At 35.1% G+C, this 142,578-nt stretch overlaps 2 protein-coding genes and 1 non-coding gene across 3 annotated transcripts; 2 read left to right on the top strand and 1 right to left on the bottom strand.

Annotated features, from left to right (window-relative positions):
• The first annotated feature begins 41,853 nt into the window (after positions 1-41,853).
• Positions 41,854-112,541, top strand: Wasl (WASP like actin nucleation promoting factor). Its single transcript, XM_046422427.2, has 11 exons — positions 41,854-42,559; positions 76,775-76,909; positions 79,139-79,225; positions 79,752-79,848; positions 83,292-83,315; positions 89,810-89,978; positions 90,662-90,704; positions 91,626-91,779; positions 103,827-104,347; positions 106,877-106,985; positions 111,378-112,541. The coding sequence occupies exons 1-11, from the start codon at positions 42,446-42,448 to the stop codon at positions 111,437-111,439; spliced, it is 1,515 nt and encodes a 504-aa protein (XP_046278383.1). The 5' UTR covers positions 41,854-42,445; the 3' UTR covers positions 111,440-112,541.
• LOC124077976 (small nucleolar RNA SNORA57) lies at positions 48,203-48,337 on the top strand. The gene has a single exon (XR_006846773.1). It is a non-coding gene; the product is annotated as a small nucleolar RNA SNORA57 (small nucleolar RNA).
• A 17,461-nt stretch (positions 112,542-130,002) lies between the features above and the next one.
• Lmod2 (leiomodin 2) lies at positions 130,003-138,011 on the bottom strand. The gene is made up of 3 exons (XM_046422470.2): positions 137,588-138,011; positions 131,019-132,386; positions 130,003-130,481 (listed from the first exon to the last, which is right to left on the bottom strand). The coding sequence occupies exons 1-3, from the start codon at positions 137,858-137,860 to the stop codon at positions 130,455-130,457; spliced, it is 1,668 nt and encodes a 555-aa protein (XP_046278426.1). The 5' UTR covers positions 137,861-138,011; the 3' UTR covers positions 130,003-130,454.
• Between the last annotated feature and the right edge of the window lie 4,567 nt (positions 138,012-142,578).

Below are 142,578 nucleotides of genomic sequence, written 5' to 3'. Positions count from 1 at the left end.
ATCATGTCAGAACACATCAATTGTAATTCTGATACCAGCTGTGCCCCCTTATAACTCCAAAACTTCAAGATTGTTAATTTCTCTGTGCCTCTGATTTATCATTTAAAACTTGCTGATAAAATTTTAAAATAAAATAAAGCCTGTGATAGTAGCATACTCCTTTCTTTAATGTTACATATGCACAAATGCTTACAAAATACGAGCTATAAATCAATGAAAGATTTTAGTGTTCCTCCTTTTTTACTAATATCATGTCTTTACAATTCATTATAGCTGTGATGATTAATGTCATGCGTCAATTTGACTGGAATATTTTTCCCAGCTCTTTGTCAAACATCGGTCTACATGTTGCTTGGAGAGTATTTTTTTAGATGAGATCTATGTTTAAATAAGTAGAGTTTGAGTAAAGTAGATGCTCCTTTATCCAATCAGTCAAAGAACTTAAGAAAAAAGACTGAGGTCCCTTCCAAAGAAGGAATTGTGCCTACAGACTGCTTCAGACTCAAGACTGTGATGTAAACCCCTGCCAAAATCTCTAGCCTACTCACAAGCCCTTGGAATTTAAGACTTTCCAGCCCCAACAATCATGTGACCCAGATCCTTAAAATCTTTCTCTCCTTCTTTCTCTCTTACTCTGGCTCTCACTCATTCTCTCTCTGACCAATAAAACACCCACAGACACACACATACACACAGTATATACGTATGTGTATATGTATATATATTAGATTCATTTGTTCTGAGAACACTAGTACAGCAGTTCTCCTGAAATCAGAACTTTGATTAATAAGAAAAATGTGGGAAGCAGTCAAAGGGACTTCAAAATGTACTGCTTTACTCTCGATATATTTTCTGTTGGTCAATTTCAAATGTTTATGAAGTAACAAATAATAGAACATGTGTTTCATAATAATGTCTTCTATTATTCCAATGAAGCTTGCACATTTAATACACCTAAGTAGGAAATCTGACACAAGGCTGTTCACTGCTATTTGAGGTGGCTGGCTTGCCTGTTGTGGTCTGAGTATGAGTCTTCTCTCAAGCTCTTCCTTGTATCTCAAAATTTGCTCTCCCAATCACCCTCTCTCCAAAAAGGCTAGAGCCCATTCTCTAAGGTACAACTCAAGGACCCCTCTAAACTAAGATGCCCAATTCCTCTGGCCGAACATGGTCACTACCTCTTATGAACTCTTACCTCTCATATTGTTTCTTACCTTCTGTCCTGAATTATAGTTATTTGTGTTTTGTGCTATTTCTACCTCTAGAAATAACAATCCCCTGGAGGGTAGCATTTACTGATAAATCATAGTTTTTACCAGAGCTTACTATAGCTGCTTGCTGAAGGACTTGATTAATATGTGCTAAATGAATAAACCTTCATGGGTCATTTCAGTCTCTGAAGTTTATGCTCTTTAATTTAACAAGTTCTATAAGTAATTCCTATCAGAGTGACTGTAATCTTTTATGTATGGTAGTAGTCTGGTGAATATTGATTAGATACCAAAGGGATAAAAACAGCAGTTTGGGGCTTTAGCTAGCTGAAAACTGAGTTGAATATCGGCTTCAAATGATATTTTAACTGAGGAATTTTATGAACAGAGGTAATAAAACAGCAAGAGCTTTGAAGTGTACACTGGTGACTTCACAGTAACCCAGGAACTTCCGGGTCCTCACATGAAATGTTCTTGATATTTATCAGTGATACAAACCAACTGTTAAACATGCAACAAAAGCAAAGTACAAGGATCTGTGTACCCATCAAATATTTCACTTTCAAAGTTATTTCTGTGCACTCAATGAACAGTGTGTACTCTTCATCTAAATTCAGAACAGTTTACTAATTTCACAATATGTGAATAGATACAGTCTCTCTCTCTCTCTCTCTCTCTCTCTCTCTCTCTCTCTCTCTCACACACACACACACACACACACACACACAGATAGAACAATTTCTCAAGAGTACAAAGATCAATTTTAGATCCCAGAATTTCAAAATTCCAATTTGGCATATTTGATAACCTATATTTCTTATCCATCTCAGGAAAAATGGATCAACATGTTATGGTTGGAGAACAGGTGTGTTCCTGAGTTCAGTTCAACTAGTTTCATAGTTTCATTCATCTACATGTTTCCATGACCAGAATTGCTATATAAGACAAGAAAAATAACTCACAGTACATTTACCCCATTCAGCTAATATTTTTTAGTAAATGATATATACAAAGAACTATAGCTTCTTCCTCAAGAAGAGCGGTGTCTGCTGGGAGGAAGTAAATGAAATGAACACACTAAACCAACTGGTAAGTCTTGATTGTTAGTCAATGCTATTTTGGTTGTTGACTCACTGTGGTAAAATGTATGATCCCTTTTTTCATCATACACCTGAAAAGGTAAAGTTTATTCTCTCTTTGTAGGCAATTACCCCCTCTCCAACTCAATACGCTCAATAAACACAAAACTCTTCAGGGGAAAAAAAAAAGGTTCAATTGTTTGAGGTTTGAGTCCATTGAGGAAAATTGTATTTCTTCATCTCAGAAGAGAAGTGGCTAGAGAGTATTGTTTGGAATTGAAGAGAGAAGTGACTGGGTCATATGGAAACTAGAGGTGCTTTGGAGGTTTTGTGGTTGTTGTTTGTTTTCTTTTTGTTTTTCGTTTTTGGTTTTTGTTGTTGTTGTTGTGTTGTAGCAAGGACTGAACCTAGGGGCACTTAACCACTGAGCCACATCCCTGGCTCTTTTTTTTATTTTTTTAATTTTCAGCTAGGTTTTTACTAAATCATTTAAGGCTGGCCTTGAACTTATCATAACTCTGCCTTAGCCTCCCAAATTGCTGGGATTATAGGCATGTGCTGCCAAGCCAGTCTTCCTAGAGGTGATTTCTTGAGGTGGTTAGGGACTTAGATAGATGGCAGGACCTCCAGAAATGCTGGTGACTTGATCCCTATTATTTTGGCCTCATGAGCCCCGGAGAATGTCCCCAGGCTGCATTGAGCATTCAGAAGAGTACTACAGGAGCAAGGAGCAGCCTAACTTCACATAGATCACCAGGACTTGAGCAACTGGTATGACAATTAGGCAACTAGAACAAACTCAAATCAATGATACAGTATCAACTATATTTTGCCAATGGGAAATTTGAACAATGCAAACAAGTAATTATCAGCTCTCTAGTAATTAATATTAGACATATTGACAAGGGAGTTCAAAGCAAGACATATTTGATTTTTCAAAATCAAGTAATACAGCTTTTGCTTCACACAATACACCAAATTTATACACCTTATGGTTCAAATAGGTATTGATCCATAAATAAATAGATAGTGTAAAAAGTACTAAAATAGAGAAAGTACTTTGTGCTGGAGTATTACATAGGAGAAAACAACAACACATTTTCTTGATTTTACAATTTATTGGTAACTTTAGCTTCTCTCAGTGGGAACCAGACTTAAAACTAATATATACTTTAAATACTCTATTTGTTTTGTTTTGCTTTAAAAAAGAGTTGATATCTTAGAACAGTATTATAATTCCCTGTTTTGAAACACGAGAAAATGATATTGTAAAGAATTGATTTTTTAAATTGATTTAAAAGATGAAGAATAAACAAAATAGAGTAAGAATAGCAGCAAGAGAATAAGGACGAAGTAGAGTCAGGATTGTTGCTGGTGGGAATATGTGAAAAATCAGTGAGTACAAGAAAACTTGATCATCACTGGAAAGCAAACAATCCCATATCCCTTTGAACCAAAATTATATGTTGAGCATTTACTTAGAGGATATGAAAAATTTTATTAATAAAAATTTTTGCATAGGAACAAATTACTGATTGACTTCTACTGGTCAAAGCATAGTCAGTTCTCTGAAAATAAAAAAATGTGACCACTTCCCTGGAAGCATATTCAGAGACTAAAATTTTAAATAAAAAGATGAATCATGTCCCCATTCAGAAGTGTCGTGGTCTGCATTTTGTGGGACCTTAAGGTTTTGACTGCTTGTAATTGCATATGAACAAGAAAAGACAGGTGATTTTAGCAAGGAGTGTATTGTTTTGTATTTTCATTTTTGCTCAAGGGCTTGCCTCTTTGGGCAGGAATGGAACTAGAAATTTATGCTTTGCCAAGGATAGTAGATCAAAGCCTGCATTAGTTGGCAACATATTTTCAATGCAATCGAGGGCTGTGTAGCACTTTCATAGATTAGCATCCAGCTGAGTCTGTCCATATGTCCCATACCTTCATCTAGCTCTGAGTTCAAGGAACTTCAAGAAGCAAAGGGTAAATAGTGTTATGTTTGTGGAAGAGATGAGAAATGAAGCAGTACAGTATTCACTGTTTCAATGAAATACTTTGGCAAGTACAATCTCTCTTGCTCCTCACCTGATTGTGGCACAGATATCATCATCCCCAATTTAAAGATGGTGTGGTTGGGGTGGAGGCATGGGAGGATTAGTTGAACTCTAGATAGAGCAAAGGGGAGGAAGGGGAAGAGAAAGGGTATGGGGGTAGGAAAGATGGTGGAATGAGATGGACATCATTACCCTAAGTACATGTATGAAGACATGAATGGTGTGACTCTACTTTGTATACAACCAGAGATATGAAAAATTGTGTTCTATATGTCTAATATGAATTGTAATGCATTCTGCTATCATACATAACAAATTAAAACTTAATTTTTTTAAATTTAAAAAATAATAATCATTTAAAAATTCAAGCCTCTTCATGTTTGCATAAATTTCGACTGTTCTTTAACAAACAAACAAACAACAAAAAAAGATGGTGAAACTGAGACTGCAGAAATTAACCTACCTCAGACAAGAATAATCAGAGAATAAATAAGTAAAAATTTGAGGCTATATCCTCTGAATCTAACCTCATATACTGCCCACTTCACATAGCAGGTACTGTTGTTAACTAATCCCAGTGAGGGTTTTCTGGTTTGTTGAAAGAAATAACATATTTAATTTTTCAATAAATGTTTATGGCACAACTATTAAGGCAAATGAAATAATAAAAATAAATTACCCAATTGGTTTAAAGTAGCAAAACACCACTTCTCCCTTTGCTGTACTCAATATTTCGAGCTCAACACAATTAACAGTCTTCTATTTGCCAATTGGTGAGGTCACAGCTCAGTATATGATTTATTCTAATATATGTACAGACACAAGAGCAAAAACTACATATTCTGACCCTGGGACTGCTAAGACTCCCCACATCCTGGAAAGCTTCTTGTTTTCAATGGAATTAGTAGCTATAATTAAAAATGTTAAATGCAAATCAAAGCACATGTGGTTTGTAAGGTTCATTATAGACTTAAAGTAAGAAAATTTATTTGTAGCAAAATACAGGCAACAAAAGTCCTTTTGGATAAACATTTTAAATAAAGTTGCTGAAACTCTGTGGATTTTTAACCACAAACTAGTTCCCTAGTAATCAGTTTTGAATGCTGACAGGCTTGTTTTCTTCTGGGTTTCCTATTTCTGACCTCTCTAATTCCCTCTTTTAGCAACAGTAAGAATATTCCAAAATAATTCTTTCCAAGGACTCTCTGTCAGCAGCTGTGAAGCCTCTAAGCTTCTGTTTTCCTGTGGCTAGTCACACTAAGTGAGGTCAGTTTGTGGTTTATGTCACATTTTCTAGTTGAACTGAGCAGTTCTCACTGATGAAAAATGTAAAAATGTAGATTATCTACATTCCAAGAATTATAAAAACTGTTTATGATATTGCACAGTATGCTAAATTTAACTAGTCTGCAAATTAGATAGAGTTTAAACAATTCATATATCTTATTTTTGTAAATAACCTGAAATCTAAAAGTTTTAAAAAGAACTGGACATATTTTAAAATACCAGGAAATAATTAATATACTAAAATAAAGGATATTTATAGCACAGAATTAAATTCCCTTTTCCAAAAATATTCTGTTGCTATTCTCTCTCTCTCTCTCTCTCTCTCTCTCTCACACACACACACACACACACACACACACACACACAGAGGCTGAGTATTTCTGGCGGAAGTTCTTGCTAAAATAGTTTATGACAAACATTTTATTGAAAGGGAGTGTCCAAATGCTATTGTGCATAGTGGTGATTCAGCGTGCTTTATTTCTTTGGTACAGGTGTGTTTCTCTTCAGGCTCCTAGAGAATTAGCTCTTTGATACTGAGTGACCCTGGTCACAAAGTCATGGTAGTTAAAATCATAGCTCTTAAAAAAAAAAAAAAAAAATCCTTAAATAGTATTTAAAGAGCCTTTATATTTGATTCCCAATTGTCCTTAAACTTTTATTTGCCCTCTGTCGCGTCACTGTCCCCAGCAGCATGGAACAGGGGGATAACTTGAACTATTTTTTATCGCTTCCTTGGGCAAGCATTTCAGTTTTCTTCAAGGATCATCTAGCACCTCTTCAGGGAAATCTTTTTCAATGACCCTGGGGAGAATTGAGCAATCTGCTCTCCGTATTCTGTTGTTGTTTTGGCTTCCTTTGGTTTGGCAGACAGAGGCCTGTTCGTTTCATTGATAGACACACGTAATCCCTGAGCCCACTATGTACAGGCCGGACAGGAGCTCTTTCTTTCTGGATCGCTCCCTCCTTGGACAGTCTTTGGAGTTGCAGAGGGGTTCCTATCCCTGGCGGGCTTCCAGGTCTTAACACCCGCGGGCCTCGCCTGGTCAGCCAGAGCTTCTTGCTTCTGCCTTCAGCTTGTATATATTTTTCATCAGAATCCGCTTTTTAACACGCTTCTCTTCACCTAGGTTCGGGCGGTGATACCCAAAAGGACAAATCTTGGATGCACCATGTCTAGAGTGGCCAGCGCATAGCCTGCGCCCCACTCCGCCTGTGTACCTTCTGAAGCCTGAGTCATTAGCACTGCGCTTGCACTGCCCTAAGCCAGGTGCGTGCCCGCCAGGCGAACCTTCCCTGTGCTTCCTGGAGACCCCAAGGCCAGCCTCTTCTGAAGCCTGAACACTCTCACCGCCGCAGGTGGGAAAGGTTTCTTGAGTCTTAACCGCCTTTGGTTTATACCTATTCTAGTCACGTGCGCCCTGCCAATAGATTAACTCACTGCCATTTATAGATTGTCAGTAATGTGGCAAGAACTGGGAACGCAGTTGTGAACAATTAATCAACCAAAAATAAGAACAAAGTCCCTGCACAGAGGAGGCAAACCAATTTATGTGCAACTTGAAGATAAGGATCATATCTAATTGACTTTTGCATCATCACTACTAGCTCCAGGCTTGATGTATAGGAGACACAGAATGAATATTTATTGACGCTTATTTAATTAAATCTTAATTTCAGAGCAAAAACTCAGATTTCCTGATCATGAATTAAAGAAAAACATTTCCTTAATCAGCTATCTGTTCACATCACTGCTGCACTCTAGCAAGTCAGAGGTTTAATATGCAACGATTATATATTAACTTACATAATGATAGAAAAAAAATAATGGTAATTCCTCTTCCTAAGGTAGAAACCTACCAGCCAAAAATTTGATCTTAAAAAATGTTGGTGTATAGTTAAACAAATGTGATATTTGGGGTGTTAATACATATTACAGGGGAAAAATTGTTTCACTGTGAAATAAATTTAGGAAACATTGACTTAAACTAAATAAATCTATGAGTTGTTTGATGCTAATATGTGTTGTAATTTCTATGGGGGTAATGAAATACGATTAATTTCTCAAACTTATTTAACCAAGGCATCCTGTCATCTGGCAATGCCTTAAGAAGGGTGGTCATGTAATTTATGGCCCAGACTGGGTTACTTTGGGGAGTGAAAGGGAAAGCTGTTAATAATTATGCCAGGGTATCAGGGATAAACTGGGATTGTGCCAGACACACCAAGGTGTAAAGTAACACTACTCTTATAGGACTAGTTTTCTTTGAAATAGACTGAAAAAAATACATCAATATGGTCAAGGGATAAAACTATTTTTTTACTCCCACATATAATATTAATATTTATGTTGAAAACAGCAACAGAAAGATCACAAGACTTTTAAACATAATGACATATTTTTTATTTTTCTAATTCAAGGGTCCTCACCATTTCTGTAGCTCTTTTCCTGAAACTGTATAATTTGAATGATAAGTCTATACCATTGAGAAAGAATAATACACAATGGAATTCCTCACTTAACAGTTAGGATGAAAGTTATCTTTCATAAAGAATGTTATCTTTTTGCCTGAAAGCCACTCTATCCAAAATACTAACACTGCATAGATTAAAATCTCTTCTTTGTTTTATATTGTGGCTGCTCACCACATTGTGAATGATTTGAACTATGGAAAGGCAACAGTTATCTCAAGCTTGGATGCAAGGGAAGGATGGGGGTTGGGGGGGACTTCATAAAGGAATAACCATTTATAAAATAACCCAAGTTTTAGAACTAATTCTGTCCATAGAAACATAGTGGAGAGCCATATTTAATTTTTCTTTTTCCAATAGCAATCTTAATTTTTTTTTGAAATAGCAAGTGGAATCAATTTTAATAATATCCTAACTCTGGTGTGTGTTTTACATGTACAGCCTATCACATTTCTGACTAATGATGTTTCAAATATACGTGTAACTAAGTGGCTACCACACATTAGAGAATATTCTAGAACTTCTTACATACTTTGTTTGGTCATCCAGATGATTTCATATATTCTTAGGTGATGATTCTAAACAAACTATTATAGAAGAAAATAGGCAATACAATATTAGTAACTGACATTTCTTATATGTGTCAGCCACTGTGTGTTTTTTCTATATCTTATTTGACATATTTCTATATATTATTTGACATATTTTTCTATATGTTTTCTATATGTTATTTGACATATTTCTCATGTCTTTGAGGTAGTTACTACTTTTTTCCATTCTAGCAAATATTAAACTAAGGCTGAAAAGGATTAAGTAACTCGCCCAGGGCAGTTGTCTGGTGAGATAAGACAATATGCCCCTGCTAAGAGCAAAGATGGTGATCTGGTACCCTAGCTAACAATTCCTGCTCCAGTCCTTAGCAGATATACTTTTGGCAAATTAGTTACTGAGCAAAAATAACTTATAGTATTGTAAGAAGCCAACGAATAAGTCAATGTAAAGATTTAGCATAAAACTTGTCACATATTGAGCCCCATAATTATTGACTTTCTTATTTCTGTTGGGATCAATGTTGTTATAAGCATTATAAAGTAACAAAACCAGGAATCAAATCAAGTCTCTAATTTTAGGGCCTACACTCTTGTTGAGAATTACACAATTTGCATCCAAGCAATATATCCTGTATTATAGCTAATTCTAATATGATATTTGTACTCAGTGGGTTTGTTTTTACTTTGCGGACTTTTCTAAGATGTTTCAAAAGGCTAAAGAAACCAAATGAGTTCTCTTGCTTTAAAAATCAGCCAAGGTGAATGAGTTGACTTCTACAGAAGAAAGGTATTGCATAAAATCTAAGAGACTATAAGTTAAAAAGTTTTAAATAAATGTAGCATTTCAGGCAATTAAGCTTGGTTCTCTTCTAAGTCTATACCATTAAAAAGTTTATCTAGAAATGAAATTTTTAAAGAATCTTTTATTTTGAAAATATTCAAACATACTCAAAGCCAATTTTATAATGAATTATCATGAATCAATTAATTCAGCTTTAATCATTAACAGCATGATTTTATCTCATCTATTCCTTCACTACCACCACTAACTCTGTTGTATTATCCTAAAGCAAATTTCCAATTATTTCAGCTCTAAAATTCACACTATATGTGTCTAAATGATAAATATATTCTATAAAATATCTAAGGCCTTTAGTAAGAATGCTTTTGTTCAAAGGATAGACTTCATTTGGAAATCTCAATTTCAATTCTCTCTCATTGCCACTGCCCAAAGGAATTCCCAGGTTGAAGTAATGATACCAACTTTGTCTTTTGTCTTGGCAATGGTTCTCAAACTTCTTCTTCTCAAGACTCCTTTATACTCTCAATCTTATAGAGGAGCTCAAAGAGCTTTCATTTAGATAGATTATATATCTATCTGTTTCTGCACTAGAAATTAATGCTTAGAAAATTTTGAAACTATTTTAATTCATTTTTAAATAACAATAAAGTTCAGTTTAAATGTGGAGTCTATGTTAAACCTGTTACTTATTAACATGAATAACATATTTGTATGTAAAGAGCTTCATTTTTCCAAAATAAATACAAAGTATTAAGAAAAATAGAATTTATGGCATTTTTGAAAATCTCATTTGGATATGCTGGACATAATTCATTTGGATTCTCATATCTACTGCATTTGATCTATTGTAATACGTTGCTTTTATAAAATATGAAGAAGTATAATAATTCTAGAAAGATTTTTAATATTAGCTAAAAATATAGGCTAAAAGTTTGAAAAGGAATAGAATATTTAGATAGTCAAAGGCCCTCCCTACTAATAATTTATGAGTTGCAAAGAAAAAAAATGTCATTTGATAATCCAGACACATAATGTGCCACATCACCACAATGGCAAATTGATGTCATGTTTACCTGACATAATGCTTGAGAGCATATTATTGCTTATGTTGTGCTCCTGTCCAAAGATTCATACCTGCATCTTATCACATGCACTATCAAAAGATAGTGTGCAAAATGATTTACCTGATGTCTTAAAAATATCACTATAGATGTGATGAATTACATTTATTGATTTCCATATGTTGAACCAACCTTGCATCCCTGGGATGAATCCCACTTGATCATGGTGCACTATCTTTTTGATATGTTTTTATATTCAATTTGCCAGAATTTTATTGAGAATTTTTGCATCTATGTTCATTAGAGATATTAGTCTGAAGTTTTCTTTTTTTGATGTGTCTTTGCCTGGTTTTGGAATCAGAGTGATGTTGGCCTCATAGAAAGAGTTTGGAAGTGCTGCCTCTTTTTCTATTTCCTGAAATAAATTGGAGAGTATTGGTATTAGTTCTTCTTTAAAGGTTTTGTAGAACTTGGCTGTGTATCCGTCCAGTCCTGGGCTTTTCTTGGTTGGTAGACTTTTGATGGCGTCTGCTATTTCATCACTTGAAATTGATCTGTTTAAATTGTGTATATCATCCTGATTTAATCTGGGCAAATTATATGATTCTAGAAATTTGTCGATGCCTTCAATATTTTCTATTTTTTGGAGTACAGGTTTTCAAAATAATTTATAATTATCTTCTGTATTTCTGTAGTGTCTGTTGTGATATTTCCTTTTTTATCACGTGTTAGTGGTTTGAGTTTTCTCTGTCCTTCTCTTCGTTAGCATGGCTAAGTGTTTGTAAATTTTATTTATTTTTTTCAAAGAATCAACTTTTTGTTCTGTCAATTTTTTCAATGTTGCAGGTAAATGGATGGAGTTAGAGAAGATAATGCTAAGTGAAGTTAGCCAATCTCAAAAAAAAAAAATGCCAATGTTTTCTTTGATATAAGGAGGCTGATTCATAGTGGGATAGGGAGTGGGAGCATGGGAGGAATAGATGAACTCTAGATAGGGCAGAGGGATTGGAGGGAAAGGGAGGGGGAATGGGGTAATTAATGATGGTGGACTGTGATGATCATTATTATCCAAAGTACAGGTATGAAGACATGAATTGGTGTGAATATACTGTGAATACAACCAGAGATATGAAAAATTGTGCTCTATTTATGTAATAAGAATTATAATGCATTCTGCAGTCATATATAAATTTAAAAAGTCACTATAATGAAAGACAAGGAAAAAAAGGCTAGAAACTGTTCTAGATTAAAGGAAACTAAAAATGATAGGGCAATTAAATGCCATGCATGTTCTGAAATTGGACCCTGATAAATATGTATTATATAATAGATAATTATATTGTATTTGTGTTAAATTTCATACAATTTGATCATTGTGTTACAATTTTATAAGAGATCTTCATTCTTAAGAAATACTAATATATTTTGGAATATAAAGGTCTAATGTGTGCAACTACCTTTCAAGTAGTTCATGAAAAAAATAGCAAATGAAGATATATAAGTAGATAGGAAGATAGACACATATATAAACAGGTGGATATGGATTAATGAAGTAAATGTGGTCATAAAAGAATAGGTGATGAATCTCCTTGAAAAGTATACAGAAATTTTGTATGCTGTTCTTATCAGTCTTCTCTAGAAAAATAATTTCAAAATAAGTAGTTTAAAATAAAAACTAATAATTTGGAATTTTGGAAGTTCAGCTAATATTTCTCCTACTTACAAAAGTTAACAAATGCTTATAGAAATAACATTAACATTAATGAAGAAATTTCTCTGATACCTTCAAATTTCCCATTTTGAACATATAAAATCAAGAGAAAAATAAACTCATGGTGGAATTAAAATAATTCTGTTACTCATTAGCACATTTTCTGAACTGAATACTTTTTATAACAATATAAACTTCTGTTTATAATCAAAACGCTTATCTAGGACACAATCTGAAACTGGCTCACAGTTTTATGGAAATAAAACTTTAATAAATTCAAGTCAACAAGTATACAGTGAAATCTATCAAGTGCTAACAATGCTTAAAGCACCTGAAAAAATAAAAAATAGAAACACAGAACCTATTCATAAGTTGGCTATAATTTTATCAAACTAAAAATTTTGCATACACAAATTAAAAAGGAAAACAAGTGGCATATGACTTAATGGCAAAATGCTAAGTATCAGTCAGTCCTATGCAATGGAAGTATAGTACAAGTCACATGTGTAAATTTTAATTTTCTAGTATCCATGTGAAACATAGCTAAATGTGTGAAGTTAATTTTAGTAATATGTTTTATTTAACCCAATATATCCAAAATATTATTTCAAAGTTTAATCAACTTAGAAATTATTAATACCTTAGATTTTTTTATTCTAAGTCTCAGAAATCTGACATACATTTTACACTTATAGCACATCTCAATTCAAGTATTCAACAGACACGTGGCCAGTGGCTACTGTTTTGCACAGAGCAAGTATAAACAACAATGGGAGAACTTCTCTCATACAAATAGCACAATGACAGTGTTTGACTTAGAAACTGCATCCATACAGTCCTTTTATAAGTTTAATCCAAGTTTCCCTTTGTCTCATCATTTGGGGACTACAAATGAACTTTTGCTAATATTAACTAATTTGACAAGCTTGTTGTCCTCCTTTGTACTTCATGGGGCCATAGTGTGTTGTAAAATATCCATTCACTACAAGTATTTTTTCAGAGTCTCCAGGTGTCTCTTGCTTATGTGGTCACAACCAATCCTTCCACCAACTTTGGCTGAGAAACCACTTGAAGGAATGCATCATCACTGACATCATCCTGTGTCTCCCAGGATATCCCAAATCTATAGCTTAAGTATTAAAACTTACTCCTAGCTCATAGACCCTCATGCACAACACTTATTTAGACTTTCTGTAGCCCAAAACAAAGCCCTGCCTGCCAACCAACCCATGGAAATCAGAATCTTCTTAGGCTTATCCCACCAGTTTCTAAAAGATGTACAATAATGCCCATGTCCTGACAGTGGACCCTGTCCAGTTTGGAAGAGAGAGCTTTGAAATATAAGAATTACATGCAAGTTAACTCAGAGATATATGGAGATATAATTTACTTTATGTAATATAAATATTTTCTTGAAACTTTTCATGAATTGAAAATTTGCAAATTAAATCCTATTTAAAATAGATTACAGACTGCTAAATTTTGGGTATATCTGGGAGAACCCTTCAGGCTCAATTCCAGATGAGCAAAATGGCCTAAGCAGTACAATCCTGCAAACTTAAGATATATGTGGCCTGTATTTTTCCATATAACTGCAGGACTTCCAACTTCTGATGCCATTTCACTAGTTGCCTAGAAAGTTTGCTATTTTAGATTCATCAGGACAATGATGAACCAAAAGTAGAGGGCTCTTTTGGCAAGTTACCTAATGAGGAGGGGGGAAAAAAGAGAAAAAAAAGACAAAGCAAAATCCAGAGATTAAAATCAAAGAGGCTAAGTCAAAGTCCCTGCCACAAACTAACTGCACTCAGTACTTTATTATTCAGGACACAAACGCTGAATTTGCACTATTTTCATCTTATTCTAGATGTGGTTATTTTTTTATGTATAGTTTTGGTATGTAATACAGAATTCGGACTCTTGTGGCATTTTAAATGACTTGTAAGTGTCTTCTTAAAATAATTGATGAACTGTTGTTATGGTTTAGATATGAGGTATCCCCCAAAAGCTCATATGTGAGACAATGCAAAAATTTTTGGAGGTAATATGATTAGATTATGAGAGATATAACCTAATCAGTGGATTAATCCACTGATTTGGATTAATTGGGTGATAACTACAGATAGGTAGGGTATGACTGGGGGAAGTAAGTCACTGAGGGCATGACTTTGGGGTTTATATTTGTCCCTGTGGGTACAGCTCTCTCTCTGTGTCTCTGTTTCTTGGTTGTCATGTCCTGAGCTGCTTTCCTCCACCAGGCCCTTCCAAGGTAATGTTCTGCCTCACCTAATGCCCAGAGCTGTGGAGTCAGCTGACTATGGAATGAACCTCTGAAATTATGGGTCAAAATAAACTTTTCTTCCACCAAATTGTTCTTATTATGTATTTTGGTCACAGAAAGGAAAATCTAACTAAAACAACTGTCATTGGCCACACTGTGCACAAGCAAAGCAACCCCCCTCAGCCTTGAGTAATGAAGGTATTGAACTGGCATCGCAAGCTGCACACTGTGCAAAGCAAGTGGGCCTTACCTTCACTTGACAAGGAAGTGCTTCAGCTCTGGGTTTGAGCATTACCCAATGGGATTGGGCAACCCCTCCTTGTGATATTCTATCCCCTGCCTTATTTGGGTAGGATATTCTATCTAATGTCTTTTCCCTAATAAATAGAGGGGTTTCAGGTGCTCTTGCTCTTTTGCCTTCTAGCATGGAAGAGGACCTTTAAGGTCATAGAGCAGTCCCACCCTGGACCTGAGAAACTCACATCCATGTGTTGCGTGATTTCTTTGCCTTTTTCTTAGTTTAATGTTACAGCCAGCTCTTTTGAATCCAGCTCGACTCGTAGCACAGGCAGCTGACGAGAAACAACTGTTCTCTTCTTTAATCGTTCATGAATTCAAGTTACTTAGCACCTTCAATGTAACAAGCACTAAACAAGGGTACAGGGATACAGAGCAGAAAAGATTTTCCCTGCCCTCAACTTTCTTCTGGGAGACACAGAAACAAGAAGAGAGGTAATTTCAAAACTGTCTACAGTAAAGGCACACCCAGAAGGGAAATGTAACTCAGAGAACTTCTGAAGAGATGAGACCTAAAGTAGACATGAAGGATGAGTTGGAATTAGCTAGGGGAAAAATGGCAAAGGAGGTCATAGATAAAGATGGTTGAGGTGAAGGGTCCAAGGGAAAGGGCCTTGGAAGACCCAGCAGTGAGAGAGCACACATGTTCAAGGAACTGAAGAATTGTAGGGAGGAAGTAGCCGGAGAGGGGCAAGTTACCTCTATATGAATCAGATCAAGAAGGTCCTTGAGGAAGGTCAGTGATCTGGAGCACATCAAGAGGGGAATGGAAGATGTGACTTGTAGCTTGTGTAAAATCCAATTCACATTTCAGAAGATCCTGTGACTACAGTTTCAACTATGAATCAGAGGAAGAAGAGAGATTCATTAATTAGCATTTGTAGTCATCCCAGTTAGGCATCTGATTTAGAATGATGGTAATGAAGGCTGATAACAGGAGCAAGGGAAAGATTTAGCAGAAAGAAGAGGCAAAATTAACAGGACTTGGTGACTGAGATGGAAGCAAGGGAGCACCTGAGCGAAACACAGGGCAAAGATTGGGTGTGTGAGACAAAGCCCCATTTACCCTTGATTCCCCACTGCCTCCGAGACTGCCACGCATAGCAGAGTGCTGGTGAATGAAGGGATGAATATGGGTTTACTGACTGACCAACCAACTGCTTGAGTAAATAAATTCATTAATTAGAAAGCAGGCAGCATCTTGATGCACAACTGTAGTCTCCACCACTCGGGAGGTAGAGGTGGGAGAATCACTAGAGCCCATGAGTTTGAGACCAATGTCAGCAACATGGTAAGACCCTATCTCAAAAAAAACTAGAGAGCTTGAGGGTAGAGAATAAAACAGCATGAACATTGACAACACTTCCCATCTACATTGAGATTTCTTTGAGTTCTGAATGATGAATTTGAGAGATTGAAATAAAGCAAACAAGAAAAGTTATGACTTAAAAGAAGAGTTGATTGCTATAAAGAAAATGCACACCGCTGACCCACAACACACACACACCTCACATCATACATACATACCACAAACGCAGATAATACACACACCACACACAGACACCACACACACCATACATACTATACATATACCCACATACCATACACACATCCCACATGCACAACCCCCACACACAAACACCATACACACTCCACACATAACAGACACACACAGACACCACATACATATTCCACATACACACCACAGATACATCACACACGCATGCATGTGTGAGCACACACACACACATACACACACACAACTCTCAAGGTAAAACTGAATTGTTGAAAGCTAATACTGTGTAAGAAATGCACTTCACATAAAAATATTCCATGGGGTAACATTTATCCCCAAAATATCTAAGTACATTGTAGTTGTTCTCTTTACAACTAGTATAAAATTTAATTAGTAAAAATTAATATAAAATTTAAAACTATGTAATTTTAAGTAGTGATCAATATATACTTGTCTTACTCTTCCATAGAAAAGAGGCAAAGAATTAAAGAGAGTAATGGAGCAAACTTATTATTTGTAAATAGGTATTAACTGAAATAGCAAATGTCTAATTTTTAAAAAATAGGCTCTGATCCAATAAATCATTTTTTTCTAATTCTTTATTGTAAAAGTGCACAAATAGGTACTAATGCAAGAAGGTGGCACATGGAAAATTTGCTGCATTGATAGCAAGAGTCTCAACTGACAGTCAAATCACAAGAAATGAATAGTAAGTCTGATCAAGAATCAGGGAAAAAAATCTAAAGACTTCCAGTAGCTTCCTAAGCAAGAATAGACTTGAACCATCATAAAACTGTTCTACTTAGGGAATATGCTTTCCAATGTCATAGAAAATAAAGAAAGCCCAAACAAGACAACTGGTGAATCTTAGGAGACTTTGTGATGTGTCACCAATCGTTGGTACCAACAGTTCTTTTGTCATAGGTATGCTTTGCTCTGCCATCAGATCCAGTTCTTCAACTGCACCATCAGCTATCAGCTTTGTTGCCCTTTGCTTGGCAAGTAGCCCTCTGCATCCTTTGATCTGCCCACCCTACTGGACTTCCTTCTCACTGGAGGCAAAAAGCACCAACCAGCTTTCATCAGGCAGAGCTTGACTTTAAGCCACACTTCTGTCTATCTGTTCCAAAGATATCTTACCTACCACTTATTTTATTTACCATTCCACAAATCACAATTTCTACATAACATAGATAGAATAATCAAACCACTGCTTTGTCCCTTGTTAAATTGCGTCTCAGGTTTTTTTGCCTGGATACTCATTCCCACCACTAACATGAGATGAGGGTGTGTGTGTGTGTGTGTGTGTGTGTGTGTGTGTTTTAAGGGTGTACATATAAAGACTTTATATATGTTACAAATATTCAGTCTTCGGGTTTGACATCTCTAGATGTCAAAGTATCTAGTTCCAATTCTCAATTAGTCATTAGTCTCCTGTGCATGACTAAGTCCCTCCTGAGCAGTAGTACTCTGCTTCAGTTTCGTGATCACAACCCACTCGTCCCAATCTCCATGCCTTTGCCCAAGGTCTCTATTCAACCAGAAATCTCCTCCCTGACTCGTGCTGCTACCTGTCTTCTCAGAACTGTCTAGCTTCAGTGTCACTTTTTGTACAATGTCTTCTCTGCAACATCCACTGTGGCTTTTTATCTTTATTTTTTTTAACATTCCACTTACAGCAATAATTTCCAAATACCAGTCCCCAGACAAACTATTGGTGATCACTTTTCTCCTGTTCATAATTAAATGAGATAAATGATAACAATGCAGTGAATATATTTAGTTATATTTATTCAGTTTTAACAGTTATTCTTTGTTCTGATATTATGTTTGGCCTAACTTTTAGTATTATAAAACCCTGTCTCTTTAATAACCATTTTTTTTCTCTAAACACCCTCATCTTCATATCACGATTTGCCTTATACTGGTAAGTGGCCAGTTTTTTTGTTTATTTGTCTTCTAATTTCTTTCCCTTATGGGTTTGAGACAGTTATTATTTCTCTATGAGATCATTTGCAAATGGACTATATAAATTATAAAGGCAAATGTTTGCATCTCCTAATCTCTTCCACTAGATGGTTAACTGTAGTGGGTGTTGTGATGCACTACTTTGCTCCTCCTTGCAGAACTCGTTATCCCAGCTGATTGAAAGACTGATAGACAGCCTTAGCTTCCAGTGCCCTTGGTATTGCTCTCTCTGCAGAAAGCCATCTCAATCAAGGTCATCCACCTTCTTGGTAACTCACATCAATGGTTAATTGACATCACCTTGTGAAAGGTCATCCTAGCACAAGGTTTTCCAGGAAGACCCAAAACCATTGCTGGGTTTGCTCCACAATTCTGCTTTTCCTTTTGTTTGTTCCTTCCTACTTCCTTTCCCTCTTTCACAAGTATACATTCCATGAACACTCCTGTTCCTGTACAAAGCCTGACTACTTAACCCCATCTCAGAGCTAATTTCCTATGGAACCCAGCCTGCTTTATTGACTCTCTAAAAAGTCACAAACTATGTTCTTAATCTTTATGTCATTCCAAGAGCCTTACACTGTATCTTGAACATAATAGATAATTGATGGTATAAAAGAAGTTAAGTAAGGAAGACCCTCTCCTTAAACTCAGTGTTCTCTTTAGCAAAGAAAAAAAAAATACTAAACAGACATAGACAACAAAGTCATTATTTGTGTTTCACTATAACTTTATCATAGAAATTCTACTACAGTATTGGTAGATTCTTAAGTTGACATGAGAAATACAATTTAAAATGTCAAAATGATATGACATCTACTTAGAAAAGTTTGTGGGTTTCTGAGAACAAAAACAGACTGCAGCCTATAGAAAGGAAATTAGAAGAAGGATAGGGAGGCTTATACAAATCTTGGAATAAATATGAGGATGGTTTCATTTGCCCAGGATCACACCAAGATGAATTCATGGACAGTTTGTTCACATAGCCAACATCAGAATGAATCAATTCCTGTTTGTTTCCAAAGTAACTCCTCTTCAAACTCAAATTTCAGGGAGGAATTGTTTGCTTGGCTTGACCTAGGTCAAATGCCTACATGTTCAAAGATGGCAGATTCCTGGACTGACAGTCCTCAAATGTCAAATGAAGTGCTATTAATAAAATGAGGGTGGTGTAGATGCACAGTACATGGTGATGAATCTGCCAGCCTTACACAAGTCTATCAGATGACGTAAGTTTAAAACATCCTGAGACAAGGAAATACTGTGGCAGCCTTTGCCCAATAAATGTAACTGAAATGTCCTATCTAGTTTCACATATACAGGAATGCTAAACCAGTGGAAATATCTTAATAAGACAGGTCTTTATCATATAAACAAACCAAAGAGTAGAAGACATAGATAATTTTAAGTTGCTTGAATTGAGATTAAATTGTTGTTTATAATGGAAATTTTATTATAAGAATGTTACTTATTTTACTGTAGTGATGTAATATTTATATCACTTATGATTCTGAATAGATTAAGTGGCTGCCTAATGTGAGATTACTTATTTTCCTGTTCCATTAATTTTAATTTTACAAGTTTTATTCTTTTTTATGGAATTTATGTGTATATAATTGTGGTGGGGTTATTGGATAAAATATAGAATATCCAGTTAAATTTGAATTTCAGATAAGTAACAAATAATTTTTAATATAAACTGTACCAAATAGTGCATGATACACACTTCTGGTAAAAATCATTAATTGTTTATTTAAAATTCAATCATACTTGGATGTCCTGCTTTTTAATTTATTTTTCCTAAATTTGGCAGTCTGATTTTGTGATATACACCTGGTATTTTTATTATCTGGCATTCATTTTCCCTACTTCTGGTAACCACAGGCTCTTTTAGCTTTAGAAAATTATCTGCCCTGTTATTAGTATAAGTGATGTGGGTGGAACTAACCCATTTTCCCAAGGTGCGTGACCCAGGCTCTACCAATGAGAACATTGTACATACTGTGCCACGGGATTGCATCAGTAATGGTCATGTGACTCTGGTCAGGATGAGAGCCAGACTTAAGCCCTTTGCTCTACTTAGGGAAAAGAACACGTTTTTTTTTTGTTGTTGTTGTTTTATTTTGTTTTTTCTTTGTTTATAATGAAAGTATTGCTAAGCAGTTGGTGATAAACTCTGGAGCTACAGGAAGCCAGCACATGAAGAGAGACTGCCGAAGAATCTCTGTTACATAGGATAAAGCCCAAAGGGGAGAATGAATAATTGAGACCTTCTGAAGTCATTGTTCTTGGAGCTGGTTTTCTTGTACTTTTCAGATATGTGAACCAATACTTTCAATTTACTTTTTTAAAACATAAACTAGTTGCACTTAGATTCCTGCCAACTACAGTTACAAGTCCCTTCAGCAAAGGGACTTGAGGTAACAAAAGTCATACACAATAAATTTTTAAATAGGAAATTGAAGCAAAAACCAGGTTCAGTGGCACATGCCTGTAATCCAAGTGGCTGGGGAGGCTTAGGAAGGAGGATTGTGGGTTCAGAGCCAGCCTCAGCAACTTAGCAAGGCCCTGAGCAACTCAGCAAGACCTTGTCTCTAAATAAAATATAAAAAAAGTGCTGGGTATGTGACTCAGTGGTTGACCACCCCTGGGTTCAATTCCTGGTACCAAAAAGAAAATTGAAGCCAAATATAGAGGAACAAAATACACTGATCCTGAAGGTTAACATAACTTAATGTTTTCTAACATATGTCATATGTATTTCACTGATCGTATGTGAAACATTTTAAATAATACACAAATAATAATTTTTATTTTAATAGTTTATTGTTTTAATGTAAATTAAAATGTCACTGCCATATCAAACCCAAGTACTCTTTTAAAAGATGTTAGAGGAAAAAAGTAATTTGATTTAAATTAGAATATAAATTTTTCTTCTGGAAGTATGAAGATGCAGCAAGCATTCTGAAGTTAACATAAAAATGTCCAACATTTTGAAAGCATTGACATAACTGATGTGACTGTGCATCAGATTTTGCTTTGAGTATCCTAGCAGCCAGGGGTGGGGCAGGCAATGAGGGAAAAATACAGCACTTTTTAACACTCATCATGGAAGAAAGATCATGCCAATGCTTCTAGAAAGCTTATTCATTTTCTGCAACTAAATTCCAAAAGCAATAGTCTCACTTTATAGAGATATTAGTAACTTATATTGCTTAAGAAAAATTCCTTTAGTAATTGTTTTATAATCAGATTAAACAATCACTGTAAAAGTGAATTCCTGATTTTTTATCTTGTAGCAATCTTATATTAAAGTCAAGAGTTTTAAAAATATACTTTAGTGTATTTGATCCTTTCAGAGACTTAAATTAATACTGTACAAGCATGCAGCTTTCCAGGGACCTAATTTAATCAAAAGTAACTTAGGTTACCTAGGGGTTTCAATATAGAGTGTTTCATTGAAAACTTTTGTAAATCCTTCATCTCTTACTGGGTTTTGAAAGTAGCTGAATGGAAAGCAATTAGGGTTTATGCTGTCTGCCGAGGACTTGGAATACTGGTGTTCTATATTGGTAATTGAGGGCAGATTCATATGCTTTGAAAATCAAGAGAACAAACCATTATTGATGACAAAAAGGAAAGGCTTTTTTATATATAATTCAAAGAGTTTTGCAGCAACAACAATTAGGAACTTTTCATATTAGGTACAATATCAACACAATGTCCCTCAGAATATAAATTGTTAGAAATCCAAGTGTACTTGGTCTTTTCAATTTGGAATTATGGGAACAAAAATCAAAGATGGGGAAAATAACAATCTAGTTGCTACCAAAAGAACAGGTAATATAAAGGAACAAGATGAGGCAAAAGAGAGAAAGATCAGGAGTCTGCCTTGTAAGGCAAATCCTGGGGAGGAAATTAAAATCACTTAAGGAAGAGTAAAACAATAACAAATGAAGCTTATGTGGCAGGAGAGAGTGATAGAGCATACTCAAAGGGTAAACACATGCAGAGAATAAATGTCCTTGGGACAATGTTTTGCCTTACTAAGGAAGCAGGAAGAGTATATTGTTTGCTATTTTTAGTTATAAAGTAGTTGCAGGCATAGCCTTGGTTTAAATAAATATGAAGACTAAGATAAAGACCTGCTCTGGAGTGAACTGGTTGAAGAAATCCTGACCACCAAGGGTAGATAGCAAAAGCAGTTCTTACAACTCATTGTCTCTGATAAGTAAAATATGTAAAGGTTATTTTTTTCTTCTATTGAATAAATATTTGTCCTCTGTGGGGTTGATTTTGAAAAGACAACTCATTTCATTAACAGAGATTATTTCTGAGAAATTTATGAAAATTAAGAAGGGAAGTAAGGGCAAATTCTTAGAATAACAGATCATAAGTCCCATTCTACCACACTTCCCATAGAATCAATAGATGTCTAGTACTGCCCAAAACACTGAATTCTCCACCTTATGAGCAAGTATGCTTTAAATACCTGACTTGTATAAGTCCCTAAGACACAATCAATTGTATACTCTCAATTTTTCTCCTTATCTATACTGCTGTGACTCCTCTTTCCTACCCTGCATCAACTTGCTAAGAAAACTGTTCTATATAGCCAAATCATCTCTCAGTTACTGTTTTTCCTCATTTTTAGAGTAACAATTTGTTTTCTTTATCACTTATAGCTTTTCTAATTCAAAAGAATTAAAATACAAAAACCTCCAGAAATGCATTCTTCTTTTTTCTTGAAATATTGGCCAGGTTTTTGGGTGTATACATATTTTGAATGTTGAATACAATGTTCAAAATAAGAATCTTCCAAGTATTTAATGTTGCATTTTTGCAATGGAAATATATTTAGACAGACTATTTAAATATATCTATTGTTCCTGGATAGTATGGCATCACTATAGAATACATTTCAATCATTAAGAGTTATTGATATTTTCAAAAGAAAATTTTGTTTTCTTTGCTTATGACATTATTATGTATCAGGAGAGTCAGTGTAAAGGTAATACGATTGGAGAGAAAGATGGTAGCTTGCAAAAGATCTTCTAAGAAGAGAATTTTGAAGTCACTTAATCTGGCTGCACAGGATAACTGACATTTATACCCAAATAGATGAGAACAGAAGCCTCAGCCATGAGTCAAAGATCTAACATTTGGAGATCCAAGATTATTTAGCAAAGAAGATACAGAACTACAAGAAATCAGAGTAGTTTTTTTTTTTTTTGGGGGGGGGGATTCTGAGCATCTTTTCTTTGTCCCCTCTCTTCTTCCCTATTATGTTTCTTTAATCTTTAGTCAAAATTCTTATTGAGAATCTGTGCTAGGTAGTGATAGGTCTTATTCATGAAAAGTACATGTAAAGGGACATATACTTGTTAAAATACAGTATCCATCTCCTTAGAGTCAGATGAGGAAGCAATTCAACACAAATAAGTTTAATGGACTCGAAGCTGTTATAGAATTACACACAAGTTGCAATGTAGGCACAGAAGAAAATAGAGTGACTCCTCTGGGAAATTCAAAGAAAGTGTCAAAAAGTCGTAAATACTTGACCTAATTATTGAAGGAAAGCTTGCCTAACAGACATACCAGGGGAAACAAAAGAGGGGACATTTCAAGCAGAGGGAATAAGGTGTAAAAAAAAACATGGCCTGTTCAAGCAACTGCAAGTACTAATAGAAGGTAGAGAGTTAAGGCTTGGAGGCTGGGGGAGCAGTTACCAAAGAAAGACTATGGAGAGGTTGGAAGAAAGAGATATCAAAGGGCCTTATGTGTCATGGTAAAAATTGAATTTTATCTTGCATGCCATGGGGAGCTGCTAAAGAATTATTGGTAGGAATGGTAACAGGATCAGATTCTGACTTGCATGCTGCCAACAAAGAGTAGGATGATGGGGGGGGGGCAGGGTAAGGAGACTGAAAACGAGGAGACTAGTTAGGTGATCAGCAAAGTTTGATTCAGTGCACCAGAAGAAGAAATTGAGAAGAGGTGAAGGTAGAGAGCTAAATGGAAATAGAGGCCAGGAATGGTGTAAGGGGTAGGAGAACAGAATGGTTTTAAGTTTTCTAATTGTACAACAGTACGTGGAGGTGTTCATTATTCACTAAGATAGGGAACATTGGACAAGGAAAGATTTGGAACAAAGATCAAAAGATTCAGATTCATAATGACTTTGAAAAGCTATCATTTGCAGCTATAGTTCTAAGCTTCAGGAGATAAGTCTGGAAAGAGACTTGGAAATCATAAAGATGTCAATAAAAATCATTAACATTAGTAGTGTCACTGATAAAGGCATAGATTCTTTTTTCAAAAGATCCAGGTTTGAACTGACCTGCCAGTTGTTAACATTTGAAAAGTGTGGTTAGTGATACCTCTTATAAACCAGAACGAATTACATTAAATAAGAATATATCCAAAGCATTGAACAAGGTGTCTGACATGCAATAAGTACTCAGTAATGCTAGCTTATAGTATTCTAATGAATAGTATTTAAAAAATCAACCTAATTCCTAAACCTTTTTGGGATTCCCCCCCCTTTACTATATTCAAAGCCAAAGAAAAGACAAAAAAAATGATAACACACTGGATAAAATCAATATTTAAGATGCAGAGCCACAGAGGAAACAAAGTGAGTGATCACATAAGTGGCAGACTTAGACACCAAATTGATGGATGGGGGAGCCTGCAAAGAAGGAGAAGATGTCAGATTCTGCCAATATGTCACCTCACTAAAAATTCAAAAGTTTTCAGGGACTTATTAAGTCATTGGTGCCCTTAGTCATTCAAATGTTAAGGGTGAAAAATAAGCTCATATTGCCCACTTAATGAGAGACAAAGGAGAAAAAATGGAAATAATGACAGCATGCCACTCTTTAGAAGCTTGGCTGTGGAGAGGCAAGATTCAAGTTAGCAACTAAACAAAGTAGATTATTTATTCATTTACTTATTTTAATGGCTTACTTGTTGCAATAAAAGTAGCTTTCATTTTAATTTAAAAGGTATTTGAGCATAATTATTCACTGATTACAAAGAGCCAGTGGAGAAGGAAAAAAAAAAAAATATATATATATATATATATATATATATGTGTGTGTGTGTGTGTGTGTGTGTGTGTAAAACAAAAGGAAAAATGATGAATCACTGATACAGCCTGGATATTGAGGAGTTTAGAGCATAACAATGGAGAAAACTTTAGGAAGGGCAAAGTGCTATGCATTGGTGGGCAGAGATGCCAGCCCTACTGGGTGCTGGAGTTACTTTTATTGTCATTTGAAGAATTCCAGGGACTTTCAAAGGATTTCTAAATTCCATGTCAGACTGTATCTGCAGTAGGATAGGGAAGAGAGGAGTGCCTGGGGTCTAACTGGAAATAATCACCACTGGGAATAAACAGGAACCAGTGGTGAATGCAGCTTCAGGGACCATGGGAAAGTTGTTTCATAAGGCAGATCCAATCGTGGGAGAGATGTTCACTTGGAACAGTGGTTATAAGGAAGCTCAACATGAAATAATGGGATATCAAGGCATGCTGGAACTGGAATTCCTTAGAACTCTAGGAAGTCAATATCAGAAAAACCCTTCAGTCAGTAGAACTGGTAGAAGAGCTCTATCCCTTAGACCAATGTGCCATCGACACATAAATCCGTAACACAATATTAAAAACAGAAATAAGCAATATGTAAAAAAGGACACTATAGTATTATCAAGCAGAGTTTCTTCTAGAATAAAAGATTGTTTTCAACTTTTAAAAATCAAGCAGTACAATTTACCCAGCAATAGATTTAAAAAGTCTTATGAGTCTATCTAAAAGATACAGAAAAAGCATTTGTCAAAATTTACCATTCTTCTAAAAGGAAAATCTCTCAGTAAATTGGGAATAGACCAGAAATTCTTCAACTTGATAAAGAGCATCTAGCTTTATACTTAATGATAAAAAATCAAACAGATACAAAGTAGATAAACTATTTTAAAAATAACAACGATAGGTTTTTTTTTGAAAAGTCAATGTGTTAACAGTAAAAAAAAAAAATAACTTTTACTTTTCCCTAAAATATTGATAATACTTTTTAATACATGCAATGCGATTGAATGCATTTCATAATTTTTTAAAACTTAACTTAATTCTTTTTACATATAATCTAAATTTTCAGTTATGAGTTTGTGGCTTTACCCTATTTTAGTAGGTATGGTTAAAAAAAAACTTCACAAAAAATATGGAGATACAATGGAAGAAATCCACCATGAATTTTACCTACTCAGGCATGATACTTAGGTTTTCCAGTTGCATCCACCTGTGATGAATTTGTTGAAATTTTGATAATAAATTTCTTATAAGCTGAAAAATATTTCCATAGTTTTGGCCAATATAAAGCATGTAAAAGCTTTTATTTTAAAAATTTTAAATAGGTTAGATAATTTCAAAATATTTAAGTTTAAAAGCACAAGATTTTATAGATGACAGATTTTATTATTTTAAATTTTAAAATCATATAATGATGAACAAAATTCCAAGTGACTATTTTCAAAATATGCTTTATACATTCTAAGTTTCTTTGAAAATTAGTTATTTTCTTGCTTGTGTTTGAAAATCCTGAAGGGACATATTAAATGTGTGTATCTCCTTTTCCTTCTTCAAAAATATCCAAGAACTATTTGCTGTCACCAGAAAAATCAGCACAGTTGAACAGCTGTCAGTTTTGCAAATAAATAAATAAATAAATAAATAAATAAATAAATAAATCTCAGTTTCAACAATTCCTTTAAGAAATGTACAATAAGATAACCAGTGAATTTCTTTGTTATAAATTAATTTTATAGCCATTACCTACATCATTTCAAAGTATTTTAAATACTAGAATTCATATTTAGCAACTCTGGATCAAATTGAATATGTTTTACTTTTGGCTATCTCAATTCTACTAGATGAATCCTTTTAGAATCATCACAGAATATCACTGAGTATCAGGCTACACTCTGAGTCAAGAATCTACAGACTAGAATTTGTCATTCTTCCTGATTAGTCTATCTAATGCTATCTCCCAATTCTTAGATTCCTCATACTTTTATTATTTGTTGGCATAAACTTATGCAATTACCTAAAGCAAGAGATGACAAACTCTGTAAAGAGCCAGAGAATAAATATTTGAGGTTTTGTGGATCATGAAGTTTCTGTTGCAACTTGACTCTGCTCTTTGCTGACCCCTGTCCTAAAGCTTTCTAGAATCTCTGTAGATTCTAGATTCTCATAAACAGAGGAAATAAAGGAATTCCATGTTGCCTGATATTAGTTTCCCATCTCAAAATCTTCTTGCTTCATCACAACTAGAAAACCCATTCCAAATAACTGAATTTTCCTGAAGATTTATTGCCTGAAATTTTCATGGTACAAATATCAGAATCATCTAGATGTTCCAGTTACAAACAACAGAAACTTTACTGAGATAACTAAAGTAGAAGGGCATGTATTGAAAGGATATTGTGAGACACCCAGGTCAGCTGATTTTTCAAGCAGAGTTTGGCTCCCCTGGATCATCTTCCTATTCTACTTGATATCACATTAGTTCACTGCATAAAATAACACTGCATTTGAAATGATCTGTAGAATAGGAAGTTGCAAGTATACTTAGTTTTTAGTCAGACAAATGAGTGCCAGGGAGATATAGAATATAAATAGCATTAAATATAGGAGATTGGTATCTTGGGAACATTTCTGGGGGTTCAGTGTTCTGAGACATGTCAATATAACTCCTTCCAAAGAAGGGGCATATTGGTATTCCTTCCCTGTCTTTCCAATAAGAATGAGGTTTGGTGGCCCTGTTTGGATATTTATGGCATAGACTCCACTGAATGCCTTTTTACAACCTTTTCCAATTGTCATAAAACTTGGTCCAATTTAGTATGGAGCCAAGAGCCAAAGAAAACTGACCAGTATATTCAGGCTGTACCTTATGACACAGTAAATCCAGTGGTGCTGGGAGAGCCCTAGGTAGACTGAGATGTTGCCTGGACTTGCATTAAAACAGGAAATTGTGACAGAGTGACATTCTTCTCATGTGTGTCAGAACCTTAATGTGCACACATGTAGATGCCATCATTACGTACGAACTAAGCGAACACGAACAAGTCAGTTCTGATGCTTCTTAAAACTTTCCTTTCTCATCAATTCAAAATCCCAGCCTAACAGAATACAACACAAAAGTTTAAGTATGAAGAGTTTCAAGGGAAAAAAAAAAAGGACCAGTATTCCACTGTCTATGTCTTCCTATCTATCTTGAAGGAGGAAAAAAATGGAAATGTGAGAAAATGAGAATGTTATTTAATTTTTAAACTACTTGTTCAAATTAGTTAAAATGTTATCTCATTAGGGACCTTTCATTAGATAATTGAAAAATTCCTGGGAAAAAATCCACAAAAGAGGAGTTTATATAAGATGATGTAGTATTTCTCAGAATCCAAGAGAAGGAAGAGAGACTGGGCTTCCTGAGGGTCTGAAACTCGTGACTGGAAAGCTGTCAGGGTTGCTCTTACTTGAATCTCCTTCCCTGGCGGGGCTGGGGGCAAGATCTCCCAACTTTGCTTCTTTCCCTAAGATGACTTCACTGTGCTTTTTTTCTGTAAATTTCTTTCTCTTCTTTTGTGTGTACAGAACATGGCCAACCCACATTCTTCCAAATCTACGTACTGTGATGTAATGCATTTAGTTTACACTGACATTTAGGAAATATAAGAGTCCCCGCTCAGGAGACCAATTCAATTGGCCCAGCTGAGATAAGGTGTTCATTCTTGGTCCACTCTTCCAGAGCCAGAGGGCAAGGTCACAAAATATAAATGTGGGCACTGCTTCTTGAAATCATGGACATCAGCTTAGAAGAAGAGTAGGTGTCTATTACAGGAAAATATAGAACAGTAAAGGTCATATACTGAATTGTTATCAGCTAATAATTTGAAAGCTAGTCATAAACAGAAACTAAATGGGAAAAGTACAGTCATGAGGAAATAAATTTGGAATTGGGACACATGTGCTGATAGCTCTTAATTATATATAGACATTGGAAACTTAGAAGACCAAATATAGCCTGCTAAGGTTTTATTAGTAAATATTATTCTACCTGTACTTGGTTATATGCTTTCAAACCATTTTATCAACCTTCTTCTGCTGTGTTTTGTGTTGTAGAGAGCCCATATCCTACAGTGCACACTTCCTAGCTCCCAATTCTGCTGGCTTCCAGCAGGTTTGAGCCAGCAAGAGGCACTAGCAGGATACTGGAGGAGTGGAAAAAAATCAGAAGTTAGGAAATTTCTCCCCTTCTCTCTTCCCCGAGGATATCTCTTTGTCCAGGTCCCACTGAATAGATCAGCTGTGCTTTTAGCTTCTGCTAGATTACTCTGGTTGTACCTTCTCCCTTTGGTCCTCCAGCCTCAAGCTGACTTTCTTCTACTGCTGATCTCTGTGTTTGTTCATGATCTCTGACTTTCCAACATGCTATTAATTCCTGCATTAAATTCATTCTGTTTTAAAAACTTAAAATATCTTCTACTTCCCAGGCTTTACCCTGATCAATACAACCCTTGAGGGGTTTTGATGCCCAAGCTTCCTAAAGTCTCAGGTATAACAGTGTTAGAATTGAAAGTAAGAATCTAAATCTAAACTGAATAGAAACCTCCAGTGTTTCAGGAACTGAAGAAAGATTGGTTTTTATTCCTGGTAGCAAGTGAAATCAAGATTCAGAGATGATTAAGCAGAGACAAATAATAATTGGACTTTGACGAAAGGACAGTTTGTATTCAAGTATTATTTTTCCCTAAACATTTTCTGGCATTGCTTTTCATGTACGGCTGAGCACAAGTTGTTGGAGTCCTTCACTTGCAGCCTAGGATTGTAGTTATTAGCAAAAGGTGTCCCCTCAGAGTGCCACAGTCCAGAACTTGACTAACAGAGTGTAAACTATATTTCTGTTTATATAAGTCCAGATGCTCTTCGGCATACAGTGAATACAAAGGCAAGAATGCATTGGAAACCTTCAAATCAAAGAAGCTGCTGCTGGTGTCCTACCTCCTTTCTTAAAAATTTTGCTTTTAGGAGACTTGTGAGGCCTTAGTTCTATTTAGTAGTAATAGCTATTATTTACTGAGTAACCATTCTGTGTCAGGCTTTATAGCAGGTGCTATTACATACATTATGGCAAAATTACTTCCCACAATCATTGCATGACACAGGTTTTATTTCCATTGCACTGGATGGGAAAACTGAGGTAGAGGGCAGGTAGGTAATGAGACCACTTTAGAGCTGGTCTTCAACCCAGGTCTGCTTGACTTTCTGTCTGCATTATTGTCTATATATTACATTGCCTCTCAGTGAAAATTTTAGACACATTTAATCAACAGCTATTGCTATGTTACGAACCAAATATATCTACATATTCTTTTATCCATTTTTGCCTTTTCCATTTTTAGATATAGGTGAATGAGTAGTTTGAACTACATAATTGCTAAGGCCTCTGCCAGATCTAACACATTGTTTCTAAATAAAGATATTGAGCTGAATGACTCCTGAAAAAGGAATAAGGAACTTGTTCTAACGTTACCACTGACTGGCTAACTTATTTTAGTGTTCAATGTTTTTTCTTACCTATTACAAATAAAACAAACAACTAATAACGCTAACTTCTAGTCATGAGAAATTGAGAGTCATGACTAATAATTATCAAGAATCGGGCAATCTAGTTTTGAATATAAATGATAACATGCTAGATCAATAATTCCACCACATCACAGTCACCGATTACCCATTTCTTCTGTTTTGACGTAATTAAAACAAGGATTTTTATGTTCAGTGGATTGCAATTGTTACCACTCCTCTTGCAATAATTAGACATGGAAGGTTTATATATTCATTTTTACACTGCCAAAAGATTTTTGTAATAGTAAAAATATAACAGTGTTCATATTCTCTTTTGCACTGCTTTTTACCCATTGCTTTTTAAATTGCCTTGTGTTTGTTAAATTAAAAAAATGGAATTGGTTCTATAATTTTGAACTGAAAATAACCTCAGCAAACATTAATTCATTCCTTTCATTTCACATGAATGAACAGAAACATACAGAGGTCAAATCACTTTACTAAGATTACATGACTAGTTACTATTAGGACAGCTAATCCCCGCTCACGTTTAATAATTGTTCTGGGGGCTGGGGTTATGGCTCATAAGTAGAGCTCTCACCTAGCACATGTGAGGCCCTGAGTTCAATCCTCAGCACCCTATAGAAATAAATGAATTAAAAAAGTATAATAATAGTTGTTCTGCCAGATGTGAACAGCAAAGACATTTCACCTGCAGATTCTACTCTGTCTAGGTATTAGACTGAGGAGTGGTTCATTATGGGTTCCCTTTCCCCACATTAAAGTGATTCAGATATAGTCGATATAATGCAATATGCTTTATATACTTGGGGAGGGAGGAAGGTGGTGGTTAGTGTTGGTGCACTAAATTTAATCCCTTGGATGTCCTTTCAGAGTTTCAGTGTTCAGTCCATCAGAATCAAGTGGGGATTAACAGCAGACTGATGAATTTAATCCCAAGAGTTTCTGATTCAGGTCAAGAGTGGCACCCAAGAATTTGCATTTCTAAAAAGTAAGTGATGCTAATGCTGCTAAGGGAATCATACTTTCAGTGCTACTTGTCCATTTTCCAAATTCCTGGGATGCCAGTCTACTTTTGTTCTCGTTATTAATTTTATTTCCATTCCTAGTACTTCTGGGTATTGAACTTGCTTCTGGATGCTTCCGGAATTTCCAATCCTAAGATTTGATTTACTGTTCTAACAATCACATCGTGCTAAAACCTATGATTCCCAGAAAGCCCTCATTTTTCTTTTCAGACTGGACCCATCAACCCCTAAATTTGATCAAGAAATAAAAAATCCCTTCATCTTCTAGATTTGAATTAATTTGCTGGGCCATTTTAGGTGGCTATCAGTCATTCTTTTCTATTGATTTGGTCACACCCCTTGTTCCTATTCTTTCTGTGGGTGTATTATAATAATACAGATTATCCACCCTGATAGTCTATTCTACTGATCCTAATGAAGACTCTGTGTATATAGTTTCTCTCCAGGGGCTCTAGGAATACCACATACTTAGTACTATGTAGAAGAGTATGGACAAGATTATAGGTTTTCGTGACTTAATTTCTGAACATGTGTGCCTATTTTTGTACCTGATAAAAAATATTCATATAATTTTCAGTGAATCAGAAGTGGTCATTTGGTCTACAAATATACATTGAATATTGTATAGGTCCTATTTCATAACAAGTTATAAAGATGAATAAAACATGCTATCAGCTCTCTGAGAGTCTTTAGGCTAATGAAGGGAATGAATATTTATAAAGTAATTATAATTTGCAAATGGAAAAAAACCGTACATCATTGGGTTTGATAACATCATATGTTAAAATGACTTTAATTTTATTTAATAAATCAACTAAACAACTATTAATAGATAAATAATATCCAAGTTCATGAACTTATAGTACCAATTTATTTGACCATTAATAACTTTCCAATAACAAGTAACATAATTAATGTGTGTGTTGGGAACCATTGCTAGTTCATATGAAAGACTTTGTATAGGAACATAAAATGAAATAAATAAGATTCCTTACTTCCTAGTTTTACAATTGTTTTATGTATATAGTACCCAGTAACACAGCACAAAAAATGTTATTATCTTGATAAAATTGGAAATCAAGTATTATTCAGGTTGAATAGTCCTATAATATTGTTTTGTCTTCAAAAATCTTCCTCCCCAGTTATACACTGACCTGGAGTTTCAACTGTCCTCAATTGAATTAACTAGCTGCTGAGTACCCTTGAATATACTTCCTATATTCAGGAAATTTTTGACTTACTAAGATACAGATCCCTAAAAATGAACATGAAATCTCAAGCTCTCTGGAAGCTAGAACACAGATCTGTGGCCTTTCTCTAATTAGAAACATCCATGGGTAACTTTAATGTCAAAGCACATAAAGTGATGAAGTAAGTGGCCCAGGGAATGATTCTGCAAGGGCAGCAACAGAAACATCTGGCTTTTAGAAGCTCAGAAGAGATTCTAGTTTCCAGTTCCCAGCTTTAGCAGTGTGGTCTGTGCCCAAAGATGACAACAGTTGCAAGTTACCTGAACCAGCTCCACAGTGAAAAGTTTGTATAGTTTCTAGCTGGATAGGATGAATGGGAAGTCTGAAATTTGACCAAAAGTCATTCCAGAAAAAGAATGACTTTTAAAAAGTTAAAGAGCATTAGCCAGAATACCAGTAAAAATCAATGGAATAAAATGTTAAGAAAATAACACAAGAAAAACTTTCAGTATTAAAATATGAGTTTTCAGATTTAAAGGGACTATGGAAAACACAGTGCAATGAATGCAAAAAGATTCCATAATTGTAATCATCAAATTTCAGAATTCCACAAATAGAGCATCCTAAAATTTTTCAGAGATAACAAAGTCACATATAAAGTGTGTTAGTCAGTTTTCTGTTTCTATAACAAAATGCCCAAAATAATCAAGTTAATGAGGGAAAAAGCTTATTTTGGTTCACAGTTTCAGGAGTTCCAGTCCATTGTAAATTGACCCTGTTGTTTTTGGTCCATATTGGCATAGTATGTATGGCAGGAATATACAATAGGAGGCTTATTCACCTGAGGGTCTTCTTTCTTCCTGGAAAGAAGAGGAGGGGTTGGAATCCCATTATACCCTCCAAGGCCATGTCCCCAATGACATAACTTCCTTCTGCTAGACCTCACTTTTGAAAGGTTTCATTACTTCCCAATAGCACCACAGGCTTAGGACCAAGCCTTCAACACATGGGCCTTTGACAGACTGTCAGGATCTGATCTGATCAGAATGTCAGATGTCAACAGTGATGCTTAAAATTAGAAATCAATGGAATAACACCTTAAAATTTTAAAGAACACTGACATTTAACCTGAAACTCTATACACTATGAAATCATCATTCAAGGATGAAATTAGAATAACATATTTTGCAATACATAAGGTCTCAAAGAGTTGACTTTCTATGCACTTTTTCTTAAGAAGCCCATAAACAATGTATACTACCCAAACAAGGGAGTAAACAAAGACAGATAAAGTAAGTCCCAAGAAACAGAAGGTCCAACAAACAAAGGAGGTAAAGAGGAATCCAAAAATAGTAACTAAAGAAAATTCTAAACAGCAGCCATCTAGATATGGTCCAGATTAATATGGAATCATAGAGAATAGATCTTATTCTCCACATCAACTATGGAGAGTAATTTTATAGTTGTTTAAAAAAATTAGAAGAAAATTTGAGATTATTGAGAAGAAAAACAAAGTTTCAAAGAATGTAAAATACTCTTGACTCAGTGAATAGCACACATTATTTGTGTGATAATAATTTAACACAAATCATGCTATTACTATATTTGGGGAAGAGAAATGGTGAGGTGGTAGTTTAAGGGAGATAATAGGTAATACTTTAAATTGATCAGTCTATAACAGCAACTTGGCATATTATTTAGAAATATATCTATAAACATCAGAAAAAATAATTTAGAGTTCAAAGTAAATGTCTGTGAGGAGAGTAAGTCAGGGTAGAGAAGAGAGTTTGGAATTTCTATTTTGTCTCATGTTAAGTTTTCAGTACTGTGGCAATTTAAAATTACATGAATTCACCAATTTTATAAAAATACAAATTGATTTTAAAAGAGTAATGTGGCAGAGGAGACTATATACTGTCGTGAGCCATCCATGGACTGTGTGTGTGAGCTATGTGCGTTTTGAGTGTATGGGAGAACTGGCCTGTCATTGCATGCTCTTTGGGCTGTGGGACACACCTGTGCCCTTTCCTCTCGTTCTGCCTGTGTTCCCACTAGGCACCTGAGATGGGTGTGACTTGCCAAGATGTCAATCAATCTACTGACCACAAGACATCATGAAGCTAGACTCGACCCCCTGAAACCTGACCCCTGACCTTATTTGGGTGGAATATGCTATGAATGGCTTCTCCCCAGTAAATAGGGGGTTTCATGTGTGCTCGCTCTCTTGCCTGCCTTTTGCCTCCCTTGCTCTCTGTGCCCTTCAGCATGGGAGCTTGATTCTTGAGGCTGCAGAGCTGACCTGAACACAAAAGGTTGTGTTGTTTTTTCCTTGTCAGCCCAATTCACCCAAAATGACCCTGATCCCTTTGCATATTGTGACAATATACTTTAGACAATACTATCAGTGAAATAGTGGAGATATGCGGCATCCTAATTCCAAGTGTCCAAGTTGCCTACTCACCTAGAGCTTAACCTTGAACACATTATAATAGAGAAGATAATGTTTCTCCTCTCTCATTTGGAATAATTAAGCTAAGATCCATTGAATATTCATTAAAGTTAAAGAGCATTAGCCAGAATATCAGTAAGAAGCATCCTGGGAAAAATATCATCCTTAGCTTTTCCAATTGGTATCTGGAAAGGTGTGTATTACATATCTGGAGACTAGGCCATATAATTGTAATTAACTATAACTAGTACTTCATTAGCATGAATAAGAATTCAATTTTCCACTAAAATCTAACATCTTTAGAATCTGAATGGGTTGTAACTAAGCTTTTCTGTTCTTAAAGAGTAAGCCCCCTCACCCCCCACCTCCACCAAAGATGCTTTTAGTTAAGTTGAATTTAAAAGGGAGAGGAAGAAAAATATAGTTTGCTTACTTTTCAAGATTTTTGTTGGTGAAAAATAAAAAATTCAACATTTAATTTGGAAGAACATGTACTAGGACAAATTCTCTTAAGCACTGCTAATATGCAACATTTACATAAAATGTGCAGAGATATTTTACAAGGTGAACATTTTAAAACCAGGACACTTGGAGTTTGCCTGAGAGAAATGACATTCACCGCCCCTGCAGTATCCAGATTTGCTGCTATTTTGTCTCTATAATTCAATTCTGCCATAGCCGAGCAGTATGTCTGTACCAGTAATTATGCCTACAATGGCTCTGAATGCCATAGATCCTGGTGTGCCACTACTTCCATGTTCCCCCACAGGGACGAGTGCCACTGCATTTTAAATTATGAACATTAGCAAAGGGAATAGAGGATTTATAGTGATATATAATCAATGACATTTGTAAAGAAAATGAATAACAGAGGACTAGACAAGAGAAATTTGAGAAGTATAATGCTAATAGCAGAGAATGCATCTGATAATATGCCCACTCTTCCATAAATAAGCTACCCTTAATGCTTTCTGTCAAAATGAGGGGTTTGCCTTAGAGGATTGTAGCAGAGAAAGAAGAGAATAAAAGAACAAGAATAGATTCTATTTGTGGCAAGGAAAGTCAAATAAAATAAATTAAATGCAAGAATTTCCTTCTTCTTTGTTGTATTTTAATAACTTTGATACAGAATATGTATTTTTTATGTGTATATGTGAAGATAAAAAAAAACCTCTAGTCTTTTAAACCTTGCTTAAAAACCTTCGAGTTTCTCAGTTGAAGGGAAATAGAATGCTTATTTCCTAGATCAAATCCAGTCTCTCAAACTGGTTAAAAAGAATTTGAGATAAGAAAATGCCAAAGAAAACAGAGTGAAAGATGTCTAGTGTTCAGCTAAAGAGAGGATATACTATCGAGAATGAAAGACAGAAAGGACTTGCTAAATTTTTGAAACAAATACAGCCAGTATTTACAGATCTCAGGATGAATGTGGAAAAATACTATCCTTTATTTATGGGAAGGAGGAAAATTTCAAACAAGCAAGGAAATCACATTTGCAGCAAAATTGCTTACATTTTCCATATTTTATAATATCAAGGAGTTGGAAAAGGTCTATAGAAAAGCAAAAAGGGTGGAAAATAAGAACTTAAATTGTGATTTTGTGGACAAAGTACTCTACTTAAAATTTGAGGAAAAATTAAATATTGAGGCATGAAAAAGAAAGTCTATTATGGCCATAATTTTCAGTCTTCAAGTCTAAAGAAAAGATAATAAGAGCAAATAGAAAAGTGCACTTGGACAAAACTTAAAACTTTTTGAAAGAAAGTGTATAATTCCAACAATAAATAGTCTAGGCTAATAGAAAGTTGTAAAATGACTTGAATTCAATAGTTCTGAGCATGGGATAGAGTCTTCCAATGTACACTTACTTCCTTCACCTCCCATCTCATAGCACTGCCCCCGTCCCAGCTCTCTTCCACATCTCTCTCACTTTCAAAATAGTTTGGTGATCTAGAAGTTCAAAGAGGTGGCATTTCTAACAGAAAAATTACTTTCCAGAGGGGTTGCACCAATTTGCAGTCCACCAACAATGTATGAGCATTCACTTTTCTCCACATCCTTGCCAACATTTGTTGCTACTTGTATTCTTGATAATTACCATTCTGACTGGAGTGAGATGAAATCTCAGTGTAGTTTTAATTTGAATTTCTCTAATAATTATTAGAGATTTTGAACATTTTTCATATATTTGTTGACCATTTGTATTTCTTCTATGAAGTGTCTGTTCAGTTCATTTGCCCATTTATTAATTGGGTTATTTGGCTTTTTGGTGTTAGACTTTTTCAGTTTTTTATATGTCCTAGAAATTAACGCTCTACCTGAGGTGCAGGTGGCAAAGATTTTCTCCCATTCTATAGGCTCTCTTCACGTTCTTGATTGTTTCTTTTGCCGTAAAGCTTTTTAGTTTGATGCCATCCATTTATTAATTTTTTATTTATTTCTTGTGCTTTAGGAGTCTTGTTCAGAAAGTCAATTCCTGTGCCAATATGTTAAACCTACATTTTCTTCTAGTATGTGCAGGGTTTTGGTCTACTCCTGAGGTCTTTGATCTATTTAGAGATGATTTTTGTACAGGGTGAAAAAGAGGGGTCAATTTTCATTCTATTATGTATAAATTTCCAGTTTTCCCAGCACCATTTGTTGAAGAGGCTATCTTTTCTCCAATGTATGTCTATGGTACCTTTGTCCACCATGAGATAACTGCTATTAATGTCGGTTTGTCTCTGTGTCTTCTCTTCTGTTCCATTGGTCTTCATGCCTGTTTTTGTGCCAATACCATACTGTTTTTGTTACTTCGGCCCTGTAGTATAATTAAAGTCTGACATTAGGATGCCTCCTGCTTCACTTTTCTTTCTAAGGATTGCTTTGGCTATTTGGGGTCTCTTATTTTACCAAATTTCATGACTGCTTTTTCTACTTCTATGAAGAACAACATTGTAATTTTAGTAGGAATTGCATTAAATCTGTATAGTGCTTTTGGTAGTGTGACCATTTTGACAATATTGATTCTTCCTATCCAAGAACATGAGAGATTTTTTCCATCTTCTAAGGTCTTCTTCAAATTCTTTCTTTAGGGTTGTGTAGTTTTCATTGTAGAGGTCTTTCACCTCTTTTGTTAGATTGATTCCTAGAATGGAACCACCATTTGACCCAGTGTTCCACTCCTTGGCATATAGCCAAAGGATTTAAAAATCTGCATACTACAGTGATACAGCCACATTAATGTTTATAGCAGCACAATTCACAATAGCTGAGTCATAGAACCAACCTAGATGCTCATCAACAGATAAATGGATAATGAAATGGAGGTATATACATACAGTGGAATATTACTCAGTCATAAAGAAGAATGACACTTGCCAGTAAATGGATGGATCTGGAGACTATCATGCTGAGTGAAATAAGCCAATCCCCAAAAAACAAAGTTGAATGTTTTTGCTGATATGTGGAAATTAAACCACAATAAAGGGGGTGGGGACGGAAGAAGTGAAAGTTCAGTACATTAATCAAAAGAGAAGAAGGAGCAGAAATAGATGGTAGAATAAATCTATAATTTTCCTTTGTACAAATAAAAAAAATAAGTGAATCCCACCATTGTGTACACCCACAAGAATGGGTCCTAATAAGATATATTCCTAATAAGACATATCCCATGCGTGTATAATTTTATAAAAATAGATTGTGCTGTCATGTTAAATTAAAAAGAACCAATTAAAAAAAAGATTGTGTACCCTTGCTAAGTGAAATAAGCCAATCCCAAAGGTCAAATGTTCTCTGATATGTGGATGCTAACACACAAAGGGTGGGGAGGGGAAGGACATAAGTTCAGTTGATAATGGGGAATGAAGAGAAGAGAGAGAGGGAATGCGTTGGACACAACTTTTCTGTTTGTATATGAATACACCACAGTAAAACTCCACATCATGTACAACCACAAGAATGAGATTTAACAAGTTACTCTACAAGTATGAATATTACATCAAAATATACTCTACTGTCTTGTGTACCTAGAAAGAACAAATTTTTAAAAAGAACAGGAAAAAAATTGCTACGTTTTTCTTTTTTTGGTGCTGGGATTGAACCCAGGACTTCATACATTCTAAGCACAAGCTCTAGCACTTAACTGCATTTCCAGCCCTTGAATTTTTATTGATTACAGAATAATAGGATTCCATTTCTAGATTTACAATATTAAAAAAAGCTTTGCTATTTTGACATATGGGGATATACATATAGCTGAGTTTTCACAACATATAGCCTAATTGGAAATTTTACTGAGAGATTATGCTCCAAACTCACCAACATATATTTCAAGAATTATGTAGTTTTAAATTTGAGGACAGTTTTTGGATAATAAGGCTTAGATAGAGCAGAGTTAAAAATATGTAATTCACTCAACTCTTGATCTTTACCTAAGAGAAAGCTGAACAGACTGTAGGCAAGGATGTTAAATAACAGACAACAATAACTTCAGTAGCCACTATGTACCGGGTACATTATGGCCATCTTATTTTACAATTCTGAAGTATGAATAACTATCCCTATTTATACTATACCTTTATAAAACAGAAATTATTTTCATTTTACAGATAAAGAAATTGAGCCAGAAAAGAAATGTTTCTCAAGTCCAAAAGGTTCTAAGAGGAATAAGGAACTTCAATCTGGGCCTATCTGAAGCCTATGCTCTTGGTGTATAGCTGTTGACAGGTTTGAAAAGAGGGTTCAGGAGGCTGAGGCAGGAGGATTGTGAGTTCAAAGTCAGCCTCAGCAACAGGGAGGTACTGGCAACTCAGTGAGACCCTATCTCTAAATAAAATACAAAAAAAAAATACTGGTGGGGATATGGCTCAGTGATCTAGTGCTCCTGAGTTCAATCCCCAGTACACATCCTGCCTCCCTCCACCCCCTCCAAAAAAAGAGGGTCCTAATTTCTATCATTTCTCAAGAATGTGTAATGCTTTCTGTTGTCACTGTGCTTTCAACTTGGAAGAGGTGCATTTTTAATAAATGACAAACTGATTTATTTTTGGGCTTTATATTACTAGTGTGTTATTCAGAGGCAACCCCAGGTTTACATTTTTACTACTACCTTCCTAAACCCAATTTTATATTTTATAAATAACTTTTTTTTGCTCACTTTTTTCATCTCACATTATTAAACAATTTTGAAATATCCACATATAATGTGAGAACTTCCAAGGTTATATGCTTTCATTTTCCTTTGAAGATTTTTTTTTTTCCCGGCTCAATTTCATTAAGGGAAGCTTTAAAATTTTTCTATTTTCAAAGTGAATTGAGAATGATTTATTAATCTGTTTAGTATATTAGAGATTTCTAATGGGAGCTGTTAAGAGATATTAAACATCAGATAGCTGAAAAGAGAGCTGAAAAGTTGAAAGCTTAATCATCACAGGATAGACGTCTTAAGTTCAATACAACTTTATTAAAACTTTGTAATTAGCAAATGATGGCAAAATCCATACAATAAACTCCAATATGCTTAATACAGAGATAAGTCAGACGTGTTTTATAATTCACTACAGCCCATTATTTCCATATCCCCCAATTTCCTTTTACAAGGGCCTAGTATTTGACTTTCCCAACAAAGGTGGTTAACTTTTAATACTCTGAAGCATACAAATTTTTAAAAAGTTTTTGAGATTTACTTCTAGGGAGTAAAGCTGAGAAGGTATTTTTCTGGATGACATCCCCAAATAAGCACATTAATTTAGTTCATAAGAAAACAAAGCGTTCGGGGTTTAAGATAGAGGAAAGGTGGGGGAAGGGAATATTTTCCAACTGATGGAGGTAGAGAAAAACAAACGTGTTCAGCGCCCATACAAGAATCTGCGTTTAAATGTTGCAAATACACTTATCCCACGTGCCACGGCATACCGGCAGGGCGACAACGTCTCTTCTCAAGTGCGTTTTTTGGGATATCCATAAAAATCTCTTCCACAGTCCTGGGAGAGGCCTGTTTGTTCCTTCATTGTCCATGTCGAAGTCTGGACAAAGTTTGAGAGACGCCAGGCACCTGCGGCTCTGACCGACACCAGGAGCCAGCAGCACCGGGAGCTCTTCCCAATCTTCGTCCCCAGGTTCCAGCCCTTCAGGACGCGCGGCGTGAGCGCCCCACTTCCGCCCCCCTGAGAAACTGCTATTCCTGGGAGGGGGACCTGCTGCTCCCCGCTACTACGCCAAGGTGTGCGCCCGCAGAAGGGAGGCGGACTGCTACGCCGTAGTAGCCAGCCCACGTCGTCTCTCCAAGTAGTAGCGGCTGGGCTCGGGTTCCCGAACAGTGAGCAGAGAAGCCGGAGGTCGAGGACCCCACCCGGGACCGCAGACCCTGAGCGACCCGCGCGGCCCGCACCGGGCCGGAAGAGGGCGGGGTTTCAGGCCGGCCAGCAAAGCCCGCAGCAAGCCGAGAAGTTACTCTCGGGCTCCAGGCCGCAGCCGCAGCCGCGCGTTTCCGGCGCGCTCCCCCGCGTCTTGCGTCCCGTGGTCTCGTCCGCCCCCGCTGCCATGTTGGATTGTGCGGCCGCCGCCGCCGCTGCTGCCGCCGGGGGAGCGTTGGAGGAGGAGTTGGGAGTTTAGCGCAGTCGCCGGAGTGCGAGGACAACGGCCATCCGGCCCTAGCCTAGCCGGGCGGGAGCTGGGAGCTTCCCTTTCTGAGTGCGGCCCGAAGGCGGCCTGCCGTCAGCTTCCCCTTCTCTTGTCCTCCTCCCTGCTCCGCGGGAGCTTCGGGATGCTGCTCATCTGAATCCCTCTGCCCGCCCCTGTCACCGAGAGGGGAAACGAGCTCGCCCAAGAGACTGCCCTGGACTCCCAGCCCCGCCGGCGAAACCATGAGCTCCGGCCAGCAGCCGCCGCCCCCGCGGAAGGTCACCAACGTGGGGTCTTTGCTGCTCACCCCGCAGGAGAATGAGTCCCTCTTCACTTTCCTCGGCAAGAAATGTGTGGTCAGTGGCCGAGACCCCCGTCGCTACCCGGACGTTACCTTTCGGGCCTGGGCTGGGGGACCGGGAAGTGGGAATGAGGAAGGAGGCGGGAGCAGTGTAAGGAAGGTCCCGCGGCCACCAGGCCTCCGCCGGCCCGAGCCCCGCGGCGGCGCCCTTGTCCTGCTCCGTGGGTTCGGATCACAGCGGCCGGACGCCGCCTCCTGAGTTGCTGAGGAACAAGGGAGTGTCAACCTCCGCAGGCCTGCCCTGGAGCCCAGCTTGGCCCGGCTCGGGTCCGCGCCCTTGCTGTTGGTTCAAACTTTACTCTCAGACCACAAGGGATTTTCTTCTTGCATGAGCAGCTTAATTTTTGAACAGAACCCATGTTCTAGCCCTAGCTTCACCTCCTACTGAGGGTACCTTTAACAATGCCAGAGCTTTAAGGAATGCATAGATTGGGGAATGAAGCAGATTGGGTTTTTAATCTCCCTTTAGGATTCTAGGAGGGGATGAATTAGTGTGCAGGTTCCTGGACATTCTTGGATCAGTGCAAGGGCAGATAATGCTACTGTTCCCCGTTGCAGAGAGAGAAACAGGATTTCTTTCTCCAGCAATGACGCCTAGGCCTGGTTTCTACTCTCTTCACTGATTCTTTTTTTTTTTTTTTAATCATTGTTGGGAGGGGGTGTTGCTCTCCCCGCAGCCATGCGCAGGGAAACCACAATCTAGTAGTTTTCGGCCTTTGGGACCCAGAATGATTCTTAGGTTGGTGTAGTGCGGCTGATTCCAACCCCAGATGGCCTGTTGGGAGTGAGCAGTTCTGTGGGAAGGGGAATGTGTGTTGTTGACGGAAGCATTCATTACATTGGCTGCTGGCACTTCTGGGGATGGGGAGGTTCAGCTTCGTGGTGTAGGCCTTGTCAGGATCTTACTGAGGTGACTGGGTTGTTGAAATGCTGCGAGGCTCTCTCCCTTTTTTGCTTGCTCTTACCTGCAAAGTATGTGTCACTCGAACCTAGGGAACACTTAGTGAAGTTTCAGCAGACCAGTACCGTTTTATAACTTATTAATATTATTAAAAATGTCAGAGGACACCTGCTTGTTCAAGAATTCGAGACTGGGACAATTTCTGGAAAGTTATCAGATTGTTAACTTCATAGAAGTTTACTCTGTGTGTCTTGTACCAAACAGTTGGAGACTGAATACTTACATTCAATTTCAGATGTGTTTGTTATTTAAGAATTTAGACTTTGAAGAACACAGTTAACTGATTAGAAAAAATGCAACAAGAGGAGTGTTTCAAAATCAGAATTTTGGGAAACAACTTCAAAGATAATCAGATCCCTCCTCACCTAACGACTTTTTAAAACAAATGAGGAAATGGAGCCAGTGACTCCCAAGTCACACAAGAGTTTAGTAAGATAATAGAGGTTAGAGAACCAGCAGAACTCCTGATGCCTAGTCCCTTTGTACTTCCCATTATATGATTTTGTTTCATAATAGTTTTTCTTTTTTATTTCCAAATGAAAAAGATGTGTTAAGGGAATAACCATTTCTTTATAGTAAAATGAATGTATTTTAATATGTAAGGTCCTTAAAGCTGAACTAATTTTTGCATATTGTCAGTGTAGGAAAATCTCCAGCACTTAAAAGTATTAGTTATCTGCCAATGGAAAAAAGAAAAAAATATTGGTTTTGCTGATTTACTACATTTGTTATGTAGTTTGTATCAAAAAGGAAGTAGTTGTGCTATGTTTTACATACCAGACATATTAACAAGGCAGGAAGGACATTACATTTATATGCAAGTATACTAATTACTTTGTGTTTACCTATAGTATTCCTAGTTTCAAAAAAATGACAGATGTGGGAGAATATTAATAGAGAAAAAGCATTGCTTACTGGTTAGCATAAGTTTAATTTCATTAAGTCATCTATTCTTAATCAATTTTACTTTTTAAATTTCAGTCATTTAAAACCACACTGTTATAGCTGTCTGCTCTTGTGGGATGAAATTGTTGTGAAGATTAAAATTTGAAGTCCTCATTTTGATAGAGGGTAATGTAAGAATGATATTTTAATTTTTTGGAATGATCTTTTTTCCCTCTCCATGTAGTTTTTCATAGTTTGAAACAATGCCAAAATACATTGTCTTATTATAAATCCAGCAGCAGATTTGCAGGTCAGGCCAAATGTGTTTGACAAGAAGTACATTCAGAGCTTGCTCTAAGAATCCAATAAATGAAACCTAAATAGTGTAGTACCGGCTTTTGAGGAGCTTCTTTTTCTTGTTCATTCAACAGAACATACCAAGTAACTATATGTTGAGGTCAAACTCAGGATTTATACCTGTGTTCAGGGAAGCAATAGTTTTATGTCTAAAAAGGGAAACAAAGGTATAAACTGAAGAATGAGTCAGTACTTCTGAGTGATCTATAAGAGGTTGCATGTCACTATGGAAAACACTATCGCTTTGTAGTCAATAAATGTGGGTTCAAATGCTGGATCAGTTTAAACATATTTCTTAACCTTCCTTTAGTAGATTGAGTTTTCTTACCTGTGAAATAGGGATTCTATGTCATGGCGTGATTGTATGGGTTAGAAGGACTGTGTATGAATATATGCAAACTTTTTGTAAAGGTTTAGAAGATCAAAGGAGAGATGGTGTGAGAGGAGATGAGTAAGTTTTTTAGAATGGGCATTATCTGAATATTTAAGATGAATAGGTACTCCTTAGGTTGATCAGAGGTATAAAACATTGTGGAAGTAACTATGTCTACTAATAGTTTGTTGTGAAGTAAGGAGTTTCTGTTTGGGTTCTCAAATATAGATACGCATCAGAATTATTGGAGATCATTAAAAAATGCTAGTTTCAATTCCTAGGTGATATTCAAAGTCACTGAGTCTGAAATGGAGCTTGGGAATTTGTTTTTAGCAAGCTTGACAGAAGATTTTAATGTAGAATCAGTTTCAGAACTAAAGTGTACTGTTCTGATAGGGTAATCCTGAAAATGTCACATTGGAAACTTTGGATATTGTGTTGAAAAAATTAACATTGGAAATTGTGGGGTTTCTTTCAATCTTTATATTTTGTGAGCTAAGTTAAATTAAGTAACAACAGATTATTTTTGTACAGAATTTCTCTTGACTTCTTAAGATATTAAGGTATACTTCATAGCTATAAGGAGGAGATAAAATTGGGAAAGCCTTTCACTAGTTAGGGAATTGCAGATCAGATTCAAGTTTTAGAATGCTTTGTGGGGGAAAGAGGAGGCAATTTAAAAGGTGGATTGAGGATTGTGAGAATGGAGAAAAAGGTCAGATGAGTGTATATAAAAGTCCTCATTAAATATGTCTGGGGCCTGAATCAAAGCATTTTAGATGGAAATTCAAAGGCAATTGAAAAGATTTCCAGTAGAACTTAGTCCTACTTAAGTATAAAGGGTAAGGGATGGGGATTGCAATAAAGGCAGGCATTGTAAGTACCAGAAGAAGAAATATTCGGCAGCATTTATATCTCATTAGCTGGAAAGGGGCCTTAATTTTGTGAGACTCTGTATTGGTGATTGGTTTCATGGATGAGGTGATTTATTTATTTAATTTTTTGGTTGGAGGTACCCTGGATTAAACTCAGGGGCACTCCACCCTGAGTCACATCCCCACCCTATTTTGTATTTTATTTAGAGACTGAGTTGCTTAACCCTGGCTTTTGCTGAGGCTGGGTTTGAACTCCTGATTCTACTGCCTCAGCCTCCTGAGCTGCTGGGATTACGGGCATGCACTACCACGCCCCCAAGAAGAGGTGATTTCTAAGTAAATCTATTGTTTTGCTATAGTTTTTAAAAATAAGTTTTGTAGAAATTGAGGTTTTATTTATATAATTTATTATGAACTTTTACATAAAGTCAATAATTCTGATGCCATTCGTTATCTAGTAGTGTTTTCTTAGGAGAACAATGTAAAAAAATGATAAACAAGATTCATAGGTCTTGGAATTAGTTCTGTTGACTTTTGTGTAGTATGGTATTTATATTTTATGATGAGTATGTGCCTTTTTGTCATGTGGACTTTAGTGTATGCAGTGCTGAATAAGTAAGAAATTGAGGAGTGGGAAAAATAAAACCTTCAACTCTCCCTCTGTGGCCTCCTAACTACTTGTTTCTGTTTAAATCACATATCTTTTAGATAGTAGTTTTAAAATAGGTATAGAGGGAAAGTTGTGCTCTAGAGCAATCTTTATTTTAATGTTTGTTGGCCTGAATTAAGAAACTACTGATGGGAAGTTAGGATTGGGAATGTATTTTACCTTGAGTAATTTGGAAAGAGAAGAAAGGTTAAAATTCATGGAGTTTGTAATATACAGAAATGAAAAGGTTCTCTTGTCTAGTACAGGAAAAAACTGAACATGATAATGTGTATAATTCAGGGTGGACTGTGAGCACAGGAAGAGATTTAGATGAGTCTTAACAGGGTTAAATTATAAATCCTTTTCTGGTAAATTCTAAGCTCTGTAACAATATAGGCAAATTTATTAACCATTATGAACCTTGATAGCTCAGATTGTAAAATGGGCTTAGTCAAGGATTTCAAAGAATAATGCAATAACTACGTAAAATATTTTAAGAGTGCCTAAAGTACTCTGGGAGTTTGGAGAAGCATATGAAAGAAAGTTGTTATTAATGCTGGTTAGTGCTCAGTTTAAATTCCCTGTTACTGGCAGAGATTTTAGAGTATATGAATTCTGTATTACATTTGCTCTGACTTAGGAAGATCATGTCAACCAATTTTATTTAAAGTTAGTTAATATAGAGTATAAATTAAGAGTCAAATAGCTTAAGTATCTTTGGAAAGTTTCTAAATCTTTGAATTACATACACACACCCCAGTTTTGTCTTTTTTTGGTCATCTATTTCTCTTTCTGTTTTGGACATAATTAGAAATTTTTCTTAAAAATATATCTTTTTTAAAAGTTATATTTAATGTAAAAATAGTATCTTATGAATAATGTCAAATTGTCAATCTAGAAATAAAATGAAGTCTCTTAGAAATAGAAAGCACATTTGTCTAGGACTTTACAGATTCCCCATAGTGCTTAAAATCTGAACTTCTTAAATATTGACTGAAATACCAAAGAGCTGGTTTTACTTACAGGGCTGCTGAGCAACTTCTATTTTGCGTATTAGTTTTTTAGTCTTTTTTTTTTTTTTTTTTTTTTTGAGAGAGAGAGAGAGAGAGAATATGAATCTTTTTTTGTAGATGGACACAACTCAATGCCTTTACTTATTTATTTTTTATGTGGTACTGAGAATCGAACCCGGATCCTGCCTGTCCTAGGTGAGCGCTCTACTGCTGAACCACAATTCCAGCCTGATTTTTTAGTCTTCTAAAGCATAATTTTTAAAAGTCTGTATAAAAACTGCTAAGATTTTCAAATGAAACACATGCTTGGTTCACTTATGTCCACATTTCATAATTTTTTAAAAAATGATTTTAATGGAAGAGTGATAATAGCTTGTTCTCATTTACACTAGAAAAATATAAATTTTGAAAGAGTAGATAGAGCAGTGCTTTGTTATAAATTCTGTCTAGGAATTATAGCTTTGATCCCATAGGTAAGAACTCATCATTATCAATACAGTTCATTTTTACTATAAAGAATCTGACCCTCCTTTTCTTAGTGGGAACCAGCATGCAGTGCTGCTCCCTATCCTGGAGGAAAACAGAAGGAAAGGACTCTGGCCCCTTCACATCTTCAGTGCCAGCAGTTTCCTGTCTTCAGGTTTAAACGGCAGGACATAAGATTCTGGAGGCAAAAAAGTTCATACATTCTTGTTCACAGTAATAAATACACGTGGTTAAGCTATAAAATGTAATTCTTTTTTGATTATGAAATATCTAGTTATGTTTAGTATTATGTAGTAATTAGAAGATGTTTGACATTTAATTATTCATAAATACAGTGTATCAGAAATATATCCCATTTTTATTTATTTCATCTGTCATTGTCAGGAGTAGTAGAGGTTTACACCATCATGGTAGCAATATGAAAGACTGAAATTAATTAGAAAACACCAATTTCACTCTGTAGTTGTCTGTTGAATTGAGTTGTAGTTAAGTTGAGATCTGTTTTAAAAGATGAAACATTGAATTGTAGAGAAATGTTGAAGAGGTAAATCTAGACGAGCTCCCTTTAGAAAATAGGATCCAATGAAAGATTATTTGGTAAATTTATATTTTAATTATTTAAAGTATTGGTTTAATTTTTATCCTTGCCTCTTGGGTTCCTTTGCCATGGGACTTTTTTTTTTTAACTTGATCTGAAAATTTACTATGGACATCTGTCACTATAAAACTATAAAGCAGTACTCATTAAAGACCTGCCTGATTGAAGCAAAAGGGAAATAGAATTTAATAGCATCTTAAATTCCTGATATGAAGAAATTAAAAGTATCACAAACCAAATGTACATTAACTTTAGAACAATTAATGTTTCCCAGGTTTCTTATAAAGTTAAACTTTTGTCTTAGATTTGCAGAAGCTAAGACTAATGGGTATGAAGTTACTTATTTCAATAACTGTGGTTTCAAAATAAAAACTTTAAATACTCCTGAGTACAGTGAATTGCTTTTGATACCATAAAAAGTATGATGATACCTAAATATCTTTGAAATTTCCATATTAGTAAAGGAGCAGTTTGATTTGAATATAATTCATAAAGCTAGTCAGAAACCCAAATGATTTATTTTTATTAGTGAAATACCAGAAAGTGTTGAGTACTTAACTGATAAGCAACACCTTCCCAATATCATAGAGTACCAATAATTAAAAAGAATAATTCAGGCTTTATCTCTCCCTTGATTACTGTATAGCTAGAAAAGACAAAGATTATCATCACAAAAAGATGCTTATTACAAACTAGTGATTATTAGAGATTAGAATATTGAGAGGAGAGGTAGATAGAGCATTGTGATTTTGACAGATCATTGTGGGATTTGAATATGAGGACCTTAAATAGTGTCGTAGAATTTATATCGGGAGCAGGAAACAACTCAGTTCAGGTATAGGGAAATGTGTAAGCAAATATTTGAAATAGAAAATGTACATGAAGTGTTTGGAGATACCAAATAAACTGAGTTAGTTCTAAGATTGAAGAAAGTAATAGTGGACTATAAATCTGCAGGGTAACTTGAGGCCAGATTTTAGAAGACTTTGAACTTCAGTCTTAAGGATTGAGCTTTATTCCCTAGGTTGTAAGAAACTGCTAAGTTTCTTGGTTTGAGGTTTTTTTTTTTTTTTTTTTTTAGGAGGTGGGTACTGGGTATTTAACCCATGGGCACTTTACAACTGAGCTATATCCCCAGTCCTGTTTGTTTTTTATTTTGAGACAGGGTCTCACTAAGTTGCTAAGATCCTTGCTGATTTGCTGAGGCTGGCCTCGAAATTACAATCCTCCTCCCTCATCCTCCCAAGTCATTGGGATTACAGGCATATACCTCTGCATGAGTTCCACCACTAAGTTTTTTGATTCAAGAAAAACAAGTTTTTAGAGATGGGAAAAATCGAAAGTGTTATTCATAATATAAACAGTCGAATGTTTTAAAATGTACTAGCTACTTTTCTTATTTGTTATATTAACATAACTGATGTGGGTAAGGAACCTGAATTATAGCAGCATCTGGGGCAAATAAAGGATTATATTGTGGTTTGTGTGTCCCTGGCAGAAACCACCAGTTGCTCACAGTGTTTCTTACCACTTAGTCCAGATATGGTATCTGAATAACCAGTGTATTCACATTACCAATTTTCCAAGTTCACAGTAGTTGGAATCTAGTTGGTATTGGATGTTTTGTAAAGAAAAATTGGCAATATTCACTGGGCTGTGTGAATTCCAGATGACAACAGAACCTCTTAGTGGAAATGGCTACATCCTAAGAATTATAGGTGTAGGGATTTTGAATTCTTTACAGAGTGTTGATTATTTAGGCCATGGGAATGGAATTATATTTTTGAAGGTTTCAAGGTCAGGATTGCAGAAGGGAGTAAGTCTAGCCCATATTTGATTTGGTCAGTGCTGGAAAATGATAATTTCAATTACAGTTCAAGAGATAGAGGGATGTTCTCTTTAATTCACCAGAAAAAAATGGGATTATACATTTTGTTCTACAACTTAACTTTTTCACTTTGTATATTTCCATGCCCATATATATCTATTGCATCCTATTTATTATTACATTGTGTGCTATATTACACTATGTGAATATACATAGTTTATTAATCTCTACTGTTGGGAAATAATTTCCTGGGGCTTCTGTAACAAAATACTACAAAGTCCTATAAAAAGTACTACAAAATAGCTGGTTGAAACAACAGAAACTTAAGTGTCTCATGATTCTGGAGACTAGAAATCCAAAATCAAGGTTTTGGCAGGAGGAACTGAGAATCTTTCTGATATTTATCTTAACTTCTGGTAGTTGCTGGCAATCCTTGAGGTTTCTTGGCTTGTAGGTTTATCACTCTGGCCTCTGCCTATTCTATTACATATTTTTCTCTTTTTGTCTCTTGTCTTCTAACTTATGAGATCACCAGTCATATTGGATTAGTGTCAACCCTAATGACCTCATTTTAATTTGATTGCATCTGTCAAGACATTTCTTTGTAAGTAATGTCACATCTGCATGCTTTCCAAGTATCTTTCTTTGTAGAATAAGTTCTAGGAATAAAATTAAAGGATGCAAGGATTAAAAATATTAATGGACATTTCTTACTGTTTGTCTCCAAACCATTTGCTACAAATTTTACATTTTTATCAATACTAGTTATTTAAAATCTTTTCTTGGTCTGGGGCTGTAGTTCAGTGATAGAGCGCTTGCCTGTCTGGTGCTGTAGCTCAGTGGTAGAGCGCGTGCCTGGCATGTGTGGGGCACTGGGTTCGATCCTCAGCACCACATATAAATAAATAAATAAATAAATAAATAAATAAATAAATAAATAAATATTTTCTTGTTTTTGATAATCCCCCTGGTGAAACAAATTTCATTGTTTTATTGGTTTTTTTAGTGAGGTTAAACATCCATGCCTGTTGGTTATTTGTATTTTTTTTCTTACATGAATTGTCGGTTTTTGCCCTTACACCATTTTTCTGTTGATCATGTGCCCCCCCCCCCCCGCCTTTTTTTTTTTTTTTGGTGATTTGAAGGAACTTATGTGTTAGAAATAAAATTTTACATATATTTTATAGTGGTTTGTCATTTGTATTTTGATGAAAATATTTTACTTATTTATTTAACAGGTTTGAAAGGTTTGTGTAGTAATTAAATATAATAATCCTTCGACTGTTGATTTTTATTAAATACTTTTTATTATTATTTTATTTTCTCATAAGTAATTGTTTAGTGTCATATCCCATATGGTGTATGTTATATTATATCAAGTTGATCAGTAGTGTTGTTCAGGTCTTTATCCATACTGGTTTTCTGTCTGTTTGCTCTATCAGTCATTAAGAGAGGGGTACTGAATTCTTTGTAATTTTATTATTTATATATTTTTTATCTGTTCTTTTTTAGATACATGGCAGTGGAGTATATTTTAACATATATACATAGAATATAACTTACTCTAATTTAGGACACTATTTTTGTGGTAGTACATGATTGTAATTTTGAATGGATCCGCTTCTCCTTATAGTAAATCAGTTGGCTGTGCTTTCCTGTGATTTTCTGTACTTAATTTATATTTTTTTGTCTTTGAGTTCTTTTGAAAATTTTCTTTTTGTTATTTGAGGGATCAGATTATGGTGTATCTTTGAATTGTTTTCTTACTATTTCTTGTGCTAGAGTTTTTTGAGTTTTTTAGAACTGGGGGTTTATGGTAAGTTTACATTGAGTTTGAAAAGTTTCCAGACATTATTTTTTCTTTGAAATAACTACCTCCCATCTCACCTTCCCATACTTAAGTTATGCATATGTGAGACTGCTTGAAGATGTCACATCACTGCTACGCAGCTGAGTTTTTCTTTTCTTCCATCTGTATCTGTTTCTTTTGGATATTAGCTGTTGCTATGTATTTAAATTGACAGATACTTTGCCTACAGTTTCTAATCTCACTGATAGCATCCACCATATTTTTCATTTCAGACATTGTATTTTTTACCTGTAGAAGTTTGATTTGGTTCTTACATTCCATGTTTCTACAACAAGTTCAGTCTTTGCTGTGACTTCTTTAATATATGGAATACAAGTATAGCTGTTTTATTGCACCTATCTGCTAATTCTTTCATGGTGTCAGTTTTTTCTTGATTTATTCTTGTATTCATTGTATATCATAGTTTATTGCTTTTTTCTTGCTTGGTAATTTTTCAATGATAAATACTGTAAAATTTACCTTGACTCTTTAAGGAAGTTGGGGCTTAATCCCACATGATGGAGATTAGGGCCTACTTAATTCCTAATTTCTTGATCCATTTTGAGTTTACTTTTGTGCTTGGTGAGAGATAGGAGTTTAATATCATTTTGTTGCATATGGCTTTCCAGTTTTCCCAGCACCATTTGTTGAAGAGCCTGTCTTTTCTCTAATGCATGTTCTTGGCACCTTTGTCTAATATAAGATAATTGTAGTTTTGTGGGTTAGTCTTTGAGTCCTCTATTCGGTACTATTGGTCTACCAGTCTGTTTTAGTGCCGATACCATGCTGTTTTTGTTACTGTTGCTCTGTAGTATAGTTTAAGGTCTGGTATAGTGATGCTACCTGCTTCACTCTTCCTGCTAAGGATTGCTTTAGCTATTCTGGGTCTCTTATTTTTCCAGATGAATTTCATGATTGCTTTTTCTATTTCTATGAGGAATGTCACTTCCTTAATAAAACTCCTGTGGCATACAAATTAAAATCAAGAATCAATAAATGGGGTAGACTCAAACTAAAAAGTTTCTTCTCAGCAAAAGAAACAATCTGTGAGGTGAATAGAGAGCCTACATCCTGGGAGCAAATCTTTACCCTTCACATATTGGTATATAAAGAACTAAAAGAGCTAAACACCAAAAAAAACAAAAAACAAAAACAAAACAAAACAAAAAAAACCCCAAATAACCCAACCATTAAATGGGCCAAGGACCTGAAGAGACACTTCAGAAGATGATGTACAGTCAATCAACAAATACATGAAACAATGTTCATCATCACTAGCAATTAGAGAAATGCAAATCAAAACCACTCCAGTCAGAATGGCAGCTATTATGCATACAAACAACAATAAGTGTTGGTGAGGATGTGAGGAAAAAGGTACACTCATACACTGCTGGTGGGACTGCAAATTGGTGCAGCCAATATGGAAAGCAGTATGGAGATTTCTTGGAAAATTGGGAATGGAACTACCATTTGACCAAGCTATCCCTCTCCTCCGTCTATGCCCAAAGGACTTAAAAACGGCATACTACAGGGACATAGTCACATCAGTGTTCATAGCACCACAATTCACAATAGCTAAACTGTGGAACCAACCTAGATGCTCTTCAATAGATGAATGGATTAAAAAATGTGCTTGGGGCTGGGGTTGTGGCTCAAGGGGTAGAGCACTCACCTAGCACACATGAGGCACTGGGTTTGATCCTCAACACCACATAAAAATAAAATAAAGGTATTTTTTAAAGTGTGGCATATATACACAATGCAATATTACTCAGCAATAAAAGAGAATAAAATCAGGGCATTTGCAGGTAAACGGATGGAGTTAGAGAAGATAATGCTAAGTGAAGTTAGCCAATGCCAAAAAACCAAATGCCAAATGTTTTCTTTCCTATAAGGAGGCTGATTCATAGTGGGATAGGGAGCAGGAACATGGGAGGAATAAATGAACTCTAGATAGGACAGAGGAGTTGCAGGGGAAGGGAGAGAGCATGGGGTAATTAATGATGGTGGAATGTGATGATCATTATTATCCGAAGTACAGGTATGAAGACATGAATTGGTGTAAATATACTGTGTATACAACCAGAGATATGAAAAATTGTGCTCTATATGTGTAATAAGAATTGTAATGCATTCTGCTGTCATATATAAATAAAAAAAAAATTACCTTGACTCTTTTAACCAGTCTTGAATTTTTGCTGGTAAAAGTTGTTTTTTTTTTTTTTTTTCCCCATAAAGTCTTTTTTATAATTGCTAGTGCTGGGTTTTAATAGCACCCTACTCTCTTCTGTTTTCTTTTCTTTTTTTTAATAATACTACCTAATTATTTCTGAAGATACTAATTGATTTTGTTTTGTTTGGTTTTGTTTTTTAACTCTCATTGAAGACCTTTTGTTTTCTGGCATAATACTTGCGCTTGATTTTTATGTAGTCCCTCTGCTCTTTGCTGCTGGTGTTGCACAGTAGTTTTACTATTCTTGGTGTTGGTCAGCATTTTTGTTTGAAGGATTGTTTGCTCAGCATAGGTAGATGGCTTGGATTTTTAACAAATTAGCAGACTTTATTTTTCAAACAGTTTATGCCGAGAGAAAATTTGTGCAGAACGAACAGTTCCCTTATAGACCATTTCCCTCTCTCCTCCTCTAGTTTCCTCTACTATTAATTAACATTTTGTATTAGTGTGATAAATTTGTTGATGAACCAGTATCAAAACATTATTAAGCAAAGTTGATAATTTACATTAGATTTAACTCTTTACAGATTTATGGATTTTGCTTTTCATAAGTGTATAATGTTGTGTTTCTACCATTGCAGTGTCATACAGAGAATAGTTTAAATACTTAAAAACACACATTGCTCTACTTATTCATCCCTCTTTTCTCCTGCTATCCACTAATTTTTTTTACATTCCCTATGGTTTTGCCTTACTTGGAATAAAATATAGTTGGAATTATAAAGTATGTAACTTTTACAGGCTAGCTCTCTGTTCCTGTTGGTCCACATTTTCACCAGCTTTTAGTGTTGCCAGTATTTTGGATTTTAGCTATTCCAATAAGTTTATCTTCTGAGGTTTTCATTTGCAATCCTCTAGTACCATATGATGTTGAGATCCTTTCATATGACTATTTGCCATCTATTTATCTTCTTTGGTGAGTTATCCATATCCTTAACCCATTTTCAAATTCTGTTCATTTCTTATTGTTGGATTTTACGGTAATTTTTCTATTTCGAAATTATACCCTTTATCAGAACTGTTTTGCATACATTTTGTCTCAGCCTGTGGCTTGTCTTTTCATTCATTCATCAGTCATTCACAGAATGGAAGTTTCCTTTGTGTGTGTGCAATTTTTACATATTTTCTTTCTTGGATTTGTGTTTTTGGTGTTATTTTTAAAGTCATCACCAACTCCCAGGTCACTTAGATTTTCTTTTATGTTACCTTCTAAAGGTTTTAGAGTCTTGTATGTCATATTTAAATCTGTATTCTATATTGAGTTAATTTGTGTGTAAAATTGGTATCTATATTTGATTTTTTTTTTTTTGCATGAGGTTGCGAAGTTTTTGACTGTTGAAAAGATTATCATTTCTCGATTGCTTTATTGTTGCTCCTTTTTGAAAGATGAGTTGACTGTTTATGAGTCTACTTCTGGGCTTTCTCTTGTGTTCCACTGATCTTTTTGTCTGTTCTCTGGACAATACCACACTGTCTTAATAACTCTTGCTTTAAGTAACTCTTGAAGTCATGTAGTATCAGTCCTCCAACACTGTTCTTATTTATCAGTATATTGTTTACAATTCTAGCTCTTTTTTCTTTACATATAAACTTTAGAATCAGTTTGGTGATACACAGTAACTTACTAGGATTTGGTTGGGGTTCTGTTGAATCTGTAGGTCCATTAGGGAAACAGCTGACATTTTAAAGAGTACTGAGTTTTCTCATTCATAAACATGAAATACCTCATGTTTATTTTATCATTAATTTCTTTGATTGGAATTTTGTAACCATATAGACCTATTGTGCATATTTGTTAGGTATATACTTAGGTATTTCTTTTTCTTTCTTTCTTTTTTTTTTGTTTATTTATTTATTTTTTTGATATTCAGGTAAATGGTGTTGTTTTAATTTCAAATTCCAGTTCTATGCTACTGATACATAGGAAAGCAGTGGACTTTGTGCATTATCCTTGTTTTCTATAGCATTGCTTTAATGGGGCTTTATTAGTTCCTTGGGGTTTTCTACATGTACCATTATGGCATCTGCAAAAAAAAAAGAAAAAGAAATTTTAGGAACAAGACTATCTGCTTTCACCACTTGTATTGTACATAGTTCTTGAAACCTTTGCCAGAGCAATTAGATGAAAGAAAGAAATTAAAGAAATACAATTAGGAAAAGAAGAACTCAGAAGTATCCCTATTTGCTGAAGACTTTGATTTTATGTTTAGAAGACCCCCCCAAAAAAAACTCCACCATAAAATTTCTAGAACTCATAAATGAATTCAGCAAAGTAGCAGGATATAAAATTACCACTTGTAAAATCAACTGCGTTTCTATACAACAGTGATGAATCAACTGAAAGAGAAATTAGGAAAACCATCCCATTCACAATAGCCTTGAAAAAAAATTAGGGAATCAATCTAACAAAAGAGATGAATGACCTGTGCAATGAAAACTAACCAACACTGAATGAATAAATTGAAGAAGACCAAAGAAGATGGAAAGATCTCTCATGTTCTTGGATAGGCAGAATCAGTATTGTCAGAATGGTCACACTACCAAAAGCACTATACAAATTTAATGCAATTCCTATTAAAATTACAATGCCATGCTTCATAGAAGTAGAAAAAGCAGTCTTGAAATTTATATGGAAAAATAAGAGGCCCTGAATATCCAGAGAAAAGTGAAGCAGGAGGCATCATAATGTCAGCCTTTTATTATACCTCAGGGCTGTAGAAACAAAAATGGCAGGGTAATGGCACAAAAACAGGCATGAAGACCAATGGAATAGAAGAGAAGACACAAGGACAAACCCACATTAATAGCAGTTATCTCGTAGTAGACAAAGGTGTCATAAACATCCTGGAGAAAAGAGCCTCTTTAACAAATGGTGCTGGGAAAACTGGTATCCATATGTAGTAGAATGAATTTAACCCCTCTTTCTCACCTTGCACAAAACTCAAAGTGGATGAAGGAGCTGGGCATTAGACCAGAGACCCTGCACCTACTAGAAGAAAATGTCGGCCGAACTTTGCATCATTTGGCTCAGGAACAGAGTTCCACAACAAGACTCTTAAATCTCCAGAAGTAAAATCAAGAATCAATAAATGGGATGGCATCAAACTAAAATGCTGCTTCACAGCAAAATCAAGAATGTGAAGAGAGAGCCTAAAGAACAGGAGGAAATCTTTAATCTCTAGGATATACGAAAAACTTACAAAACTTCACACACACACACAAAAAAAATCAGTAAATGGATAAAGGAACTGAATAGGCACTTCACAGAAGAAGAAATGCAAATGATCAACAGATACATGAAAAAATGTTCAACATCACTGGCAATTGGAGAAATGCAAATTAAAACTACACTGAGATTTCATCTCACTCCAGTCAGAATGCCACTTATCAAGAATGCAAGTGACAATAAATGTTGGCAAGGATGTAGGGAAAAGTGTCTTACATTGCTTGTGGGAAGCAAATTGATGCAACCACTATGGAAGATAGTATGGAAATTATTCCAAAAACTTGAAATAGAACTACCATTTTACCCTGTTATCCTACTCCTTGGTATATATTTAAAGGACTTAAAGTCATCATATTTTAGTGATGCAACCACATCAATAGTTATAGCAGCTCAATTTACAGTAGCTAAGCTACAAAACCAACCAAGGTGCCCATCAGCATATGAGTAGATTAAGAAATGCAGTATATAGACACATTTGAATATTACTCAGCCATAAATAAGAATGAAATTATTTCATTTGCCAGTAAATGAATGGAACTGGAGACTATCATGCTAAGTGAAATAAGCCAGTCCCCAAAACCAAAGGCTGAATGTTCTTTCTGATCTGAGGATGCTGACACAAAATAAAGAGGATGGGTGGGAAGAATAGAAGTTTATTGAATTGGACAAAAGGAATGAAGGGAAAGGAGGGGGGATGGGAATAGGAAAGACAGTAGAATGAAATTGACATAACTTTTCTAAGTACACATGTGAATACACGACCAGTATAACTCCACATCCTGTATAACAAGAATGGGATCCTAATTACAGTAAGTTATACTCCATGTATGTATAATATGTCAGAATACACTCTACTGTCATGTATATCTAAAAAGAACAAATTTAAGAATTTTTTTAAAGGGAATTTTTTTTCTTCCTTCCCAATTTATATACCTTCTATTCTGTTTTCTTGTGTTACATAGGATCTCCAGAATACTGTTATATTATTAATAGTGGTAAGAAGGGATAATCTTGAATTGTTCCAGTATTAGGGGAAAAAATATCTAACTTTGCACCATGGAGAGTGTTATTAGTTAGAGATTATTTATAGGTTTTCTTTATCAATTTTAGGGAGTTCCCCTCTTCTGAGAGTTTTTCCCATGAATGGATATTGGATCAGTAACTATTCATTGAATCTAACTGTCGGAAATTCACTGTTAGAATATGTGGAAAACAGAATTTGAATTCATGCGTATACCCAATACATACCAGAAGTCTCTCTTGAGTGCTACATTTTAAATTGATTTTTGTATTGTTGTATCTTTTCCATCAACCTGTTCATTTCTAAAAACAAGAATTTTTCACAGAATGCTAGGAAATGGTTTGAAGTAATCCAAAAAATTATGTAATACACAGCTGCAAGACTTTGGAAAAGGTTCTGGTAGCAGTGAAGTGACTTATTTAAAAGACAACTTTTCTTTCTCATTAAAAACATAATGCTCATTATTAAAATTTTGTCTTACACTGTTCAATATAGTATGTACCTGGTAGCCACTAGCCACATGTGACAACCACAGTTGAAATGTGGTTAACTCAAATAGAGATGTTTGGTAAGTATGGACTCTACGTCAGATTTCTAAGACTTAGTACCAAAAAAAAAAAATGATATTTTATTATTTTTATATTGATTATATTTTTAAATGGTAGGGTTTTTTGTATATTCAGTTAAGTTTGTTAACATTAATTTCTCTTACTTTACTTACATACTGGCTACTAGAATATTTGAAATTGCTTACTTGACTCATATTTCTATTGGAAAGTGCAAACTTAGGTACTTGACAGAGTAATAATAATAAAAGTCAAAATCATCTATGAACTCATGACTTAGAAATAATATTTTTTATATTTTTGTCCAAACCTTTCTGGGTTTTGTTTTGCATGAATTATTGAATGATGATGACATACAGGGACTCTCAATCTCAGCATACATACCCCACAGGCACAGACATTAATTTTTTATGGGCATTTTTTCATGTCAGTATGTCATTGCAAATGGACATAATATGTGGACTTATCATTCTCTAGGGCTGAACAGTTTTGTTTTTGTTTTTCTATTTTTTTCCCCCACCTTTAACCCCCCACCACCACACACACAACATAAGCAATTGCACATGCACACATAAATACACTTCAGTCTTCATCTTTATAGACTTGATCTGTTTTGTGTATTTTTTTTGTTTTTTTGTTTTTTCTTTTTGTTCTCTCCCCCTCCCCAGTTCTAGGGACTAAATCCAGGGTCCCATTTCATGCATGCTAGGCAAATAATCTACCACTTAGCAGTCTTCCCAGGCCTTGATCTATTGTACTATTTTACAATGATAATTTCGAAGAAATAGGCTTCATTTTGTCTTGTCAATTTGCACTTTTCAAGAGTTTCTGCCCCCTATAATGATAATTTAGCATATTCTGTGTAGTTCTTGAATATGCCCCAATCCCATATAACATTAAACAAATTAACAATATTTTTTGTACTTATATTGCATTAAAATGTTCTGAATTTTAAAATGTCATTTTTCTGAATATTGAGCATGATTGTTTCTAAGTATTCTTAGAGACATCTCAATTTTAAAATGAAAATGAAATGATAAAATGAATATGGTAATGTATTTTACAGTCTTTCTTTTAAAGTGAGGTATTGTGTTTCTTTCCAAATAAAGGAAAGTAGGAAGGTTACAGTAGTATTTATTAATGAGAACTTTCTCCCTAATTCATCTAGTTACCATTAAACAAGATTGTATCAAACAGAAGAAGTCATTAGTGTTTGGTGATTTTGCTTAAACACTTCTTCATGTTAAGATGCTTTTTTTTTTTTTTTTCACTTAAAAAATTAAGGTGTAATTTATATAAAATAAAACACATAGATCTTAAATGTTAAGTTTAATGAATTTTGACGTTGTGTAACCAGTACCTTCTAAAAAAAGGTTAGGAATATCTATTGACACCATAAATACATCTCTGTCCCTATCCAGACAGTTCTGTTCTGTTTTTTTTTTTTTTCTTTTTCTTTTTTTCTTTTCTAAAGAGACAGTCTCTTGCTATGTTGCTGAAGTAGGCCAGAATTGTCCCACCTCAGCCTCTGAAGTACTGTAGGCATGTACTATCCACCAGGCTTCAGCCAGTTACCTTCTGATGCTTGCCTCTCCTCATCTTCCATTCCACCCCTGGCAGTCATTTCTGATTTCTATCACTGTGGCTTAGTTGCTCTTGATTTGGTCTATTTCACTCACAGCTTGTTTGGAAGATTCATGTGTTATTGCATAGACATTCTTCCTTTTTTTTTTTTTTTTATTGGTCATCCATAGTATTCCATTGATGAATATACCACATATTTTATCTATTCTTCTGGTAATTTGATGTTTCTAGTTTTGAGTTGATTGCTTAAAGTTTTTTGTCTGTTATGAATTAAGGCTCCTGTAAATGTTTATAGGTTTTTTTTGTTTGTGGACACATTTTGTACTTCTTTTGGGTAAATATATAGAAGAATGACATTGTCATAGTGTTTTTGTCTTTATAAGAAACTTTCAGCCAAGTGACTGTACCATTTTTATACTTCTGCCAACAGTGTATGAAAGTTTCAGTTGCTCCATATCTTCTCCAGCATTTGATGTGATTGGTTTTTGGGGGGTTGGTAGTTCTAGTAGATGTGGAATGGCTTTTCAGGTAAAGTTTTGTGCCTAATACAAATAGTTCCCAAAGTTGGTATTAGGATTTTTATTTTTCATTTTGTGATACATCATAAGATGTTTCAAGAAAATGGTTTAGGTTTTTTGTTTTGTTTTTTAGAAATACTCTTATGCAAATCAAAATAGAAATGTTTCAGAGGTGTAAAAGTTCTATGTAAAATTAATAGTTTAACTGCCATCTTTTCAACTTTCAAATTATTCCTTTCATTTCTTTAAAGTTTAACATCTTGAGTTTAAAAGTCCTTGCCTCATATTTTCTTAGCATAGTAGTGTTGGGCAAACTGAGTATTTATTGAGTAATTAACAAGATTACATTTATATACATAGCATGCATCACAACAGTGTGTAAAAGATGGACCGCTATCTGTTTTTAAGATTGACTTCATAACCACAAAGTTGTTTGTACAGTTAATCAAATGTGCTAGAAATTATTTCCTGCCTCTGTGTTCATCTAACTTTCTGGCCTTAACGTGCTTTGCAAACTAGTGGGGAAGTACATTTCTCTTTTTAAAAACATATATTGACTTTGGTCTGCTTTTTTGTCCTCAAACTCTTAACACCTGCCCTCCCTTTATATGGGGGAAGCTGTGGTAGAAGCAAATTGCTATGGTTTGTGATATTTAAAATATTAGAAATGGGATGCATGACTTCATCATGTATTTAAACCCAAGATTAATTGAGGTGCCAAAAAATATTGTCATTCTACGAAAGATAATTTTATCCCTTGTGCCCCATCATCCTCTACATAAGACACCTATACAAACATAAAATTTTATAGGATACTATAAAATTGCTCAATTTACATTTTTGTAGATGTCCTATACATTAGGAGGATTGCTACAGATTAGCAGTTTCTATCCCTTTGAAAAAGTATAGCAGTGATCAGTGTGATTTTAAGGCACCTCTTTCAGTTCAATTCAGAAAATGAATGCATGTAAAATGCATATAAAATGTCATACTAGGGGCTCTGAATACATGGTTTAAGAGAAGCCCTTGTCTTTCAAAGGTGAACAGTGTGTTGGTGAAACTTGTCCACAGGGGAACATATAAATCATTCAATGAAGAGTACCTCACTCAATGTATATATGACATTTTATGGGAGTAGAGAGAAAGAAATACTTGCTTGAGGAAGTCAGGAAAAATTAAAAGTGTGATATTTCAACTCTCATGTAATTGGAAAGGTTTGCAACATGATATTCCAGCAGAGCAAACAACACAAGCCAAATTGAGGAGTACAATTGGGGGTCTGTTGGTTATTAATAGCAAGAGACAAGTGTAAAAGTGTTGATTACCTCAGATTAAGAGTCTGTATTCTTAAAAAAGAATATAAACTTTTTTTTTAATCAAGTAGGAAACCTGATTTTTTTAACATGAGTCTGTATATTAAAAGGTAATAGGCAAGAATTATCCATAAAAGAGAATAAAATAGAAGCAAAGTGGCCTTTTAGCTTAGAAACTGTTGCAATACTTCAGGCCAAAAGCAAGATATAAATTTCAGATTTCATTTGTACAGTGGTTACAATAGCCTATACATATCATAAGGTGTCATTTCTCATTGATGTCCATTAAGATTTCAAGGGTATAGGAATGTTCTCAGTGTATACTTTAATACGTGTATTGTTAAGGTCTTTTTATGCAAATAACAGAAAGTAGTTCTGTCTGGCTTAAGCAAAAGAATTTATTGGCTACCAGAGAATCTCATGGAATCCAAAACAGAACTGAACGATAAAGCTTCAGGAACAGCAGGAGACTGAAGCTTCTGAGAAAAACAGAAGTCAGTGGAACTTTTCTTGCTGCACATATGTCTTTCCCCAGCTCTTCAGTTCAGTATTTCTAAACTCTTGGGACAGAATATTAATTTAATTGTGATAGTGTTCAGCGCAGATATTTGTCTCACATTCAGTCTCTAACATTTAAGTATGGGGACAGAGGACAGGCAGCGCCTCAGGGTTGCTTTGTCATGAATATACAGGCTAGTGGAAATTCTGTTATGATACAAAACTTAAACCTGCTATAGATCCTGTTGTTCAAAATATTCTCTACTGTACTAAAATGTTTGTTTGGTTCTAGCTCAGATCCCAAATACGCAGAGAGTTGAGGGTTTCTTTTCTTCTTGTTTTTGGAAGCTTGAGGGGTTTGATGGGTAGGGTAGAGGGGTTGGTTTCTTTATTTTAATTCATCAACATGTGAAAACAAAAGAAAATACTAGTCCTCTAATTGCTAGTTTCTGTAAGCTAGCAAATAGAACTTTAAAATTATATAAAGCACTGGTCTAATAATATAATAATGAACATTTAATTTAATAAGTGCAAACAATACCAAGCAATGTTCCAAACACATTGTGTCTAATATTTTATTTAGTCCTAACAAATCTATGATGAAGGAACTATTTGAAACACTTTATGTGTATTAACTAAATGAAGATAATATTACTACCACCATTTGACAGATGAGAAAACAGGGTTGGGGTAAAGTAATTGCTTAAAATCACATAGCTAATCAATCCTATCAGCTTTGCTTTCCATCTTTACACTGTTCTTCCTTGATAACATCCCTGATTCTCTGCCTTCAATTTATCTTTAGCTTTCCCTTTTAGTCGCCTGTGAAAACCTTTATTCCTTTGATTTTGTTACTTATACTTTGTTGTGGTTATTTTCTTTTTTTATAACCTATCTCCTTTACAAGGTTAAATACATGGAACTACTGTTTAATTATCTTTCTGTTATCAATAAAAATAAATATCTGTTAAATTGAATTAATACTCTGAATAATTCTTTCCCTTATGCACATTGCTTTGTATAGTGATCCTAACTGACTTTTCCTTGGTTTTATAAATTCCATGTCTTCCTCTAAGAGATCTTGCATAAAATCCTTTTAGTGGGACTTTCCAGAACATTACCATACAATAGGACTTTTTATGATGCTGTGTAATATGGTGGTCACCTGGAGTTACTGAACATTTATGGAATAGCTAGTATGACTTAGGAACTGAAATTTAACTTTTTCTGAATTTAATTATTGTGGCTAGTGTGTGCTTTACTAGACAGTGCAGCTGCTAGGTGCAGAAAGGAATTTCAGAACTTCATAGGACCCAGTACCCTCTTGCCTGCCTGCCTTTTTTTTTTGGGTAGGCACACTGATCTGGTACTTACTTGGAGAGAAGAGTAACATTATAAAATATCTAAGGCAAAGTGAAATTGCTCCTAAATAATTTATACAATTAAAAAATATAGCACATTTAAATTATTTATTGTGTATGTGAAATCTAAAGTTCCCCTATTTAAATGGAAAATCACACATTTGTTGTTTTTGCTTTTACATAATATAATTTACAGAGTGGTATTATATAAAATCTCCATGTACTTCCCTCCATTCTTTTTATTTTAATGTTTTATTAACTTGTAGGTGGGCACAATACCTTTTATTTTATTTCTTTATATGTGGTGCAAGTGCTCTACTGCTGAGCCACAACCCTAATCCCTTCCCCTCTATTCTTGAGGAGTTTTTTGTTTGTTTTGTTTTTTGGTACCAGGAATTGAATCTAGTGGCGATTAACCACTGAGCTACATTCCAGTCCTTTTAGTTTTTTTTACTTTAGAACAGGCTTGGTTGCTTAGGGCTTCACTAGGTTGCTGAGACTGGCTTTGAACTCGTGATCTTTCTTCGTCAGCCTCCTACTTGCTGGTATCACAGGCATGAGCCCCCACACCTGGCCTCCTCTCCATTCTTTTTTTTTTTTTTTTATGGAAAGATAAAAATACTAAGATTTACTTTTTATTTATTTGTGATGCTGGGGATAGAACCCAGGGCCTTGTGCATGCTAGGCAAGCATCTACCGCTGAGCTCTATCCCCAGTTCCTACCTTTTATTTTAATACAGACAGCTTCCTTCTCTGTGGGGAATGCAGTTGCATTTGTAATTATACATAATTTAGTAATAATTATCAGAATTTAAAATATTGATTAATGCATTTTGAATAAGTTGCCTTTTGAAGCTAGCAAGCAGCATTATTAAGCTATATAAGTATAAAACCTAATTTATTGGATAATTCTTATGCAAATTATTGCAAGCTCATTATTAATGTTTTACACTTCAGTTTTAAGTCTCTTAAATTGTAAATAAAATGTAGATCTTAAAACAAAAGGTTCTTGCCTTTTCCTGTAATCCTTAGGCAGAGTTTCACATGTGGTAAAGTCCTTAGAGAGGTTTAATGTTGATTTTAAACTGTACTTGAAAGAGAGAGGGAGTGGAAGAGGGAGAAAGAAACAAAAAAAAAGAGAGAGGGAAAGCCCTTACATTTACCCTGTACTTTCAGGTTGTCATTTTTTCGTTTGCTGTAAGATTAGCCATTTCCTACCTCCATTATACATATAAAAATCAAGCATATTAGATGTGATTACATATATATATATATTTATATTTATATACACACTATATACATACATTTTTATAAATTTTGCAGAATAAAGAATAGAAAATAAAGAAGACAAAACCAGTTGAATTTTAAATGTGCTCATCTTAATTAATCAATCATGTTACAGTTCAAAAACTCAGAAAGTTTATGAAAACAATCATACACTTTGTACTTATTTGCAGACATAGGCCAACTCCCTATAGTATCCAGTTTTTTGTTTGTTTTTTTAATTTAAGCTTCTGCAGGCACCAGAGCATGTTATTTAATAATTTCACTTTTAATTTTTAAGGGGACGGCTTAAAAACTACTCAAAATTCTTTGTAGGTTACATTTTCTAGGTCAGAAAGATATCTTTTTTTTTTTCCAGACTGACACCATAATGTGAGTTGAATAGGTCTTTTTCTTTCTTTTGTATGTGTATTTTTCAAATCAATATTTTATTTTTTAAAAGCCAGAATATTCCTATGGTTTAGCAAAAAAAATGAAAATGAAGTTTACTAAACTTCTGTTCTTACTGCATTTGCCCAGCTATTCTTTCCCTCAAAACACTTGTACACCAAACCTCTAAACAGTTTGCAACTGTTACTAGTTTTTTCTCTTTTTAGATAGTTTTCTGCGTATTTAGGCAAATGCAAGTTATTTATTCTTGTTCCTGCTAGTATGTACAAATGTTAGCATATGCTACAGTTCTTTTTACATCTTTTTCCACATAATAATATTTCGTGTCCATCTTTATCATTAATTAAGGGGCCTCTTTATTTATTTATTTTTTTAAATGCAGCTATATAGTATCTTATTGAATAGTTGAACTGTGGCTGCTTAATGAGTTTGGGTGTTTTCTTCATTTAGAAAATCCCAGTTGAGTAATTTCAGGGGTTGAATTAATAAGATTTAAAATACTTAATGATTTCAATAGAAATCATTTTAAAATGTGTTATCCCTTTATTCTTATTCTTTTTTTTCTTTTTTGGTGCTGCTAGGGATTGAACCCAGGGCCTTATGCATGCTAGGCAAGCACTCAACCAACTGAGCTATCCCCAACCCCACCACTTTACTCTTGTTTGTTAAATAGACCAAACACTTTATTGAACTTTTTTTTAGCTCTCTTATGATAAACAAGGTTGTCAGTAAACAGTTTGGTATGGTATATTTTACTGTGCTTTATTTCTTTGCTGTAGAGTCCTGTTTTGTTGTTGTTTGTTTGTTTTGGTTTGGTTTGGTTTTTTTGTTTATTTTTAACTATGAGATGCAAATCATCTTCTGAACTTACTCTTTTTTGATTATGGTGCTATGGAGAGACTTTACTTTCCATTGGGCTTCTATCCAGGGAAGTTGTTATTAGTATCTATACTTCCTAATGTGAAAATGCTTCTACGTGCAATATTAGAGATTACAATTTCTCCTGTTAAAGCCCCTCCCACATAATAGTTTCTTGGTATGTTTGTTCTTTATTGGCTTTCTCTTTCTTTTATTTTATTCTTAGCATTTTCAGTTCACTAAAAAGTGTCAAACCTAATCATTTGTATAGTTTGAAAGGACCTATTTACCTAACAAGCCAACTGACTGTTTTGAAGAGCATCTTTCTTGGCAAGATTCAGTGAAAAGAAAAATAGCTTCCTCCTCCTGATTTCTGATGATCAAAGTTGACCAAAGTGTTTCTACTATTATGTAATTGCATATCATGTGCCTGACATTAGGCTGGGTGAATATAGAAATAAGATAGGACACTGTCTTTTTCAAGGACGTGACAGACTGGTGAGGATACTTAAGTGAACTCTGCGGATAGGCCTCCAACCTTACCTATACTGGAATTGGGCAGGGCTCTTCACTTTTGTAAGCACAGATTTTGAAATGGAAGCTAGATATGAGAAAGGGTAATGACTTCTGAGACAGTCTCATGTGTCTTTAGCATATAATGTGATAGACAAGAATAAGACCACACATAAATTTTTTTTCATGTTTGGAAAGAAATTATTTCATTAATAATTTTGATGATAATCTCACTATCAGATCACATGTAAATAACTGACTTTTTAACAAAGGGATCTACAAACCAGGTCAAATGAAGAATTATCAAAACTAATTTTTAGCTGAAAAGAGAAATGACCTGAGAAATAGGGTTGTTGAGGGCATATCTCTGTGGAAGTAAAAATGCTCTCACCTCCACCCAAAATAAGAAGTACACTTTAATTAGAGAAGACAGTATATCTCCATGATTTTGCATTGTACGTACAGTAGCTGGCACTGTGCCGTAGCAAATTCTCAACACGTAATTAAGTGAAGGAATAAAATGCCTCTAGTGAAATGGCCAAGAAAGCAGGCTTAGGTTCCATATTTTAAAAAGTTCTAACTGAGCTGTTAAACAGTTTGATAATATTAAAACAGCAACATTGTTTTTCCCTCAAGTTGTCAGCTCTCCATTACAGCAAGCTTTTAAGCAAATGTTATACATCTATTAAGAATATTATGTGGAAGACTCTTATATTAAATACAGAAGAATCCCCTTCCTTCACACACTCATTGACATTTCTCATCCATCCTATTTAGTTTTTAAAAAGTTGCATGGCCTTAGTTTTCTTAAGTTGATAAATATCACTATTGAATGGTTATTTCATTAAGTTTGGCTTAGCAAATTGAATATATTGGGTTAAATGGTTGTTTATTCTCTATAAAAAATCTGTCAAGCTGTTACATTATTTTCTTATCCCTAGCAAGGCGAATCCAGGTTTTGTGACCTGAGCTTACACAAATTAGAGATGCTGTCCTTAAGAATCTAAAACTAAGTATAAAAGTGAATGTTTATTTAACATGAGAAAAGATTATAACACCATAAACATCACAAAGTTCAGAAAAATAGTTTATTATTATAATGTATTACTATTATTAGTTATCTGCCTGATAGACCTCTTTTTTCCTACCTTTTTGGAAACATTCATGGATCACTTCTTTACAATGTTTGTTGTTTTTTCCATAGGAAAAAAAGGTTTCCTCTTATACTTGGCAAGTTACTGCCTCTGGACCAGATCTAGCCTGCTTATTCTATAAGTTTTATTGCAGCACAAGCATTTCTGTGTTATCTATGACTGCTTTTGATAAATACAGAGGATAAGTTGAAAGAGATTATATGATGCACAAAACCTAAAATATTAACTATCTGGTTCTGTATAGAATAAGTATTGGCTCAGAATTTCTGTCTTTGTTATTCATAGTCGTGAAGGCTAAAGAAATTTTTTTGAAACCAATTCATGACACATCTGTAATTAACTTGCTTAAAGGATAGTTTTTGCCTGGGAAGAACTCCAGATCACAGTTGGCTGGTCTACTGCTCCCTATCCCAGAAGTATTCATGAAGTTTGATCTTGGCATGCCATATCCAGCAGAAGCTGGTCAGCATTTAGTTCTTTTTCTTTGAGGTTAAAGCATGGGCTGAATGCATCATGTGGTTGCTCCAGGAGGGACAGGATAGCTTATTGCTGGGAATTGAATAGAAGGTACATCTTTGATGAAAGTTCTGTGATTACCTTTAGATAAGAGGAGCCCCATTATATGAGGCTGGGGTTGGCACTACCTCTATGTGTTCCCAATGGAGAACAAGCCAAGCCTTGTAAAGTGCACTTAAAAGTAAAGGATCCTGAAACAAATCTAATTGGCTTTGTGGTAAATCCACTTCTGACCTCAGGATATACAGCTTCTCTATTTGGACTTTTTCTTTTATGAAGATTCTTTTCATACACCAGCTCTCCACTGCTTTCTTCTACCACCACTAATCCTCCCCATTTTTTCTCCCCCAAAACAAAGTAAGAAGCAAAACAAAGGGAGGGGGGCAGTACAGGAGTAAAATTATATTAAGAATATATAGTTCTTAAAGAACCATTTATATGGGACAGGCCAAAAATATAACAAATTAAGTACTTGGATGAAATACTGAATAGTGTATTTTGAATATAAAATTAGCAGCTGATTAGGAAGTTCATCCAAAGTTGCATAGTATGTGACCTTTAGCAAATGAATTGACCTTGTGTGTAAAATGAGGGGACTGGATTATATGTTTGATAAAATTTATGATGAAGTGATTGTTAGCTGGTATTTGGCTCTTGAATTCTGAAATAACTAAATCCTACTAGCAACCTACCTTCCTACCCTCTCCCCCAAGACTCCTGGAGACTGTTCTGGGAAGGAGAGCAGGAGAGAGAAAAAAAAAAAAAAAATTCTTGTTATCAGGGCTTGGGTCTTAGCTGGTAATGCTAAACTTTGGTGAGCTGAGATGAGGATTCGAGGGATCCTGCTTCCCTACCTGCCTTCCCTGAAGATTGAAACCCAGGTATGGTTTACCATAATCTGACTGACTGAGAGAAAAAGAAGGATGAGGAAAGAGAAGAAAGACTCTTAGGTAGGCCCATTTGAGTTACAGAAGAATCAGAAGAGAAAACCATACCTTTGCCTCAAGTGTTCTCACACATTTTGCAACTATGAACCAGTCTATAATGAGTTATCTCCCTCTCACCTTTATCTGTATATGACTTTATTTGTATATGTAGAAATCTAGGAGGATACAGTAAACCCTATTATTTGTAGTTTAAAGCTTTTACTTTGTTCAGTATACTAAAAGAGTCAATATACTAAAACAGTCTCCTTCATCTGTGGCTGCAGACAAACCTCTTTATGACTTTGTGATATAAAGCAATATCAGTTTATTTTCAGGATTTGCTGAATTGACAGGGTGGTTACTTGGCTGGTGCCACTGACTCACCCTTGCAGTTCCATTAAGCTGGCAGGTCTATACAGGGCTGGGCTCAGAAAGGACAGGTGAAATAGGCTAGGTCCTTGCTCTCCATGTCGTCTTTGCTCCCAGCTTTTAGAGCATTCATCAGGAGGATGGACCACAGTGTACAAGTACTTTTCAAACTTGTACCAACATTTACTGATGTCCTTTGGTCAAAGCAAGTCACATGGACAAATCTAAAGTCGGGGAGAAGGAGAATATATAAGAACTTGGGTATTGAGAGGTATCGGGCTATTCAAGAATGGTGTACCACTCTACCACATTGCCTGTCAAGCTTTCTAAACTGTATGTCTCTCCATTATCAGAGAATTAAGCAGCGTTTGATATTATTTAATAATGTTAAGTCTCTAAATTGATTCCATGCTGTTCTTTCTTATCCTCCACGCCCACATAGTTCCCCAAACTCTCCTAATGTTTCCTGGGTAGAATATTTTTTGGTGCATCTACTTAGAATTCTCTTTCCTCCCCATTTTCCCTCAACCTTGATCCTTTTAATCCCTCAGATAAAATACTGTTTTAGGAATGCCTTCCCATACTACTTAGGTTTTACATTTTCATTGCATACTGGAGTTTTCCTTCATAGTATTTGTATTAGTTACTAATACCTGTTTTCTCATTAGACTGCCCTGTTTTGCAAGGACCATGTCTGTCTAATTCTTCTTTCAGTCCTGCTGTCCTCCCTATTTATCACCATTCCTGATAGATAGTAGGTACTCAGTAAATGCGTGGTGAACAGATAATATAGTACTTCTCTTAAATAGTTTCTAAGACCTAAAAGACTCGTTGTATTTGTTCCCTAATATGGCAGCTTTTTTTTTAATCTGTCTCCATTATTTTTCTCCATGTTGGCATTCTGTTTTGTTACTTTTTGCTTTTGTCCTGCTCTTTCTCCTCCTCCTCCATTCCTCCAGCTTTGGTTTTTTAAAATTAATTATTTCTTGTAGAGTTGTCTGTCTTTACTAATCTCTACCATTTTCTTTCTGTTTTTTTTTTTCCTTTTCTAGTTATTTCTCATTTTAAAAATTACCAGGTGGTAAGATTTCTCCAAAGTGGAGTTTTGTGTTTTCTTTTCCTGGATTGTTTTTACTCATACTGACCACTTAGGAGATGCTTGTTAACTGCCAGATATGTTGTTTTAATTTTTTAAAAATTGTTGGTTTCTATATTGGTTTTTTAGGTTAACATAGAACTATGGTGGTGTTATACTTTTTTTATATACTTTTATTATTTAGAAAATTGTTCTTTGAGATCACTGCATAGTTAATTAATTATAAGAATTCAAGCAGTCTTCCTCCCTTAGTACAATGTAGACTAAAATTTCACACTCAGTAACAGTGGGTTATTGCATAGGAACACATCATCAGAACATTTAGGAATATATTTAAAGCCTAGCTTTTATATAGTGAGAAAACTTAAATGGATTTTTCTCAGATTACTTTCCATGCATTTGGGGTCCGGTACATACACAAACATATACATACATGTAAAAGTGGGAGTATTTGACTATTAACTAGACCAATGTGATTATAGAAAAAGCTGATTTTAGTTAATCATAAGATTTTTGCATCCACACTTGACATATTTTGGATATTTATTGAATATTTATCTTAAAATATTTCCTTTAAAAACATTATATATTTATTATTAAATATCAATTGTTATAAATACTTGTTCAGTATTACATTATCTTAGTATTTGTTATAGGCAGTTTTTTATTAAAAATAGGGATCTGTGGGGCTGGGGATGTGGCTCAAGAGGTAACACTCTTGCCTGGCATGCGCGGGGCGCTGGGTTCAATCCTCAGCACCACATAACAATAAAATAAAAGATGTTGTGTCCACCGAAAACTGAAAATTAATATTAAAAAATTCTCTCTCTCTCTCTTAAAAAAAAATAGGGATCTATGAGTCTTGCTTTTTTCCAATCCTTTGCTATTTTGTAATAACAGAAACACCTATTTTCCTGATCTAAAATCTTCCTTTGACCTGTTACATAATGTGGTTGTTATAAATGTTCTAGATGTCTGTGGATTGAGTCTTACTTAGAATGGCCCTCCTTTTAACAAAGTTGGTATACATATAGAAGGGATTGGAAGAAGGGGCAAATACTTGTTTATTTTCTTAGTTTGGGGTCATTTAGCAGTGGCAAAGGTAGTAATGACTCTTGAGAACCACTTTGTCAAAACTGCCATGGCTGTGTATGGGGGCTGAGAGTCCTGCATTTTCATGAATTGTTTGTGCTTTTAAATTTTTTTAATTTTGAAATATTTTTGTACTTACAGAAAAATAAACTACAAACATAGTACAAACAATTTCTGTATAGCCTTCATATTTATAATACTTTACCTTGGTTTTTTTTTTTTTTTCTCTCTCTTCATATATGTGTGCTTACCTGTTGTTTTTCTGAGTAAGTTGAGAGTAATTTGAAGGCATAGTACCCCTTTACAATATTTTAGGGTGTATATCCTGAAATCAAGGTCATTAGCATAGTATCATTATCAAAATCAGAGCATGCAATTTTCAAATAACAAATATTTGTTTACTTAGGGACAAAGTATAGGAGGAGTGATAATATAGGCTTGCAGAACTATTATAAATGCTTGTGAGAATTACATTCTCTTTTATGGGTAAGAAATCAAACAGAAGATTATTCTATTTTAGAATGAGATTTGTAGCATAACAGAGTAACATTAAAAAAATACTCTAGAAACACGAAGAAAAAGCAGTTAGCATTTCATCCTAGAGAATCAGGGAAATATTTCTTGGTTGGTGCAACATCAGCTTAAGGTGCTCTGTTGAAGGACAGTGAGAGGGAATTTACTTCTCAGGATACATTCCCCTGTCTAGTTTTTGTTCTTGACAGTGAGAGTCTAAGGATAAATATGTTATTGTGGTTACTCAGTTCTGAAATACCCTAAATGATAAGGTTTTGGTTCTACAAAAATTGATACTGTGGGGGCTGGCTTGTGGCTCAGAGGTAGAGCACTTGCCTAGCATGTGTGAGGCACTGGGTTCAATCCTCAGCACCACATAAAAATAAATAAATAAAATAAAGATATTAAAATATGTATATAAAAATTGATACTGTGATTTTTTTTCCCTTTTAATTAACAGATTTTAACCTTACGTTATTGGGCTAATAGATTTCCCTTCCTAAGCACTTCTCAGTTTTTTTTCATTAATACCGTCTCAATTATGAAAGACAAGAAGTGATGGAGTTGATTAGATGTAATTGCTTTAAAGGAATGGAAGGAATGTTTTTAAAAGTTTAATTGAGCCACTGTTCATCTAGAGTTTAAGGGATAGTTATTGTTTTTATATTGTCTGGCTTTTATATATTAAATGTTGAATGTGCAAGCAATTTTTGCATTTACAGTAATTATTTTGAATTAATTAGAAATGGCTTCATAGGGTGCTCTGACTTCTTATTTTCAGACTTTGCCCAGGTCAAGGTAAAAAGGGTAAAATAGATACCAACTTACAATAAAATTGTAGCAAAGTTTTGAATGTGCAGTTATTGAGAATTGCTTACAAATATTTGAGTTTTCTTTAGTATTAGAATAATTTTACAATACCAAACTATGTTTGCATGGAAAATTATAGAATACATGTCTTTATTTCTTATACAGATGCTTTGGAAATTTGCTTTACATTTATATAAATATTTAAATATAAATTTTTTTCTAGTTTTTTAATTTTGCACATATACATCCAAACAGTGTTTCACAGTGTTAATAATATGTGATCTTTGACAAAGGTATTTTAAGAAATGGAATTTCAGATTCTATAAGTAAGGTTATTTTATCTTTCAAGCTGTTGCTTCTTGATTTCTACTTAAAAAGTAAAGTAGAAAGGTTTGTTTTTTTTTTTTTTTTTTGCTTTTTGTTTTTAAGTAGGTAGTCTTGGTATCTACTTGCTTAATTGCTTTTCTTTTTAGAAATGAATGTATTTTGACAACACCATACTAAAAGGACTGTAATGTGAATTTTCACTAGACTACAAATCTTCTCATATGATTTTTAAAATTTTTAAATTTTTTTTTCCTTTTGCTGTAGATGAACATAATATAATGCCTTTATTTTATTCATTTTATTTTTGTGTGGTGCTGAGGATAGAACCCAGTGCCTCACATGTGCTAGGCAAGCACTCTACCACTGAGCTACAACCCCAGCCCCATGATTTTTGAACTTTTAGGCCTGGTATTTAATACCTTAAGGGTTTAGTACTAAGGGTTCAGAGCAGGAAGCCTGTGGAGTTGTCTTCCTGTGATTGCATGTTTCCAAAATACTGGTGAGTCTTGAGCAAGCCAGAGGTGCATCTGCATTCTTTAGTCTCCTATTTTAAATCCAGTGTCTTGGTGTGAAGCACTTATCCTGTTTCAAAGGTATCTTCATAATTTTTGAGTTTTTGTGGAAGATTTTCTGCTGCTTTATGTTCTGCTCATTTGAAGTTCAAAGATGAATTTGGTAAAAATACAACATTAAGCACTGTTACCTGGAAAAGTCTGTAGGAACTTTTGATCCCTAACACTATTCTAATCTTACATTTCTGATTTTGGGCATTTTAAAAGATTTGTGTGTATTATAGTTTAAGAGAATCCTTTCCAAAAGAAAGCAGTGCCCAGGCAAAGTAAACTCAAAACAAAATAATCTCCAAATCTTAATGTAGTCTCTTCTTGATCAGTGCCCAAATTTTATTGAACTGAAGTATCATAATTACTGAATAAGAGACTCTTTTATTTAAATTATTTTTAAACAAAACATGGTTACTATATATTCATGAAATTTTTTGTGTACACTAAAAATTTATATTTTATATTCTAAATTATTTCTTTAATTTTTAGTTTAGGAGTGACATTACTACTCAAAAAAAACATTATTGTTTTCATTGGACTTAAAAAGAGCTTTATCAGTATGTATGTGTATAACTTTCAGAGAAAGACTGAATATTTCCATTCTAGATTATAATATAAAAAAAAATTAGAATAAAATGGGAATTTCCATTGTTTCATGATATCCGGAAGGAGAGTTGCAACAGGTGTTCTGGAAAGTAATTTTGTCCAAATGTCTGTTGCACGTAATGAATTGTCTTCTCTCCTATGCCTCCAAAAGATTCTAATTAGGTACTGTTTGGGGGAAAATCAAGATAATATCATTCAAGTAGTTTTTCTTATTCTCAGTAATCATGGGGTTTTTTTTTTTTTTTTTGGACTAAATGTCATTCCTTTAATATGTGCCCAATTGTGCAAGTTGCTTAAATTTTTTTCCTTCAGTTTTAACATCTTTTATAAAGGAGATACATCTACTACAGTGATAATATGATTAGGTATCTAGCATCAATAATTAGTAACCCCTAATCTTACTTGACTTAGCTCCTGTACCATAAATGCTTAACTATCTTATTAGAAGTCAACCTTTACTAATACTAGTACTTCATTGCTTAAATGTTTAATTTATTGGGATATAGTTTAATACAGGATCTGAAGTCACACATTGTCTGAATTGGAATTTCAGCTATACTATGTAGTTGTGTGATATTGGGTAAATTACTTAACCCTCTTTAGTGTTGGGTTTCTCAAATATAAAATGAGGTTAAAATAGCACTAACAATTCAATAAAGTTACATTTAGAAGTGCTTAGCAGGTTTCCTGATGTATTTTAAGTATAATAAATGTTGAGTTTTTCATAATTATTATTATATGGTTTTATATTAGGTATTTGTTACTTTGAAAAATAGTGGCTTAAAATAACAATAAGTGTATCTTATTTCCTTTTGCGGGGAGCCAGCAATTCAGGAGCATTTTAGCTGGGTGGTCCTGGTTTGGTGTCTTTTTTTTTTTTTTTGCCCCGCCCGTTTGGTGTCTTTCATGAGGTTGTATATAAGATACATTATTAACAGGGTCTATCTGGTCATCTGATTGTTATTTGAAACTAATGGCTTTAAAATTTATGTTTTGCAGACTATGTCTTCAGCAGTGGTACAATTATATGCAGCAGATCGGAACTGTATGTGGTCAAAGAAGTGCAGTGGTGTTGCTTGTCTTGTTAAGGACAATCCACAAAGATCTTATTTTTTAAGAATATTTGACATTAAGGTTGGTTTTATTTTGCTTTCACTTTAAACTGTATGTGATTAGGTTTCTGCCTAATTATGATTTAATATAGATGATTTATTTTTTATCTTGGTGTAATATTAAATTGCACTTAAAATAATATTCAAAGAGTGGAGTTTTGTTTTAGATATGAAGTATGGACATTCGGATCAAATGGGAACAGATCCTAAGGCAAAAATGAATACTGTAGTTCCCTCCTATCCAAGTTTTTTGTTTCCATGGTTACACATACCTGTAATCAACTATGTTTCCAAAATATTAACTGGGAAATTACTGAAATAAACAATTTATAAGTTTTAGGTAATCTTTATCATAGTATTTTATATTTATTCAATTTTATTATTAGTTATATTGTTTATCTTTTACGTTCCTAATTTATAAGTTAAATTTTATCATTATAAGTACTTTGGATGAAACAAAGGGGAATGAAGGGAAGGGGGTGGGGAAGGGAATATGAAAGACAGTAGAATGAATCAGACATAACTTTCCTGTGTTCATATATGAATACACAACCAATGTAACTCCACATCATGTACAGCCACGGAAGTTATACTCCACATATATATAATATGTCAAAATACATTCTACTGTCATGTATAACTAAATAGAACAAATAAAAACTTTAAAAAATTATCATAAGTATGTATATATAAGAACAAACATAAGGTTTAGTACTATACAGGGTTTCGGGCATCCATGGAATATCTTCTCATGCATCCCTCTGGTTAAGGGGAAAATATTGTAGTTTCCTATTTTACCTCTTCATTGTCACCATACATTAATGATACTGTTTTTTTCTAATTATGCCTTTTGATCTTGGTGCAGTCTCTCTTTCTAGTGGTACTCTTTCATTCTACCTTGTGCATCACAGACTAGTATCCATAGTCCTTTCAGGGAACAATTGATTATTATTTCAGTTTTGTATGTAGTGCTATTTCTGTACTGCTTTAAGCATTATTTATACAATCTAAAAAATATTTTCTACCCATTTTTCCTTGTGTTTCTATATTCAGATTTTTATGGTTTTATGTTTTTCACTCTCAGGTTACAAGTCTATATTGTCATAGAGTTGACACCATAGATTTGTCAGGTATTCATCTCTTATGGCTGCCAGAAAAGTAATTATCATTTTGCTAAAGTGAAGTCTACATTACATCTTTTAACATCTTTCTGTAGGTAAATTTCCATGGTTAACAGTTATATGTGACAATAGATTTAATGGGATTTTACTTACAAAAATCTGAAACTTTCACTAAACTGGACACTGATATCAGATAGATGACAAGCAAACCTTTTAATATCTCTGCAGTGATTCTGAAAGATGGGAATGTATCCATAGTTTGAAAAAAAAAAACCTCAGTACTTTGATAATTTTTCATCATCAATGTGAAACACTATTTAGAAATGGAGTAATATGAAGAAGAAAGGAATTCCATGATAGTGTTCATGTGTGTACAGTGTATTTTAAATATTTTAAATTTATGGTGTAGGTGGAACCTTACATTTTAGTATGGGGCAATGATTATTGTTTTTCCAACCACATATTTACTATTGGAGATAACTATGGCTGAACACACAATTAGCCACCTTGTTAAGAAGGTTAAACATTTTTTTTATCTATAGGTTAACCTTAATGTGATTTAGTCACCAGTCTCTTTCTGCAGTATTGCAGTATGATTGATACTACTTATATTGGTACTTCATCAATAGGTCACTCTGCAAAAGAATTCAAATATTGTTAATAAACAGTACAGAGAAGGTATATTTGACCCTCCCACATCTGTAAAACTGAAGAAAAGAATATGAACATTTCTGTAATATTTGATAGCACACAGCCTGAATATTGTTAATGGAACTGTGCCTTGCATATCCTATTTCTTCTCTCTAACATTGATCTGAGAATTATTCTGTTTTCTTTTTGTCCAAGTAACTGTATTAGGAAGTGCCTGATCATTGTGAAATTATATATTAGCATATTGAACTAAACTTTTTTTACATGTAGGTTTCATGAAAGAAATGTTATCCAATGTTTACTATTTTGTTATTAAGAAATTATGAAAGAACAAAAAATTATAAAATAGTATATTAGTAATATATTACAATTATATGTAATGTGTGTCTAAAAATTCCCTTATCATGAATCATCTGCTTTGTTTCATTCCTAGAGATTTTTTTTTGATAGCTCTTATTTGAATTTTTACTTTTTTCTAGGATGGGAAATTATTGTGGGAACAAGAACTATACAATAACTTTGTATATAATAGTCCTAGAGGATATTTTCATACCTTTGCTGGAGATGTAAGTCATATTTTCCTTTATTGTCATGTTTAATTTTTCCATTACTTGCCTTTTTTAATCCAAAATATTTATAGAGCCCTATTGAAAATCAAATTCAGTTTTTTATTTTTTGCTAAAGATGAACTATTCAGTTTATTATTTGAATGTCTGTTTGGTAACTTCTCATAATAGTCTTTTCATTTACCTTCTCTCTCTCTCTCTCTTTTTTTTTTTTTTAACTTTGAGATAGGATCTTGCTTAGGCTTAGGACCTCTCTATATTGCCCAGGCTGGCCTCCAACCTCGAACTTGTGATCCTCCTACCTCAGTTTCCCAAGTCACTGGGAATGCAGACATGCACCTCTACACCTGGCTTTTTCATGCTTTTTGCCTCATTTATTTATTTAAACCATAAAAAACTTTCTTGTCTACCAGTGTAGTCAACTTTTTCTCCTTTAGAAATATATTTATGTTAGTCATCATTTTTTGTTATATAAAGCTAAATTTCTACATTTTGTTGTTTACCCTTTTTGCTAAAAATACTTTAGACTTGTCAAGTTGCTCTTAATTTTGCCAATGAAGAAGAAGCAAAAAAATTCCGAAAAGCAGTTACAGACTTGTTGGGCCGACGACAAAGAAAATCTGGTAATGCCCTCCTTTTTTTCTTTTATTTTTTGCATTTACATAAAATGAGCCAGCAAACTAATGGCTTATGTGTATATAGCTTTATTAAAACCCAGCTATGTTCATTGATGTATATATTGTCTGTGGCTGCTCTTTTGCTACAACACAGTTTAATAGTTAGGACAGAAAATATATGGCTGTCAAAGCCTACAGTATTTATTGTGTATAGCCCTTTCAAAGAAGAAAAAAAGGTTTGGTGATCTCTACCTCAGAAGAAATAGTGTTTTTTGTTGAAAAGTTCCACATACACTGAATCTAAATTTGAATTATCAATGGCATTGTAACTTACATTCTTAAAGTATTTTGTACTTTGTCCATAGGTATTTTATATAAGCTTAGAATCAAATAAGCAGAATTCAAACAAGATCTATAAGCATTGCCTTGTCCGTCTTTTGTTCCTAGAGTTGTATGTTATAAAATGGTAAGGAATTTAATTTAGTACATGAAACACCTTTAACACACAGAAAAGAATTAGAGAACTATGTAGGACAGTATAGAGCTTTAAATTAATGGTTGTAATACTGTTGTTTTGACAAATGCACCAGACCTTGCTCTGGTAAAGTGGAAAAGGATGGTTAGGAAAAATGATCCTCTCCAACATCTTCCTATTAAGCAGATCAGTTTTAAGAAGAAGGATAATTTGGGAGTTGAGACTGACAAACAAATTCGCTCAAAACTAGCTACACCCTTATTGTATTGTATTGAAAAGTCCATACTTCCTGAGGTACATGTTAACGTCATTTGGAAGATGATCATATTCATCTTTTACCAGTAAGAAGGAATATACAAAGAGAAAGGAACATATTGGATCTGGAAAACATTAGTGTAAAAGCATGTATTTCATTTTATCTATCTTCATTGTTTTTTAGTTTTATTTCCAAGAAAAATGTGAGGTAAAAATGAAAATAAAATGAACCAAGTTGTTGCTTCACTGTTGCCATTTGCTTTTGCGGGGGTGGGGGCGGGTGAACTCAGGGGCCCTCTACTACTGAGTCTCATCCCCAGCCCTGTTTTTAATTTTATTTAGACACAGGGTCTCACTGAGTTGCTTAGCACCTTGCTTTTGCTGAGGCTGGCTTTGAACTCCCAATCCTCTTGCCTCAGCCTCTGGAGCTGTTGAGATTACAGGTGTGTGCCGCCATGCCCTGCTTATTCTTTTTACATTGAGTCAGTGGAAGAATTATTAGGGGCCTGCTGCTTTTTGTGGCTTTTGGGGGCAAGTGCATTTACTGTTTTTTTTGCTATACTAAGAAAGAATTTAATGCTATAATACTGTAACCTCAATTTTGGAAATGGTTATGGTTCACTGCCTATTTCAGGGGCATGCTCTGATGTTAGGCCACGGTCTCTGTAGGGCTACTTACACTCAAAACATGACATTTTTGATATAAACAAAGGAGGGGAAAAAGTGTTAAAAATAATTGATTTTGAAATTGGTAAGATTAGTTAAAGGTGTCTTTCATTTCACACGAGAATTTTCTTGTAGATAGTCCCCAACTTTTAGGCAAAGTATTTCCATTGTAGAAAGAGTATAACATTAGGGAAGCAGCTGAGTCATCTTTGGATGGTCCTGCATGCTGTTTTAACTCCATCTTTACCTCTCTTGAACTTAGGCATGTGGGGTCCAACTTGTTGAGCAATCTATTAGTCTATTTTCTTTTCTTCACAATAGCTACTTAACCTTGGAAGCTATCATGTTCTCTTCAGACCTTTTCTTCTTTAGTTTAATCAATTCCAGATTCTTGAAATATTCCTATGATTGTTATAGACTTACCATCCTAAGTACTGTGCTTTGATTCCATGATAGATTTGATGTCGTTTGCTCAATATGATGCATACTTGAACACAATACTCCAGTGCAGTCTCACTATTACTCTGATACTAAAATATCCCTCAGTTTGATTGAACACTGTTCTGATATTTCTAGCAAATTTCTCACATTAGCTCCTATTCTGTTTTGTTCAACCAAACTTCCCTCTTTTTTCATATTAATACTTCTCAAGCCAGGATGGTATTGTATATTTAAGTAATTGCTTCTTAGAACTTAACATTCTGAACTTCTATGATTCTCTCTTTATTTCCGTATTTGTGTCATTCACAAATTTAAGTAGTATTTCTTCTTTGTATGCAGAGATAACATCATTCTTGGAAACTGGGGATTGATGTTCATTGACTTAGAAGGTCTTAATTACTTTAAATGTTTTAGAAAATAACTTTATCAGATTACCAGATATATCATACATTTCTATTCCCATTGCTAAGATTTTTAACTTGTCAACCAATTAATTTTTATTGATTTTGGTTTGCGGTAACTTTTAAACTGATTATTTTATTGCATCAATATTTACGGGCATTTTTCTTAAAATTACAGAAAATTTATTCTTAGTAAATCTGTGGAAATTGCATTTATTTAAGATGCTTCAGCCACTTTTCAGTTTTCTTAAAGCCTAAGTAGTGTTTGAACCAACCTGGTATATAGGTATATGAATGCAAAGAAGTAGGTTTTCAGTTTTTTTTCTGGTCTTTCTCAGTGCTCCAAGTTCTCTGGCTATTCTTTTCCCCTTTGTTCTTTCATGTAGTACAATGGTTTTGAAAAATAACTATATTTGGGCTCCTAAAGTTTTATTTTTGGTTCTTACCTCTCACTGAACCTCAGACTGTTTATACTCAAGTGTCAGAATAGCCACACTTTTACCTGAGCAAAGTGCTTGATCCATATCCCTATCCTAGCCACACTCCCACTCAGAAATGTTTCTTCTATTTGATTCTCTTCCTGTCACTATAAAATGCTCCCTTTTATCACTCAGGCTTTCCATGATCCCTCATAATTCTAACAGTGAGTCCCATGGGCTCTGCCTTAAAATATGTCCTGGATCTCACCATTTCTTTCAACTTCTATTACCATCTTAATTCAGTCCATCATCTTGTCATATGGACTACCTAGGTCCCTGGCTAGTCCCCCTGCTGCTATTTCATCCATCCCTCTGCTGTTTCTTCCATAGTGTAGCCAGAGTAAATTTTTAGACATAGATTGGATGATGTCACTTGCCCTACTATTGGGCAAAACTTCCTGTCATGTACAGAATTAAATTCTGTAGTCCTCAATCATGGACCATGGGATCCTGCACCGCCAGCCCCTGGCTCTCCTGACTTTTTTCATTGCACTATTCTCTTTGCTTTCTCCAGTCCAGTCTTCATGGTGTTCCCTCATGCTGTTCCCATCTCACGATTTTGGCTCTCTTATTCCTTTTCTTACTTTATTTAGATGTTTGCTTAAATATCTTCAGAAAAATATTCCTTAGCCATCTGCACATCTATTTAGGAATAGAGTTCTAATGGATTAATTTTTCATATTGATGTTGTGTTACACAAGTCTAATAATATTGTAATTTATTTTCTAACAGAGAAAAGACGAGACCCCCCAAATGGTAAGCTCTTTCATAATTATTAACTAAAAAGATTTTAAATTATAGTTTAATTCTTGTATGGTACCCTACATTTGATTTCTGATATTTAGTATCTGTGATCAAATGCTATTAATTATGTTCTTATTGGAAATTAATGAATGGCGGGTGAGAGAAAACGTATTATTATTTGTTTTTCGTTGTTGTTTTTGTTCCTAACATGAAGGAAGAAATCATAGGATGAAAGTGGTTCATACTTAATTCTATACCCACAAATTGGCCAAGTTTAGAAACTGTACACTATTGTCCGTACTTACCGTAAAGGCATTGAATTTCATTTACTATATTTGTTTATATCCTACTTTAAGATTTATCATTTTTTTCCCTATTTCAAAAGATCTCACACTTGTTATATGGTACATGAAGCCCCTTTTAAAATGAATACTTACTGTGAAGAAGTGTTTATAAATAATTGTACCTGCATACACAATTGTAGCCCTCTTTGATAATGAACACTTGAAATATGATGAATTCATTTGTTTGCTTCTTTGAATATTTAATATCAGAGATGTAAAAGATATGGTCCCAGACCTTTAGGGTAGATTCTCATCCTGGATTTTAAACCCTCCCTAAAATTATATACTAAATTTTAACCTCTGTGGTTTTATTAATTTGTCTATGTTCTTTTCTCTGAAGAGAGAGGAACCATGTCTTTTACCACATTTAAGTGGAATCCCTGACCCCTGTGAAGTTGAAAAACCATTGCTCCAAGGAACCTTTATTATAGTGGAGAATGTAGCTGCTGCTTTTTAAAAAGCATCTCACAACTTCCCATTAGAACCTAGAATGGTTATTCAAGAAAAAACTTAGATAACACAAAGTTTTTAATATATAGGGACTATTGGATGATTATTGAGGTTTGTTTTGTTTGTTAATTTTATTTTTTGTGGTGCTGGGAATTAGAACCAGGGCTGCACGCATGCTAGATAAATACTCTATCACTGAAATACATCCCCAGCCTGAGGTTTCTCTTTTAAGCAAATAAATTGCTTTCTGATTTTGTTCTTAAATTTCTTTTCCTGATATAAAAACACAAACTAAAAATTGCATTATTAAATTTTTTATTTACCTTATTAATTTTTCTATTGGCTAACAACCTTCAGTAGTGTTTACCATGGGTTTCATAGAAATATTAATACTTACAGGGCTGCTCTGGGACTTAAATGAGATAATCACAGTATTTAACATAGTGCTTAATAAATATTTGTTGTCATGATGAAGATAATGGCAACAATAATAATAGCAGCTTCTGTTTAATGAACATTTACACCAGGCATCTTCTGAGATAATTCCTATAGATGAAAAAACAGGCACAGATAAGTAACTTGCTCAAAGTAACAAAACTAGTAAAATTTTGGAGCAAGATTCTGCCTCAAGTGATTGGAGACCTAGAGAAGGGAGGAAATGTCTGAAGATATACAGTTGGTATAGGGCAAAAGCAAAGGAAGCAGAACAGCTGAGTCATTTGTGAACTTCTAATGCAGCATTAGAATTTTTTCTTGCTGTGTGCCCAGTATTTTAACCTCTGTGGTTTTATTAATTATTTTGTATTTGGCGAACATACATTAATAGTGGGGAAGACTTCTTAGTGGTGGTATCTAAAAACTTTGGAGAAAGCAACTTGAGATTTTAAAGTGTAGACATTGTACAAATCATATAATTAAAGAATGTAAGTATTTTCAATATATACAAAATGTATTTGTTAAGAGACATCTAATTTCCATGGATAAACTTTAAAAGTTCTTCATGTGGTGATGGTGTCTCACAATTTTGTTATCCCAACTAAGAGAGTCACTCATTAGTAGTGTATTTTGCTCAAATTGCTCATGGTTTTAAATATTTAGATACATAGCTTTTACCCTTTGGTGTAGTGGTCTCCAACTTCTTTCTTTTCTTTTTTTAATTGATTTTTTTTTAATGCATGACAGCAGAATGCATTACAATCCTTACTACTCATATAGAGCACAGTTTTTCATATCTTTGTATATAAAGTATGTTCACACCAATTCATGTCTTTATACATGTACTTTTTTTGCATTGCAATTCTTATTACACATATTTACCACAGTTTTTTCATATCTCTGGTTGTATATAAAGTAGGTTGACAGACAATTCATGTCTTCATACATGTACTTTGGATAATGATGTCCAATCACATTTCACCATTCTTGCTAATCCCCTGCCTCCTCCTTTTCCCTCCCTCCCCTCTTTCCTATCTAGAATTCATCTATTCCTCCCATGTACCCCCTCCCTATTCCACTATGAGCTGACCCAACTTTTTTCTTAAATGAAGGGGTTTTTAAATTTTTTTTAAATGTTGTAGGAGGTCAAATTACATAGCAGGTATTGCCAATATTGTTACCTTTTTGTTTAAAAATATTAAAATATGGTATTAATTTATCACATGTATAATAAAGGATGATCTAAATAATTGGTAATATATTTCAATACTTTTTTCTTATTCTTGCAGTTCAGCAAGTAGATTGTCTTGCTGACAGCACAGCAGTGCTTCTACTGTACTGCATTTGGTGCCTTCCACTAGATGGCGCTGGACACCTTAAACATGCCTTGCAGTGTCCATGGGGAACTTGGTTACAGAATGTCATTTAAGAGGATCTGTTTACCAGATCATTTTGAGTAATTATTTAAAAGACACTTGAGTAGAAGTTACATATATTCCTAAAATGAAATTTCATGTCTTCCTCACTGATGCCTAACTTCAGTTAGCCAATCTGACATTTTGGCTTATGCACTTTACAGTGATTTGTTCTCAGCATCATGACTGCTTGACATCAGAGGCCTCTGGGCCACCTGTTTTTCAACTCTCTCACATTGGTGATAAGTCTCTGCTTTTTATATAATTAAAGGAAACTTGTTTATTTCTTTAGATTTAAAATTAAGTAGAAATGTCTTCTGTTCTCAAGAATATTTAAAAACCTTTTCCTGTGACAGTTGTCCTAAATCAGAAGGAGGTGATTTATCATTTGATTATTCTTTTTGAGAGGAAAAAACCCAGCTCTTCCATTATGTACTACTTTAGGTAGGTGATCTTAGGATGAGTCTAACTTCAAAAATGAAATAATTAAATTTTACTAGAATGGCTTGAATATCTAATACCAGATCTTCTCTATATTTTAATATGATTGTGCCTTATACAAATTATCTCTTTTTTTATATCATTTTTGAAACATAATTAGGCTTTAGAATCAATTTAAACTTATTTCCTAATATCATCACACTCTAAATAGCTATTATCAGCAGAAATAATGAAGTACCTAAGCTCTTGAATGTATCAAAGTATTTTCCTAAATTCCAAAATTTTTTATTGTAAAGATTTAATGAATGTGGAATTTTTGGATTGCAAGTTGAGATTTGATAAATTGATAATGTATGGCAACATTTGTAAAGTTAACATGATCAGTTTCCTTGTAGTGTGACTTTTGCACAGAAGGGAAATAGTTAAAAAGTAATGGAAATAACAACATTCACCTACTTTGCTTTGTCACCAGTTATGTGACTTCATACAGGTTTACTTGGTCTTTTGTCTTTTGTTTTCATAAATAAAATGAAAGACAGAAAAACCAATTTTCTGTATTTCACATTTATACTAAATTTTGTATATCTCTATAGTCTGGAATTTTCTCTGTAGACTTATTTAAATAATATTTTAACCAGTACTAGTGAAATTAAAAGAGATTACACCAAAAGAGATTATGCCAAAGCTTTATAACTGCTTGGCAGATGCTCAACAATATATTCATTTTTGAGGTACAGGAGGAGGGGAAACACAGTCTGTCTGTAGTGTGAGTTAAACATTGTTATTCATTCTACGCATCACTTTTATTGGTCTGTCCTCTTCATTCTTGGTTCTTCTTCTGAGACCACTGAGTTACTTTTTGCTACTAAGCTATAAATCAGGCTCACAAGAATATTAACTTATTTTCATAGTAAATAAAATACTAGCTTGAGTAATTTAAACCATCAAATTTAACTTTATCCTACTCTATTACCATTTAGGTCATCCATAATATTACAGAACACTTTTATATAAACAAACAAAAATATCTTTTTCCCTTAAAAATGATTATGATTAGCTTTTGCTTTTATCTTTTAGTGGTGAGTGGTTTTTCCCTTGTAGTTGTTATTTGAATTTCTATTTCAGAAAAAGTGGTAGGAATAAAGATGGTACCTGATACTTGCAGGTCTTTCTTAAGTGAACTCTTAAAGATTCTATTGAATATAAAGATAAGAGAATAAACAATTTGTAGCCTCTTACTGTGGTATTGCTGATACTGGTTGGTATAGATAAGTTATCAAAAAAAGCAGGCAAAAAAAGGGAAAAATGAGAAAAGATCACTAGATAAGTCTCTGTGTCACCATTTCAACCCTTTAACCTTCAAATTTGGGGTATTCTCAATTAGTCCTATATTGTGAAACTTTAGCAAATGCTGAAATATGTGAACAATTTAGAAAATCCTTGTCTACTACTTAATCAGCCTTTCAGATCATTCCATATCGTTCACCTGTCCTTTGCTTCTGGTTGCCATTATTTTCAGATTATTCCTTGACACCAAGGAAACTTTTAATAATTTTTATCTATTTTATTCAGTAGCTTCCACTTTTTTGGGTATTAGTTGCTTTACTTTTGCCAAAATCAGCAAATTCCATGGGATTTTTTAAAGTGAAATTATAAATAAAACTTTTAGATTATTTATTTATATATAAATACGTTTTGACTATTGATGGAAAATAACTCAGTTTTGGTGATATTAAAAATATACATTTTTTCATGTCCTTCTCTGATAAGGACACATGGCATTTATAATTTTTTAAGTTCTATTTCATTTTTAAAAAATAGTAGAGTTGAGAGAAAGAGAAAATCGGTTATATGTAATTTACCCAAGTAGGTAAACATTTTTCTTACAGACAACTTTGCATTTAGTTCATTCAAGGTTTTCAACATAATTAATAAATTATAGTCAAATTGCCATTGAGTGATCACTTGATAAGCATTACCCTATAATTTCTTGAAATTTCTACTTGCCGTTATATATGATTGTTTTGGAGATCCCCAAGATTATCCCCATGGCTGGTAATTCTCCAGAAGAACCCACAGAACTCCGCATATAGTCATACTTATTGCAGATATTCATTAAAGATATAAAAATTAGCAAAGGTGACAACACATGGGATGAAGTACATAGGAAACTCATACAAGTATCCAAGAGTTCTCCCAGTGAAGTCTCAAGAGATATGCTTCATTCTGTTAGCAATGAATTGGGATATGTGAAATGTTACCTAAGAAAATGCTCAATTAGATAGAGACTCAGTGCCCAGGGCTTTTACTGGGGTTTGGTCCTATAGGCATCTGCCATACCATGATTCTAGACTCCAAAGGGGAAAGCAGATATTCAACCTAGATCACTTTGTTAGCATAAAGTTTAGACATGGTGAGCCCACCCTTTCAGGGAATGGGGGTAATGTTTTCAAAATGCAACTTCCCAGATGCCAGTGAAATGCCATCCTTATTGTGTTATGTTAACTCCTTTTCTACAAATGGTGATAGTAGTTTATACATTTTGAAAGTTGTCACTAATGTAATGATCTTAGATTTTGTTAGAGAATTGTATATTGAAATGGGATGTTTAAGGAACATTTATTGACCTTTACTTAAATTCATGTTTTTAATTGAATATATTACATTCAGACTATTATTCCATTAATATAGTTTTTTAATTATAAGGCAAGCTTTGTGCTACCTCACTTAGTGTCACCCCTAAAAATGCTACTGATAATATCCAAGAGTGCCCAGGGTATTTTAACTGTTGATCCTTGCAAAAAATATGTGTTTTTAAGAATTTTTCCATTTTAGGTTTTTGAGCTGTATGCTTTTGATACTTATGCTCTCTGTGTGTACTGGTAGGGAAAATATTAATGGACTTAAATATGACAGTTTTGGAAAAATTGGTAGTAATGATTTTATAAGTACTTTTCTCCTCATGGATTAATAAAGTTGAAACAAAGTGGTAAGACTAGACTTCTTTGTTAAATTTAAAACAAAGCAGATACCTCTTTTACTTTCTTTATCCTTGTTATTTATTTTGTGTATACCATCTTACCAGTGAGCAGTGTGTTCACTATGAAACTATTATAGGCAAAATATAAGTGATTAGCACAATTAAAAGTTTATATTCTTCCTGAGAATTAATGTTATACAAATAGAAGTTTGATGTGAAATAATGCATCTGTGCCACAGTGTTTATGAATTAATTATAGGCTTTAGAAATTTAGGCAGTACCTTCTTATTTGTAAAACATCAATATATGCAGGCTTAAAATTTAATTTATAATAATGAAGTGATTCTACTTTAGAAAAAGATTTAAATTTATAAATTATGATTATATAGAATTATTTTGTTAAATTATATTTCTTTAATGTTATTTTGACTTTATTTGTAGGTCCCAATCTACCTATGGCTACAGTTGATATAAAAAATCCAGAAATCACAACAAATAGATTTTATAGTACCCAAGTCAACAACATCTCCCATACCAAAGAAAAGAAGAAAGGAAAAGCTAAAAAGAAGAGGTTAACCAAGGCAGATATTGGAACACCAAGCAACTTCCAGTAAGAGTTTTTTTGTTCTTATTTTTACTTTTGATTTACTCATCATTGATGCTCCTGATTTTTTTCTTTTGCTGGGTTGGGGGAGGGCAGGATGTTTGCATTCATTGTATTTTAAAAGCTGTAGATTTTGTTGGAGATTTTGAAGACAGTTCCTCAGTATATGTCCTGTAAATCTTACATCTAATTTACTTTCTCACCCATCAGAAAAGAAAAATTAGATAAACTTGGTATTTCAACTAATTGTTGAACATGAAGATGATTTCCCACTCTGATCTACAAATATTATTTGGAAATTGCCTGCAGGCATTGTCTAGAGGGGAAAAGAAGCCTTTGATATTTATATATCATATTTTAAGCATTTTCATATGCATTACTTTATTATCTCATTATAAAACTCCTATCTTCTCATATGCATGATTCTTATATTCTTATATGACAGTTGAAGAAATAGATGCTCAAAGAGATTGTTTGAGAATATTAAGGTTTAGTTGTTACACTGCCATGGCTGGAATCCTGCTTTCATAACTCCTGGTATATAGGTCTTCCCAAAATACTATTGAGTCTGTGAGAACTATCAGTGCAGGCCAAAAATTCAAAGGATGCATTTGATTTCATTCTTGTTATGTTTTCAATCCCTTTATGCATTTTTTTTTCTACTCTTCATTTTTAATTCTCTACTTTAGGCATATTGGACATGTTGGCTGGGATCCAAATACAGGCTTTGATGTAAGTGTCTTTTTAAGCCATATTCATTATTACTCAAAATAGGACTGTTACAGCCTTTTTAGATTTTTTAATTAATATTTTACTATCTCGTGAATGTGGTTGTGTTTATGTATTTGAACCACTGAGCCTTGAAACTATAGTATTGTTTTATCTAATTCATGACCAAGTCTTTGAAGACAAAACTTTATGCTTCTGGGACTTTATTTACTGAATAAGCGAAGACTTATGCTTTGAAAGCCAAGGGAAGAAAGTTATTTTTGCCAAGGGATAATTCAGGGGAATACGTACTAAATTACTAGAAATTAGCATAATTGAATTCTGAATATCCAATTGTGGAATTATCTAGATGTGGCACTTTTTTTTTTAATATTTTTTAGTTGTCAATGGACCTTTATTTTATTTATTTGTATGAGGTGCTGAGAAATGAACCCAGTGTAGATGTGGCACTTTTTATTATCCCTTATTTTATAGTACTTTGAGGATAAAGAAAGTGAAGCTGTGGTGTTGAGCCAGACACAGTGTCATGCTCTAGTAATCACAGTGACTCGGTAGGCTAAGGCAGGAGGATTTCAAGTTCAAGGCCACCCTTGGCATTTAGCAAAACTCTATCTCAAAATAAAAATTGAAAAGCTCTGGTAGTTTAGCACTCCGGGATTAAATTCCCAGTACTGCCAAGAAACAAAAGTTAGTATTTGGAAAAATTATTTTGAAGAAAAATATTTGTGATTGGGGTCAATAATCTTTGGTTATGTAGCTTCATTGTACTCTACAGACATTTATTGAACACTTATTTGTGTTGGGTACTATACAGAGTCTTTGGGGTACAAGTATTATAATACAGATGAGTATTCCATTTTATCATGGTTATTTTTTAAAAATTGAATTAATTTTCATAGTTAGCAGTTATATTATCTGTTGTAGCTGAATAATTTGGATCCAGAATTGAAGAATCTTTTTGATTTGTGTGGAATCTCAGAGGCACAACTTAAAGACCGAGAAACATCAAAAGTTATATATGACTTTATTGAAAAAACAGGAGGTGTTGAAGCAGTTAAAAATGAACTACGAAGGCAAGGTAACTTTTATTTCTATATAAGCACTTGGATTTGTTTTTTTCTTGTGAATGTTTTGAGATTGGTCAGTTTCATCATAGGTAGCTATATACATACATAAGAATCCTTCCTTAAAGTTGTATTTCTTATAATTCAAAAGTAGTACTTTTTTAAATATAATCACTGTCTAACCAATAATGTAAGCATTTCCATAATACAAATAATGTAAACACTCTATTAATTTTAAAATGCAAACTCTTTCTTGAATAAAGTACAAAATTGTCTTTTGGTTCCTGAGAGCAGTTTACAAAATCTGATATTTAAAGCACCTTATAGTTTAGTTGTGTCTTAACAATTATTTCAGCAAAATGCAAATAAAATAATTTCTCAGCATGACAGTCATCTTATAGTCTCTCATGGAAACATCCATGTAAATACTCATAAGTGATGCTAATTTGACTGAAATGAGCATGATGTTTATTTATCTTATTTGCAGGTTAATTACATTTCCAAATTCTGTCAGTTTTTAAAAATAAATCCTGGGCATAACACCACTGTTCTTTTAAAATGCTCTTGGTCAGTCATGGTTACTGCTAGTGTACAAATGATGGAAGTTCTTGACAACCCTCATGTGTTCCTCAGCATTCTTTCTTCACTATTACTATCCACCTTGCCATACATTCTGATAATGCTCAGAATCTCTCAGCCTTTTGGATTTTTAAGTTTATAAAGTAACTGTTGACATTACTTGACCATACCCATGGCTTCTCTTTCACCTGAATACCTATAACTAAAAGTGGATCATATGAACTAGATTGGGTTTGAGTTTTTTGTTTTTTTGTTTGTTTGTTTTGTTACTGCTTTTCTTTTTTTTTTATCCGCTTCAGAAACACTGAATTAGGCAAGGCATTTTCTTGATTTAATTTACAAATTTAATTTAATTTACAAAAATGTCATAGGAATTAAGAAAAATGCTTTGGGAATAAAATGAAATACATTTTTTTTATTATTATATGCAAGAACCTGACTTTCAGTCTGGAAACTTATAGAAACCAAAGATTGATTTTATGTAAGACAGGTTTTTTACTTTTTAAAGGAAGAGTAAAAAGGCAAATTTACAATTTATTACCATCTTTTCTAAGTAGAGTTTATAATTGTAAGTTAATATTCAAAGATATGAAAAAAAGTCTTGAAAATATGCTTTGTAAAACCTGTTTACTCAAGTCTCCTTGACACTTTATTTGTAAAATTATATAATCAGATTTATAAAAATAAATAGACATGTGACTTCCAGTGTATCTCTTTGAGTATGTATAATCATTTGAAGTCCATTAACTCATAATAATCTGTTCTATAGGTCCACCACAATGGAGTGGTATGTATGTGGAATATTATTTGACCTAGCAGTCTAAATTATGCATGATATGCTGTGTTGATTTTTATTGGAGCTTGAGTTTATATATCCTGTCTCCAAATATAACTTCCAGTGAGATTTTCTGCCCTATACTCAAACTAACGTGTAGATGCTAAAATAAAATTTTATTTCTATATGAGTTGGAGCTTATGCTTTGTGTATAATTTAATTTTATTGAAGTTTTATATGAAAAAAACCCTCTTGCCCAAGTACCTCTGTTGTTTTTGTTACTAATAATTATACTGATTATTTTGTGACTGTTTTTCACACATAACATTTTTTCAATATCCTGTATAAAATAAATTACATTTTATATTAACTTGGGTCAGTGAGGGAGAACTAAACATAAATAAACACAGTTTTACAAATTCCCTCTAAGGGACTTGTCAGCATTTCCATAAATTTTAATTTGCATTAACTAAAATTTTTCAGTTTGTATTTTCTTGGTCTGAGTGCATGAAATCAGATCTTTAATATTTTCCGAACTCTGTTACTGTATATAAGTTACATAATTTTTAAATTATAGCTCTATTTTGTTCTTTTATTAAAGAATTACTTATACATAGCAATTGGGTTCATTTTGAGAAGGTCGTACGTGTGTATGACTTTGATTTGATTTTCTCCATAACCAGTTCTGGTTCCCATACCTTTTCCTCCACTGCTCCCTCCCCCTGCTGCCTGCTGCAGTCCTCTCATCTCTGCTTTCAGTGGGGCCATTAGTTCAAAAACCAGATGAGGGGTGATGGGGGATGAAGAAAAGACAGACAGACACATAGAAAAAGTTGGGGCCAGGTAGGCAGCCAAATTCTGGTGGATATCATACAAATGTAGTTAACAGAGTTTACTCTTTGGTCAGATTACAGTGCTGAAGTCCTCAAAGATTTTTAAGGAAAAGAAAAATTATATGTATGAGATCATTCCATTTTTCTCCCTGTGCCATAGTGTTAGGGAGGAATTTGTTAAGAAAGCAAGATAGTAGTGTGTGAAAAGGAGATAAGATAACCAGCCATAGTGGCTTGAGTTTTAAAATGATGCTTTTTTCCTTTGGTCTTAAACCAGTTTCTGCAGTTTAGATGCAAGCCTAAGAGAGATAAACATCTAGCAGAAGCTAAGAAAACATAGTCTTAAGCATTGCAACTTAGGATCCAAAGAAAGGGATCTCTAGTTGTCTCATGTTTTACACCCATCTATAAACTTGTGCTCCTCACCTTTGTTGGGGTACCGTGGCCTCAGGAGTGTCCCCTCATCTGACCATTGAAGTTCTTCTGTGTCCGGTCCCTATTTGGGCACCAACTCCCTGGGCCTCTCACGTCTGGGCCATTAATTCAGAAGCTGGACCAGGTGTGATGGGGATTGGAGAAAAGACAAATAGACACACAAAGAGCAAAAGGTGGGGCCAAGTGGAACACTGCTCTCTGATGAAGAAATAGTGATCTAGGGCAAGCTCAGCACATTTATTATTTAATGTTTCATCAGAAGGTTATTTGTGGGAAAGTTTCAGCAAAGCAGGCAATCTGAAGGTCACAGTACTGGTGAGACATTAGGGTCATCTTATTATGCTCAGAATTCTATATCTCTGGATTTGGTGACTGAGCTCAAGGCCTCCAACTGGTAAGAGCTATAAGCCTTTGCATGTAACCTCCTCTGCTGGTGTTACCATTGCAACTGGGCCATCTTGACCTGCACCTTCGCACAAAAAGTTCCTAGTGCATTGCAGCCATGAGGGAGTCAGATCATGATTCAAATCATCACCACTCTCCACATCCTACTCTACTGGTCATTCTTCTCTACTGGTCATCCTTCTGTACTGGTCTTCCTTTCACTTGTTATTCATTTTTGATTGGTGCTGTGTAAATACACATAAAGGTGGAATTCCCTCTGGTATGCTTATATATGCATATAGCATGATTTTGTTAAATTTATTTCACATTTTCTCCCCTTTCCCATTGTTCCTTCCTCCCTCTCAATCCCTTTCTTCTACTCCTGATCTTCCATATATCTTTATGATATCCGATTCCCTACCTTTTTTTCCCTTATTTTCCTCTGAAAGAAAACATTCAACTCTTCTTTCTGACTCTGGCTTGAATATTTCACTTAGCATGTTGTTTTCCACTTCCATCCATTTGTTAGCAAATGCCATAATTTCATTCTTCTTTATGACTGAGTAAAACTTCATTGTAAATATATATACACTACTGTTTCTTAATCCATTTATCTTTTGATGAGCATCTAGGCTGGTTCCATAATTTGGCTTTGTGAATTATGCTGCTATAAACATTTGAGGTGGCTGTCTCACCATATATACTGATTTTAGTTCTTTTTAATAAATATTAAGGAGTGGAATAGCTGGGTCATGTCGTGGTTTCATTCCTGTTTTTTTGTAGCATCTCCATACTGCTTTCCAGAATAGTTATACTAATTAGCAATCCCACCAACAATATATGAGTATATCTTTTTCTCCACACCCTCACCAACATTTATTATTATTATATATTCTTGATAATTGCCATTATGACTGGAGTGAGATGAAATCTTTGGGTAGTTTTGATTACATTTACCTGATTACTAGAGATGTTGAGCATTTTTTCATATATTTGTTGACCGTTTGTATTTCTTCTTTTGAGAAATATCTTTTTATTTATGTCACTTTTTTGAGTTCTTTATATATTTTAGATATTAATCCCTTGTCAAAGGAGTAGGTGGCAAAGATTCTCTCTCATTCTGTAGGCTCTATATTCACATTATTAATTCTTTCCTTTCTGTTAAGGAATTTTAGGGATATTATTAAGGAAGTTGAAGTCTGCATTGATAGGATAGACTATTGACCCTGTGTTTTCTTTAAGCTGTTGCAAAGTTTCTGGTCTAATTCGTAAGTTTTTGATCCACTTTGATTTGATTTTCTTTAAGGTGAGAGGTAGGGATCTAGTTTCATTTAGGTACATATGTATATTCAGTTTTCATAGTCCATTTGTTAAAAAGGCTATCTTTACTCCAACATGTATTTTTGGCACCTTTGTCAAGTATCACATGTCTGTAAGTATGTGTGTTTGTTTCTGTGTCTTCTGTACTATTCCGTTGGACTTCATTTCTGTTTTGTTGCCAATACTGTGTTTGTTTTGTTTTGTTTTTTAACTATAACTCTGTAGTATAATTGATCAGGTGTTGTGATGCCTCTATATAACTGACCTTGCTCAGGATTGCTTTGGTTATTCTGGGTCTCTTTATTCTCCCAAATGAATTTTAGGCCTTTTTTTTTTTTTTAGTTTTTGTGAAGAATGTCATAGGTATTTTGATGAGAATTGCATTGAAACTGTTTATTACTTTTAGTCGTATGGCCATTTTGACAATATTAATTCTGTCTATCCAGGAACATGGGAGGTCTTTCCATTTTCTAAGGTCATCTTTAATTTCTTTCTTTGTTGTTCTATAATTTTCATTGTAGTGATCTTTGGCTTCCTTGGTTATATTAATTATCATGTAGTTTATTTTGAGGGATAGTTTTCATTTTTTTCTCAGCAGAATCACTCTTGGAGTATATGAAAGCTGTTCATTTATGAATGTTGATACTGTATCCTTCTACTTTGCTGAATTCATTTCAGCTCTAGAAATTTTCTGGTGGGTTTTTTTTTTATTCATTTTTGGATTTTCTAAGTATAAAATCATTATTAGTAAATAGTGATAGTTTGACTTCTTTTTCTATTTGTATTTCTTTAATTTCCTCCTTTTACATGATTGCTCTGGCTAGAGTTTCAAAAAATTATATTGAATAAAAGTGGTGAGAGAGACATTCTTGTTCCTAATCTTGAAGGAAATGATTTCAGTTTTTCTGCATTCTGAATGATGATGGCTTTGGCTTGTTATATAAAGCTTTTATAATGTTGAGACAAGTTCTTTTTACCCATAGTTTCTCCAGCATTTTTAACACAAATGGTTGCTATATTTTATCAAAGGTCTTTTCTGCATCTACTGAGATGATCATGATTTTTGTCCTTAATTCTGTTTATGTGGTGATTTTACATTTATTGATTTGCCTACATTAAACCAACCTTTGCATACTTAGGAGGAGAACCACTTGATCGTGGTGTATTATCTTCTTGATGTGTTTTTGCATGCAATTTGCCAATATATTTTTTTAAGATTTTTTTTAGTTGTAGATGGACACAGTATCTTTATTTTTATTTATTTATTTTTATGTGGTGCTGAGGATTAAACCCAGGACCTGACACATGCGAGGCAAGAGCTCTACCATTGAGCTACAACCTCAGCCCTTGCCAATATATTATTAAGGATTTTTGCGTCTGTGTTTATTAGGGATGTTGGTCTGTAGTTTTCTTTTCTTGGTGTGTCTTTGTCTGGTTTTGGTATGAGGGTTATACTGATTCTATAGAATGTATTTGGAAGTGGTCCCTCCCTTTCAATTTCATGCAGTAATTTCAGAAAGACTGGTGTGTGTTCTTCCTTAAAGGTATGGTAGAACTCAGTTGAGAATTTATCTGGTCCTGGCCTGTTATTCTGACTCCGTAGAATGTACTTGGAAATGTTCCCTCCCTTTAAATTTTGTGGAATAATTTGAGAAAGACTAGTTCCTTAAAGGTATGGTAGGAACTCAGTTGAGAATTCATCAGGTCCCAGCCTAGTCTTTGTTAGAAGGCTTGTAATTGCAGTTTCAATTTAATTACTGGATATTAGTCTGTTTAGGTTTTCCGTATCTCACTGGTTCAAATTATTCTGTGTTGATTTTCATTGGACAGGTGGCGTGTGTCTAGAAATTTGTCATTGTCTTCAAAAGAGTCTTATCTCCTTTTTCATGTCTTATTTTGTTTATTGAGTCTTTTCTATATATTTTGGCTAGTTTGGCTAAGGGTTATCAATCTTATTTATCTTTTCTTTTTTAAATTTTTTTTGAGAGAGAATTTTAATATTTATTTTTTTTAATTTTCGGCGGACACAACATCTTTGTTTGTATGTGGTGCTGAGGATCGAACCCAGGCCACACGCATGCCAGGCGAGCACGCTACTGCTTGAGCCACATCTCCAGCCCCTCTTATTTATCTTTTCAAAGAACTAAATCTTTATTGCATTGATCCTTTATATTTTTTTAATTTTCAATTTCATTAATTATTTCCTGAGTTCTACTGATTTTGTAATTAATTTATTCTTACTTTCTCAATGACCTGAAGTGGAACATAGTCTTAAGTATGTATTTAGGACCTAGTTTTTTTCTTTTTTCTTTCTTTTTTTTTTGGACATAGGCACTCAGTGCTATAAATTTTACTCTTAAAACCCCTTTCATATTGTCTCAGAGATTTTAATATGTTGTATCTATAAGAATTTCTTGATTGCTTCTCTCATTTTTCTGTGATCCATTCTTCATTTAAAAGAATATTGTTCAATCTCTATATGTTTACATTTTTTTATTATTTTTCTTGCTATTGATTTCTAGTTTCATTCCATTATGATCTTATAGGATGCATGACATTATGTCAGTGTTTTTGTGTTTACCGTAACTTACATTGTGACCCTAAAATGTGGTCTGTTTTGAAAAGGGTTCCATGAGTTGCTGAGAAGAAAGTAAATTCAGTAGTTTTCGCATGAAATATTGGGATGAAATATTCTATAGATGTCTTACTAGGTCTAGTTGATTTATAGTGTTATTTAGGTTGAAGATATCTTTATTGATCTTGTGCTTGGATCTCCTGTCTATTGGTGATAAAAGTGTATGGAAATCACCCCGTATTATTGTTTGGGGTCTGTCTGGAACCTTGGGACATATAGATTTACTATTGTTATATCTTGTTGGATCATTCCCTTATCAGTGATGTAGTAGCTTTTTTGTTCTCTTCTGTTTAATTTTTGCTTCAAATCTGTTTCATCAGATATGAGAACAGCTATTCCCTTCTTGTTTTCAGGCTCCATTTGCATGGAATATTTTTTCCATCCTTTTACTTTCGGCCTGTGAATGTTTTTTCCAATGAATCTTGCAAACAGCACAAGTTGGACCTTGGTTTTTGATCCACTCTGCTAATTGGGGAATTGAAACTATCTACATTCCATGTTATTATTTATATGTTTGTACTTTTCTAACATTTTGGCTTATTTGCTATATTTTATTCTGTATTGATTTTCATTTAGTTGGTGGTTGCTCTAGTGATCTTCATCCATTTGAGAGCTTTGGGGTTGGTTTTGGGGTTCTGCTGTGCTCAGTTTATCTTTGCATATTCTTTCTAATGATTGCCCAATAGTCATAAATTCTTTTAGGTTTTCTTCCTCATGGAAAGTTTTCATTCTTTCATTGATTTTGAAAGATAGCTTTGCCGAATATAGCAATCTTGAGTAGCATTGTTTTCTTTTAGAGCTTGGAATATCTCATTCCAGACCTTCTTGACATTAGGATCTGAGTTGAAGAGTCAGAGGTAACACTTATTGGTTTACCTGTAAATGTGGCCTTACAATTTTCTCTTGCAGCTTTTAATAGTCTTTCCTTATTTTCTTTCTTAGATAATTTGGTTATGATGGGTCTTATATGCCTGTTGTAGTTGGATGTCTCATTTCTAATATGGGGAAATTTTTCTATTACTATCTGATTGAAAATGTTCTTAATGCTATTATCCTGTATCTTCATGTTCTCTTCTATTTCAGTGACTCTCAGATTTGTTCTCTTGATGCAGTTCCAGAGTTCTTGTATATTATGATCATGATCTTTTATTCTTTTTCCTTTATTGCACACTGAGTGTTCAAGTTCATATACCCTGTCTCAAGGCCTGAAGTTCTGTTTTCTGTGCAATCTAATCTGTTTGTGATGCCTTCAAGTGAATTGCTTATTTGATTCATTGTGTCTTTTATCTCAGGAGTTCTGATTTATTTCTTTTCATTATCTCTTTATTGAAATGGTCTTTTATCTCATATGTTTGCTTTCTTAATTTATTACTTAGATCTTTGATTTTTTGAACTTTTAATAATAAGTTTTTTATACTCTTTCACAGGAATATCATCTACTTCATATCTGTAGGATTGTTTGTTGGGGGATGGTAAATTTTGGGGAGCGATTTGTTTGCCTGTTTCCTCATGTTTTCAGAGGTCTGGGACTTGTGCATCAATTGAGATGTATTCCCCATTCCTCTTTTATACACATGTCCTTTTGTGTATAGTTAATTGTTTTGTTATGGGACTTCTCTCTTATTTTGATGTATAAGTAAATATTCAGGAGTAGGATCTAAGGTCCCTCTCTGTTTGTTGGGGCCTGCTTGTTGGTTTGGGGGTTTTGTTTCCTATGTTCTATGTGTTGAAATATTGTTGAGGCTCAAGTAGGGCTAGATTGTGTGTGGGGTAAGATTTGCTGTTACTTGGCTAAGTTGTGAGTATTGCTCAGCAGCAGGATATCTATTCTATAACCTTAATGTCCCACTCACTTTCCAGGCTCTTTTAGGGAAAGCAGGGAGCCAGGAACAGCAATAAATGTTAGCAACAGATGCACAGCCTTAAGAAAAATGTCCAATGTCTATTTTGGCATCTATAACACTTCCACCTATATAGGAATTATGAGGTCAGCATTTAACATCACTACCAACAAAAAAAAACCCATTTACTCGGTCAAGTATTGAACAACAGATTTACTATATCATCCACTATATTAATAACCATAGCAATAATAATGGGGTAAGAATTACATAAATTATTTAATTTTTTAAAATTCTCTTAATGGGATTACGGTTTCTTAAGGGAATATAAAGTAGGATGATGAGAAAGTTTGAAATGAACTGAGGAGAGGCAGGAGATAGGTAGCAGATGATGGCTATAAAGAATAAGGAGTTAAAAAAAAAAAAAAAACCTAAAAGTAATAAAAAAATGAAAAAAAGGAAAGAGGAATGGGAATTTTGACTATTAGTGGGAGAAAAGAGTGAAGAAGAGGCAACAAGAGGACAAAGCCAACGTACTAACAAACAAATGTTAAGATCAAAAACAATTCAAACCCACATATAGTTTGTTATACCCCATCTAAGTCAAACTAAAGCTAACTAATAAACTGGTGAAACTGAAAACAACTAAAACGAGAGCAAAATTATATGAATACATGTGTATTATTTTGAAACCTGTTGGCAAATAAGTTAAAAATTAAAAAGTGGAATACTGGAATAAATGAGAGAAAAAGGTTAAATACTCTTAATGAGAAATAAAGGACTTATTTCCACTGGGTCCATTGAGATCAGCCTCCCTCTTTCCCACAGGTCCCCCACCCTCACTCCCCGAAAGCCAGGTATTTTTTTATTTTGTTTTGCTCTGCTGTGCTGTCCTTTGTCTCTACCTGCACTCCGCCTTCCTGCAGCAGCTGTGGTTGCCACCAGCCAGACTGGTGTGTCTCAAGTATTGGCTAGAGCATTATCTACCAGTACTTTAATGTTGACCTGAAATAATGTTTACTTATTTTTTTAGTATTAGGTTCCCACCAAGACAAAGTTGTTTTGTTTTGTTTTGTTCTGTTCTGTTCTGTTGGTAAGCTCAATCTTGTCTTCCTTTAGCTTTGAATGGAACCATTTTCATTTTTTATTACTTTTGTTTGATGCTTTGTACTTATTTCTTTTTAAAAAATTCAAAAAAAACATTGTTATTTTAATTCTGGTATTTGTGGTGACTTAAGAGTTGAAAATCTTGACCAGAGTTTTCTCATAGTGGTGTGTTTCTCATAGTGATGTATAGGGGCATGTGTGTTTGCGTGCGCGTGCAGATCTGGCTAACTGCATACCGTAAGTTCTTTTCTTCTCCTATTTTATTTCTTTCATAGTTTTTACCTTCGGACATGGCATTTTTTGCAGTTTCCATTTTGTGTAGACATAAGGCAGACTAAAAGTTTGCTTTTAGTTTACAAGGTAATAGAAATGCTGAACTTTTTCTACATGCAGATACGATACAGCTGATGATTGACTCATAAATCAAGACTCTCCTTTCTGAGTGTTGAATTAGTGTCTGTCTGAGTTTGTATTAGCCAAATCCCAAATTATCCCAATAAATGTACCCCATACAGACAGGTTCAAAAGAAATTTAATTCATGGTTCTTGGTAAAATCATGAAAAATAATTATTTAATGCCTTTCATAATAAAATAGTCCAGTCCTTTTCCTCTTAAGTAAGGGAGGAGTAAATTATACTAGTTCTAAATATTGTTGCTATTTGAAATGTAAACCTGATTAAATGAAATTTTGTATCTTCTTGAAAGGATTTGATACACTCTTATTCAGGGAATAGCCATTTCATTCATATATATATATATATATATATATATATATAAATTTCCTCCCCTTTTTGCCATTTGATTGAAAATGTTAGAAAACTACTCTGCTTCTAGCAAGCTTTTAAGTCTCCTTGCTTTTGGTCCAGTTAGATGGAATGTTGGGTGAATCTTAGCTGTATCTTCTAGACCTCTAGTACACCTTAAGTGTAAATCGTAGGAGTGTCCCACTGTGATGGTCTGAATTTAGGTTAACTCTCCTGCTCCCCGTTATGTATATTTGAAGGTTTTTATGCCAAGAGACAATACCCATGTGAGTTTGGTCCTTTCCATACATGTCATTCAATGTTTATGATTATATTTGATTTCAGATTTCTAAAGCATCTCCCCATGATTGTCCCAAATGAAATCAGAAGATACTGTTTATTCTCTGTAAAGTTAGGGTTTTTTTCCCTTTCTGTTATCATTGTATTACTGAGCATCTAAGATTATAATTAAGATAGGTATTTATAACTGAATTTGGTTGGATAGGAAGTTTCCTTAATACTACATTATACTTTGTATTAGTAAATACAAATGACTATTATGAATTCTAACATTTCTATACTCCTAAAAATAATTTTTCAAACCAGTCTTTAAATTAATGGGAAAATGATGAAGTACATTATTATATTTATTGGTGTATGTTGATGGCAACATCATGTCTCCAGAAATGTAGTAAAATAAAATCTAACACTTAGGTTTTATTCACATTCTCCAATATAGTCTGATATCATTGTACTTTCAAATTTGTTTTCTTAATGTCTTAACATTGTCACTTAAGTAGAAGAGTGTAAATATCATTACTATCAAAATAGTGATAACTTTTAATTAATGACTTTACTTTTACAATTTATAGGATTTCTCATTTAATTTGTTTATCACTTTTTGTTTCCTAAGTATGTAATCGAATATTTTGACTGAGCAACCAGTCTCCCTTCTTTCCATTGCTAGAATTGCTAGAATTTCTTTTGGAAATAATAGGACATTATACCATAAAATATAAATCCATATAAATTAGACAACAAAGGATTACCTTTTAAAGGAAAAGCATTATATTTGTATTTTAGCTCAGATTAGTATTAATAAATTCTAATTGACTATGATAAACTATAAAATTTGAATCTGAACTAATTTTTAAAAAACATAAATGTAATTGATTCTTTAAAAAGGGAACACTTATTTGTTAATTTTAATTAAAATATAAAAGTGCTTATTAAGCAAACTTTGATTTCATTGTTATTTCTGTTATTATAAAGTAGAAAAATGTTTATTCTTAACCTTCAAAACTGGTACTGATTTCTAAAAACTAAATTCTAGTGTTTTCACTGATATTTTCAAGAAACAACAGGAAAATGATCTTGATTTTTTTTGTTTTTTGTTTTTTTATTTCAGCACCACCACCTCCACCACCATCACGGGGAGGACCACCACCACCTCCTCCCCCTCCACATAGCTCAGGCCCTCCTCCTCCTCCTGCCAGGGGAAGAGGTGCTCCTCCCCCACCACCTTCAAGAGCTCCCACAGCTGCACCTCCACCACCACCTCCTTCCAGGCCAGGTGTGGCCGTCCCTCCACCACCACCAAATAGGGTGTATCCTCCTCCACCTCCAGCCCTTCCATCTTCAGCGCCTTCTGGGCCTCCACCACCACCTCCACCTCTATCAGTGGTAGGATCAGTGACAGCACCCCCACCACCTCCACCTCCGCCTCCACCAGGGCCACCACCTCCCCCTGGCCTCCCTTCTGATGGGGACCATCAAGTTCCAACTCCTGCAGGAAACAAAGCAGCCCTTTTAGATCAAATCAGAGAGGGTGCTCAGCTAAAAAAAGTGGAACAGAACAGTCGACCAGTGTCCTGCTCTGGAAGGGATGCGCTTTTAGACCAGATACGACAGGGTATTCAACTGAAATCTGTAAGTAATATGCTCTTTCATTTTAGATCATTGATCAGAATGGAATTTTAAAGTAATCTATAAGATATCTTTGAAAAGTTTGTTAATCTTTTTTCTCTTGCTATAATTTATAATTTTTTAATTTTTTATTTATTTTAATTAGTTATACATGACAGTAGAATGCACTTATATACTTTGATATATCATATACATAGATGGTATATAATTTCTCATTTTTCTGAGTATACATATTATAGAATATAATTTATAATTTTTAACCCTATAGATTTTTAAATATTTTTAGATACAATGAAATGCACAAATTTTTGGTTTAGATAATAAGTTCCTATAGCTCTATAACCCATACTTCTACATAAAATGTAGAACATTCTGTATCCCAGAAAGTTACCTTATGCCTCTTACCAGTTAGTTGCTCCCAAAACATTCACTGATGTAATTGCCTATTCTTTTTTTTTTTTTGGGGGGGGGTACCGGGGATTGAACTCAGGGGCACTTGATCACTGAGCCACATCCCCAGCTCTATTTTGTATTTTACTTAGAAACAGAGTCTCGCTTTTGCTGAGGCTGGCTTTGAACTCGGGATCCTCCTGCCTCAGCCTCTGGAACCACTGGAATTACAGGAGTGTGCCACCACACCCTGCTTATTGCCTATTCTAAAATTTACTATAAATGGAATCTTATAGTATGTTTACAGTTCATTGTTCTATATTTTATTTTTAAATAAAAGATACTTTTAAAAGAATCATTATTAAAGTAAGGGAAATTTAAAATACCAATTGCAATTACCAATTGTAATCACCTTGGTAAATCCAAACTAGTAACTTTATGAAAACTAAATCATATTCGAATGATTCCATGTTTTAGACTAGTAAAGAATCAGGTGCCACCAAAAAAAAAAAAAAAAAAATTGAAAGAGTTCTAATAGAATTTCTGACACTGAAGGCTGATAACTTTTGGACAAGATGATCATCATTTAATCCTTTAGATCATTTAATCTTTTAGAGGTTGACAAACTTTTTTGATAACAGACCAGATTATAAGTATTTAGACTTATAGGCCATATGGTCTTTTGTTAATTTTTTTTTTTTTTTTTAGAGAGAGAGAAAATTTTAATATTTATTTTTTAGTTTTCGGCGGACACAACATCTTTGTTTGTGTGTGGTGCTGAGGATCGAACCTGGGCCGCATGCATGCCAGGCGGGCACACTAGCGCTTGAGCCACATCCCCAGCCCTGGTCTTTTTGTTATAAGCACCCAAATCTGCTGCTGTACCATAAAAGCTGCTATATATAGTACATAAATAAAAGAATGGACTTGGTGTGGTATAAAGCTTTATTTTTAGACTCTAATGGCAGTGTTGCACTCCTATTTAGTGTTCTCTGATTTATATTACCTGATCATTAAAGAGTGGTTCTGGCTGCTCTTAAGAGCCTCATGCAGAAATACCAAACTCTAAAACTTGAGATTTTCTGTTTGTGGACTGCTATACTAGTAATAGTATTACATACAACAGCTAAACTTAAGTACTTATGAATTAATCTGTATCTTATGGAGAGCTAAATGGAATTTTTTTTTAAGAGAACACAGCGATATTTAGCCCAGAAAGAAAAGTAGTTAGTAGAAGAGTTACCAAAAAACCAAATGAAAAATTTGTCTTAATAAAGTTATTAAGACAATTTTCTTGGAAAATATTTTTCTTTGGAAAATTTTATTCCTTGGAAAAGGATTTAAAATTTCAAATAAATAAAAATGTTTAAAAACTTGTGTGATTATTTAGTATAGCTATGCTATTTCATCTTTTTTGTTTTGTTTTTGTTTTGTGGTACTGGGGATTGAACCAAGGCCTTGTGCATGTGAGTAAGCACTCTATCAACTGAGCTATATCCCCAGCCCTATTTAATCTTTTTACCAATATTATAACAATGGGTAATGGAAGTTCAGAGACAGAATTAATAAAATTAATATGTAAAAATATATTTGTCTCATTTTAGTACTTAGAGAAGTACTTTCTAAATTGTAAATTTTTTCCATTACATTTTTTTCCTCTTTTTTTAATATGAATGTGGAAATAGGGATAATTTTGCAGGGACTGGTTTCTGAATAAATGAATTTTTAATCAAAATCTTTAGTTTTTTCTTTTGTATCATTTTATTTCCTGAATATAGTTTGGGGGAAATGGAAGTAATTTCTACTAGGGATAGTTAGTTTTTTGCCATGTGAGACAGGTACAGTTTCAGAACTTCTAAATACTGCCCAGGTTTATAAAATAATGTCCTTTAATAATAGTTTTGAAGTTTTATCATATAAGATTCTTGTGTGCTGGAATGTGCAGAAATTATTATTCACTTTTGGGGGGAATATTCAGTTTTTTTCTTCTTAATTTAGCTAATCCTGACTGGGCTTGAAATTTTGATTGCTTGCTTTTTAATTTTTCAAGATAAAGAGGTGATACTAAGAAAGTAAGACATTCTGAAGACAGATTCTTTGCTAAGGATTTACAGTTGAATCTTTCTAATTTTGTATTCCAAGGTGTCTGATGGCCAAGAGTCTGCACCACCAACACCTGCACCCACTTCAGGAATTGTGGGTGCATTGATGGAAGTAATGCAGAAAAGGAGCAAAGCCATTCATTCTTCAGGTAGCTTGCATATGTTTGTGTGTATGTGTGTGAGAGAGAATTTTATTGCTTAAAATTCTGCTGTTTTTATTTTTATAACTGTCTTTGTTAGCTTTTTCTCTGCTAATGAGTAATTAACTGATTTATTGCCCCTGTAATTAGTCTATCTTAAAATTTACAGATACTAGCACACCACAACCATAGCTGTAAAGTGGAAAAACTTTGGAAAAGTGGTAATTGTATTTCCTATACTGAGAAATACTAATAGAATCTGATTGCCAAGCAACCTCTAGACAAAGCTTGTGATTTCTAGATCTCATTCCTGTTATATTCTAATGACAGAAGAAATTCAGAAGGTTTCTCTGGTTTCAGAGGATTAGAAAATTAGGAATATTCTGTAGATTGTGGGGTTTGTTAAAGAATACTTTTTTGACACATGCCTGTAATCTCAGTTACTTGAGAGAATGAGGCAGGGGGACTGAAAGTTTGAGGCCAGCCTGGGCAGGTTAGTGAGAACCGAGAGCTGGGGATATAGCTAAGTGATAGAGCACCGCCGGGTTCAATCCTCAATAAGTACTCCCCCCAAACAAGCATATTTTTATCATTTTAATTTTCTTATTTGTTACATGGAGAGAATTCACATATCAAATGATTGATGGTGAGAATTAAATAATATGTAACCAACAGATTACCTAGCTCATAATAGGTGCTCAGTAAATCTTACTTTCCTTTTCTTTGTTTCTCTATAAGGAGATAGATATCTTAAGATCCTTGAGCAACGTTATACAAATTACAAAGACAAAAAAGACTAATTATTCCATAAATATTTGTGAAGGAGTAATATTAAAATTATAACAAAACAGTAAAAATCCTTGCCTTCATGAAATAAGCTTTCTTGTGAGAGAGACCAAAAAATATACAAAACAAATTAGAAAATATAAAGCAGAAAAGGGCAAGGGAGTTATAGGCTGTAGGAGGGAGGTTCATTTTGGAATAGAACGATAGTCCCAACTTAGGTGACATTTATGGAAAAACCTGGAAGGAGTAAAACATGTTAAAAAAAAAAAGCAATATCTGGGAAAAGCATCAGATGGAAAGAACAGCAGGTGCAGAGTACCTGAGGCTGCGGAACAATAAGGTCCATATGTTGGGAGCAAGAGAGAGAGAATAGTAAGGAATGAAACAGGGGACCATTAGTAATGCTTTGAAGACCATTGATTTTTATTCTGAACTCAATGGGAAGCCATCATAGGAATGACAGTGATCCATGCAAGAGATGATAGAGGTTTGAACTAGATTTCTTGTACTAATCAGAAATGGTTGGTTTTATTTTGAATGCATAGATCACTGGAGTTACTGATAGGTCAGAAGTGAGCAGCTTAAAAGGTGGAATTTCTTTAACAGAAGAGCAAGTTTAAGGGGAAAGATTAGGAATTTGGCTTTGGTACATACTGTATTTGAGATACCTATTCAGAATTCAAATTTAAGTGTTGATTTGGTTATATGTCTAGGATTCACAGACAAGGTCTTATTAATATTTGCATGTCAATAAGCTGTACATAGATACGTATTATTGAAGGTTATGGAACTGGTTGAGATTAGCAAAGTGGATGTGGAAAAGAAAAGGTCTAGCTGGGCACTGTGGCACCCGCTTATAATCCCAGGGACACAGGAGGCTGAGGCAGGGAGATCACAAGTTTGAAACTAGGCTCAAAAGGGCTTACGATGTGGCTCAGTGGTAAAGTGTCCCTGAGTTCAGTTACCCAGGATTTAATTAATTAATTAATTAACAAATAAACAAAGAGAAAGAAGAAAAAGTCTAATAATAATAAGGTCTGAGGACTACAGAATGTAGCATTTAGAAGTCAGGTGAAACAAATGTTTGAAGGAGGACAGGATAATCATCTGGGTCAAATGGTATTCTGGCCAAATTAGAAAAGAAAATATAAAAGATAACTTCATGTATGGAAGATGCTCAAGAAAAATTTTGATAGCTGCCAGTGTCAAAGAGATAAATTAAAGGTTCACATTTGATCAGATGGGGCAAATGGTAGGTTGCTATAAAATAGATGATGATGAGAATGCATTTTTTTTTCTTTTGATATCTCTGGGTTTTGCTAAATACTTCCCTATAGTGATTTTAAAAAAAAAAAGACAATTTTTAATAGTCATGCAAGTTATAATGAACTTATCGTGGTTCATATATGAATGTATAACATACTTTGTGTATTTGAACCCTTTTCATTTTACTATTATTTCTGTGCTAGTACCAGAAGATAGAATTACTAGCTATTTCCTCCTTTTCACCAAGGAGGAGCAGTTGGTGATAATTTTACCTTTGGTCACTGTCAATGCTAGCATAGTTAGGTGTACTTGATGCTTTTATCCAGGTGAAGTTCTTTTTTTTGGGGGGGGGGGATATCAGGGATTAAACCCAGGAACACTTAACCACTGAAACACATCACCAGGCCTTTTTTCTATTTTATTTAGAGACAGAGTATCACTGAGTTGCTTAGTGCCTCACTTTTGCTGAGGCTGGCTTTAACTTGTGATCCTCCTGCCTCAGCCTCCCAAGCCACTGGGATTACAGGCACCTGCCACTGCACCCAGCTTATCCAGGTAGTTTTGAAGCATAACTAGCAAAAACTTTGGATAGCACATTATTTCTATTGCTAGAAAAGTAAACAGAAGTTGTAATATGTAGTCAGTTGAACTGTTTTGCAAGTGTATTTTGTAACAATTTAGAGCTGACTTTTAGACTTAAATAACTAATAGCTATTATTGTTAAGAATAATAATAACTCATAGTATTATTATAATAAAAGAAATAACTTAGTTTGGAACCAAGAAAATATATCTTTGCTTCTCTCTGGCTTTTGTTAATTTCCAAGTTCTAATACTAGAGCTGAAGTATTTCTTTATAGGACCTTTTAAAATATCTGTTTTATAGTGGGGGAAATAAAAGAAAAAGACAGATCTGTACATCTAGCACACATATATGTCACATACTTCTTTTTCTTATTTTCTATTATTACCAAGTGAAAGTGTTTGGGTCCTGTCTTACATTGCCAACTTGGCTTGCATGGGTTATATGGGATATGTACTTCAAAGGTTAGTAATTATGACAAGCTGATAAAAATATAGAAGTGTGCTCTCAGAAATTGACGACATCTACATATTCATTCATTCAAGAAATCTAGTTGAGCAGCTCCTGTGAAGCACTGTTTTCTGGTATTAAGGATACAATAATGAAAAGACAGGCAGACTCCCTGGTTTCATAGAGCTTGTATTCTAGTGTGAAGGCCATGAACCTAAAGACATGTAAGAATATCAGACAGGAATGTTGTAGGAAAGTAAAACAGGAAAGATACTTACTGATTGTGGAGGAGGGTTATACTTTACAGAGGATAGTCAGAAAACCCCTCCAAGAAGGTGGGGTTTTAGTGAGTCCTCAAAGATGAGAAGACTCAGGCAGACAGAAAGCAAGGATAAAGTTGGCATGTTTGAGTCACAGAAAGAAGGCATCTTACTAGAAATAGTGAATCAAAGGAGATGGCATTATGAAAAAGGCTTGGAGAACACTGAGAAATGATGACTGGGAAATCATGTAGGGATTTTTAGAATTGAGGTCACATCAGATTTTATTCAGAGCAGTGCTTGGCCACAGGAGGCCTCTAGGGGGTAGCAACATGAGATTTTTTAAAATTCAGAATGTAAATAGTGTCACTCCGTTTGCTCTGATGCAAATGGACTAAACAATCTAAGCAAGATACAGTGATGGTATGGGAGTGTGGTGGGAAGGAGTAAACTGGGTTGGATGGTGAAAAAAAAAAAGAGGAATCATTAATAATTTCTGGGCTCTTGACCTAATTACCTGAGAGAATTGATGCCATTAATTGAGATGAAACTGACTAGAGCAGAGATGGAGAAGCAGGCTGGGGAGAGGAAAAAACTTCACAAGTTTTAAATTTGAGAATCCACATGAAGAGTACAAGAAGGCAGTTGGATTCTTGATTTATAAGTCTGAAATTCAGAAAAACCAAACCAAATGTAATATAACACATTAATATTAAGCACACTGGATAGGCTGGGATGGGGAGTACTGAGTGGTGAGGCTCTCTTGCTTCACACGAGTGAAGTCCTCAGTTCTATCCCTACTACAGGGGGAGAGGGAAAAATCAGAGGTTGAAATTTGTTTCATAGATAACAAGGTAGAACCCAAATCTTGGAAGTTCTGTTCTAATCCTTGGTTTAACTATCACACTCTTTGGATGTATTTCATTAAATTTTAAACTATCTTATTAATTAGATTTCTCCAAGAATTAAATGGATTATGTTTTCAGAGGTCAAGTATTTGGAGAACTCAAGAATTATGTAACATTTATATTTTCATTGTCTTAATGATTTTCTCTAGATGAAGATGAAGATGAAGATGATGAAGAAGATTTTGAGGATGATGATGAATGGGAAGACTGATCTATATATTATATATATATATTTTTAAGGTGAAATACTAAACACTACTTTCTGTCTATGGATTCTGTAAAATTATCATGTAAATGTTCTACCAATTTGCTGTATATTTTTGTTGCCTTTTTTGCTTTTTTTTTTTTTAATTAATCTGTGCAATACCTCATTTAATCTGTAAAGGTTTGTCATAATCCTCTACAAAGCTACTCCCTGTTACTGTGTACAAGTTTACACCAGGATGCTCACTTGATTTGTGAATATATTTCATTCCATCAACAAGGGAGTTTAAATACTATATGTGAGACTGACAAAAACCTTAATGTAATTTAGTTATAATGCCAGAAGGAAAACACTATTTTCATACCCTACTTTTTCTGTACCTAAATTTTCTTATTAAAATCTATTATAGCACTACATTCTTTTTTAAGTGATGTAAACCTTAGTTTCTTTAGCCCCTTCATTTTGAATACAATGCTACATATGAATGTTGAAGTTGATACCTTGCACAGTTCTCTAGACATCACTACACTGATGCCATTTTTCAAATTTTAGCAATATGCTCTGTATGACATCTCTACAAAGATCCCAGTAGGGGAAATCAATTATGCCTCTTACAGCAGCATTGCTGTTACTGGCACAGTAGTGGTGTTTGCAGGCTGGAACCACAGGGAACCCTTCCTTCCATACCTGTACTTGATTGCGGTTATGTTTATGCTGTAACAAATGTGACAGGCTTTTTGGCAAAACTCTTAAAAATTTTTTTGGTATTATTCTGAAAAATTATTTAAGTTGGAGTTTAGAGGCTTTGGGGTAGTTTTATTCTTCATGAACCATAATGGTCATTCTGTTTTTCAGTTTGTATAGATTGAGGTCTTCAAAAATACCAACCATAAATATCAAATTAATTGGCAAAGGTATGTACTGTAATGCTGAACCTAACATACTGTATATTTTTCTTTTGATAATTTCCCAAGGTTTTTGTCAAATGTCAAGTGAAGGGTTACATTTTTCTTAAAAGAATGATGGTCCAAATGTCAATTTTCTTGAAACACATAACTGATTCTGATTTAATAGTTTTTTTAAAAAAAATAAAACCTTACAACCTGCACATTTGTTTATGCATACTAAATGGTGTGTTAAAATTAGGGTGTCCTTCCCTCTTTACAATACACTAATTCACCTAAAGATGGTCGTTCATATTTATAGTGCTAATTATTATATCTACCTACTTTGAATTTTAGGTAGAAAATTATCTGATTTAAATACAGACATATTTTCTCACATTGAGTCATATGCAGAATGTAGTTCCAAATGTATTTCATTACTATAGTCACGATACCCAACTAAAAATTATTCTATCTAGAATTGTTTCGACCAAAATCTAGTATTGGCATGATCTTGACAGGCTGGACCTGCAAGATGTGGCTTGAATTTTAACCAGTTTATCACATAATCTCTAGTGATCATGCATCTAGTTATCATAAAAATAATTTAAGAGGTTTAGTTGATGAAAGCAGTAAGTGGTGCAGTAAAATAGTTAAGTTATTCAAAGAATGTTACCTTCCTTGCAAGAGTAATTTAAGCACATGGGAAAGATTCTAGATTTTTGTTTCTTGTAAAAACAGCGCCCTTTGCTGCTAGAAACCTTTTCTGCTTACTATCATTTTTATTGTGGCTTTAGCTCAGTGAGTCTGGTGTGGATAAGGTTGGACAGCTACTAACCAATAAAATCAAAATTTTGTGCAAATATTAACTAGGACATTATAATTATTTTAAATAAATAACATTAAGTCTGGTGCAGTGGCTCATACCTGTAATCCCAATGACTTGGAAAGCTGAGGCAGGAGGATTACAAGTTTGAGACCAGCAACTTAGCAAGACCCTGTCTCAAAATAGAAAGGTCTGGGATGTAGCTCAGTGTTAAAGCACTGCTGAATTCAATCCTCCAGTTCTGGAAAAATACATTTCATTAAACATGTCTTTTCTATGACATTATAAAAAATGTTTTAAGTGGCCTAGAAATGTAAGGTAATGCCAATTTAAGGTGTTTCTTAACTTTTGGCCAAGGAATTCAGGATTTTCTATCTAACTTTGGTATGATAAGTATTTATCAGGAGCTTCTCTGAGCAGAGGATATCAATTCTCAGAGTTGGAAACATACATAAAAGATGGGTATATAATTTGCCAAAGGCAATTGAGTTTGTTCTTTTTTCTTAAGGAGAAAAAGACCTTTTTGTTGTGATTGCACAAAGTCTAAGTTTCTATTGGTTGAAACACAACAGCTGTGGAGTTCAGTCCAGGCATGAAAACTACATCTTCTTTACTGAGTAAGATAAAGTTTGCATGTTTCAGTCCTCCACCATTCTGCACTGTGGGCAGCACTATACCTGTGCATTGTCTGAAAGCCTCCCATATATACTCCAGCGAAATGATTGTCTGGTAGCCTTCGCATTTAACAAACTAGCATGAGGCTTTTTATATCTAAATGCTATGTGATAGACAATTTCAGCTAGCCACATATTGTATGTATGCGATTCATAAAAATTTTCAATCATTCATTTCCATTTATCAACTGAAATTTTGTTTAGTATGTGATTTTTTTTTTTTTTTGAATTGTATAGTGAATAGGATGTTGCACTGGTGGCAATTCATCATGGAGCATAATAAAATTAATTTGGCCCAAATAGCATAAAATGGTGTGTTTTTATTTGTTGATTAAAAGACTAAACTAGGTAACAAAATCCTTAAACTGTGGAGAAGACCAAAGCATATTCAACAACAAATGATGGTGGTTGAAGTTTTTAGCAGACTTCATGCCTGAGAGTTGGAGTGTGCCATTAAATAAACATGGTGAGCAAGAAACTGTTACACCCTGTTCTGTTGGGAAACATGACAGCTGCTCAGTAGTTCCCCTGGAAGCCAGTGAGTGCTGTGGAACACAGGGCATTCACATCACAAGGTCACACTGTTTGGAACTCTTCCGCATACCAAAAATGTTAAAAGTTTTCTAAATTAGAATGATATTGAAGTTTACTGGTAGTTTCAGTAAACGCCAAATACAGCAGTTCATGTGAGCCATAAATAGTTTTCAATAAAAACAGTATCAAAGATGGTGTTCTTTTTTAAACAGGAAATTCAGTTTTTGATAAATAGAATTTTTCTGTTCCACTGACTCTGGCATAAGTGGGTGTCTGAAGATTAAACTGAGTTATGGAATCCAGAGTGTAGGTTGCTACAGAATGCCTTTCAAGAGCTTCAGCCAAAGTTAACAAATATTTCAAGAATAGTATGTTCTATTAAAAAGTTTTCTGGGGCTGGGGTTGTGGCTCAATGGCAGAACCCTTGCCTCATACATGTGAGGCACTGGGTTGGATCCTCAGCACCACATTAAAACAAAGATATTGTGTCCATGTATAACTAAAAAAAAAAGAAAAAATTAAAAAATAAAGTTGTTTCTGATGTACGAATGTGAGCCCTTAAGAATGTATTAAACAAACTTGAAAGAATTTTTAAAGAGAAAAGTGCCTCAGAATTGTCCTGTCACATCATATTTATCTAATCAACAGATTGTGAAATGACTGCTTTAGGAATGGAGCTCCTCAAGGACAAGAACAGTGATAAGGCCTATTTATAGTGCAACAAAAAATCCTTTGTGGAAAAGTTGATGAATTTTACCTTGAACTTTTTTTTTAATTGACACTCTCCCATCTTGCCTTTTAAATACAGCATTCTCTCATAATCTTTCCCGTCATTTATTTGTGGATTTTATTTTAACTCTTGTTTTTATGGAAATTATTAGGAAAAGAAGAAGATGTGGTAAACTGTTTGTTATGAGTATGATGGGGAACAGGCTTTGCAGCTAATGATTAAGACCCTCTTCTGTATGTGATATATACTATCCTCCATTACCTTGAGGAACCTATGCAAATATTTGCCTTTCCAGATGCTTCTGCCATAGCATTAAAAAGAAATGCACATTGATGATTGTACTGTTGATGCTGTATTTAATTTTACACAAGTTCAGTGTAAATCTAAACTGGTCCTCTGCACCATCATCAAGACAAATGAAGTTATGAATGCTACACAATTTGAGTAAAATAGTAATTTATAAGCAATTTTCAATTTAGTCAGCTATTTGTCTTTTAGGAAATTTCTAGTATATTTGAAGTGGCTCCTGAATTCCTTATACTCTTCAGTAAGATTTGTTTTTTTCTTAATTTTCTATTTAGGAGAGAATTTATTTTCAACATTATCTAATTGCATTATGGAACATGACCAAAACACTGTTTTAGGCCTAGAATTGGTTGGCATATCATGACCTAGAATTTAGTTTAGTTATTGATATTTTCATCAAGGCCTACTTCTAAAGATTTTTAAAAGCATCAATATCAACATATTTATTTAAATAACTGCCATTAAGAACTAAATAGACATTAAGGTACAACAGGGGAGTAAGAAGATCCCACCCACTCTGACATCCTTTAAAACATTTATTTCACAATTGAAAGACATTTGGAGACCGTCAAGCTATTTTGGAAGAAATAGGCATGTAGGCATTATCAAGACCACACTCTCAATTCCACAGAAAAGGGTACCATATTCAGAGTGGTTGTGGGCTTATCAATTCAAGGACTCTCAGAAGCCACATTTGACTACTAGTTTACTCCTTTCCCTGCACCATAATATTGTTGCATCCTTGTTTTATATTTTTCTTAAAAATAAGCCACAGATTTAGTTTATTTCTGAAAGATATGACCGCAGACTACACCCTTTCTCACATATCATCTGGGTGTTGATAGAAGCCACCAGCATCCTGTGCCCATCTCTGCCCAGAAAAGCTGGCTTGCTCTGAGAAGTCAGCCTCCGACCAAGCATGTGATGGTGTCTTGGCTCATCGATGGCGGTCACCCTACATTACCCAAGCATTTGGTCATCATAGGGTACTTCTGCCATTTAGTACTGGGTTGAAATGAGGTTGAGCTTTTGATTATACATCCAAATTACTTTTATTAGTTTCTTATGGATGTAAATAGGCATTGTCTTAGATGTAAATATTTTAAAAACTTTACAATCGATTTGTCTGACAAGTTTCAGATTACATCTTTCTGAATAGTTTTCATTCAACAGCTGCACTGTCAATTTAAAGACCAGGAGTTCTTCCAAGAGCACAAGGACAAACAACACTTTAAATCCAACTTTCTAGTTTTACTATTTGTAAGAAAGGGGAGGTTCTAATTTTGGTTGCAAGTACTTCAACCTTGTTGAAAAAGAGGCAGGAAAATAAAATGTTTGTGGTATGGGAAGAACAAATTAGGTGTAAGAAGGCATTATCATTTCCCATTGAATATAGGGGAACAAAGCTGACCAAGTCCTAATTCTGTGGCCCGTAAACCAGCTTTTGACCTAAAAAAGAACCCTTTTCTTTTGGGGTCAAAGTCTAAAGAGGCAGAGAATAGGACACTTTTTCTTTATAAGCATGTATTTTTTTTCAAAATAGGTGATCAAGAGAATGCTCAGTAAAATTAAATGTATTTGAATCTTTATTTTGAAGGATGAAAAATAAGCACTTTTATCACTTTGTTTTCCCAGAGTCCAAAACAGCAGGGGGGGAAATGGTTTTTATGAGAATCACTGTCTTTTTCTTGTTTCTTCTTTCCCCCAACTCCCTAAATCATTTTTAAAGCAACATCATTCTGCTGGCATAGGAGTAATATACATTGTGCACTTCAGTTGTTTTGATTCTGCAAATCCTTTGCAAAGCCTACTTGACTAGCTGTTAAATGAGGTTTGGTGGGTTGTTGGGAAAGGTAAGATAACTTGTACAGAAAAAAAGAAATGTGTTTGCCCTTTCTACCACATGGCTGGTTCACACTTAGATTTAGCAGTCTCTTCATATTTTGGTCTCCATTTATAATATATGGTGAGTTTGGATTAGAGTAATGACCCCACATATGAACTTCTTAACATAATAAACTTTGGGATGTCTTTCAAGTTGCCTATTTCTTTATCTTCAAGTTGATAAGATCTTCAACAAAATTGAAGATAGGGATGGACATTTTTAAAAACTAAAAAAAGGAAATTTTCTAAAATGCTTTCAAATACACATTTCTTAAATATTAATAGGATCGGGCAAATAAAGGAGAAATGGGAACAAAGGAAATGCTATCCCAAGTCTTCAAAATTCCCAGATGTCAAGTTTTCCAAACCAGTAGATAAATGCACTTGAATGCAAGTGTTATTTTTCTAATTTCTTACACAAAAGCACAGTATTTACAGTGATTATTGTTACTATAAGTTGGAAGTAGACACCAGAATAAAATCTCATTCCATGTACTAATATTTCTCTAGGATCAGGGTAATAGGGCCAATTCAGATGAGCACATAATGCTAAGTAACCAGGCTTTATTTTTTTTTTCCAGCCAGCTCCTCAGCAAGTTTTTATAGTTTATTAAATTACCTTGACACAGTAAATTTTGAATAGAAGGTGTGCTCACAACCATTTTTGATTAGCAAAGACATGCACTGAGGACAAAGTAAAGAATGGCACCAAATGTTGGAGATAACACTGGTATATTACTCAGCTTCACATTACTATAACAAAATACCTAAGCCAATTAACCTGTAAGGAGAGAAGACTTATTTTGTCTTAGTTTGGGAGCTTCTAGTTCTTGATTAGACAGACTATTGCTTATGGCCTCTGGTGAGGGTACAGATAGCAATGATGGGGTGTGTGTGGCAAAGCAGACGCACCCCTCAAGGCCAGAAAGCAAAGAGAATGAGGAAGGGTCTGGAGTTCTACAGTCCCCATCAGAAGCACATTCCCAATAGCACCCCCCCCCCCCCCAGGGAACAAGCCTTTAACACATGGACCCTTGGAGGGAATGTTCAACATCAAAACTGTACAACCAGGGTGTGAACCAATGGCTAAGTCAACATTTGAAACCTATGTAAAATTACAAGTTCTGCTCTAACAGGTCACTGGAGTGTTATTAGGACTTAGTGTTATCTAGGAAATGATAACTGTTAGTATGCATGGGCAAAAGCATTTTTGTATATATGTATGTATGTATATATATACATACACACACACACACACACACACACACACACGATGTACTTTAGAACCCCCTAACCTGTGGAAATTAAAAACAACTTGCCAGATACAAGGAACTAGTACACAAGGTCTGTAGCTGACTCTCTTTAGGTTGAGAAATAGCCTTTCTAGCTAGTCATGATTCTTAGGTTATTTACATGCCTACACTTGGCATTTGATCTAAAGAAATTTTTTTATTAAAACAGGATAAGGAAAATATAATCAGTACCCTAAAGACTGGCAGTAAGTTCAGTGGTGAAAACAGTCTAGTTAGAAGATTTGGTGACTACCGGCAGTTTTACTGCAGAGCTGTTAATATCAAATTGCTATAAAATGTACCTCTAAATATAGCAAGAGTTTAAATCCTGCTGTAATATAGGAAATTGAGCCACCACCCCCCCATATCCACAGAGGATTCTAGGAACTCTTATGGGTACTACCCACGATCCACTAATGCTCAAATCCCTATGTAAAATGGTGTAGTATTTACATATAACTTCACAATCCTTCCTGTACTTCAAATCATCTCCACATTATGCATGATACCTGAAAAGGTACTAGAGGATCATAAGAATGAAAAAAGTAAATCTGTACATAATCTGTACAGAAGCAATTTTTTGCCAAATATTTTTAATACATGGTTGAATTTGCAGGTGCAAAATTTGTAGATGAGAAGGACAGATATGTATTTATTCCTTTAATTGTTTCATCAAAGCTAAATCAGGGTCTCTAGATGGTCATCGTCTTAAAAGTGAGAAAAAGGATCATTAGGCATAGAATTTTGGACATGCTCAAATCTCAATGTTTAACATGCTATTCAGAGAAATGTAGGTACATGTGACATTTTATATTGTTACCCATTTCCTGTGGAGCAACTGGCCTGAATAAATGGGGCACCTCGCCTGACAATATTAAGCAATTTACCAGAGCTTCTGTGGCCAAGTCCTTGGAGAAACAAGCATAATGCTATGTAAATGTCCAAACGTAGATAACTATTTTGCCCAAGTGTTTGGTTTTGAGACCTAAATTCCCAGTGACATTTTTTCACATCATCTCAAAAGATAGAAACTACTGCATAAAATTGAACAGGAAACTGAAAGAAAACAGATTTTGGAGAATTAGTGAAGTTTGCTTCCCAGTCTTTGGTTACAACATCTCTTGAAATTTTTGCCTCTTAAATCACTTAGCAGCTTTTCTCTTTCTCTGAAAATAGTGGTAATAACCTACATTCTGCTTACTACTTATGGAAATTATCCAGTACAATGTTGTGTTGTCATTTCCCCCAATCGCCATCCTATCACAGAAACAGATAGTAATTGTCAGGTGTCTAAAAGGGATGAGGTGTATAAAACACATACAGGAGGATTTTGCTTTGCCTTGTATGGGTTTTATAACTTGTAAGCATATGGATATTTGGGGATGGGGAGCACAGTGGAAGTCCCATGGACTTCTTGTAAATAATAACAAGAATACCTTCAAATATTGGTCCTGCTTGATGGTGGCAATACACTTACCATTCCAAGAAAGTTTTTTTCTAATACACACTCCTCAGAGGGCCCACTTGGTTGGCAATTCCCAGTACATAAACTGCTCTTTGACTTCATCAAAGGGGCATCTCCTGACCCCGTCTCCTTTCTGCAGAGATGCTGTCTTGTAAACTCAGGTTGGACTACTTTTGGATGACAGAAATCCATTCAAGGAGCTTCCAAAACTCCCATGGCTGTGTTCATCCCTTTCCCAGACCTTTCATCCCTAACATGGTTTTTCTTCAAGAAAAAACATCCATCATAACACTAATCAGTTTTGCTGAAATTTAGCATGAAATGTTTTATATAAACAACAAGGTAAATGTAACTTGGAAAAGCCTAATAATTTGGACAAAGTTAAATAGCTAGTAAGTGGCAGAGCTGAGTCTCAAGTTCTCAAGACCCTTAACCACTGTGGTACCCTACCTATGTGGTGACATAAAACACCAGCAATGGTCTGGGTAAAAAGTAAAAATGTTACTCCAATATCTTTACTTTTTCTGCTTATGCACATGCAAAGTCATGCTTTGTTTTCAAAGCAAAAAATGCAACAGAAAGGAAAATGCATTATAATTATAATCATGCAGCTAAACCAGTGGCCACCAGGGCAAGCTGTGATATTGGGACAAACCCAGATTTTTGGAGTATGTGAATAGAATTTTTTTTGTTTTAAATAATGTGTCGTGGTTTGCTTATCCTTGTTCCCCAGTCCCTTCAGTATCACCATTAAAATATTTTTTTCCATTTGAACTATGGGATTAGGTAACTGGTATGTTTGAGTAATCCCAAGCACTTTATAAATATTTACACAGAAATTTATCTGGAATTACTTCAGAGTCCTCTTTGTGAATTTAAAGTAATTTCTGTCTAGAAAGACACTTGCAAATAGGTATTTTTTCCTCAAACTCTTCTTTAATGTAAACTTTTTAAAAGGTAAAAGTTCATTTTTCCAGTTTTGCTTCAACATAAAGCATCCCTTTGAGATGCTGTTCATTGGCTGACTTGTTCACATGAATATTATTTCTTAATGGGGTTGGGGAAGCCTGGCCCACCCTCAGCTTGAAGGAGAATTATTTCCTGATAACTTCACAAAAGACTACGTGCAAATTGTAATTTAGAGTGACTTCACTCATTGGTTGTGTTTATGCAATGCATGATTAATGGATCATCTGAGATTTCATTTCAGAAAGAGAAAAAATTAGCAGTTTGTGCCAGTGACCACAGTATTTTGATGAAAGACGATGGGTACACTCTTTAATTACATTTAATTACTAATTTTAAAAACACTTAAATACATGACTCAAAAAAGTTACGTTGCTAACCCATAGTTTAACTTGTTGTAGAGACAGTGCAGCTAAGTACACAATGTTTAATGATCAATCGTCTGAAAATTTGTGTCAAATAGTCAGTGTATAAACAAAACACACCAAAGTAAAACCCTCAGTTGCAGAATGCAAATTTGTTTAATGAACTGAAGAGTTAGGGTTTTTAAAATTATCATCATTTTACCCTGGGATGTTTTGTTTTGAGATCACAACTTTTGTTTTGTAGTTGTCAATCTCTGGCTTGCCAAACTCTCCCCACTGAAACCTAAGAAGCCACTGCCCCCAGACCATGTGTGGAAAAGGGGTAGTGAAGTCTTTGAGGGAGTCTTTGAGTGGAGTCTTTGAGTCTCAAAGAGGGAGTGCATGCTCTAAGAACTCTGGCACGGAAGTGCAGTGAGACTCTTACCACAGGCTGCTCCTTAGTATTACATTCCCTGAGACCCCTTGGTTGCCCTGTGTAAATCCTGCCCTGTCCTGGATTCTGTGGCCAATCCTTCCTCTAAAACCTCCTTTCTCAACCATGATCAACATAAAAACATTTTTTAAAATATTTTTTTAGTTATAGTTGAACACAATTTCTTTTTTATTTGTTTTTATTTTTATGTGGTGCTGAGGATTGAACCCAGTGCCTCACACGTGCTAGGCAAGAGCTCTACTGCTGAGCCACAACCTCAGCCCCATAAAAACATTTTTTAAAATTCAAAATAAATATCAGTAAGTAAAAGTAAAATTGAACACGATTTTCAGCTTATATACAATGTGCCATATCCCCTCCCTATAGCACCTTTCTCTAATGCCAACTTCCACTGGGAGGGGGGGGGGAATCAGGGCATTCATACCCAAACAAGACCAATGACTCCTCTTATTTTGCTCTTAGACTGCACCCATCCCATCTAAACTAGTTTCTTAGCTTCTTGCCTGTCCTCCAGTTCATATGTGGAGTATAGCTTGCCTTGCTCTTCTCCTGCCCTTTCAAGTTCCTTAAGTCAAATCCCTGAAGCCTTATAGCTAAATTCTGGGTCACTTCTTGCTCTGATCAGACCTTGTGGTGACATATCCACCCATCTCCAGCAGCACCACTCTGACCACGGTCAGATTATATCTACTGTCCTACACAAACAAGAATTTTTCTTGGCTGACTGAACATCTCCCCACAAGTGGCCCTCCAGATGGACTATTTGTTCTGATTCCAGGGTGTTTCTGGTTTAGCTTACATTAATCCAAGGACAGATCTAGATCTCAGGATCCTTCAGAAGGCAGAAGTCACTAAATACAGGAATTCTATGTAGTACCCTTTGTTGGAAAGCTTACCGTGTTACCACAGAGTTCAATAATATTATGCACTAAAATTATGTGAGGGTAAAATACTTGTCACTTATTCTCCCCTCTTTGGCTTGGGAATACTTCTGTATGTCAACATGTCATCTATTATATGATTTTCAAAAATAGTATCTCCTCTCTCACCAAGTTCCAAAATGGTTAGTGGTTAAGGCATTCTTCAGAGCTGAGCATTGCAATTCATGTAACATCTAGTCAGAGCATGAAGGAAAGGGCTACCGCTGTTGGCCACCCTGGGTGGAAGAGTGAGATGATACTATCATGATGTCTCTTCATTGTTGTTGAGCAGCTAATTATCTATTGAAATATATGTACTGAGTCCTTTCTGTGAATGGAGTGATGTACAAAAATAAGATATAGCAGCTGATCTCTTGGATACCAGTCCAGGGGGAGAGTGAGGAGATTAAGATATATGGATAAGCAGTATAATGCAAATCTAAATGTAGTATGCACCAAATGAGAAGATTGAGTATAGGATAAGGAAGACTCAGAGAAGGATGGAACAGATAAATTCCATAGAAATAAACCCTGAAAAATGAGTAGCTTATTGACTCAAGGAGATAAAGCGAGGAAAAAAGAGTCATTCTGAACTGAAAAGAGACTATAACCAAATACATGGAAGTGGTAGGGCCAGAACTGTGTTTGAGGAGCAAGATCTGAGACTTATGCTGGCTTGAAGGTGTTGAATGAACCAGAAGCATTTTCTATCTGGAAAAGCATACTCTGTACAATATGCCAGAAATGCAAAATGCTCTTATCATAAAGATCACACATTGTGAGCAATCTTTTATAGGGATCCTTCAATTCAACAAACACTTATCAAACATATTTGACCCTGGGACACAAACAAGATCAAGAATGCCTCCTTAAAAAGCTCATGTGGCAAGTGCTATGTAAGAGCTGGTTATCAATGTTGAATTTGTGGTGCGGGGGGAGGAACTTTGCCCAGCAGGAAAAAAAGAAAGGATGGGGATAGGGAAGAATATACAATGAATTAAATGTGGAATACAGCAGGGACAAGAACAGGAAGAGGAGTTCAGTGTTAAACTCATGCTTGTCTATTTGACATGGGGGTCCGTGGGATTTGTGCTAAGGTTATGGTTTGGGGATTATGTGGCGTTTGGATGAGATCACTCAGGGAAAGTGTAGAGAGAACATGGGGTCTTTTGAAGAATGCCTTCGAGCAATAAGTTACTCACCTATCAGGTCTCCTTTGAAAGATGGGTAGATGCTACCCATATACAAAGAGTAGGAAGAGAATTCCAGACAGGTAGGATGGTAGGATGAGGTAGGATGAGGGCAAGATCCACGAACCACAAGTTGTTCTGTATGGCTTGGGCACAGGCCTCATGAGTAGGAGTCTTGGAAAATGAGAAAAATAATGAGGATCATGTTTTCTATACCAAGGGATTAGGACTTTATTCTGTAGAGTGCAGATTACCGCTGATAAATTCCAAGCAGGTGACTGACAAGATCAGAATTGCTCTTTGGAAAAATATCACTCTGACATGTTGAAGGCAAATTAGGAATCAACAGAATGAAGTTAGAGAAACCAGTTAGGAAGCAACAGCCATACAACAGTCCAGGTAACAGATAGTGAGTTGTTCAACAAGGGGTTTCACAGTAATTAAGGATAGTGTATACCATTTTTCAGAGAGAAGAAAATTCTATTCACAAATTATAACTGTAAGGTGGCTCTTGTTAAATAAAAAGCCCTTTCAATCTACTGACTACATTGACCTGTTTGAGTTTGCAAAGGTAGAGGGAGACCTGCCCTTAGGGAAAGGATGGCAAGAGTTTGCTGGGCATGACAGAGGGAAAAGAACTGGAACTCCCAAGGGTAATCTAGAAGGGTGGTGCTGAGGCCCAACCATGAAAAGAGAAGAGGAAGAGGAAGAAAGTGATAAGCTGGCCAGGAAACACAGACTATTATGTGGGATAAAACTTGGAAAACATCTCTGGTAGTGAGTTAGCCAGGGGATTTTTTAATAACTAACAGATATCTCCCATGTTCAAATTGTAGCTCTTTGTGTTGCTCTAATGTTAATCCCACTTTCTTTTCCCACATTTTCATGTAATATTGAATCGGTAGGGATCACGAAAGGGTGATAATGGGGTCAATGTGGCTTGAAATAGGGACATTAATCATAGGTTTGCAAGATGCACTCTTGGTATGGAGCCAAAGCCAGCCATAAGCAGGTAAGCCCCCAAATCCACCCAGAATTTTCAGTAACCTTGCAGAAGATTTTGGGCTGCCACGAATGAAATGAGCTTTCCAGACTTTATCTGGATCTTTGAAATAGGGATAGACAGGTGGACTAATATACAATCATGCATCACTTAAGGGCAGGGATATGTTCTGAGAAATCTGTTGTTAGGTGATTTTGTTCTTTTGTGAACCTCATAGAGTGTACTTATATAAACTAAGACTGCTATGACCTCACTAGGATATATGATCTTCATGGGATCACTGTTGTATATGTGGACCACGGTTAACCAACACCTCATCACATTGTGTATGAACATTTTTTCTCTTGTCAAGTAAAAGTAACATACCTGGAAGATGGGCCTTTTTTAATCCTGAACCTGGGTGACCTCTGACTCTCCAGGAGCACAGTCATTATTTTAAGCATCATGCATTCCCTATCTTGCTGAGTCACGCCAATCTCTTTGCCACTATAACCCCACACTCTAATCTCCGTCTCCACTGCCCATGAACCGGCCCTCTCCAAGGTCAACAGTTAAACACCTCTGGGCTGTAGGACTCAATGAGTCATTTCATGCCATTGACTACTCCTTCCCTAGTTCAGCTCTCTGCTTTGGAATATTCTGTCTGATTTCTTCCACTCTCTCTGCTCATACAGTCTCTCAGTTCTCCACACTTTCCGCCCCCTCCCCAGGGTGACCTTGTCAAATCCTTATCTTTAAATGCCACTGAGACCACACAAGCCTCCAAATTCTACTTTCAGCACAAATGCCACCATCAGGATTCTAGACCCTCACAGTCAGGTGGACAGGCACCTCAGAAAGGTATTTTTAATTGAACCCATTTTCCTCCCCTAACACCTGTTCCTGCTATATTCTTATTCCACTTTGTGGCAATTGGGGCCATTCAAATCACATAGCCAGGAATGCAGATACCCACATAGATCCTTTTTTTTTTTGCATTGTCCCCTGCCATCTCTATCTAACTAGTAACTAAATTCAGATTAGTTTACGCTTTCTTAATGTCTATTCCATCTGTTCTCACCTGAGCACACCTATACAGCATCCACAGTTCAAGTTTTCATCCTTTACTTCATTCTTCGATTATAAAAATGATCTCCTAACTCTTCTTCCTGGCCTCACTAAATCTATCCTTCCCTGAGTTGTACAAGTCATGTTTTTAGATCATAAACATGTTGTTTTTAAAATATCATGCTGCTCCCCCTTTTACAATCCTTTAATGCTTCTCATGGCTTTCATAGTTGGGTACATATTCTTTAGCTTTCACTAACTTGTTCAGGCCTTTTGTTTAGACCTAGAAAAGTTTACTGGCTTTTTGAAATGTGCTTACCACATGTCCATGGGTCAGATAGGCATGTAATTTGGCTGAGAGCAACTTGGTAAACACGACAGTTAGGTTGAAATCTAATTTCCAGTGTTGGTGTACCACAGGGATGCCCCTGGACTCTGTTCTATCTGGAAAACAATGTTTCAGCTGTGATTTTTCAACCAATCATTTCTTCTAAGGGTTTTGGGAAATTGAAAGGTTAGAATAATCAAATGCTAAGAGATGAGTTGGAACAGACAAAATACCCAACACCGGAAAACTAATCAAAATAATCTAAATATTTATTTGATAGCTGGTGAAATTGATTAAATAAAATGTGGGTGGTATAATGGTATATAAGCTATCTTTACATTTTCATAGAAAAAATAGTTTCATGTGTGTTCAAATATGCAAGAAGGATTTTAAAAGATACATACTTCAAGGTTATCAGTAGTTCTTCTGATCACATGCTATTTTTGTAAAAAGAAAAGACCATACAGAAATCATAAAACTCCTCTTCTTAATCCACCAAGGTTATAATACTTAAGGAAAAAAAACAGAGAAATGTTAACTTTTTACCAAATTGATGTTTTTACAGAATTACATAAAATTATATGATTTCTGGCCATTTTCTATACTACCCTGATTCCTCAAACTGAAATATCTTTCCTCATCATTAGACTTTTTTTAAAAACCCTGGTGATTTCTCTATCCTTTAAAATATACAAATAAAGGTAATACCTTCTCTGATAAGCTTTTCTTCACTTCATATCTACTTTAGATCAAGGATCAATGGTAAAATGTGTCTTACAGGTAAAACCTACCCAACACCTATTTTTGTACAGCTCATAGATGAAGAAGAGTTCTTCTTATTCATCTGGAAAGGTTGATTTCTTAGGATTTCCACTACTTTGAGGTAGAAGACATTTTCTAGTTCAAGCTGGTCTCCCCAGCATTGGGCACAGTTCTTCCTCCATAGGATTCACTGGATAAGGACATGCACAGGTGCCAGAAAGAATAGTATGAGGTCCCTCCTTACATGGAATATAGTCACATGAGGATGGGGCTTGAACTCTTTTGCTCACCAAGCCTCTCCCGCATCTGTAGGAGTTTCTGGAACATGGTATGCACTCAGGAAATGTCTGCAGATTTTAAGTGCACCAATTGTGGTACATATTTTGGATCCTTCTAAGTCTCAGGTCAATCCTTAGCCTTTTATATAATGTATGTGGTGATTAATGGACCTAAAAGTCCACCTTAGCAGCCTCAGAGAAACAAAGAAGAAATAGTTTTAACTATGTCACAAAAGGAATAAGTTACGAGCTCTTTTCAAGAGCATATTGATCACCTTGTCTTTAGAATATCTCCATATAGACATTGCAGCCTGTCACTACCTCTTCCTTTCACCCTCATAGCAACCATCTCAGGGCAAGTGTTAAATCAAGATCCTGCTGACACAGAGTTATTAAATACCTGTGGCAGCAGGGCCTGTGAAGCAGTGTGAGACTCAGCATTCTGGCCCGATTTCAAATCAGAATGAGGTGTATTTTCGGAGGTCCACACGTATGTATAAATCATAGCCTAAACGTCTCATCAGGTCTTGGATAGCCTTTCTCCCAGTGATTTGAAAGCTCTTTATAGAAGATGAACTAATTAGTTTCGTACCAGCTTTGTGAATTTGCAGAGAGTATGAACTAGGGTCCCCATCCTGTGTTGAATGATGACTAACATAAAATCTTACATGTTTACAGTACTAGATTCTGCAATAGCACATTCTAGAAATGTTTTTTTCCTTAATGATAAGCATAACTATGTCTTATTATGGACTTTATAGTGTTCTCTTTTGTGGATTGAATGTGAAGGCTCATATCTTTATTTGGATTTTTTAGAATGCCTAGTAAAAGCGCATTCTGCAATCTCTGAAGTAGGAGAAAAGCTCTAGCAAGGTAGCTTTTTATGATGCAAAAGAGAAAATATGTCTTCTAGTCACTCCTTTCTGAGGAGAAGGCCTGGCCAGTCTCTCCAGTCCCACCAGCTCCTGTCAACACAACACTAGCTCTTCCCTCCTCATTCCGGAGGGCTGCCACATACCTTTTCTGGGACTCCTGTATGCTCTTATCAATGACCAGATTGTCACCAGACACTTGCTCCTCTGCCTCAACAGGATGGAATTGGAAGCTGTTCACCTGTCACTCCCGCCCCTCCATGTAGGAGAACCCTGACATTGTGCACACGGTATTAGGGGAAAGAAAGGTCTGACTTGACTTTATAGTCTAAATTTATGCATGAGTGCACACACACACACACACACACACACCTTTGAAAACCTAAACTTAACTTATTTCTTTAAGCAAGAGTAAACATGATGATTGTGAATGCTAATAGAAGGAAGTGAAACAGAGAATGACTTCCAAGGGAAATAACCAACTTCGTGTGGTTGGAGGAATCCAATCCTCCTTTGGAGGATTCCAGTCAGGATTGAGGGGCAATGACATGGAAAGAACCTGCGTTATGTAGTCATGGTTTCCTAACTTTTCTGTGCGTTAGTTTCTTTGTATATACAATGGGGACACCGAATTTTGAGGCTGTGAAATATACTGGAGACATCACTCACCTACCACCCTCTTAGCTCACTGGGCCTCTGGAATCCTCTTGAAGTGATTACAATGGCTATTCTTATTCAGTAAGAGAATGGATAAACAATGGGAATAAACTTATAGAAACAAACCAAGGAAGTGTCAAAGAAAATTTCTAGTGAAACACAGTCTTCTTGATTGGAGATACCCAAAACTCTGTCCATGAAGCAAATCATTATTGAATGGATAGCCCTGAGACCTTGTGGAGACCGCTTTTCTAATCTGTAGGAAACAAAGGATACATGGCTAATCATAGTTAATACAGAGGACTTTAGAAAGGATTTATAGCTTTCATACATGACGAGGGAGAACTAGAGTGGAGCCAAGGTAATCTCTGATACACCTTTCTTTGATGGGAATTTGGATGCCTTTCCATCAACACAGGATGGAGGGGAATGATAGCAGGGAATTGGAAATACATCAGCCATGTCATCAGGTATGTTTCATGGATGTCAGCATCACCACGGTTGTATAAGGGGAAAAAAGAAGCAAAACACCACTGAGACCCACTGTCCAGGGAGGGTTCCCAGGGAGACCTGAATGGTGTGTCTTTAGCATTAGTCCAAAGGTGGCTCGGAATTTGGGGGTTTGCCTCTCAGGCATTCCTTTGGCACTTATTTGCTCAAGAAACTTCCTAACTTTCCACTTACTCCCCTCAGAAATAGTTGGTTTTCATAATAAATGACTGAATTAACCACTGGCTTCCATCATACCTAATGGAAACACAGGTCCATCCACTTTCTTCCTGGCTCTAATATCAATGAATCCAGAATGATAAAGGTGACCCTTTTATCCTTTTGTTTTATTGTTACAAGAACCTATTTGGCAGGGCTGTACTGGAGACTGAACCCAGGGCTGCTTGACCACTGAGCCACACCCCCAGTCTTTAAAAAAAATGTTTAATGTTGAGACAGAGTCTCGATAAGAGGACAAGGCTGGCCTTAAACTTGCAATCCTCTTGCCTCAGCCTCCCAAGTACCTGGCATTATAGGCATTTGCCACAGTGCCTGGCACAAGAGCCCATTAAAGAAAGTTGATCCCAGTCCTTTAGAAAGAGATATGGTCAAAATTTCTTAGACATAATGAAATAACAAAAGGCAAATGCTAAGGACTCAAACCTTTTGAGTGAGAATGTAATATTTTTAATATTCAGCAATGTTACATACATATCTGACAAATGTACCAACTTACAGAAAAATATTAGTCTGACTTTTTTTAAAAAAGAAAAAATAACCCTTTGATCCAAATTTATTTGGATTACAAAAATAATAGCACATTTCTTAAACTCCTGACAGCTCCAAGTCACCAACACATCCAGAGATATGAAGAGCATTTTTAACCACTTCTTGTCCACACAAATCCCACGAAAATTAAAAAAAAAAACAACTTTATTTTCATATTTACAGAAGAAATATGCTGATTGTTCCTTTAAATTCTCTTTGGAATTTCTGGGTGAAGCTATTTTTAAAGTCAGAGAACATTTCAAATTAAAGGCGGCAACTGAAAACATCCCATGATGTATTTTTACTTAACACCATGAACAGTTCTGCATACTCTTCTAGAGACTGTTTTTATCGCAGAGCTTCTGGAACTTCCACCTACAAATACAGGGAATTTCTTTCAATGAAGCAACACAAAACACATACACACAAAACACATACACACACACACATAGATAGATATCCATAGGGTCTGTCTCTACCAGTATATTGTGAGAAAAACCCAAATATAGATTGATTATTGCTGCATAGAAATCCACATTTTATATTATACATCAGGCTGTCCTGCTTGCAACTTTGTTTAAAATTTTTGACAAGTGATGAATCCTCTTGGAATGTAGACTGTACTCCCTGACTTTCATATTAAGGAAATTGGATTTTTTATATGTTGGAATGTTTTAAAGGGGTCTTGGCCCTCAAAAAACTGAGGTGCTAAGCAGGTGGCTCAAGCACGGCCCTCAAATGGAAATGTGCTTATTCATGTACCTGCACCTGACACCTTGCTTGGTATACTTGCTCTCACATACTGAAATATTTAGAATACTAATAAGTATTTGGAGAGGTGACTTTGGTACCACCAGGCAATGGGGTACAACTCACTTATTAACTCTGAAGTTCTGTTCTGGGGTGACTTACCCTCCTTAGCTGTCTTATGCTGCTTCCCCGAATTGCTTCCATGAGGTTCTCATGAGCTGATCTCTGTGGGGTAGAAGGTCGGGAACTGTCTTCCATTTTCTTTTCTTGCACGGACCTCAGAGAATTTTTTATTTCCTTTAGGATATTGTTTGGCTGTTTCTTAACCCTTTTTCCTTTTTTCTTTTTCTGTCCATTTTGCAGTGCCCGCTGGGCACTCTCCTGTTGTTTGATGACTTCTGCGATATTTCTGGTGATGACCTTTTTCTCTGGGACAGGGGGAGCTGGAGGAGGTGGTGGAGGTGGAGGGGGTGGAGGGGGAGGTGGAGGCAGCTTCTGGGGAGGAAGAGGTGGAGGAGGAGGTGGGGTGGCCACAGGAGATGGAGGTCGGCTCCGCACAGTCTGCACTTTCTTGGGGAGTTTGGGGGATGACCAGGGAGATTGCCTGGGAGATGCATAAGGTGAAGAGCCAGGCGTTCCTCTTTGCCAGACTTTGGTCCTAAGGTTGGATCCTCCATCATATCCCTCTTGCTGTTTTTGCTCCTGCATCCTCTTTTGCCTTTGCTTATCCATATTTCTCGTTAAAATGCTCGTCATGCTCATTCTTGGTCCTGGGAGCTCGAAGTGGTATCCCAGCCTCAGCAGCGTCGTGTTCTCCTTCAGCAGCTTGACGATCTCCATCTCCACCTGGCTGCCCATGATATGCCTCTGGTTGTGGAAGCGCAGCTCGGTGAGCACCGTGTTGTGCTGCAGAGCCCTCATGATGGCCAGGATCCCCTTTCCTGTGATGAAGTTGGAATCCACGTTGACGTTGGTGATGTGCTCGTTGACCTTGAGCATGTCCGCAATGGCCATGGCCGCGCTGTCGTCAGCGTGCGTGTTGGCCAGGCTGAACGTCTTCACCACAGTGTTGTCCTTAAGGGCCTCGGCAAAGCGGGTGAGGGTCTGCGACGTGATGTTCTCTATATTGTTCAGGTTGACTTCTGTGGTGTCGGGGTCATTGTTTCTAATCTTTTCCAAAGCATCTTCAATAACCGTCGGATTTCCACAAGGGTGAATGGCTGCAGGTGACTCTGTGTTCCTCCCGCTGTTGCCGTTGGTCAAATTGATATTTTCTATCTGACTTTTAAATGTCTTTGGCTTAGAGTGGTCAGAATTGACACCATCGTAGTTCACAGTTCCGTTGATCCCTTTGGGGGTTTCAATGGTTCTTTCCTCTTCCTCTTCGCTCTCCTCTTCCTCCTCTTCCTCCTGCGACTCCTCTTGTTCCTCCTCCTCCTCCTCCTCTGTATACACCTCCTCAGAAACCTCACTGTTACTCTCTGTGAAGATTAGCTCTTCCTCACTCTCTTCTTTGTCTTCTTCTGCAACCTGGAGAGTTTTAATGCACATTTTATTAATTTATAACAGTAGCATATGACAAGTAACAAGTCTATAATGAAAGATATTAATAATCCCCTGCTTCTGAGCTCTCTCCTTGAGGTGGCCAAGGTCCATATTTTGTTATATAACCATCAAACAACTTTTTCTATGCGCATTTGTTTTGCACAGCATATCAAGCATTCGACTTGTTGAGTACCAATATATTATCATTTTGCCATGTGAGCAAATGGTCAGAACCTCAATTTTGGAAAACTACTGATAATTTACTCTGTCTTCCCACTTTGGGCTCTGAACTACTTGATTCCTTGTCTACTTAGAGTTAGCAAATTCAGGCCTCCATCTGGCATCAGCACTTGGTCCCTTCTTATTTCTCCATCCTGAGCAAAAAAATAAAATATGTCTATCTATCTATCTATCTATCTATCTATCTATCTATCTATATATATATATATATACACACACACACACACACACATACACACACACACACACACTGGTAATGTGTTTGCTTTATCTAATGTTAAAAAATTCTCCCCCAAATATTCTGGCAATAGCATATGTAACCTGGGCCAATTGCTTTCTGCTTCTCTTGTCTCAGTGTAGACAGAAGCTGAGGTGTCATTTACTCCTCCACGTTTATCTACTTCTGTGATAGAGCCAGGCCCAGGGACCCAGAGCCTGCATATCACCTGTGAACTGTTGCTCCTGACAGCAGGGAGGTCAAAACCAGGCTCTATGCAGAAAAACATTCAGATTACCTTTTCCAGCAATCACTTGGAAACTTCTAGTGAGCCCAGAGTTCAGTGAGATGGACTGCAGACAACCAGGAGGGAAAGAAGATCACTCTGGCACCCACTAGATTCTAACCAGTAACAGATCAGCAGAAAATAGTAGAAAATTGTGAAGCAAGTCTTTGCCCAGTCTGGTGTTTTTAAGTTATTTTACACATATCATTTACAAAGGACTTTCAGGTAAACACAATTTCATACTATCTTTGTCTTTCCTGTTTACAGGATTCACTGTACAAAGACGCCCACATGACCCCTTCTTTCTTTTTCTTGTTATCTTTAATGATTTAAAAAAAAAATGTCTGGAAAGTGCTGACAGAGCCTGATTTTCCCTCATGCTCTCTTTTGAGTCCTTTATCCTTTCTGAAGCCCTTGGGTTCTCCCCTGTCTCCAAAGCTCTGAAGCTTCCCTCTACATTGGAAGGTTGTTTTCGACTCTAAGGGCTGCTGCCGCCTAAGGCATGTGCATCAAGCTTTGGAAAACACTGCAGCTGTCTCCAAGTTTGTTTGCCCAGTTGCTATCACAAAATAGTCTCCAGAAATCTACTTGTGTGGAGTGGCAGGCACCAAGTGATGGCCTGGGAAGGGGTCAGCCCCTCCTAGGATGACTTATCAAGTTTTAATTTGCTTACTTCTTTGGGAGCAGAAAGGAGAGGGATGGTGTGTGTGTGTGTGTGTGTGTGTGTGTGTGTGTGTGTCGGGGAAGGGGGACTGGTGGTGGCTCTCTACCAGTCACATCTCAACAACACACACGCACAAAGAAAGAGTTTGGCTATGGTCAAGCCCCTTGGCATAGATGAGGAGTAAGAGAGGGCCAGCAGTGGAATAAATGGATTACCTGGAGGAAGGAAGAATTGCAGACAGACAGTTCTCACTACCACCCCAAATCCCTTTATACATGTTTTTATAATCCTAGCCCCTGTCAATTATGTGTGTGTATGCACACATGTCTGAAAGTGTGTTTTAGTTTTTTAGCCTTTGGAGAAAAGGAATCTCTCTCAAAATCCAAGGTATGCTGCCTTTTCTGCCACTATTACATTTCATGCTCTTTGGTTTTCAGAAGTCCTTTAGGCTCTATTTGCAAGAGATGTTTCCCCCTCGAAATATACCTGGAAAGATAATATCTGGTCCTTTATCTAGCAATGTGAGTTGTCAGGTAACACCTAAATGATGCCTCATAGAAAGCTTTCTCTGATGCTCCTTCAAATTATCCCTGCAATGTGTTCCCCATAGTATTTTATCTCCCCCAACAAACTACCTATCACATTTTATTATAAATACGTGTTATTTTTTCTAATAGACTCTTATTCCCGGGACAGCAGGGACCATGTCAGGTTTGCTTACCTAGCACAGTGTTTAGCATGTAGCAGGGACTCCACAAATGTTTTGTTTACTGAAGGAATCTAAACTGACATGGATTAACAGCTGCTCACTGTTGGGACCACACCTTGGAGAAAGCATGATCAGGTCGGGTGGAGGTAAGGCAGTCAGTCAACTGTCCTGCTTTGTGTGTCTTAGTCTGGAGAGCCTCCTAAGATGCAGGATTGTTAGTTGTAAAATCTAGATAGTCCTGAGCCATCTGAGATGGTCAGTTACCTCATAAGGGGGAATGTCTAGAAGAAGAACATCAGAAAGGGACCTAGAGAGGGGAAGTGGACATGAAGTTTCAGAAACTTTGCCTCTAAACTTTATAAATTATTCCTGCACTAGGGGATATACATGTCCTGTTTGTCATCACTTTGGAGAATGGAGGTGGGAAGTTGGGTGGTGAGGTGGGAACGGGGAGGTGGTCAGGGAGAAAATAGGGAGAAGCACGTACTTTTAGAGAATGAGTAGGGCTACAAGAGGGAGGTGGCCAGCCATTTCTCCTGATCGCCTCTCTGGCATCACTATATGAACAAAGAGGCAAGAGACTTGGTTTTTAGTTCTGGTTCTGTTTCTGCCCATAAAGCAAAATAAAACAAAATCTGGTTGACTTTAGGTGACTCACTAAACTTCTCTGTCTCAAAGAAACTACAGTAGAGTTAAGTGATTTTTAAAGTCATGATCACCTGGAGGGCTGATGGGTTCCCTTCCCAGAGTTTCTCATTCAGAAGACATTGGGTAGCCCTGAAACATGCAGCTTTACGAAGTTCCAGAGTGATGCTGATGCTACTGGCTGGGCACCCACAATTTTAAGAACCATAGTCTTTGTGCCAACAAAATCTAGTTTGAATTTCAGTTCTTCTTACAAGCTGTTAACCTCAAATAAGTTTCTTAAGCTCTCCTAGTCTCACTTCTCCTGCACAAAAGGGTAAGAATGAAATGAGATAATGTGAAGAAACTCACTGGCACCTGCAGAGATCCCACAGCTACTCAAATGAGGGGAGCTGGATGGCTGGACCATTGTGTGTCCATCTGGGCCCCTGGAGCTTTCACGCATCACACATTTGTGTGAACCAGGGTGGGCAGAAGCCACGTATTGCACAGGATTTTCATAAGCCTTTACAGAGCCAGGAGCCTGACCTCCCCAAACCCCCAGCTCCTTCTCATGGTCCCTGATGTACAGCTTGTCACTTACACAGCTGCCCTGCTCCTCTGCCCTCCTCAGCTGCTTTGAGTCTTTTCCTGTGCTGGGAATGGATTTACACCCTCCATTAGCAAGCTTCTGCCCTTAACTCCTTGTGACTAGAGGGACAGCTGGCCAGATACGGGAAAGTGTGGTGGGAGGAAAGCTAACTAGCTGAGAAAGGAATCAAAGTTCATAAACAAGACAGCCTCTCTAATTGGGCTGATAAGCCACTGGCAGAGATCAGCAAAACCTTTGGCAGGATCAGGTGGGTTTCACCAACAGCTGACAACAGCTTGTCCTTTGGTTCCCACCATTGTCATGACATTATGACATTAAAATGCCTTTGTCAGGTTATTGCTGTAGTTGTCTATATGTCCTGGGTATTCAAAGACAATTTTATTCTTTTTATGAAGGAAATTCTTTAATAACTGTAATAAACATGCCACTTTATTTCACCAACTTTTAACAATCATTCCCACATCATATTTAAAAACAAAAAAATAAAAAATAAAACTTCTTAACATTATGATTGTGGAGGAATTGACCGGCCCAAATCCTGACTGGTCATGTGTGTGCCTTCTCATTTCCCCTTCTAGTTTCTTAATACAGGCCGTGACTGTGGCTTTGGCAGACCCTGTTCTGATCCCAGTGGCCCTTCCTGCAATGATTGACGTGGACAAAACTCACACATATCTATCTTGCTGCAAATGTGTCTCACACACCTATCATCAAGATCACCCAACAGTACCCAGATTAGTACTGTGGCAGCTTGTGGATGGCATGAAGCCATTTTGATTGTAGGTGATTTCCATGGAGTGCAAGAATTTTAAACTATTCTCCTGATTTGTATTCTTCCACAAATTCAGAATTATTTGTTATGTTAACATTTCTTACATTATAACATCCTTCTTGGTCTAATGACTTTCCCAGAGCATAGTTTTTTGAACCTCCTTCCAGTCATGATTTTTTGGCAGATTGAAAGTCACTGTTTACTGGGCAGTACATAAGAGCTTAATAAACCTGAGGTCTCTGATAAGACCACGTTTCCTAGCCTCAAGAATCACCATCATAAAATAGAAAGGATTCAGGGATGATTCCACAAGCGTACTTAACCTGGATCCTTAAAGGGCTTTCATCATTTTGAAATTGTATGCAAAAGTGTGTGTATGTGTGTGTGTGTGTTTGCACACACACACACGTGCATTTTTTTTGAAGAAGTCTAGAACTTATCGAAATCTCAAAGGGCTTCTTGATTCACAAAAGATACATGTACTGAGCTCCCTCAATGTACACATAGAAAGAATCCTACAGAAGTGACCATCTAGTCAAAGTTTAGCTGTTTGGGGACAGAGCAGGAGTAGTAGCCCCTTGGCTCAGCCCCAAGGGCTTCCCACCAGCCTACACTTCTTGGTGTTAGAAACATGGAACTATTTTTTTTTACTGTAGCCATTACTGCAGTCAAAGCAACACAGAACAAATGGAACTGAATAGAAACTACACAGAAACAGATACTATGTCTTGTCACCAACTTTCAACTAAAATAAGACTTAGGTTTGGCAAAATATTTAAACTCATACCTTGATTGTGAATAATTTCCCTCTTGAGGTTCCCACATTTAGTTAAAAAAAAAAAAAAAGGCCCAGCTAAGAATTTTTAAACTAGTATGATCCATGGGTGGCTACAAAAGTTACAAGTCTATGTCAGCCTGAGAAATGTCTCAGTAATAAGTACAAATGAGTTATAAGAAGGTTAAAGTCATGAGGACTGAAAAGTTAGAGGAAACAGAGTGTCTGGGCTTGGGGTTGGGGAAGGGCAGTGGGAGCAGCTAAGGAAAAGTCCCAAGGAGCCTACCTTTCCACACTCCCCCAGCCTCTCCTTCTCCAGGAGTTTTTGGGACTCCTTTTCCCAATAGGCCATCAGTGCCTCTCTGCTGAAAGTCCCTGTGGGCGTTTTCTCAGTCAGACTCTTTTGCCTTAGCCCCACGGGAAGGTTGCGGTCAGGTTCAATATCTTCCAGTTCCCTCTCTAGCTCCTTCAGCTCCTCAGCTGACAGGGAGGCCAGGAGTTCGTCCTCATCGATGGATTCATATTTACTAAGTCCTCTTCTGTAGCCAAAGGTAGACATGGTCCCTGCTTCGTCAGACCCCCAAGGAGCTGGAAGAACTAGGCATTCAAGGTAGCCAGAGGCAGGCAGGGAGGCAGGCGGGCAGGCTGGTCGGCAACTGGTGCTAGGAGTGGCTGCTGTAGCCTTTTAAGAGTGGTGATCCAGGGCTGTGACAATGCAGAGGGGGTGAAAGCATGGGCTGTTTTAAGCATCACACGTCAGCTAGACATTTGAACACAAAGAATGTCACATCGGTGGTGGATGGAGGTCTCAGAACCAGTGGGGATTATTAGCATAGTGGCCAGGGCCATATTTAGCTGAGCCTGATAGCTTATGAGGACAGGCAGAGAGTGTTTCAGATAGGGAGTGACATGGCTCCTCTCACTTTGTGTTCAAAAGCAAGGGAATAAAATATATTTCAAAAACGACCTGCCACTACTACCACAGCCATGAAGAGATTCTTTCATTATCAATTTAGAGGTTGAGCCATGACTCTGCAGTACCCTAGGGGTAGATTTTCTGGTCTTGTATAAATATAATGTAGGTGGTGGGGATGGGACAGAGATCATAATAATACAGCACTTTTATAATTTTATTGTACTTCACAATTTACAAAGCACATTCATATAATTTTCCTAATCATAAGTCCTGTGAGATAAATAACATGATCCTCTTTTACAGATTTTGGCAATTGAGACTCTGAGAGATTAAGTGAAATATTTGAACCAGACAGCTGGGAAGGCAGAAGTAAATTTGTCCACTGCACCAAATGGCTTCCTTCCCCACCTCATGAGCACTAGTAAAAAATTAGATCTTCAGATAAAACACAAAATGATAAGTTATAATCCTGGGTATAATTTATTAAGGACTCACATGATGCTAGCTAGCCCAGTGCTAAGCATTTTAAATATTTTATCATCTCCCTCCACACAGTCCTTTAAAGTGTATACCATTGCTCATATTTTACTACTAAAGACCCAAAGAAGTTAAGTAATTAACCTGGGAGCACAGAGTTAAAAAGGAGTAAAGATAGAATTTCAACCTAGATTTGTATCTGAGCTGAAAATTGAAGGAATGCTAATTTGTAATTACACATATGCACATATCCTTGTGAATGTGTTAAAATATATATAATTGTTTACAGGACTTCAAAAGAATAATACTTTAGCATAGTTATATAAAACTCTATTAAAATGTGTATGCATTGTACATTTTAATACTTGCATAATGTAAGTATTTCATTTATACATTCAATAGTTGGTGAATATTTGGGCTTTTCTAAGTTTGGATTATGAATGATACTTCTATAAATATGTAGCAGATAAATCTTAGAGTGGTTATATATTTTCATGTTTCTTGGATAGATACGTATAAGTAGAGTGATTGGGCTATATGTTAAATTCACTTTTTAAGAAACTGCAAAAGTGTTTTCCAAAATGGCTGCCCCCATCAACATTTCATGTCAGTTTCTCTACATCCTCATCTGTTATTGTTGGTCTTTCTGATTACAGTCATTTTAGTGAGTGTGAATGGTAGTCTGAATTTTAATTTCTCTACTAATGATATTGGGGACTATTTCATGTGTTTATTGGCCATCTTTTCTTTGGTAAAATACTCAAATTTTATGCTTAAATCGAGATATCTTGCTGAGTTATAAATTGATCACAGTACTATATCAGATATATGATTTACATATATTTTCTCCCATTCTGTGGCTTAACTTTTAGTGTCTTTTGAAGACCATGTTTTTAACTTTTTAAAAAATTTAAAAATTTGTTCTAATTAGTTATACATGTCAATTGATTTTTGTGCAGAGTGAGACAGGGGTTTAATTTCATTTTGCTGCATATGGATTTCCAGTTTTCCCAGTACTATTTGTTGAAGAGGCTATCTTTTCTCCAACGTATGTTTTTGGTGCCTTTGTCTAGTATGTGATAAGTGTATTTATGTGGGTTTGTCTGTGTGTCCTCTATTCTATACCATTGGTCTACATATCTGTTTTGGTGCCAATAACATGCCATTTTTGTTACTATGGCTCTGTAGTATAATTTAAGGTCTGATATTGTGATGCCTCTTGCTTCACTTTGCTTTATAAGGATTGTTTTGGCTATTCTGGGTATTTTATTTTTCCAAACGAATTTCATGGTGGCTTTTTCTATTTCTATGAAATATATCATTGGGATTTTTAGAGGAACTGCACTAAATCTGTATAATACTTTGGGTAGTATAGATGGTTTGACAGTATTAATTCTTTTGAGCCAAGAGCATGGGAGTTCTTTCCATCTTCTAAGGTCTTCTCAATTTTTTTCTTTAGTGTTCTGTAATTTTCATTGTAAGAGGTCTTTCACCTCTTTTGTTAATAGATTTCCAAGTTTCCAATTTTTTATAAGGCTACTGTAAATGGGGTAGTTTATATTTTTAATTTTAATGGAGCCAAATTTATCATTTTTTTCTATTTCTTATGTTTTGGCATTATAGTTAAATAATTATTTCCTAGCCAGGTGTTGTGGTACACACTTATAATCACAGTTATTCAAGAGGCTGAGAGATTGAGGAAGACTGAAAGTTGAAGTAGCCCTAGCTCTGAGCTAGAATGCTCCTGGATTCAATCCCTCATACTGCATAAAGAAATAATTTCCTAATCCAAGCCCACAGAGATTTACTCTATGTTGTCTTCTAAGGGTTTTTGTAATTTTAGGTTTTTATATTTAGGCTTATTATCATTTTGACTTAATTTCTGGATAAGTGCAGGGTGAGGATACAAAGTCATTTTTTTTGCATGCAGATATTCAGTTATCTTAGCATTGCTTATTAAAAAGCTTGTCTTTTCCCCTATGGAATTGTCTTGGCCATGTTGACCATAAATTAGTGTGTATTTCTGGACAGTCATTTCTGTTTGATTAATCTATGTGTCTATCCCTCTGCCAATACCTCATGGTCCTAATCATTATAGATTTGTAGTATATCTTGAAATTAGAAAAAACAAGTCATCTAACTTTGGTTTCTTGCAGGGAAGGTTTGGCTGAATATTTTGATTTTAATTCCTTATGGCATTCTGCCTCCAAAAATAACTATGATACTTTTCAGTGATGCTGTTTAGAGAGGTAAGGATGAAATAGGACATAATAAGTTCACTTTTTTAGGTTAATTTTATTTTTTAAAATAATGATATGTGTTCATATTTATGAGGTACTATGTGATACTTTCTTTCATTTATGCATTGAGTTATGATCAAATCAGGCTGATTTGCATCAATTGTTTGTTCGTTTGTTTTTTTATAGCCTGTGGCATATATTCTTGTGTTGCTTCAGTGGAAATGCATCTTTACTATTTTAAAATGAGTTAGATTTTTGGCAATGTCATCAAGGGATGATAGCTAAATCTTGTGAATGAAATGAGTTATTCAGCTTTGTAATTGTATTTTAGATAAAAAATGCTGAGTTATGTAAAAACTTTTTTTAAAAAAAGAGAAAATATATACAAATGATAGCACAAAATCCATTCTTTCATTAATTATTAGGTATACGATATGTTGACCATTGTGCAAGTTTTGAATATATAATTATGTATAAAAATAGTGGAATTGTATTTGACTCTCACATTTGTAATTAAATATATATGTATATATAGTATGTATATATAAATACATATAGCTAATTTTTATTTTATAATTTACTAAGCACATACTTCATGACAGATTCTAATTTAATTGCTGGGGTTAGAACAATGAACATTACTAAGCTAGTCTCTTCTCTGTTGGAGCTTATGTTCTTGTTCTGAGAAACAGATAAAATATAAAAAAGCATGTAAATATGGAATACATCAGATAGAAGTTCTATGAGAAAAGCAGAACTGGCTAACAGGGAAACAAGAAGGTGGTGTGGGCAGTAGTTAATACAGGAAGATTTCCATAATGAGGTGGCATTCAAACCCAGACTTGGAGAAGTAAGAGCTCGATGCCCACAGATTGTAATAAAAACTTTGTGTGACTATAAAATATTGTTCAGATATTCTTAGAATCACAAATCTCAGATTCAAAGGACCTTGAAATAATCCTCTTTTTATAACTTCTATAAGGGATGGTCTTAAACATTGTTGGTGAAAATGGTACATGCCAAAAGTTCATTGCATTCTTAGATAGATATTTTCAGATATGCAGACTATTCTTTCTATTGTGTTGAAACTGATTGGAAAATCGGGCCATATAATTTTAGTTCTCTCATTGGAACAATACAAGATAAATATAGTGACATGTGAGTTTCTTCTGCCAAATATCAGGTGTCCCCTGAATGATTCTGAAGGTGATTCCAGAATAAGGAGCATTAAAGTGTCCTGCTAATTGGCAACATCTCTGAAAAAAAAAAATTGCTTCCCAAGGACACTACCTTCAGAACAATCATTTAGAGATTATGAATATTTGTTATTACAAACCACTCTGATCATGATAATAATCACAACTCATGCACCATGCTAGTTCACCGGATCTTCTCCAGAAACCTTAAATATATTGGATAAAATCCGTTAACTGACCAAACACTGTCACCTTACCCTGACTAGAAATAAGTATGATGAATAATTTAGCATTTTATTCTTTGGCATGTTTACTTGGTCATATTGGTTTTTTGTGTAGAATTGTTTTTTAGAATCAATAATATGATAAGCCTTTAAAAAGATCAGCATCTTTTATTTTTTTAGAAAAATTCTATCTTGGGAGGAATTTTGCAGTTTTTGATCCTCAG

Source organism: Marmota monax, unplaced genomic scaffold, assembly GCF_021218885.2.
Source record: "Marmota monax isolate L192 unplaced genomic scaffold, Marmota_monax_Labrador192_F-V1.1 WCK01_AAM20220418_F8-fsc00027, whole genome shotgun sequence".
In the NCBI taxonomy this organism is placed as follows: domain Eukaryota; kingdom Metazoa; phylum Chordata; class Mammalia; order Rodentia; family Sciuridae; genus Marmota; species Marmota monax.
This window is presented reverse-complemented; position numbering and strand designations above follow the sequence as displayed.

Bases quoted from the DNA above. Each gene is read 5' to 3' on its own strand.
- Wasl (XM_046422427.2), top strand. From the start codon at position 42,446: ATGAGCTCCGGCCAGCAGCCGCCGCCCCCGCGGAAGGTCACCAACGTG. The intron at 90,705-91,625 runs GTAAGTGTCTTT...TATCTGTTGTAG, and splicing joins ATCCAAATACAGGCTTTGAT to CTGAATAATTTGGATCCAGA. The intron at 104,348-106,876 runs GTAAGTAATATG...TTGTATTCCAAG, and splicing joins AGGGTATTCAACTGAAATCT to GTGTCTGATGGCCAAGAGTC.
- Lmod2 (XM_046422470.2), bottom strand. From the start codon at position 137,860: ATGTCTACCTTTGGCTACAGAAGAGGACTTAGTAAATATGAATCCATC. The intron at 132,387-137,587 runs GTAGGCTCCTTG...AAAACTCTCCAG, and splicing joins GGCTGGGGGAGTGTGGAAAG to GTTGCAGAAGAAGACAAAGA. The intron at 130,482-131,018 runs GTAAGTCACCCC...CTGTATTTGTAG, and splicing joins GCATAAGACAGCTAAGGAGG to GTGGAAGTTCCAGAAGCTCT.